At 42.7% G+C, this 144179-nt stretch overlaps 3 protein-coding genes and 1 long non-coding RNA gene across 4 annotated transcripts; 1 reads left to right on the forward strand and 3 right to left on the reverse strand.

The window, feature by feature from the left end:
* The first annotated feature begins 889 nt into the window (after positions 1-889).
* LOC121830247 (uncharacterized) lies at positions 890-61521 on the forward strand. The gene is made up of 3 exons (XR_013052233.1): positions 890-1008; positions 59670-59886; positions 60881-61521. It is a non-coding gene; the product is annotated as an uncharacterized LOC121830247 (long non-coding RNA).
* Positions 61522-71305: 9784 nt separating this feature from the next.
* LOC102914137 (olfactory receptor 5V1-like) lies at positions 71306-74384 on the reverse strand. The gene has a single exon (XM_076573775.1). It carries the CDS (start codon positions 74369-74371, stop codon positions 73412-73414), a length of 960 nt encoding a protein of 319 aa, XP_076429890.1. The 5' UTR covers positions 74372-74384; the 3' UTR covers positions 71306-73411.
* Positions 74385-89461: 15077 nt separating this feature from the next.
* Positions 89462-90421, reverse strand: LOC102924454 (olfactory receptor 5V1-like). Its single transcript, XM_006982635.2, has one exon. It carries the CDS (start codon positions 90419-90421, stop codon positions 89462-89464), a length of 960 nt encoding a protein of 319 aa, XP_006982697.2.
* Positions 90422-112016: 21595 nt separating this feature from the next.
* On the reverse strand, positions 112017-114054 carry LOC102924773 (olfactory receptor 5V1-like). Its single transcript, XM_076575326.1, has 2 exons — positions 113358-114054; positions 112017-112048 (listed from the first exon to the last, which is right to left on the reverse strand). Exons 1-2 carry the CDS (start codon positions 114052-114054, stop codon positions 112017-112019), a joined length of 729 nt encoding a protein of 242 aa, XP_076431441.1.
* Between the last annotated feature and the right edge of the window lie 30125 nt (positions 114055-144179).

Raw genomic sequence — 144179 nt, forward strand, 5'->3', positions numbered from 1 at the left:
TGGTTCTTCCTGCATGTGTTCTAGGGATTGAACTCGGGTCAGTTTGCTTAACAGGCAGCTTTACCCACTGGGCCATCTTGCCTGACCTAATTTTTGCAATTCACCGATGCTTTGCTATCCACTAATGATCAAGGATTCTTGTTTGAAAAGCAAGGGACTAGATCAATGTTCCTCAATCTGTCTGCTGGGAAGCACCAGCTTTGAAATATTTTATCACTTCGAGTTTTTCATATACTGATTGATACTTTCTAAAACATAAAAATAAATTACTACAAAAATGAAGGGGAAAAGCTCCAACAGACTTACAAAATTTGAGTTCAATTTTTTTTTCTTATTAGATCAACTAGACATAAAATTGGATGTAGAGGCAATGTGCAATGCCATATTTCCCTTTTTTTTTTTTTTTTTAAAGAAAAAGATTGATTTTATTTTAAATTGCAGGCATGCATGCATGAGTGCAGGCACCCAAGGACGCCAGAGGCATCAGATCCCCTGGAGTTGCAGGTGTTTGTGAACTGCCTGATGTGGGTGCTAGGGACTAAACTTTAGTTCTCTGAAAGAGCAGTGTGTGCCTTTAACAGCTGGGCTGCCTCTCCCGCCCCCGGCCCGCCGCCGCCATATCTCATTTCTATTTGAATGTTTCCAAATGCCTATTCTCAGAGTCTGTATTTAGTTCCTCCCACACTGAAACGGTAGTAGATCCACTGCGCCTTGGACCACACTTTCAAGTATCCCTGGCTAGATGACCCCTAGGGCCCCAACCAATGCTGACAGTACAGGGATGTTTTGTTTCCCAGTGAAGCCGCTTGCTCAGGCTACCTCAGTCACTGAGGGCTTATTGTGGCGTAACTGGGGGCGTTTGGAGGCACATCACTAAAGATCCCTGGTAGCAGTGGCATCTCAGTCAATGAAATGCCATGCGGGCACAGGATGTGTCTGACCCTAGGAACCGTCTTTCATCCCTGTGCGGTTTGCCTAAAGCATGATCAGGCTGCTCTTCTTTTGCAGGTATGCCTGTGGGGGGGAGGGGCAGGGCAGAGGTTGACTTCAGGCGTCTTCCCTTGATCCACCCCTGAACCTAGAACTCTTCCAATTAACTAGACTGGCTAGCCAGCAAGCCCCAGGGGCTCTCCTGCTCCCATCTCCCCAGTGTTAAGGGCACAGGCGCCAGCAGCCATGCCTGGCTTGTGCGCATGTGCGTATAGGCGGCAGGGTCAAACTCAGCTGTCTGCGGGGCAAGCGGCAAGCACTGTGCAAGCCCAGTCATCTCACCAGCCCCTCAAGCCGTCCTCCTGTGCTAACCCTCATGTGCCCAAGAGTATTGTTTCATTTCTCTGTTTCTCTCCCCTCTTCCCGTCTGTGAGAGGACGCCATCGCTTGCCTTAACCATCCCTGCTGATGTGCAGGTTGTGGTGTACAAGGGTTACCTGCTACCATTCAGATAGGATGCTTGCAGCCCAGGGGTTGACTGTGTGCCCAGCCAGAGGCTAGAGAGCAGGCTTGTGTGGGAGAGCAAGGGCCTCCTTCCTGCCGGGAACAACTGTGAGATTGTGCTGTTAGTCCAGCAGACGATGGAAGGGAGCAGCCAGTGTGAGTCTGCCTTTGAAGAGAGCTTTTTTGGGGGGAAAAATGGGTCCAGAATACCGTTTGCAAGTCTCTATTTGCAAACTTTGACTACTCCCTGGAGATCACTCTCTGGGAGACCGAAGCTGTAAGGCTGGCTGCCACAGCACATGGGAAATGGAACCGTGGGGACATGCCCTCCCGACTCTAATTCTGTCTTAGAATAAGACTAAAGGGAGGTGTTGGAAAAACCTGCCCAGAGCAACTGGGTGCCTTCGCCATTCTCTGAAGTCAGCGGAGCCTTGGTCTTTGTGAAGCTTCCTTCTGAAGATATTTGCAAGCCTTCAAACTCTCTGTTAAACAGGAGGGCTTTTTGTTTTGTTTTATGTATTATGTGGTGTGTACGTTTGCATGTGTGGGAGTGCGTGTGCATGCATGTGGAGGCCTGAGGTTGATGGTGGGACTCATCCTCTATCATTCTTCCACCTTATTTATTGAGGGTGCCTCAGGCAAACTCAGTACTCAAGGGTATGAGCAGTCTTGCTGGCAGCTTGCTTGGGAGATCCTCTTGAGGATAGAATCGCAGCCAGACGGCTACAAACACCTGGCATTTCTGTGGGTCCGGGGGATCTGAACTCTGGTCCTCATGCTTGCAAAAACAACCGCTTAACAACCGAGACATTCCACAGCCCAGGAGTTTTCACTGGGGCAGGGTAGCTTGGACTCATAATCTAAGCATGTGAGAGCAGGCAAGCCATCACCAGATCAAGACCAGCCGGGGCTACACAGGAAGTTCAAGGGTAGCCTGAGCTACAGTGAGTGTCCTCATTATCCACCTGGCAATGAGATAAAGCAGGATTTCAAAGGACTGACTACCAACTCAATGGGTAATAAAGACGTATTGAGAGTCAACGACGGGCAACAATTAATTTTCTCTTAAGACTGAGAGAGAGTCATTGCCCGCCGTCAGTCAGTCTCGAGTCTGGGAAAATGAACCATGTCCTACCCTGTAAGGGACGCTAGTCACAAACTAAATTATGACAAATTCTAGACTGCTGGATTCTGTTGGTAATGCCTCTACTTCATCTCCGTTCATTTATTTCATTCCATACCAAAATGAACTGCTGTATTACTTGATGTTTAGACTTTCTAGGCTCATCCACATTTCCCATATATAAGATGTAATGTATATAAAGTACTTCATACAAGGCCTGCTGCATGGTGAGCACTCAGGAAGTGTTAACTCTGACATTCGTATATGTATATATATTAAACCTATGCTATCCGGATTGCACAAGTTAGCTTTCGTGCTTAGGGCTGTATTGATGCCTGTGCGGGTGTCAGGTGTTCTCATTATCCAATATGCTTCTGCTTTCCTAGTCAGCTCACCGAGGTGTTGTTTGCAGTGGTCTCTACTCGTCTTCAAGCTCACTGTGGAAGGTCTTTCATAGCCTCCCTACTGCCCTTACAGCTATTAGCAGCAATAACGTTTCCACATACGCTGGGCACCGGGCAGATGCTGCCGCCTGGCTGACATGTTGGCTGACGATCACCTCCCCTCCAACCTAGTCTAAGCTTTCATCATGGCAAACATGAGAAGCTCCTTTCCTACCTCTCCTGGTACCCAAAACAGACTTGATCTCCCTGCCTCACTGACTCGCCATCCCATTTCACCCTTTCTTCCTCTCTCTACACCTTTTCATTCCGTTCTCCTCCCCAGACTATCATTTTGTTTTTAAGCTCAGCACACAGACATTTGTCAGTTTTAGAAAATATTTCCCCCTTGCTTCTATACCTTAATTTAGCTGTGCCCATTTTCTGTGCTACCTACCGGTATAAATGAGACGATAGTTCAAAGTGTGACATGTTAAAGATGAAAAGCCCCATTCAGGGTAATTGAACACACACTCTCGAAGGCAGGCGCTGACTCTGTGGAGAGAGACTTGCTTGGGGCCTCTTGTCTGTGACGCTGTGTTGAGGCAGAGGTTGTTCAAGGCACTCAGCAAGTGGAGTGAGTGGGCTGGGTGGGATGAAGCCATGGCCGTCTAGAAGAGAATGGTTCAGCTGAAACAAACCTCTGGAGTTAATGAATTTCACAGTCCTGTGCCCTTCCTATATGCCTTAGTCTCCGTCGTGGATCAGACGCCTGGAGTGAGCTTTTCAAGTGACAGGCGTCGGCAGGGAAGTGCAGAGGAGATGAAGCTGATGTCACACCAGCCCTCGGAGGGAAACAGGTTCCTCCAGCAGCCTCGGGGGTCACTTCCACTCTTGCAACGGTAAACCAAGTCTGCCCTAATTAGAGTATTTTGTTGTATTTTCATACATATAATAATCTAGTTTATCTGCAAGTGATTCATTTACAATTCAATGAAACAACCAAGGAGAATCAAACGTTAAAATAAACATGTGTTCAAATAAGATACACTGTGTATAATTAGACACAACACATAGGCCTGTCTTAGCGTTTCATTTGCATGATAATACAAATAGGTCATTTGAGGATATGCCAAATATCAGAGATTAGCTGACCTCTGCGCTCCTGCCAAGCTGGAGAGGACGATTTTGTGATCTGAATGAAAAATGAAAAAAAAAAAAATTCAGTGTGCTATCCAAATGTTTACAAGAATCCAGCTGTTTGATGTCAGGTAGACAGAACACCCGGATAACTGACAGAGACATTTCACTTTCATCCAGATGTTTCTGCATTGTGCAGATTTAGCCCGACACATAGCAAAGTTAAGTCACTTTCTCAGGATTCCTGACGAAATCTTCTTAGTATCCTGGCAGAAAAACTGCTTAGAGGTTTGCTATTTTGGTGTCGCCAGCACAAATGCTTCGCTACTGCCCCAGACATGAAAACAGCCCATTCATTTCTCTTCATTGTCCAGCTCTCTGCCTACCTCGCTGCCCACCACCCAGGGTCTGTGTTAACCTGAGCTGTGACCCATGACAAAGTGGACTCCTCCATCACACGACTGTGCCTTTGTCTTCGAAGCTGCTTCTATTCACAGCAATCACTGCCTCTCTGGAACATCGCTATCTGGGCCAAGGGCTGGTCGGATCAGGATTCCTAGCCATCTTAAAGGTTGATTGCAGTATAGGCAATCACGGCCACCATTCATCCTCCCATTATCATGGTCAATAATACAACTCATCTAGATTTGGCTGTGATTCACAGGCCTGGCTCAAGTGACGGATGCTGACCCCAAAGTCCTAGCCGCGCACCCATAAATCTCAACGCTGTCCTTGGCTTTGCAGCTGGAGCTACTATATGCAGAGCCCGTGATGTTTGCAAATCAGCCTCTTTGACTCAGCTTCTTCCGGTTGCCTTGAGGCCGGGCGAATCTACCAGTGCTTGATTGCGGCCTGTCTCCAGCCCCTCTGGTACCTCTCACCGCCCAGATGTCTTAAGCTTGACCGGTCAGCTTGAAATTGTACCTTCCTCTGTCCCTGGCTCCCTTGCTCCCCAACCCCGCCCCCCAGCACCGCAAACCTCATTCCCTTTTGCATCGCCTCCCTCGGGTTCCTGCTCAGGTTCTGTTGTTGACCCCCAGGCCCCTGCATCTACCCAGAGGCCACAGGTGCAAGGGGCTCAGGTTCTAGAGCAAGCTCCCCAGCTGACACTGAGCACATTACAACACCTCTCGGGGCGGCACTGTCCTAATCCTGATGTGATAGCATTGGACTAAATCAGGTCTGAGGTCCCCTCTAGTTCTAAAATCACATTATCTTCCGAATACCACGAGGCTGGCTGCCTTCCAAGGCACCAGTGCTTATCATTTTATCTAGTTATTATTCAGAGAGAGGTGGAGGGTGGGGTGAGGATGAAAAACCAAGGCACCAGGATCCGAGTCTTGAGAACTGAGAAAACTCGTCTGCTAACTTTCTCATCTTTCTGTGTGTGCCCCCTTTCTGTGCTGAATCTAAAACTCAGCTTAACCGTGTGCATTGTCACGGGGCTGTCACTTCCTCAAGTGCACAGTGAAGGGAGACACACAAGAAAAACCCTGCATGCTATACAAGCAAGGGGCTTTGAATCCAAGATGCAGTGAAAATAAAAGACTACCTGAACCCAGGAGCCAGAGGAGCGAGAGTGGACGGGCAAGACAGACCCGACTAGGGGAGGTGCCTGTGCTTAGGTGACCACCAGGAGTCTTCACGCAGGTAGCACACAGTCAACACTTCCTCTGGAATTTAAATATGCTAATTACACATGGACGAAGGAAGGAAGGGAGAAAGGGAAAAGCAAGCAAGCAAGCAAGCTCTAGCTTAATATGCAAACTGGAGAAGCTTCCAGAGTTGAGGTCTGCAGAAAAACACTCTTGTGTGGTACTGCACTTGTCCTTTCCTGGCTGGTCCAGCACAGATGATTTCAACTGCTTTCTCCCAACCCCTTAAGACAGGTTACATCAGGGTAATGAATAGTTAGTGAAGTTCTCCAGAATTCTCAAAGGGTATTAGTCTAGAAAGTAAAGAGAAGGGCATTTATATGCTCTCCTTATGTGAATAAATTAATGGTCCTTTTCTGTTTTGATTGTGGTTGTTATTATAATTTTAAACCACAGGCTGATTCAGTTGATTTACTCCTGGTAGTGATAAAAAAATATCACTAGAGATGATCCCTGGTTTTGGCTTCTAAGCTCAGAAACAGTTCTGAATAAGCAGCCCAGTTTCCAAGCTGAGTCATAAGATAGCAAATGAGTGTTGTGTGGGATTATACTGGATAGGAAAGGAGCATCCATTGCTATTTAGAGTGGGCTGGAGTTGTCCTGCTTTGGCAAGATGGGCTGTCACTGCAGGAAGAGAGTGTGTCCAAGGAGGGTTGATTCATTCTCTTTTTTACCTAGTAACTCTTAGTTCTTTTTAAGGAATATTTGTTACTCATTCTTTGACAACTTCACACTTTTATACAGTGTGTCTGATATTCATCCCTAACTCCTCCCCCAGTCCCCTGAGAGCCTCTCAAAGCACCCCCTCCCACTTTCATGTCCTTTCTTTTCTTTATAATCTACTACTGAGTCCAATTAGTGTGGCCTATAGGCACACGACTGGGGGCCATTCCACCAGAGCATGGAAAAATCTACCAGCAGCCTCCTTCTCTCACGAAGAAGATGGCTCCCTGTCCCCCAGGGGCTCCTCAGCCAGGGGTGCTGCCTCACAAGCCCTTCCTCTGTCTGTGCTAGAGTGTTGACTGACTTGGTCTTGTGCATTAACTGCTTTGCACTACTAAAGACATTTCTCTGCTTAAGGTTGAGGCTAGCACTAATGTATATGCACGGACATACATATTTAGAAGGCAGTTTGGCAACAAGTTCATTTCGCAAAACAGCATTGGCAGGCTCCCCACTGGGGCCTATGTCCTCCCCAGTCATGTGGTGTTGACCAGGTTTGCAGCACCAGGCATGAATTCCTTACTATGGAGCAGGTCTCAAATCCGATCAGAAAGTAGTTGGTTATCCCAAGAACAGTCATGCCACTATTGGAGCAGTGAGCACACTCTGCCTATTGTCTAGTAATTCTTCACCCTCAAATGAACTCCTGGGTTTTCTGTCTCCCCTTTTCATACCCAATTCAACTTTCCTCACCCAGTAGTCCATTGATAGAAAGTTTGCATTTCAAGACTGTCAGTGTTGGCCAGGAGGGTCTTATACCGACATATCCTGTAACCTAAAGTTTTTGTAATGAGTTAAAAAGCAAGAGGGACAATTAAGGTGGATAGAATGTGGGCCTTACCCTTAGTGCAGAGACAGGCCCTAGGAGTTCTGTTGAACTTGTAGGTAGAACAGGTGGGAAGAACTGACCTTTAGGCCCAGATTGATTAGACGATTGGAGAAGCTTAAGATTGGAAGGTTGCATGCAGAATGAGTGTAGTGTTTTGAAAGCAGTTGCTTATTGAGCCCCCCAGGGAATGGAACTAACAGAGAGTATGGAAGATGACGGTCTAAATCATTCCTGGATCAGAAAAGAACCTCAGAGTGAGAGAACAGGGCACAAATCTCAGTGGGAGTCACATCCTGGGACTTCATTTTGAATCCAGCAAGGAACAGAATATGTCCAGGAGGGTAACTAGGCAGACCACTTCCCACCAAGGGGAGGGCATTGAATGGAAAATCAATAAGTATGCCAAACACCATTCAAGTGTCCACATGAGGGTCTGTAAATGAAACGAGCATAAGAAGGATATCTGCTTCCAAGGATAAGATCTACCCATGTGGAAGACTTAAGTGTGAAATGGTTGTTAAAGGCAACAGGTGAAGACCTGCCTCAAAGCAGGTGGATTATAACATCATCAGGTGGATTACAGCACATAGTGAACGGGCAGATTCTTTAGACCTTGCCAAAGGCTCACCTACTTTCATTTGAATGAGTGAGCCCCACTAACAAGGGAGGTGCTGTGTAGAGGGAACGTTGTCTAGATGGATGAAGCAGGGCCTAGAACTGAGCTTTGAGAGCAAAGTGTTGCTTGCTTTCTCATGCTCTCTGTCTCTGTCTCTTTCCAGTGGCTGGTCTGTCTCTCTATGCTCCCCCCCCTCCCCGCCCCCGTGTGTGTGTGTGTGTGTGTGTGTGTGTGTGTGTGTGTGTGTGTGGTGTCCAAAAGATGAAGAAAGATGTAGAGAAGCCAACACACAGTTACAGAGACATAGAAGAAGGCTGGCTAAGGAAACAGAAAGACTATCCAGTGCACAGCCATTCACTGGATGAGTGAACAGCCAGTCCGAGGAGACTTCAGATAAGTGTGTGAGTGAGCCTGAGCCACCCACGGGGAAAAATTTAAATTAGATCCAGCTAGGTTCTTTTTGCCTGCATAGACCCAGGCAAGGTGACTTAACTCCTCTGAGATCCCTTTGGTTTTAGGCAGGAAGGGCAGCCCTACTTTAGCAGGTATGGTGAAGCCACAAAGGGGATAACAGACATACAAAGATCCACCAGGAGGCCATGTTTAAAATCAATACTCAATAGATGCCAGTTGTCAATGACAGTTCGAGGTGCTTATGACCTGTCGCCTTTTGCTGAAGAAGTGCTACAAATATTAGAATGTGAAGCTTCACGAGACACTGAAAGTGTGAAAAACATCATCTCTCTCTTAAGCATGGGATATCTTCGCAGCACGGACCAGGGTTTCGCCAGAGGAATAAGCAATGCTGTGAGAGGATCGGGGGAGGAGGAGGAGGAGGCGGCGGCAAAGCCTTCAGAAGACTTCCCCCACCCCGCCTGTCTTCCCCACGCACCTTCAGCCAGATCCCCAGCTAGCAGGCCGCTTAGTTCTGCTCACCTCTGCCTGAGCAGTCCAGACTTGGGCCGGCTTGGCTGGTGAGTTAGGAGGCAGTGTAACCTGGGGCATTCATTTCTCAAAGCATCAGGCAGTGTTAAGGAGGACGAGCTCTGATCTAACCCAACACTGGTTCCTTCTGAGACTAGCCTGTGGATATGACTCCCATTGGCAGTCTTTTCCCACCTTGTCTGTGGCCGTTTGGTAATAGTCTGGTGGTGAAAATTTCTCTCCCCTGGCATCTCTGCAACTGAGTTCCATGGCTCTTTCAAAACCCAGGCAGAGTCCAGAACCTCCAATGGCGTGCTGTTTCAGCAGTGCTGCTGGAGTTCCCGGGCGTGCATGCCATCTCCTGCAAAAGTGGCCAGTCTCGGGGAGTCTTCTCTTTCACTTACCACTACTTTCAGCACCTGAGAAAGTAGAGGGGAACTATCTCTGTCATGAGATGTACACCCATGGACAAAACTATGCCTCATACAGTTCCACGGTTCTTTGAAAAAGAATGAGCTCCCAGTTGGTAGAATTGTTTGGGAAGGATTTGGAGGTGTGGCTTCATTGAAGGGGCGTGTCACTGAGAGTGGGCATTGAGGTTTCAAAAGCCGAAGCCATCCCAGTCAGTGATCTTTGCCTCATGCCTGTGAATCAAGATGTAAGCTCTCAGCTGTTGCTCCAGCACCATGTCTGCCTGCCTGCTGCCACGGTCTCAGCGGCTGTGACGGTCATGGACTCTAACATTCTTGAACTGTGAGCCCCAAATTAAATGATTTCTTCTCTAAGTTACCTTGGTCATGGGGTTTTGTCACAGCAATTGAACAGTTGCGAAGACAGGGTTAGAAGGGTGCCAGCCAGCACACAGTAGGTGCTCAGCAAGTGTGGGCACGTGTGGAAAAACAGGAGCCGACAAGCACAAGGATGCTGTAAGTGCTAGGCTCCTGGCCCTCATGAGTCACTGGAACTTCCTCTTCACCTTTGGTCAAGACCCCACGGCAGTAGGTCAGAAGCTGTCTGTATTACACAGCTCCGCAAAGTAGGAGGCCACTGTCCTTCCCTTTGCAAATCTGCTAGGCACTGCTCAGGAAACGTCTCCCTCCTACATGGAAGCCAGCCTGTCTTTTCCAATAGTGCGGTATGTTGGGTTTCTTAAAGATCTCCAACATGCACAAGTCCTGGGTATGCTTGCCCCACCCTCTCCATACTGCCTCATCTCAGTTCCTTTAGTGCTTCTTGAGGCTCTTAAAACCCTCTATTTACTTAATCCATTTGCTGCCGTCACGATTCCCGACCTCAAATAACAACAGATACGATGAGGAGATGCCAGTGTTGGTGCGACCAATGTTTCCTGTCACTCTGGTTTCCATGCACCGACTCAGAAGTAGAGGCAATGGGTCATTGATACCACTCTCCCCACGTGCGGGTCATACGTGTTTTATTTCAGCTTGCCCTTCAGCAATCTTATGAAGACAGTACTAATGCTGTCCCCTAATCATAGCCAGTGAAATGAGGCCTGGAGAGACTGAGTGACCTGCTCAAGGTCACACTGAAAAGCAGCTGAGTCTGGATCTGAACTTGAAGTTGTCTGATGGCAGAACTTTATATTCCCAGCAAACCCAAAGGAAGCTCAGATCTGCACGTGGCATTTTCTTAGCAATCCCCTGGAGATGCATCCCTAATGACAGGTTTGAGTGTGATGATGATGATGATGATGATGATGTGTATGTAGCATTTATGGCATTCCATGACACACACATAGCGGTCATAGGCCAACCTTAAAAATACTCATTTACTATTTCTATTAAGTCTTTGAGAATTTCATGTGTGCATGATGTAGTTTGATCATACTCACATCTCATTCCTCCCCTAACTCTTCCTAGATCTACTCGTCACCATCAACTCCTGTTGGTTGTTTTATTACTCTTTACTCTTTGGGTGCCCCCACCCAGCTCCCAAATAAGTCACATGGAGTCTTATTCTTTCTTATGAATGTCTGGCCTTAGCTTGGCTTGTTTCTAGCCAGATTTTCTTAATGTAATTATCCTGTCCACCTTTTGCCTCTGGGCTTTTGCCTTTGTCTATTTCTGCATATCTTTTCTTTCCTTCTTATTCTGTGTCTGGCTGTGTGACTGGGTGGCTGGCCCCTTCTTTTCACACTCCTTCATCTCTCTTGTTTTTCCTTCTATACAGCGTAAACAAATGTAACACCTCTTAAAATAATGTTCCACAACAGACTCCTCCCAACCTCATGTCTAGAGGTCAACTTAACTTCTACCTTGTTGAGTGAGGCAAGGTCTCTCTTATCTCTGCTGTGCCTAGTACTCCAGGCTAGCAGGCCCATGGACTGATTTGTAAGCTTTATCACTAAATCCAGGATTTGAGACTGGGTCTCTATATGTAGCCCTGGCTATCCTAGAATTTTCATATATAGAGAAGGCTAGCCTGGAGCTCACAGACACTCACGTGCTTCTGGCTCCAGAATGCTGTAATTAAAGGCCACTATGCCCAATCCTTTTTTCCCCCATGAGGATGTCTGTGGGATCAAACCCAGGACTTCAGGCTTCCACAGCCAAGTACTTTTCCCACTGAGCCGTCTTGTACATTCATGAGCTACAGATTTACACTGTTTTCTGCTATGCAGCAATCGTTTTCATATGGAAATAACTATTTTGTTTTTCTTCTGTTATTTTTTCCTTCATACATCCATTTTGCCCAGCTCCTATTTCCTGGTTGCCTCCTGGGCTCTTGTTCTGTGCTAAGGCTATGGGAGTTTGTTCACATGGCATCTTCTAGAGCCCTGAGTCTTCAGTCTGCTCTCTCTCTTCTCATCTCTTGCCCTTCTTGACCTGATTCCCAAAGAAAACCAGATCAAGAAGTATTATCAGCATTCGGAATTTAAAATGTCTTAGAAGCTATGGACCAGGCTATTTCCTTTACCCACCAAGGCCCAGATCTACAGGGCTAACTGTTATCTTGTTCTAATTAAAACCCACTCTCCACTGCAGGACACTTAGCCCAAGTCAGGTAACTCGTAGGTAATAAGTGATATTTGGTCCTTTATGCCCATCAGTGAGTCTGTAAAATGCTTATCTCTTCAGGGATAATGAAGAGGAAACAAATGAATACACATGAAGTTTCATGCTAGGATTGTTGTTGTTTGAAATTTTACTTCAGCATGCTTTTCTCTAGTTATAAGCCACAATTGCTAAAAACTTGCTATAGTTATATTTGGTTTGGTCCTAAACATGACTTTTAAAAATGAACTTCTTCCCTGGGCAGTGGTGGCGCACATCTTTAATCCCAGCACTTGGGAGGCAGAGGCAGGTGGATCTCTGTGAGTTCAAGGCCAGCCTGGTCTACAGAGTGAGTTCCAGGACAGTTGGGACTATACAGAGAAATCCTGTCTCCCAAAACCAAACCAAACCGAAACAAACAAACAAACAAACAAACTAACAAAAGCAACAACAAAGAAGAGAACTTCTTCTGTTGATCGCAGGATGCCATTATGGAAGAAATTCTGTATAGCAATAAAAGCAAGCACTGCGGAGTCTTCCACGCTTTCCCCCACAGGGAAAGGTTGGCCAGGTTGTGCTGTATATGTTCTCTTCCACCCCAGCTACTCTAAATGTCAGTCATAACTGCCCTCTGCTCCTACTGCTCTACACTGTAGGCAGTTGCAGGCCTGGCCTGGTCCTGCTCATCTTCAGCTCTATGCCCTCAATCACTAATACACCATATGTATTCCATACATATTTGTTACTAAGTGCATGGATAGGTCACAGACTTTTGTTCTTCCCTCTCTTGACTGCCCTTTATTATTATCACTACCAATTTACTTCTATTATTATCTATGTATGGATTCTGGACTAATTCACTCTTACCTTGAATCAGCCATTGAATCCAAAGCAAATGTGGAAAGCATCAAATGCAGCCAAGACTGACGGCTTCCATGGAGACCATCGGAAGGACCACATAAGCAAACATTAGCCAGGGTGTTCAGAACAACAGAGGCACAAGGTAGTGTGAGGTGGACAGAGGATGGCAGAGGCCTAAGGAGCTCTCAAGCTAGAGAGACGGGTAAAGGGGATGCTTCGGCAGGTCAGCTCTGCAGGTACACACACCACACCTGAGTGGGATGCTGACCTCAATGAATCTCTGCTTTACCACCAGCAGAATGAGGATGATAAACTTTTCTCACGGGCTCTTGCAAGGACCAGGTGAGATCATTCCTGTCCAGTGCCTGGTGCAGAGGAGGGATGTGGAAAGGCAGCATACACAATCATGTCGCCTGGAAATAATGACGGTTTTACCTCTTCTTTTTCAATTGTAGTGGTTTTATTTTCTTTTTCATATCCCATGGTTCTATAGAATGCAATGATGAACAGAAGTGGTAAGATTTGGTATCTTTCCACTTCCTGTCTTGTTCTGTGTGTGTGACATCTATTTTCAGAAGAGGGACATTCTTTGCATCTTCAGTTCTTAGCATAGGAATGGGTAGTGTTATCTCCATGTTGTGTTTGGACTAGAATAATCATATTTTTTTGCTCTAGGTGGGTGCAATGTTTCTCTGAGAATATCCTGAAGTGTTTCTCTGTGATGTCAAGACATCTGATCTCCTGAGGGGACTTGACAGCTGGGAGGAAGGACACCATGCCTCATGCAATCTTGTAAAGGCTGAGCTGTCTCTCTTTGTCTGTGGGAATGTGTTTAAATTCTGGTTTATCAGGCATCTCTAAAAGCCATGTATCTCTTGAGGTTTGAACCTGAGGAAGTTTAGGAGCAGATGGTGGACCTGTGGTGACTTTTCCCCTCTTCTCCCTAAACACACACACACACACACACACACACACACACACACACACACACACACACACACACGATGCTACCACCTGGAGAGACTGCCAGAAACTGCCAGGCATACAAAGAGCAACAGGAGTCATTGAGTTATGCCCATCATCCTCCTGATAAAAGGTTAATAGTACTTGTGCTTTAAGGACAAATATGACCCTTAAATATAAAATAATTGAAAGGAAATAAGATCATTCATTGAAACTCTACCTTCCACTCTCCCGAGCTTCGCTGAAATTACACAACCAGCCAAGCGGCAGACAGCCCCCCCCCCCCCCCCCCCGCAGTTGAATACTGTTCCCAGAAAAACTCCGCGCCTCTCTACTTTGCCCTGTGATTGGCTGCTTGTCTCCTGAGGGCCAAGAGCTTTGTAAGCAGCTGGTGCAAACGGATGCTTTTCTGAAATTAACCAGTTGATGAATGTCACAGGCATCAGGCTCCATTCCAGGGTTAGGCCGGGCTGTGCTCAGACTGCATGTTTCCCTGCGTGGCCTTCAGGGTGTGTGACTAATGAGGAGATGGATGGTCCAGTGTGGGTGAGGGGCAAGGAGGGTGGGAGGCAGTCAGAACTGCTGGGTGTCTGCCCTGGGGGGCTGGTATTTCTCTGTTCATCTCTGTGCGTGCAGTCGCTGCCAGGCCTATCATTTCTGCATGTTCGTAAGAACAGCCCCAGTCAAGGGGATGGCATCTGTGGTTGGGGTATGGGGCGGAGAATCTTCTGAACAGAAACTCGACCCCGTCTCGGGTGCTTGCTGACCATGTGAACTTGGGCCAATCGAGTTTCCGTTTCTTCACCTGCACCAGGAGACAGTAAGACTTGTGTCGTGTGGCATTGGACACACGTACACGGAAAGCACTTTTTGCATCACATGAAACACGCTGAGTGCTTAGTAAGTGTAGGTGGAATTTATTATTATTCTCCATGGTGTTTGAAGGAGCCAAGAGGGCCAGCAGATTCCGTCTATCACAGAATAACCATCAAACAATCCCTAAACATTCTATTATTAGAGACTTATTCTTTGGATTCTTCTTTTGGCAAGTCCGCTTTGAAAAAAAATAGATAAGGATTTGATAAATATCAAAGTATTAATAATAGATATTGGTAAACATTCTGAGATTTTTTTGTCTTGGTTTGAAAGAGGCATATAGGGTTTTAAGACTATATCTTTGCTTTCACTGTGATTTTGTCCGAGGTTAGACCCAGGCTCAGATGCCAGTAAAACGTGTCTAATGTTTCTGGGCTGTACTGGTTAGTGTTTTGAACGAAATCTCCACTTGGAAGTTTCACAGCCCTGACTGAGTAGGACCTGACAGACCACCCACATGGGACCCGGAGGCTGGGCAGGTCCCAGCTCTGCTACCTACAGTGTGGCTCTGCTCTTTGGATTTCAGTTTCTTCACTTGCAAAATAAGAGGGTCTGCTCATTAGTGATGGACAAGCGGCAAACAGATGAACTTCTCTGGCCATCACGGAGAGTGAGGAAGATGAAGGATGAAAGAACCAAGAGCCAAGGCCAAAGCTGCCGAGGGGGAAGGGCAGGGACCAGTGGGTTTGTTTAGGAAGGGTAATTGCTACTTCCCAGAGGACCAGCACTTGGGAAGCTAGACTAAATATCTTGGAGGCTGCTTTGCGAATGGTACAGCCCACTCCAGGGTAGGCAAAACTGTACCGAAGCCTAAAGCGGCAAGGAGCAAGGTTCAGAGGCTGCTAAACAGCTTCCCAGAGAGGGGATTGGATTTCAAAGTCTGGGTTGCAGCCCTCGGCCCGTGCTGCACCTGTCAGTGCCTTTCCTGTGAACACAGGCTGACCGCCCCCCCCAACACCTATTGACCATTAACTAATGGCCGGCAAAGCGGCCACCATGCGAGTGCTAACTATTCTGCTAAGAGTGTGCAATAAATTATGTTCTCCTTAGGACTCAGCATATCCTAGGGCCAACTGCTGATCTCTGCACAGCAGTCTCTTAAATATCTACTTACAGTTCTGGCCACAAGGTTGTCTAGAAAATCCTCGAGGAGAGCAGTTAAGCGAAAGAGGAACAGATAGATCAACGTGAGCTTGGGAACAGCAACCGGCACTTACCGGTTGGTGGATAGACCCAGCCGCCCGTCTTTTTCCTTTGGCCGTGACCTTGCCTTGGTGCAGTGATACACATCCCCGAGTCTCTTTTCCAAGTGGATCCTTAAAGTGCTGCCTAATGGCAGAACACAAGAGTCATGGGATCTGGAAACCCCGTTCCTCGGCAGCGGCTGCTTGCTGGTTGCGGGTTGTTGGACAGTCATACACTTCCGCACCCACCCCGTCTGTGACATATGCAAACTCCTCTCAGTCTGCAGGTGAAGATGATTCAGAGTCACCTCCCAGAAAACACAGGCCCCGTGGAAGCCCCTCTGCTGGAGGCCTGGCCTGTTTTGCGTTGTTTCTAATATGGAATGGTTCTCACCACATAAGAATCATCCAGCGAACTTTTTAAAAAACACAGAGGACTGGGCTCCACTCCCAGGTAATCTTTTTTAATTGTTTTTTTTTTTTTTTGGGGGGGGGTGAAGTTGCGGTGGTGTGGGTCTTTTTCCAAAGTGCCCAGGTGAATCTAGTATGCAGCCAGGGTCTAGATCTACTAGGCTGGGGGCTTGGAGGCTCGGTTCTTTTGGATGAAAGAATGATGCTAATTAGGACTTCCTCTCCTCCTACCCCTTAGAGGAGCCTGCTTTACACGCATGGAAAGATGTTTCCCGTGTCGGGTTACACTCAGGTGCTGGCTATTTCTAGAACGGCGTCTGAACAGCATCTGGACATTCTTGTACAGAAGATGTGCGCATGCCTGACCTGCTGGTAGGCAGCGCCCCAGAAAGCCGGTGGAGGCGCAGAGCAGCTGCTGCGGGCGCGCGCACCGGGCTAGTATCTTTAGGTGGCAGTCTGCCAGCCCGGGGGAGGCAGAGGGAGCTGGGATTCCCTGGTCTCCTTTACTCCTGCCAATTAGGTCAGGTCAGCCTCTGGCTGTGTTAAATGCTTCGGGAAGTTCCTGGAACCTTTCACCTTCTTTACCTCGCCGAGTCACTTTGGTCAGGGTTTTAAAAATAGAACTCAACGTGAAGCTAATTTCTAGAAGCTGCTGTTGGTGAGGAGAACTGCAGTTTCCGACTCTGGCTTCAGAAACCTTAGTTTTTGACCTTGCTTCCTTTCTGGAAGAGTTGGTTTTTAGAACTCAAACAGCCGAGAACGGAGAACGGAGAGATTCTTACCCACCAAATACTTTGATACATTGGATACATTGTTACATTGGATACATTGATACACTGGACTCAGTACTGATGAACCTGTCAGTCCCCACCCACCCCTGGTCTCCTAACCCCACCCACAGGCCAGTGTGAGCAACCTCTGGGATGTCCCCAGGGCCCCAATGGGTAGTCTCGGGGTTGCAGCAGCCGCTTAAGCGGTAGTCTTCTTTCCGGTATTACCATGATACTTCCTGGTCCTCGCTTTCATGTGGTGAGAGCCTCAGGCAAAGAAGACCAGCAGGGCTAGCACTCAGGCTAAGCTGGCCTTGAACGCTGAGGTTGCCACTTAACTTTCTGAAAGGCCTTAGAGAGATCATTTGACTTCTCTGAGGCTCGGTTTCCTCATCTCTGAGGTGAGGCTAATGATGCTTGACAGAACTACATTGAGGGTAGATGAGGAAGACAGAAACAGTGACTGGGCAGGGGCCGGTGGTTATTGCTGTGCCCTCCCATCGGACACCACCCTCTTTGTTTCTAATGCCGCCCAATGGACATCCGCCAATGAGCAGTGGGTGAAAAGAAAGAGTGGGGATACCAACCTAGACAGAGGCAAGAAAGCTACTTTCTTACCCTCGACTCCTTGTGGGATTAAAGATATATACCCTTCCTGTGATTGATTTGATGGCCTCTTAAAAACAATATGTACTTCCTGTCAGCTGTTCTTCAACATGTATCAAAGGGCATGGCCAGACAGAACCCTTAGGGTTCATTCTTGAAAGTCATTTCATGAAGTTGAGGTGTCAGAGAGAGAGAGAGAGAGAGAGAGAGAGAGAGAGAGAGAGAGAGAGAGAGAAACAGAGAGACAGAGAGACAGAGAGACAGAGACAGAGACGGGGGTGGGGGGCGTTGAAGGCCTGAACATTTGATGAGTGACCACGAGCTGCTGGGTCTCTCAGCTATGCTACTTCCAACAGAACACAATACTGGCACAGTTGAAGTATTCATATCTCATAAGACAGTAAGATTCAGAGAAATTAGGAAATTTCACCAGGGAATATAAGATGAGTTACAGCAAATGGGATCCTTGGCTCCCAAGTTTCCAAGATATCGGAACCTGAGTGAAAACTCTAGTGGAATTGTGACTTGGCTACGTAGTAGCAAAGGGGACATGGGGAACACCATGCCTGGGGAACACCATGCCACCCCCCGAAATTCCAGTTTCCTCAGCCTTAAAGGCCTGGTCGGACCCTAGACAAGGTCTGATCCGGGCTTCAGAGGGCCTCCGATTCCCTTGATTGCGAGTCTCTGCAGCCCTCTAGTGGTCCTTTGTGGGAACAGAGTGGCACCTCTTTTGCTGTGAGGACACCTGAGACCTAGTTTTTTATCCGCCAAGATTTAAAAGTAAGCTTGACTTAGAGGAGCCTTCTGAGCAGAGAGGCACTCATCAGCTCCCAGAGGCAGCACAGGTTTTATAACTTCCAGTCCTGTCTGTTCTGTGTTGTGCTGGAACTCTCACAAGCCTTGTAGAATAAAGGACAAGAACTAAAATATATGAATGATAAAGGATCAGAACACTAAAATATATTCAAATTTAAATTAAAAAAAATTAACTTAAAGCCAGTTCACAGCATGTGCCAAGCTTGACCTCAGTCCCTGGCTGTGCTGTGGCTCTATACGTGGCATCCCTGGCTCTCTCGCCTCTCTGCACCCCACATTCATCATCCATCAAATCCCGAGATCCGGACTCAGAACCTTCACGAGGCTGAGATCTTACACATGTGCCCGGGCTGCTCCTTCTCTAGAACAGCGTGTTCTCACCACCCTGATCTGCCCTTCATTTTATAATTCTTGCCAGTGGACCCAAGTCTTTCTGAGAGGCAAACAGGGAGTTTTAGGTAATGGTGTCTTGTGTTCTGAAGCAGAGTAAGGCAAATAAACATGGCCTTGGGAGTCATCTACACACTGGCAGTTCTCAGCTCTCCATCTTAGAGCTGGGACTCCAGTATCTTTCTGTTCACTTCCTTTTGGAAGTGGACAGACTTCAGCCCTAACACGACCAAACAGAGATATGGATTGTCCATTCCTTCTAGGCATTTCCTTCCACCCTGCCTTTCTTGCTTTGCAAATGATAACACTATCTACCTCATTGCTCGAGGAGGCCTGCTTGGTATCTTACTCCACACACGAATCTCCACAGCTGGCGCTGTAGTAACTTCCCTGCATCCACTTACAGACACAGTCTATCTCAGGGCTGACGGTTCCCGCCATCTCCACCGTCTGATACAACACATCAACCTCACTCCAGCAGAGTTTTCCAGAGGTCTTGGATTTCCACACTTCATGCTGTGGGTCCTCAGAGTGGGCGTTCACAAGACCAGAGGAGACTTTGTTAGCCCCTTGCTTAAAACTTTCTAGTGCGTTCTAGCCAGGCTTCTTCATCTTAACCCAGTTTTAAATGGCTATTGTCTAAAGGATGGTGACATGCTGGTGAGATGTGGAGAAAAGGGAAGTCTCAGGACGGTGTTGGTGGCATTGCAAATCAGCACAGTCAGAAAGCAACACAGACGCTCCTTAAAAACTAGAAACAGAACTACAATAAAATCAGTCGTGCATAGGGCTGGAGAGGGAGGAAGCTTAGGGGTTAAGAGCACTGGCTGCTCTTCTCAGAAGACCTTGGTTTAATTCCCAGCACCCATATAGCGGTTGACACCTGTCTGTAAGTCCAGTCCCAGGGGATCCAACACACACATGGTATACAGTCACACATATAGGCAGGATATCCATTCACAAAAATTAAAAAAGGGTTCAAAGCAGCCCCACTACTGGGTATATAAACAAAGAGACTGAAATCAGTATGCTGAAGAGGCATATTCCCATGTTGACTGAGGCACTATTCACCACAGCTAAGAAATGCAAAAATCCTATCAGTAGGCAAATGGATTAGGAAAACCCATCATGTATGCACAATGGAATAGTGTTCAGCTGTAAAAAGAGTGAAAGCCTGTCTTTTGTGGCCGGGGGCCTAGATGACATTCTGTTATATGAAATAAGCAGAAAGACAAATACTTAACACTCCAAACTTACAGGTAGAAGCTTTGAAGAAGTTAGTTTTGCAGAAGTACAGACTGAACACAGCAGTTCTCAACCTGTGGGTCGCGACCCCTTTGGGGGTGGCATGTCAGATATTTACATTAGGTTTCATGACAATAGCAAAATTGCAGTCATGAAGTATCAATAAGAATAATTTTATGGTTGGGGGGGTCACCAGGACATGAGGAACTGTATTGAGGGGTTGCAGCATTAGGAAGATTGAGAACCACTGATCTAGAACAACGGTTACCTGATGCTTAGAAGAACAAAGGAGGGCTGGAGGGTGATGAGGAATAAGATAGGATGAGGAAGTTTTAGGGCTTCATATTACCATGGGGTAGTCATAGTTAATAGTTAATTGTAAACTTCAAAATAATCAGAGAAGTGTTTGTCTGTTCTTGCCGCAGAGAGATGGTAAAAGTTAGTGGTGATCACACTTAGGAGAATCACCCCGATCTGATCTTTACACACTGTGTGTTTGCACATCTGTATATATGTATGTTCATGTGCATATGTATATCCTGAAGTATCACATACCATAAATATGTATTATCATGTATCAATTAAAAATAAAAATGTTTTAAATTAGAGTCCTGATAGTGATGGCTTATAATCTTAGCTACTCAGGGGTCTGAAGCAAGATTACACATTTGAGGCCTGTTTGGCTACAGAGCAAGTTCAAGGCCAGCCTGGGCAGTCTAGTGAAACCCTGTCTCAAAAGGAAAACTGTGGTGGTATTCTAATTGTACTGAAATGTGATTTTGATTGTATGTTAATAAATAAAGTTGCCGGGGGTCAGAGCTATTAGAGCCATAGCAAGAGTGTGGCGGTGGTGGCACACGCCTTTAATCCCAGCACTTGGTAGAAGAGCTAGGTAGATCTCTGTGTGTTCAGGGATACAGCCAGCATTGGAGACATATGCCTTTAAAACCTGGGGGGCTGTACATACAGACAGTGATGAGGCAGTCACGTGTTTGGGTTTGCAACCAATGAGAAGGCAGAACAAAAAGACTATGAAAAGACTTACACACAGGAAGTAGCTCTCTTTCGGGGAGCTAGGACCACTGCAGGAGGAAGGGTGAGATTTTAGCTCTTAGCTCTGACCTCTCAGCTTTCTCTTTTATATTGGTTCTGTGTTTCTTATTTAATAAGACGGTTGGTTACATCTACAGAAAACTGCAAGAAGGGCTGAGTAGATGAGCACTTTACTAGTGTGGGTAGGGCCTTAGGCTCAATCCTTAGTACCCAAACCAGACATCCAAATGAGTAAAATCCCTGTGGTGATTTCTTTTGCCTTTGCAGAAATGGTTGTATCTCACCCTCGCTGATGATGCTTGGACACAGAATCTCCAGGTGCCCAAATTTCATCTATAAGATGATGTAATATTTGCATATAGTCCACAATATCTGCCTGTATACTTTAAATCAGCTATAGATTGCTTATCATACCTACCATGATGTAAACACTACATAAATATTTGGTTCACTGCATTATTTAAGGAATGATAAGGGAAATAAAAAATGTCTGTACATGTTCAGAGTAGACTGAACTTTCCCACATCTTTTGATCTGAAGTTGGTTAAATCTGAGGGTGTAGAACTCACAACGGGGAGGCTGAACAGAATCAAATCATAGCTGTGATGAACAGGGGCCTCCCGGTCTGGCTGAGCACACTCCCTGGCCTCACCTCTCCTCAGAGTCCGCTCACCTCAGCCTAGCGTCTCCCCTTCACCTTGTGCTGCTGGTTCTCCCTTGCTGAAATGGCCTTTCTCCAATTTCAACCCGGCTCCATGTCTCGATGTCAGCATGGCCTCCCTTAGTGATGGCTAATCTTGGTTGTCAACGTGACTGAGTCTGGAATCCACCAAAACCCAAGCTGCTGGGCACTCCCCATGGGGACTTGTAACTCAAATCTTAAAGGGTCTTATTAATAAAAACAAACCCAGGGCCAGGTATTGGGGTGAATGCTGGAAGATCAGAGAAGCAGAACAAGCCACAGCCACCTCACCTTGCCAATTCCTCAGCTGATCCTGTTTCCTCAGACTGGAAGCCTCTGATTCCTCATCTGAATAGATCTCAGCTGAACTGCTGCTAAAAGCCTAAAAGATTAACCAGCATCTAATTCTTGGTTTTCACGCCTTATATACCTTTCTGCTTCCTGCCATCACTTCCATCACTTCCTGGGATTAAAGGTGTTTGTCACCATGCCTGGCTGTTTCCAGTGTGGCTTTGAACTCACAGGGATCTCTGCCTCCAGAATGCTAGGATTAAAGGTGTGTGTGCCACCATTTTCTGGCCTCTATGTCTATCTAGTGGCTGTTTTGTTCTCTGACCCCAGATAAGTTTATTAAGGTGCACAATATACTGGGGAACACAATATCACCACAGGGACTTTCTTGAACAGATTATTTAAAGCAGGAGGATCCACCCTCTGTCCGGGGGCACACCTTCTGGTACAAGGACAAAAAGCAACTTTGCTTTTTGCCTGCTTGTCCTCAGTCTTGAGGGCAAGTTCACCTACCTTGCTACTGAGGCATTCCTTCACAGGCATTAGAACAAACTTCTTTGGGATTCTAGTGTAGACTGATGTCCCCATCTCGCCAGGATCCAAGTCTTCATCAGTTGGAACTGCTGAGACATCCAGCCTCATGGCCTGAACAACTAAGAGAGTCTCAATTCCTTCAGTGTGAGACAGCTATTGTTGGACTACCTGGGCTGATTTCTGTGAGCCAATGTAATAACCAACCCCTAATAAAACACACACACACACACACACACACACACACACACACACACACACACACACACACACACACACTGTTCATCCATCTTACCAGTTTTGTTCCTTTAGAGAACCCTGGTTAATCTTGATTGTCAAACTGTAATATGATTGCTTGACCCATCTAAAAATCAAATCTTTGGTTAAACAAGTTCTTTTTTTTAAAATAAAAGAGACGGCTCGGCTGTTAAGGGCCAAGTTCACGATCAGAATGTCAATAAAAGAAAATTATTGGCGATGATAAGATGATGATCCAAACCCAAGTTCATTACACACAACTTCGCAAGATTAACGAGATGGTGGGCTCTGGTCAAGTCACTTTGCCTTAGTGACTTTGCGAAAACAAAACAATATCTCAAGTTTGGAAGGTCCTGCTGTCCCCTGGCCACCTGCACCCATCCTGGACAATTCACTAGGTTCTTCGGCACTGCAGATGGTGGCGAGCTCTTGGGCCGTCTTTGGGTTCTTTGCAGACAAAGTTTCAAAAACAACAGAAAAGTTTCATGCTCCGAGCCCTGGCGAGAAAGGATTTGGCCATTCCTCTTTTCACAGAACTGCTAAAGGATTTATGTGACAGACAGGTGACCTTGCACACCGCAGTGGCAGTGGCGGCAGGTCTGTCTAGGGAGACGCTCGATGATGATGTCATCTGGAAGCCTGCAGGTCCCGGCATTTGGCCACGACAAATAGGAAACCAAAGATGAGGGTTTCTAGTTTGTCATCTGTGCTGCCAAGACTGAGGGGGTCTCTGGGAAGGTGGGAGATGGAATGAGCAGCCTGGAAGTCATGGAGCACTCTGGGGCTGGGAATGACAAGACCAGCAAGATGCAAACAGGGTTGACTTTACCACTCGTGACCTTGTTTTTACATATCGGCTTGCACTTCCTGTGTCTTAATGCTGTTTTTAAAAATATTTATACATATTTTAGAAAATAATTTTTTCACCAAGTGTAGTGGCACACACTTTTAATCCCAGCACTCAGGAGGCAGGGGCAGGCAGATCTCTGTGAGTTTGAGGCCAGCCTGGTCTACAGAGTGAGTTCCAGGACAGCCAGGGCTACATAGTGAGACACTGTCTTAAACAAACAAACAAACAAAAAACAAAAAAGAGAGAGAAAGAGAGAGAGAGAGAGAGAGAGAGAGAGAGAGAGAGAGAGAGAAAGAGAGGAAGAAGGAGAATGAGAATGAGAAGGAAGAGGAGGAGGAGGAGGAGAAGAGGAAGATTTTTTTCATATAATACATTCTGATTACAAATTCCCCTCCCCCAGTTCCTCCCAGATCCTCCATGTCCTTCCAATTCCATATCCTTTCTCTCTCTCTCTCTCTCTCTCTCTCTCTCTCTCTCTCTCTCTCTCTCTCTCTTTAGAAAACAAACAGGCAGGCACATACACAAAAAAAATTGGAAACCATAATATATGAGCAAAAGACTGGTAAGACAAAAAATATGGTAAGCAATATGAGACAAAAGTCTACAAGAATACTACTGAGTTCAACATATGAACATCTCTGGGGGAGTGGAGAAAGGGAAGAGGTCCAGTTTTGTGTTCGCCATCTACAGCTGGGTATGGGGGCCAGCCCTTAAGTGTGGTTAATACACTCAGTGAGACTCCATTGGAGAGGACTACATCTTCCTTTGCCAGCAGATGTCAGTTGGAGATACCTTCTGGGTTAGGGGTGGGGATTTGTGTCTAATTCCCCATCTCAGTACTGGGACCCCATCTGGCATGGACCTGCGCAGGCCATGTGCATGCTGCCACAGTCTCTGTGAGTTCATATGTGTGTCAGTCCTGCCCTGTCTGGAAGGTGCTGTCTCCTCGGTGTTATCCATCCCCTCAGGCTCTTCCAGTTTGTCTACTCCTCTTCTTCATAGTTCCCTGACCCTGAGGGGAGGGGTTTGATGGAGACACCCCATTTAGGACTGAGTGTCCCAAAGTCTCTCACTCTCTGCACATTGTCCAGTTGTGGGTCTCTGTATTAATTCCCATCTACTGCAGGAGGAAGCTTCTCTGAGGATGGCTGAGAGAGACACTGGTCTATGCGTGTATCAGAATGTTGTTAGGAGTTATTGTATTGCTTCGTTCCTTTAGTGTTTGGTTTTCCCCTAGGTCTATGGCCTATCTGGCCTCGGGTTCACCTTGACAATCTTGCTGATATCTTCAGGTTCCATGTATCCTTTATTCCCTTTTCACTGTAGCTCGGTTGCAGAGTTAAGTTTATGATTATGAATAAAAACACACATTATATGCCGCATTAACTTAATGTGGCCAATTTAAATGGCCTTTGGTTCTATTTGTTGTGGATCTGGCTTTGTAGTTGCTCATATGGTCTATAAGCATTAGGAGCGGACTTTAAACCTAGTTAAAGATGGCTCTATTTGTGTAACTTTGTAATAAATGTTACCTAAGTGAATATTTTACATGTTATGTAATAGGTGTGAGAAACACTCCTTTGGATCAGATTTTCCCAGAGATGGTTCTGTGAAATGCTAGTCCCAAGAAATGGACAAGAAGGATGAAATACATTAATCAACCAGTAGGTTCTGGGAATGTGCTGGAGCTCCTTTGCAGGAATCTATAGTATAGTAACATATATGCATATAAGAACATCATTTAGTTTTACCTACAGCTTCCCACAATCATCTCTATAAAACCACTTTTCATGGACAAATCACTAAGTCTTACGAAGTTCCAGAGAACATGATAAAGACAAGTTGCTGTAGACTAGAGACCAGTTAATTGTGCCTTCTTTGATGGACTTGAATATGGCTCTAGAAGATGAGAGATAGGAAAACATAGATTTTGTTGTTGTTGTTGTTCTGCATCTCTATAAGGAATGTGGTGAGAAAGAAAGAGTTAGAGAGTGCATTGCAAGGGTCCAGAGTAGCACAGGATCGCATTTGATCTGCAGCCAAATCTGAAGAAGACAAGAGAGACAAAAGAGAGACAAGGACAGGAATGATTTCTTCAGTGCGATCCAAATGAGTGGGTTTCACTGAAAATTACCACAGAGCAGATTTCACTATACAGAAAGCAGAGCAAAGATGTTCAAAGATAAAATGGAGAGCCTTGGAATAGAGCATTTACCCTGATGCTAGCAGGACCAAACCAAGGTGGGATGGTCATGCTGATGAAATTCAGGTTGTTAGTGAAGAGCTTCGACTGAATGATTTTTAAAATCTTGAATTTCCATGAGCCCATATCTATGTAGACATAAATATATAAAGAATAAGCTGGGTGTGGTGGCACACACCTTTAATCCCAGCACTCAAGTGTCAGGCAGGCAGATCTCTGTGAGATAAAAGCCAGCCTGGTCTACAGAGTGAGTTTAAGGACAAGCCAGAGCTACATAGTGAGACCCTGTCTCAACAAACAACAATGAAAGTATATAATCGTATTGTAGATGTAACCAACCGTCTTATTAAATAAGAAACACAGAACCAATGTAAAAGAGAAAGCCAAGAGGTCAGAGCTCAGAGCTAAAATCTTACCCTTCCTCCTGAGGTGCTCCTAGCTCCCCGAAAGAGACCTATTTCCTGTGTGTATGTCTTTAAATAGTCTTTCTGTTCTGCCTTCTCATTGGTTGTAAACCCAACCACATGACTGCCTCGTCTCTGCCTGTAAGTACAGCCCTCTAGGTCTTAAAGGCGTATGTCTCCAATGCTGGCTGTATCCCTGAACACACAGTGATCTATGGGATTAAAGGCGTGCGCCACCACCGCCACACTCTGTCTATGGCTCTAATAGCTCTGACCCCCGGGCAACTTTATTTATTAACATACAATTAAAATCACATTTCAGTACAAATAGAATACCACCATATCGTATACCCTCCAAGATAAAACCAACGAAGGATTACTAAGTGATACCATGTGCCAAGAACATTACACAAGTTAAAGTATTTCTCACACACCCCCCCACCATAGCTCAGTGAGTGAAGTGCTTATCTTCCCCCATTTTATAAATGTGTATCTGTAGTGAAGATGCTGGTCATGCCCATCATGCCCATTGTAGACTAATACACACACAACACATACAACACACACACACACACACACACACACACACACATACACACACACACACACACACACACACACACACACACACACACACACACACCACTCATGTGCTGCAGTGCCATCCAGATATACTTCATCTCTTCCCACTTACTTCCTTACTCTCCAAGATTGCTTAAAAGCCTCAGTTCTCTCATGACAAACCTCCCCTCCATCCTTATTCCCAGCCAATACTGGAGATTCCTGCATCACAGAAAACTGAATTCATCAAAAGAACATCCCCAGCCGGGCGGTGGTGGTGCACGCCTTTAATCCCAGCACTCGGGAGGCAGAGCCAGGCGGATCTCTGTGAGTTCGAGGCCAGCCTGGTCTCCAAAGCGAGTTCCAGGACAGGCACAAAGCTACACAGAGAAACCCTGTCTTGAAAAACCAAAAAAAAAAAAAAAAAAAAAAAAAAAAAGAACATCCCCGATACTCCCACCAGCTCTCACATACTCTTGTTACTCTGGTTGACAGGACTGTGCTCCCGACTGACGGAGCTTGTGCCTGTGTGCCTGATCTCACATCATCTACTTGAGACTACCATTTCAGCATCATCCCATTCTTCACATTTCCTCACATTATCAATTTGTGTTGTTTTATCTTTAGCACACTGGCTGTGCCTTAACCTACCACTATTTCAGCCAGCAGTTTCAACTCTGCAGGTACCAGCCAACTTCTCCAGCTGCCCTGGTGGGAATTCTGTTTCCACAGGCACAGGCTCTGATGCTGCCACTAAAGGTAGCTTTAACTAAATCTCTATCGTTCTGTTTATAAATAAGACTTGAGATTCAAAGGCTGGGGTGAAAACCTGCAAGCTCAGAGAGGCTGAGTAGCAACTAGCTGACCTTCTCTCCTTGCTAGCATCTCCCAAAAAGCACATCTTTCTGCTCCACCAAACAAAAAACACGAAAAACTGCACCACTTTGTTAACAGGCTTTCTTGGATTGCCAGACCCCAAATCATGACACGGAGACTTATTAATTATGAATGCTTGGCCTTACCTTAGGTCTTGTTTCTAGCTAGCTTAAAAAAAAAAACCCTTAAACTAGCCCATTTCTATTAATCTGTGTGCTGCCTTGAGGCTCATATACCTCATCTGTGTACTGTCCATCCTGATTTCCTACTTCCTTTGTGTCTGTCTGTCTGGCCCCTGTCTGTCTGGCTCCCCTTTTCTCTCTGCCCACCAACCCCACCTATCCCCTCCTCTGCCTAGCTATTGGCCATTCAGCTTTTTATTAGACCAATCAGGTGCCTTAGGCAGGCAAGGTGAAACAGCAACACATCTATCTTTACATAGTTAAACAAATGCAGCATAAACAAAAGCAACACATCTTCACATAGTCAAACAATTCTTCTTCCACACAAACAAATGCAACACATCTTTACACAGTTAAACACATGTTCTAAGCCTCAGCACCACTCAAAATCCCTCCCTACTACCTCCGGTGCACCTCTCTACCTCTTCCAGACGCCCTCTGATGCTCTATGACTACTTTCTGTCAACCAGTGGCCAACTCAGCCTCCTGACCAAAGTTAATTTTATTTAGTGAACTCAAATGCTAATTCGGGGTTCACAGTGTGGTTGAATGTCCCCCACCACGTCTGTTTCTTGTGGCTAACCGTTTTCATCACATAAACACATGCCATTTCACCTGTGTTTCCAACATTGCTTAATCCTGTGTCCCCTCCAGGCCATGCTCTTCCCTTCTTCCCTCGAGAGCAGAGCTTAGCCAGTTTGCTCATCATCAATGCTTCTAATCCTCTCTTCCACTCTCTATAGACCGATAAGTCAGGTTTTCACACCACACTACTCTACCCAAACTATTCTTGTCAAGATAGCCAGCGGCACTCACATAGTTAAACAGGGCGATACTCACTGCCCTGGACCTACCTGGAGTGTTTGATTTCATTGGTTATTTCATTTTTCTGGAAACATTCTTCGCTTGTGGCTTCCTGGCCCCACATTCCTAGTGTTCTCCTCACCTCACTGGCTGCTACTTTTCAGTTACTTTGATTCCTCCTTCTCTTCCCCTTCTCAACACCTCCTCTCCCCCTCTCTCCCCCTCCCTCTCTCCCCCCTCTTCTTTCTCTTCCTCTCCCTCCCTGTTTGTCCATTACTGGAGAGTGAACCTAGGGAATCCCATGCAAAGAGGGCAAGCATTCTACCACCGAGATTCTCTCTCTCTCTCTCTCTCTCTCTCTCTCTCTCTCTCTCTCTCTCTCTCACACACACACACACACACACTTTTAATTTTGAGACAGGATCTCACTAAGTTGCCAGGATGGCCATGAAGTCACTTTGAGTCCCAGGCTGACTTCAAACATTTGATCCTCCTGTCTCAGCCTCTTAAGTAGCTACAACTATAGGCTTGTGCCACTAGCCCAGCTTGAGTCTTACTCTTTTTCTTACTAGTTGAAAAGAAACTTTATTGGTTCACCTGGGGAAGACACATATGAGGATTGGTTGCTCAGTGTCTTAAGCTTCCTCACAGTTGCATAAATGTGCAAGATAACCCCAAGACCCAGTGGGGAATACACACACACACACACACACACACACACACACACACACGTTCTACACATATATGTGGAATAACAGAGTTTTCAAAAAGAAAGGTTTGGAAATACATCACCATCTGTTTTTGTTTTGTTTTGTTTTTAATGTGTGATGATTACTGACTAACTTGCAAGCATTTGGAAAAATGAATATGAATTTGAGATAATTGATAATTGAGGTAACCTGAATATTTACTACCTCCAAATTTGTTTATTTTGTATACTTTACAAAGTCCTAGGAAATAAATTTTTCCCCCTTTTTAAAATGTATTCTTTGTGTCTTTCCCATTCATTTCCCCATCCCTTCATACTCACCCTCTGCCCTTGCAAACTCCCCCCCCCAATAAAATAAAATAAAATAAAATAAAACTTAAAGAGAAAAAAGAAAAAAGAGAGAGAAGGGAAAAATCAGTCTCATCATGGAAGCTGTAGAGTGTGACACAGTGAGTCACACAGCAAACCCTTTTGTCCATTTATCTTTACTTGCAAATGTTCATTGCAAAGAGTCATTGGTCTGGTTCAAGGCCTCTGGTTTCTGCTGCACTATCGATGCTGGGCCCTCACTGGGACTCCTCTTGGTTATCCTGCTGTTGTATTGTGTTGTGGAGATCCTGCAGCTTTGGGTCTGCAGGACCAGTCCCTTCATGTGCTCCAGCAGATCACAGATGGGGTGGATGTTGGGATGGGCCAACACATAGCCCTGGTTCTAGGCCTGGGTAGTTGCAGGGTTGGTCAGCCAGCCAGCTCTCTCTTGTCCTCACCACCACAGTGAGCTTTCCTGTATTACCTTGGTGAGTTCACCCCTTGCAGTGATGAGCAAGGGACGGGGGCAGTTCTCCGGCTTTCACATCCTCAGGGTTGGTTCTCCCACACCCACACCTTCAGGACCAGCTCTGCTGTGTTGCCCAGGTGTGGTGTAGGGTCCACTCTCCTGAGTGCTGCAGCTGGTGAGGGGCAGGGCCAGCTCTCCCACCTGCCTCAGGTGTTGATGGGCAGCTTGGGGGTGGGGGGCACCTCTCTCCTGCTCATGCCACATGACAGATGAATAATGGGAATGGCTCTCCCATGATCACAATATCAGTGCTGACTCACTCACACCTCTGCCAATGGAGGTGGCTCTATTGTGCTGCTCACTCGAGGTGCAGGGCCTGCTTTCCTGAAAGTTGCGGCTGGTGGGGTCCTACTCTTCTTACACTATTTACTTTGAAGTGTTCCAAGGGCCTAGGTTTGAAATCACTTCTTCTTTTTTTTATCTCATTTAGTCTTATAGTTTTAAAATATCACCTGTCTTAGGCATTATATTCATATATACAAATGGCTACTTCACTAGGCTTCAGCTCTCATGCAGTAGATGCTGTGTGTACTGGCCACATCCCCCTTGCACTGTCTAGGAATTGCCCTTAGCTGAAGAAATGCTACCCTGCTCAAGGTGACCTCCTTCCTTGAGGCAGCTCCTATCCAATGCTTCCTTAAGGTGGGAGGTCAAAGGCCAAGTCCCATTGCCTCATTAATAGACAACCGCTCAGACACATTGCACCATCGCCCAGGATCAGTAGAAGTTTCTATCACGTAATGTTCATCCAGTCCCAGGAAACATGGGTCTCTGTCTCCGAGTCTGTTTCCTGGGGAACTTGACTCAAAATAAAATCTATCACTATCTGGGAGACTGGGTCTGGGAAGGATCATGGAGATGGATCACTTGCACATTAGCTGGGACTGAAGTTATGTGCCCAGCTGGTACCTGGAGTGTTGGGAGCACTTGGCAGTAATTTTAACAGCTGTCATCGTGGATTGTTCTGTGAGTGACTGAGCCGTGTGTTGTATAGACAGCACTGCCTGGATATACAATAATTCATGCATTCATTTTTCTCTATAGATGTACATGGGATATGATTGCTTCTCAAAGCAGTCTTTCAAATGTGTACTTATGCTGTCACAGAACAAAGAAAATCACAAGATTGTATTTCTAGGGAAAAAATGCTAAGTGTATAAATTCCCCTCTCTCACCATTTCCACAGGATATCTCCTGAGTAGTCAGTTATCACTTAGTGTTGTCTGAAGGTAACCATTCCCCCTAAAGAGTTAAGGACAAGATGACTTTGGAGGCTGTCTTATAACTCAAGAGATTTTGTAAATATTTTTCTTTTCTGAATGAGCATTGCAAGAAAAATGAAAAATATGTCTGCAGAACACTTGCACACAAATATTTACAGCAGCATATTTTTAATAACTCTAAGCTGGAAATAACCCAAATTTCTATCATCAAAGTTAATGGATGGACATATTGTAGTGTATTTATACACCAGAATACTAGTCAGCGTTAAAAAAAAATGAACTATTGGTACATAGAAGCCCCAAAACATTTGCTCATATTTGGAAGTTCCATGTTTACATGTGCATCTTCATTAGATTGTGAAGATTAGGTAACTCTGAAGGGGGACCTGGGTAGAAAAGGGGCGGTTATGTCAAAACGACACGCAGCCTCCATGAGCAAGGACCGTTTTTATTGTTATTATTTTAATTTTTCAAAACAGGATTTTTCTGTGTAACAGCCCTGGCTGTCCTGGAACTCACTCTGTAGATCAGGCTGGCCTTGAACTCACAGAGACCCCCCTGCTTCTGCCTCCCGAGTGCTGGGATTAAAGGCATGTGCCACCACCGCCCAGCTTTGAGGAAAAGGATTTTAGGTTGTGAGCTACTATGTGGGTCACTGGGAATTGAACCTTGGTCCTTTGCAAGAGCAGCAAGTGTCCTAAACTGCTAAGCCCTCTCTCTAACCCCTATTTTTATTATCTCAATATTATATTAACAGGAACATTTTAAAGAATTTCTAAAAAAAAAAAAAAAGTATGGCCATCTTAACACATAGGATTGGATTTCCTCTTAGAAAATAGAGCATCAGTGAACATGGATGAACAAGTATCTGTATTAGGATGTAGAGTCCTTTGGATATATGGCCAAGAGTGGTGCTGTGGATCTTGAGGCAGATCTATCCCCAGGTTCCTGAGGAACTGCCATATTGATTTCCATAGTGGCTGTACAAGTTTGCTCTCTCACCAGCAATGGATGAGTGTTCCCCTTGCTCCACATCCTCACCAGCATGAATTGTCTTTTTTTTTTTTAAATCTTGGCCATTCTAATTGGTATAAGGTGAAACACCTCAAAGTAGTTTTGATTTGTACTTCCATTAAAGGTTGTTGAACATTTCTTTAAGTGTTTCTCAGTCATCTGAGACTCCTCTCTTGAGATCTGTACTGCATTTAAAAATTGGAGTCTTTGTTTTCTTGATGTCCAGTTTTTGGAGTTCTTTATATAATTTAGATATTATCCCCCTATCAGCTGTATAGTTGGTAAAAATCTTTTCCCATTCTGTAACCTGCCGTTTTGTCTAAACGATGGTGTCCTCTGATAGGCTTTTCAGTTTCATGTTGTCGTGAGTGCTCTGCAATCAGTGTTCTGTTCAGGAAGTATTGTCCTCCGCCAGCGAGTTCAGGCCTATTCCCCACTGTCTCTTCTGTCTTTTTTATCATCAATTTTTCACTTTCTTTTTATTTATTCTATGTGTCTTTTACATCATGTATCTCGATTCCATTCATTTCCCTACCCCTTTGCATCCACTCTCTGCCCCTGCACACCCCCTAACAAAACAAACTTTAAGAGAAAAAAGGAAAAAATAAGTATCTCATCATAGAAGCTTCAGTGTGGCACAGTGAGTCACATCGTAAATCCCGTTATCCATATATCTTTATTTGCAAGTGTTCATTGCAAGGAGTCATTGGTCTGGTTTGAGGCCTCTGGTTTTACTATGCTATGGATGCTGGGCTCTCACTAGGACTCTTCTTGGATATCCTGTTGTTGCCTTGTGTTGTGGAGATCCTGCAGCTTTGGGTCTGCGGGTCAGGTCCCTTCACATGCTCCAACAGATCATAGATGGGGTAGATGTTGGGGCTGGCCAAGTCATAACCCTGGTTCTGGGCCTGGGCAGCTATGGGTTGGTCTGTCTGCCAGTTCTCTCCTGTCCTCACCACCAGGGTGAGCTCTCCAGCATTGCCCAGGCTAATTCACCTCTTGCCACAATGAGGGAGGGCTGGGGCCGTTTCTCCTGTTTTTAAGCTCCCAGGGTCAGCTCTCCCACACCTACACCATTGGGGCCAGCTCTATTGTGTGCTCAGGGGAGTTATAGAAGTCACTCTCCAGAGTGCTGCAGCTGGTGTGTGTGTGTGGGGTAGGGACAGCCCTTTGGCTCTTATGACCCCAGAACCAGCTTCCTCATCTGTCTCAGGCATTGATGGGTGAGAGGTGTGGGGGAGGGCATCTTTCCTCAGCCCATGCTACCACATGTCATATGAGTAATGGGGACAGCTCTCCTTTGCTCATAACATTGGGGCTGGTTCACCCTCACCTCCGACCACTGGGCAGCTCTACTATGCTGCCTAGGTGAGGGGCAGGGGCCGTTTCCTGAGTGTTGTAGTTGGTAAGGGGGAGGGCTAGCTCTCTGTTTGCAGGCAAGGAGTAACGGGGGCATCCAGCTCTCCCACACTTACAGCTTTGGGGCTGACTTACCCGTACTTGAGCCAACAGGGTTGGCTGCATTGTGTGTGGGGCATTTACCCACCACCCCCACAGTTCCCCCGAGTTTTCTTGAGTGCAATCAGCAGGAAATATTAGATAGAAGGATTTATAGGGGAGAATCTTGTGGAGATAAACAGATAGAAAATAAAGGATAGCCTCGAGAGGGCCTGGAACCTATTCCAACAGCCCCCGACTATCCCTGGCCCAGGGTTTTTATAGAGATGCCAAGGGGTGGAGCAAAAGACCTCCTCCCCCAGCACAGCCAAGTGCAGACCATCTCAGACACCTGCACTCAGGCCCGTGGTCCTGATCATCCTCTATTCGGACGTGCTGGGTAAAGCCACGAGGAACCCGAGAACGGGCTCCCACAATTGTGTTGCTGAGGCTAGGTGCAGGGCCTGCTTTCCCCGAGTGCTGCGTGCAGCTGGTGGGAATCGAGGACAGCTCTCCCACTCTTATGACCACATGGCCAGATCTCTCACCTGCCTCAGATGTTGATTGCAGGCAGCAGGGGGCATCTTTCCCTCACCCATGCCTCCACAAGACAGACGAGAAATGGGGACAGCTCTCCCATATTCACAGCTTCGGGGATGGCTCACCCACACCTGCGCCAAAACAGGGTTGGCTCTATTGTGTTGTCCAGGTGAGGTGCAGGACCTGTTCTCCCAAGTGTTGCACTGGTGGAGGTCAGGGGCAGCTCTCCTGCTCCTATGACAACAGGGGCAGCTCTCCCATCTTCCTCAGGTGTCCACTTCCTTTTCTATCACGTTCAGTGTATCTGGCCTTATGTAGAGGTCCTTGAACCATTTGGACTTAGTTTTGGGCAGGGTGATAAGTATGGATCTATTTGCATTCTTCTATATGCAGCCATCCAGCTTGGCCAGCACCATTTGTTGAAGATACTGCCTTTTCTCTACTGTGTATTTCTGGCTTCTGTCTAAAAGTCAGGTGTCCACATGTGTGTGGACTAATGTCTGGGTCTTCAATTTGATTCCATTGATCAATGTGTCTGCTTTTGTGTCAATGTGATTTTATTACTACAGCGCTGTAGTATAGTTTGAGACTGGGGATGGTGAGGGCGCTAGCAGTTCTTTTATCATTCAGGATTGTTTTAGCTGTCTTGCTGTTTTGTTTTGTTTGTTTTTGTTCTTTATTTCCGTGTGAAGGTGAAAAGTGTGCATTCAGTTTCTGTAAAGAATTATATTGGAATTTTGGTGGGGATTGCATTGAATCTGTAGATTGCTTTTGGTAGGGTGGCTATTTTTACTTGGTTAATCCTACTGATCCATGGGCGTGGGAGATCTTTCCATTCTTCAATTTCCTTCTTCAAAGACTTGAAGTTTTTATCATAGAAGTTTTTCACTTGCTTGGTTAGACTTACCTCAAGGCATTTTATATTAGTTAGGCTATTGTAAAGGTGTTGTTTCCCTGATTTCTTTCTCATTCCATTTGTCATTTGTATATAGAAGGGCTGGTGTATTATTTTTTAAATTAATCTTGTATCCAGTCACTTTGTTGAAAGTGTTTATCAGCTGTAGGAATTCCCTGGTGGAATTTTTGGATTAAACATATATACTTATTTATTATATCATCTGCAAATAATGATACTTTGACTTCTTCCTTTCCAATTTGTATCCCCTTGATCTCCTTTAGTTGTCTTATTGCTCTAGCTAGAACTTCAAGTACTATATTGAGTAGATACAGAGAGAGTGGACAACTTTGTCTTGTTCCTGATTTTAGTGGAAATGCTTTGAGTTTCTCTCCATTTAATTTGATGTTGGCTATAGGCTTGCTGTATATTGCCTGTATTATGTTTAGGTATGTCCCCTGTATCCCTGATCACTCCAGGACTTTTATCACAAAGTGGTGTTGGATTTTGTAAAAGGCCTTTTCTGCATCTGATGAGATGATCATGTGTTTTTTTTTTCTTTCAGTTTGTTTATATGGTGGATTACATTTACTGATTTTCATATATTGAACCATCTCTGCATCTCTGGGATATAAAGCCTACTAGATAATGGTGGACGATCTTTTTGATGTAATTCTTGGATACAATTTACAAATATTTTATTGAGTATTTTTGCGTCTTTGCTTCTAAGAAAAATTGGTTTGTAATTTTCTTTCTTTCTTGGGTCTTGTGTGGTTTAGGTACCAGGGTAATGTGGCCCTGTGCAAGAAATTCAACACTCTTCCTCCTGTTTCTATTTTGTAAATAATTTGAGGAGTATTGGCATTAATTCTTTTTGGAAAGTCTGGTAGAATTCTCTGCTAAATCCATCTGGCGCCAGACTTTTTCTCAGTTGGGAGATTTTTAGTGATTATTTCTATTTCACGAGGGGTTATAGGTCTGTTTAAATTGTGTGATGGCTATTATTGGTTGTCAGGTTGACCACATCTGGAATGAACTATACAATCCAGAAATGGAGGGCACACATGTGAGAGATTTTCTGCTTGGTTTGAAGTGGTGAATCCACTTCTAGTCCGGACCTTTGAGGAAGGAGGACACACATCTTTGATCTGGATCTTGAGGCAGGAAGACACACCTTTAATCTGGACCAGACCTTCTGCTGGAAGTCTATATAAGGATATAGAAGAAGAAAGCTATCCTCTTTGTCTGCTTGCCCTGACCTTGCTATCCATTCTCTCACTGGAATTAGAGCCTGTTCTTCAGGATTCCAGCACATTCTGAAGACCAGCTGAGACATCCAGCCTCGTAGACTGGATTCTTGGACTTTCTGTTCACAGTCATTTTTGGATTAAATGGCCTATTGTCTGTAAGTCATTCCAATAAATCCCCTTTAAATAGAAAGAGACATTCATTCTATAAATTCTGTTACTTTAAGAGAACCCCGACTAATACAAATTGCTTATCTGATCTTTATTTAACTTTGGTAGGTGATATATATATATAAAATTATCCCTTTCTTTTAGGTTTTCCAATTGGGTGGAGTACAGATTTTTAAAGTATACCCTTATGAGTCTCTGGATTTCCTTGGCATTTGTTGTGATGCCCACCCCCCACACTTTTTAATCTCTAATTTTATTAATCTGGATTTTTTATTTTTTACTTAATTTAGCTCAGGGTTTATTTATCTTATTGATTGTCTCAAAGAACTAACTCTTCCTTTCACTGATTCTTTGTATTTTTAACATTTTGTTATTGTTATTTCTATTTCTTAAACTTCAGCCCTGAGTTTGATTATTTCTTGCCATCTATTCCTTTTGTATGTCATTTTTCTCTTTGTTCTAGAGCTTTCAGATGTGCTGTTAAGTCACTAATTTAGATCTCTCCAATTCTTTTATGTAGGCACTTAGGGCTGTGAACTTGCCTCTGAGAACAGCCTTCATTTTATCCTGTAGGTTTGGGTATGTTGTGTTTTCATTTTCATCCAATTCTAAGAATTTTTATTTATTTATTTATTTTTTAAAATTTATGTCCTGACCCATTTTTCATTCAGTAGTGAGTTGCTCAGTTTCCATTAGTTTGTAAGCTTTCTGTTGTCTCTGTTATTGTTGAAATCCAGCTGTAATTCTTGGTCATCAGATAGGATGCAGGGTGTTATCTCAATTTTTTTAATATCTGTTGAGACTTGCTTTGTGTCCAAGTATGTGGTCAATTTTGGAGAAAGTTTCATGAGGCACAGAGAAGAAGATATATTCTTTTATGTTTGGGTGAAATGTTCTATAACTATCCGCTAGGTCCATTGGATTTATAGTGTTTAGCTTGAGCATTTCTCTATTTTTTGTTTGGATGACCTGTCTATTGGCCCGATTGGGGTATTGAAGTCACCCACTATCAGTGTGTGTCTTGGTCAGTGTTTCTATTGCTATGATGAAACAACACAACCAAAGCAACTCATGGAGGAAAGGATTTAATTGACTTACATTACACATCACAGTTCATCACTGAAGGAAGTCAGGACAGGAACTCAAAAGGAACCTGGAGGCAGGAGCTGATGCAGAGGCCGTGGAGGGGTGGGTGCTACTTGCTGGCTTGTTCCTCAGGGTTTGCTCAGCCTGCTTTCTTATAGAACCCAGGACCAACCCACAGTGGAGAGCCCCGCCCCATCAGCCACTAATTAAGAAAATGCTGTACAGGCTTGCCTACAGCTGAACCTTATGGACACATTTTCTCAACTGAGGCTCCCTTCTCTCAGGTGACTTTAGCGTGTGTCAAATTGACACAAGAATGTCCAACACAGGATATAAGGGTCAATGTATGACTTAAGATGTAGTAGTGTTTCTTTTATGAACTTGGGTGCCCTTGTGTTTGGTGCATAAATGCTTAGAATTGCATTATCTTCTGGGGTATTTTTCCCTTGAAGAATATGTAGTGTCCTTCCTTATCTCTTCTGATTAGTTTTGGTTTGAAGTCTATTTTGTCAGATATTAAAATAGCTACAGCAGCTTGTTTCTTAGGTCCATTTTTTAAAAAATATCTTTCCATCCTTTTACTCAGAGATGATATTTATTCTTGGATTATTATGTGTTGTGGGGGTTTTCTTTTCTGGTCTTGTCTATTTGGTGTTCTGTATGCTTCTTTTACCTTAACAGAAGAATGGATCCTGTTTTCAAATCCAGTCTGTCAGTCAATGTCTTTTTTTTTTTTTAAAAGAATTGAGATCATTGGTGTTGAGAGTTATCAATGAGCAGCATTTGCTGATTCCTGTTATTTTGTTGTTATGGTGTGGAGTTCCCCCACCCCCCCAACCCCCACTTTGATTTGCTGATCCGGGATTAGTTTTTGCTTGTGTTTTCTTAGGTATGGTTACTTCCTAAGATGGAAATTTTCCTTCTAGTGCCTTCTATAGAGCTGGATTTGTAGATAGATACTGCTTAAATTTGGTTTTGTTGTGGAATTCTCCCCCCTACATCAATTGTGATTGCTTTGCTGGGTGTAGTAGTCTGGGTTGGCACCCATCCAGGCCTTTATGGCTTTTAGAGTCTCCACTGAGAAATCAGGTGTCCTTTTTCTTCTTCTTCCTCTTCCTCTTGTTCCTCTCCTCCTCCTCCTCCTCCTCCTCCTCCTCCTCCTCCTCCTCCTCCTCCTCCTCCTCCTTCTTGATTTTTTGAGACAGGGTTTCTTTATGTAGCCCTGGCTGTCCTAGAACTCGCTCTGTAGGCCAGGCTGGCCTCAAACTCAGAGATCCACTTGCCTCTGTCTCCTGAGTTCTGGGATTAAAAGGCATGTGCCACCATGCCTGGCTGTCAGATGTTATTCTAATGGGTCTGCCTTTATATGTTACTTGGTCTTTTTCCTTTGTAGCTTTTAATATTCTATCTTTGTTCTGTATGCTTATTGTTTGGATTATTATGTGTTGTGGGGGTTTTCTTGTCTATTTGGTGTTCTGTATGCTTCTTTTACCTTAATAGGTACTTCCTTCTTTAGGTTAGGGAAATTTTCTTCTATTATTTTGTTGAAAATATTTTCTGTGCCTTTGACCTGGATTTCTTCTCCTTCCTCCATTCCTATTTGTATTAGTCAGGGTTCTTTAGAGGACCAGAACTGATAAAATGAATATATATGGGATTATTAGAATGCTTTACAATCTATAGTCAAGTAGTCCAACAATGGCTGTCTGCCAATGGGAAATCCAAGAATCCAGTAGTTTTTCAGTCCATGAGGCTGGATCTCTCAGTTGGTCATCACTGTATACCCAAATCCCAAAAAATAAGCTCTAATGCCAATGAAGGAATGAACTTGTCAGCAAGAGTAAAAGCAAGCAGGCAAAGAGCAAAAACCTCCTTCTTCCATGCCCTTATACAGGCTGCCACCAGAAGGTGTGGCTCATATTCAAGGTGGATCTTCCCACCTCAAAGGATTTAATTCAGAAAATTCCAAGTGGTGCACCCAGCCACCAGGCTTTTAGTTAATTCCAGATGTAGACAAATTGACACCAAGAATAGATTTAGTCTTCTCCATAGTGTCCCAGATTTCCTGGATGTTTTGTGCTTGGATATTTTAGATTGAACATTTTCTCTGACTGAGGTAATCATGTCTTCAATGTCTGAGGTTCTCTCTTCCATCTCTTGTACTCTGTGGTGAGGCTTCACTCTGAGGTTTTGCTTTGACTTCTGAAACTTTTCATTTCCTGTTTTACCTGTTTGGATTTTCATTAGTGGTTCTATTTCTTTGTTCAATTCTACTACATGTTTTGAATTGTTTTTTTCTCATTTCATTCCACTATTTGCATGTTCACAGACTTCATTAAGGGGATTCATATCTTATTTGAGGTACTTAAATATATTCATAATCGCTACTTTGAAGTCCTTGTCTTGTGATTCAGCTGTATTGCATTCCTTAGGGCTACTGTCCTAGGGCTACTGGGTTCTAGTGGAGACATATTGCCTTGTGTGTTAATGTTTGTGTTTTGGTGCTGGTCTCTAGGCATCTGGGTTTGGAACAATTGTGATCTAGGTGCTGATAACTGGTCTCCTCTTTGTTGATTGGGTGGTCTGTTTCTTGATTTCTATTGTCCTCTTGGGAATATGTGATGTCTGGGGGTTGCCTGGACTCAGTGCTTCTGAGTCCACGCCAGGTGTAGTCACTGGTTGTCCCGGGTAGAATGTTTTTCTAACTGGGGGCTAACATAAAGGAATGGGGATGGGCTAGAAGGGGTTAGTTGATGAGAGGGTCCACAGGAAGGAAGAAAGCTATGTCTGCAATGAAGTCTGTCAGAGTCCTCAGGGAGTAGAGTCAGAGGGAGAGAACAGGATCCTGCAAGTGGTCTGCTACAGGGCTGGGGATGAGACAGGGGAATTTGAAGTGGTGAACAGGAGGGAGAGTGGAGATGCCTTCTTGATTCCCAGGCCAGCATGGCCAGAGGGTTCCCTGGTAGAGAGTCCCTCTGAATATTGGCAGCTGACACCCTGAAGCTGCATTTTTGCCTACCTGTGGCCATGGGAGCTTCCAAAGCAGAAGAAATCCACAATTTTGTCATTTACAGTGGCATATGTATCTCTAATATAGATATATTATGCATTTTATTTATTGATTTATTTGCATGATGTAGGTAGTAAAATGCATTCATCTTAAGTGTTCAGTTCAATAAATGTTGACAAAGTTAAAGGTGGCTACCTAGGGGAATGCCTGCCAAGGTCAAGGTGAAGATTTCTATGACTCAGAATTTCCTTCTTTGTCCCTTCAGTTCAAGTTCAGCTGTTCACAACCTCCAGGAAACAGCTTTCTCCAGCCCCTGGAGCATGGCCTTGACCCAGCCCAGCCCAGATGTGCTCTTTTGTATCCAGCCTTATTTTCCTCAACATGAAGAAGCCAACAGTTTTTCATTGTTTGTTTTTTGCTTTTTCTTTTTTTTAAAGTTGCAGTTTTTTTTTTCTTCAACAAGCAGTGCCGGGTGGACTGTAGTGTACTCACGACAGAAAGAAGCCCCAACCCCGACTTTGCACGATGTTGAAGACTCAGTGTAAACTGTGTTGCGTTTATTCAGTTTTCTTTTTAATTTATGAATAACTTATTTATATGGTAATATACTTATGTAGAATAGTGGGTATTTAACAAAAACATTTAACTTTTATGTGTGCATGCTGTATAGACTTTGTTTTTTTTTCTAGAGATGAAAAAATGCCATAAAGGAAATAAAAATTTCCTTGTAGGATGCTGCTAGCAGCAAACTTGAACTTACAGAATAAAAGATAGTACATTTAAAGCTAGAGCAATAGAAACGATTTCAATTAAAGCGCAGAGATTAGACAGGGAAGAAGCCACAGCTTTAATAATGAGTGGGACCACACTTGGTGACTAATATCACAGTAACTAGATTTTCGGAGAGGGGACGGTTAAGAACGGTTAGCTTTTCAAATGCTCTGGAGTTCTAAGCCTGGAGCATGGGGCCATGAGGCAGCACATCACGTTGCTGGCAGCATCTTTTCTTAGAAAAATAAAAATGAAAGAAAACCCATTACATTACAAAAAGCATTAAAGTAACCATAGAAAAAGATATATACAGAGGGACAAGGAGAAGGATCACTGATGGCTTCTTATGTCTAACCACGGGAGCCAGTTGACAATGGAGTGAGATTTAAGTCCTGGGGAAGTTGATTACACCATAACCAATGTACGTATTTTTCAAGGGAAAAAGTGTACACATTGTATTGAAATCATTACTTGGTTGTTTTCTGTAGTGTACATATCATTAGCTTCTCAAAGACAGATCCTCCCATGTATACATAATTAATAGCTCCTTAAAATCCTTCCTTATTGGGCTGGAGAGAGATCTCAGCAGTTGGTGATTTTGCTTCTATTGCAGAGGACCTGGAGTTCTGTTCCCAGCACCCACATGGTGACTCACACTGTCTGTAACTCAATTCCAGGGGACCCTATGCCCTCTTCTGGCCTCTGTGAGAACCAGGCATGCATTAATGTATATACATACACGCAGGCAAAACACTCCCACACATAAATCTTAAAAATATGAGTACATATTTTTGTTAGTCTCCTTTTTGCACTTTTCCCATCATCTATTTTAACTCTCTACAATATTGCTGATGATTTTTCTAGAATCTAGGGGTAATCTAGAACACTTTCATACAGATATAAACTGATGAATGTATTGATCTTTTAATTTGTGGCTTTTGTATTCTCTCTTTCCTTCCTTAGTGTTCCCTGAGCCTCGGGGTAGGTAGTATAGATATTCCATTTAAAGCTGAGAACTCCACAGTTAATTGTCCTCAGCACTTTGACACATTTATAAACTACCACCAACTGCCAAAGGAGCTTCTTTTGACCAAAGCTGACAGCAGCCCTAGTCTGTGCACACAAATGTAAATATCTCGATGTAAATATTTAGAAGGTAGTTTGATGAGTGCATCAAGTCAGTTCAGCAATACAACAGTAACTTTTCCATTAGGATCTATGGCCTCTCAGCCATGGGCTTTTGAACAGGTTGGCAGTACCAGGCATTAATTCCCTATCGGGGATCGGGTCTCAAATTCTATCAGAAAGTGGTTGGTTGGCTACCCCCTAACATTCATGCTGCTCCTGCAGAAGGGGACATATCTTACCTTGCATGTTAGTAGCATGTAGGGTCCACAGCTAAGTAAGACTGTTGATGACAGTTCATCACCGCAGCCTACACAGTCAACAGAAGGAAGCTTCCAGCTCAGTTCCAGTTTGTTTTTCCTCCGTCCTCCAGCCAGAGCATGTAGTGTCTGTAGCAATGGGGTCTTACAGCCTGGGTCTAGTGGGCAAACAACAAGAGTGGCAATGACCTGTGTAGTTTTGCATGTTTGTTATTTTTTGAAAGGTATTTAGATTTTTTTCCCCTTGGATTTTCATTTAGTAGCTGTAGATCAATTTAATCCTTTCAAGGGCTGTGGTAATGATGATGTGGAGGAGTCTTTATGTTATGGCTCACTTAGTTTCCTTTCTAAAGGCATTTATTTTAGACAGGGTCTCGCTCTGTCTAGCCTTTAACTCACGGACCCTCCTTCCTCTGCCTCCAGGGTGCTGGGACTAAAGCTGTGCACCACACTGCACTTGTCATAAACATATGGTTATACGTGCATCTCCTTTGACTGTTTGGTGTACTGACTAATGTCTCTACAATGCAGAGGGTATATATAGGAATGATCTCCAACTCTTGGGCTTACTTGGTATGTTGTTCAGACTTTCTTATTGCTGTGAACAAATACCTGGGAGAAACAACTTATTGAGGAAACAATTCCTTTTGTCTCATGATTTCTGAGATTTTTAGTACGTAGTCCTTGGCTCCACAGATTCCAGGTCAGAGGTGAGGCAGAGCATCATGACAGCAGGAGAATGTGACAGAGGTTATACCCAACACAAGAGACTTCCCAATGCCATAACCTCAGTGACCCACTTCTTCCAGCAAGCTCACATCTAAAGTGTCCAGACTCTCCAAAAACAGAGCCACCAGCTGGGGACCAGCCCTTCAATCCACGAGCCTTTTGGGGGCGGCACTTGATATTCAAGCTGTAACATTTGTCTTAGAGTTCTTCGCATCTGTGTGGAAGTTGCTCTTTCCAGAGGTTATTTTTGTCTCATTTCATGGGATTTCATCCTATGCACACATATCTTGGTATTTAGTCAAAGACTCCAGGGAATGCTTACATAAATTTCCGGAACTCTTTCTCTGTGTAGCTTCCTCCTCTCAGCCTTTCGTTTTCTTGACCCCCCTGCACGTTCGTGTCTCCTCAGATGAATGAAATTACTGGGCTGTGTTTGGAGTCTATCTCCCCGCGACACACATGGGAAATTACATCGTAGTAGGGAAGCTTGAATGATAGGTCTTTATTATGGTTTTTCTTTTCTCAGCAATCACAGTACTGTGCTGTCCAGTGTCTGAAGTGCTATTTCCTGTGTTTTCATAGATTTTAAAAAGCCATTTATGATTTCAGGCTCTCTTACTCTTCGTGGTTATAAGAAGGATTCCAGGAATGTATATTTTGTTCTAGGAGACAGGAGATGGAGTTGCTATGTACAGTGTTTTATTGGGGGAAGGAGGTGGAAGATGGGTGATTTTTTTAATCGATAGTTTCTTCTTAAACACTTGCCTACTGTATTTGTGAGTGTGTGTATGTGTGTGTGTGTGTGTGTGTGTGCGCACAAGTGAATGTGTATATGCAATTGTGTGCCTCTGTACAAGTGTAGAGGCAAGGGGAGAGTGTCTTGATTGCTTGGAGCTTGAATGCAGGATGTCCAGCTTACTACGTGGATGCTGGGGTCTGAACTCTGACCCCATGGTTGCACTACAAGTGTTTTTAACTGCTCATCCATCTCTATAACACACTGTGTTTTTCTAAGGTTCATTTCTTTTAATTTTTAAAAAGTTTGACTGCTGTGTAGCAATTATACATTTTATGGGGTGTTAGTAATTTAATCCATATACTATGCACTGCAAATAATATGTACTGATGCAAATTAAGGTAAATAGCATTGTTGTTTTCTTACTATTTCTTATATTTATACTCTTCAACCTCCTTCCTTCCAGCTTTTCATAGAATGTGTGATGCGCTGTTGTGAACTAGTCACCCTCGGGGTGCTGAACACCACATTTACTGCTTCCCTCTAAATGTGCTTTGGTGGGACCTGGCTTTCAACTTCCCTCCCTTCACAGCTGCCTGTAATCACTATTCTGCACTCAGATCAAATGTAACTTCAGCTATGGAAAACCACAAACCATTTGTGTACTTTGAGTTCTTTCACTTAACATGATGTTCTCCAGTTCCATTCATAATTGTACATGAAGATGGGGACCTTAATAATGGCTCAGCCTGTGAAAACATGACATCAGGGAGTATTCAACCTCTAAACTGCTTCAGTTGTAAACGACATTTGAACAAAAAGTGTAAGAACTACTCGTGGGCTGGTGTGAGAGACTGGTATGAGGGCTGATGGGATTGATCTGAAGGATGTGCAAGTGGAGAAACTGAGTAATGTAACTACTCATCCTTCCTTGAGACAAAGGCTGTACAACCTGTGGCAATATGAGAGGAATCAGGCCCTGATGTGTTGGGATAATCTTTTTGTACACTGTGTAAAGATGTCTCTGTTCTTCCTCACCTGCCTAAGGCACCTTCTGATTGATTTGATTAAGAGCTGAATGGCCAATAACTAGGCAGGAGAGGATAGGTGGGACTTCTGGGCAGAGATAAGAACTCTGGGAAAGAATGTGAGGCGGGAGATTCACCAGCCAGAAACAGAGGATAGGATGTTTGGTGCTGAGGAGAGGTAATGAGCCATGTGGCAGAATATAGATTAATATAAATGGGTTGATTTCAGTTTTAAGAGCTAGTTGGAAACAAGCCTAAGCTAAGACCAAGCTTTCATAATTAGTAAAAAGTCTCTGTGTCATTATTCAAGAGCTAGCAATTTAAAGAAAGACCCATTATACTGATGGAATGGCTCATATGAGCCACCAGAGACTGAGTATTGCTGGCAAAGATCCCAAGACAGTAGGAGAGACCATCATTATTGAGGGAAATGGGGATGTGAGAGGCAGTGTTTGACTGATCTGATAGGATTATGCTCACAGAGAGTTAAGGAAGAGGTTAACTTAGCAATGTCTTCCAAGATGGTATAAAACTTTAGCAGTGTGTGGAACCCAGTGTGAGGTATGGTATTTATGAGACAGGAGAGACATTTACATATCCGAGTGACTTAGCCTGGCATGTAAATCAGGTTTGGAAGGGGTAAAGAAATCTAGATGAGATTTTTTTTAAGGGCAAAAAAGGGGGGGATCGTCTGCTCAGGTGGGATGGCTAATCTTCCCTGTCAACTTGACACATCTGGAAAAAGGGGATCTCAGTTGAGATACTGCCTCCATCAGATTGGCTCTCGGTGGGCGTGTCTGTGGGGCATTTTCTTGAGGGATAACTGGTATAGGAGGTCCCAGCCCACTGCAGTACCATCCTTAAGCAGGTGGTCCTGGGCTGTATAAGAAAGGTAGCTGAGTGTGACCCCCGGGGGCAAACCAGGAGGCAGTCTTCCTCCACGGTTCGTGCCTGTTTCTGCTTGAGCTCCTCCTGCCCTGACTTCTCACGGTGATGGAAGGGGACCCGGAAGTGTAAGTCAAATACCGCTCCCACAAAAGTTGTTTTTGGTCACGGTGTTCACCATAGTAACAGGAAGCAAACGAGGACCCCAGGTCACCCCAAAGTGAATATGGCAAGATTTGTGTCAAGTTGGCATGAAAGGCAGCTGGGGAGCTGCCGGAAGGCTTTCAAACCTGAAGAACAGACCACATAGGCATAAAGGATAAGACATCGTAGATGGGAAAGACTAAGCTTGTTCCGAAGGTGGACAGTTATCCCCGGAGAGTAAACTGTGTACATTCATCTCACGTAAAACAGTATGCCGGGAGTGGGAACTGTTCAGCCAGCCTGCTGCTCTGACTGCACCCGTGTGCTGCTGAGGAAGAGACTGTGGGATTGGTGCCCGCAGCAGTGCTGACCCAGACCCGAGGCCCCGACAGCAGCCAGGTGGAGAGAGCCGTGACACTGGCTGCGTGCCAGAGCTTGTCAGACCCGAGGAGCCAACTCAGCGGCAGGCGCAAGCACAACCCGGCTCCACCTTGGACCTGGTCTGGGCCAAGCAGTTGGAGCTATCTCTGCTGAAGCCGGTCAGGTGGAAAGCGGCTCAGTGGGCCCCATGACAGTGCCCCAGGGGAAGGGTGATGAAGCTCACGGGATTACAGAGAGCTGGATAAAGTGGTGCTTCCCATACACATAACTGCACTCAACATAGCTCTTCCTTTTCCTGTGCGTGCGTGCGTGCGTGCGTGTGTGTGTGTGTGTGTGTGTGTGTGTGTGTGTGTGTTTACTCATGTGGATGCTTGCGGAGGCCAGAGGAGAACGTTGGATACCCTGGAGCTGGAGTTACAGGCAGTTGTAAACTGTCCTCTGTGGGTACTGGAAACTGAACCCCCGTCCTCTGCAAGAGCACAAAGCACGTAAACGCGGAGTCATCGCTTCAGATCCTCCACATTGCTCTTTTGAGGAAATAGTTGATGAAAGACGGAATCTTTTCTTGCTGTGTTGGCCCTTGCTAACAGTTTACTTTAGTGGCCCTTTAGCTGCTGATTCCTGAGATCAACTGAGTGTAGCGGCCTTTGGAGATCCTGCCCACTCTGTTTTAATACCGACCTCTGAGTGTCTTACAGACTTGTTAAAAAAAAAAAAAGCTACCAGACCAAATAAAGCAGTAAAAACAATAAAAGTGGGGTTTTTGTTTGTTTGTTTGTTTGTTTGTTTCTTGGCTGTTAACTGAAAATCCCAGTGCCAGGGGTGAGTTACTTCCCTAAGAGTTGCTGACCAGGGAATCCCAGAGGACCCCAAAATGATACAGGTCATATCTGCTGCCCTTGATTGAATGCCAGAGCCAGGTGGTAGCACCTTCTGTTGAATGCACTGCATGCTTTGGTTCAGAACATGGAGAAATCAAGCTGGGGTTGATCTGTGAGCGGTCCCTTCCTGCTGGTGAGTTTTCACAGCGCTGGAAGGTGCCATGTGGGCTACTAGGGGAGAAGTATCACACAGGGCCTTGCTTGACTCTGGCCTCTGCATCCTGCGATGCTATCAACATGCCACACACAGCTGTACCAGCGGGTGCAACCAGCAACGTTCTGATTAGATTGAAGGCCCGCTCCACAGGAGGGAATTCACATCTGGTCCTGTAAGCGCAGATAAAACCCTGTGGTGTAGAAAGTCATAGGCCCCAGTGGGGAAGCAACTGCTATTGTTTTGTTAAGTGGACGAGATGCACCTGTCAAATTGCCTTCTAAACCTTACACCCAGAGTACTGATGCTGGCCTTGGTTGTAGGGGAACACCTAACAGTGAGCTGTGATTGCTGATGGAGAGACTCCTAACTGGCTAACCTGCTGAAAACAAGGGATATATGGCTGCCAGGCTACCCAATACTCGAAGAAGGGCAAGGGAGACATCACCTCTCCCAAGGCTCAAGTGGGGAGGAAGCAGAAAGAACGCAAGAGATGGAGGAGAGCAGTGGTGTTGTGTGATGTGTTGTCCTCCAGATGTGCTATGATGCTGTCTTGGCATGGAGTTTAACTTGGATCAGTATCCATAAAAACCAGAGTAGAGCAATACATCAGTGGCCAGGCCTACGGAGATGGAGCTATTGACACTCCCTAATAGATTGAGGAGGGGAGGGTCATGAGACCCTCCTCTGGGTTCAAGCTATTGATCTCCCACTGCAAGCGATCTTGGGAGATGCTACAGTACATAGTAAGTAGAAGGTTAATTGAAAGAAGGACTCCATAATACAGCTCCCATGCGAGCATCCTTGATGGGATGGGATTTTGCAGTAATGCAGCTGTTTTGGAGTCACCCATGTTCTGTAAGAAAGTCCAATAAACTCATGGGTTAAAGTTGGACTGTGGAGAAATTGTACTTGGGTCTGCAAATGCTGTCTCTTCTGGGATGAACAGACATTTGTTCACAGCTTCCTGGGGAAAGTTATTACATCAGCTAAGCTGGGGGCACACCAAGCACTGTTCCTAATGTTCACTCACAGCAGATGTGCCAGGAAGCCCCAACCAGCAAGCTACTCCAAACACGCATGCCCCAGGACAAAAGCGGAAGTAACGTGAGTGTGCAAGGCAATGCTCTACAAGGTGCTAATCCCATAGTAACAACTCACATTGAGAATGCCTTAGGTTAAACTCTAACAGTTATAGATAGGCTCAAAGAATTCAAGGAGGAAGCCAATAAACTCCTGAGTAAATTCTAATGCACCACAGACAAACAGCTAACTGAAACAACAAAGTCAATTCAGGATATGAAAATTTACATTGATAAAAAGATAGAAATAATGAAGAAAACCAGACAAATGACATGGGAAATGGAAAGCTCAATAAGCCAAATAAAAATCCAGTGGAGAGGCTCACCAGTAGAATGGGCAGTGTGGAGACAGAATTTAAGGTAAGAGGAATTGGATCATTTAGTCAAAGTCAACAATGAATTAAAAAATTTTAAAACTAAATTTATTTATTAGTACGCGTGTGTTACTTCATTTGTGCCGTGGTATGAATGTGGTGGTCAGCGGACAGATTTCAGGAGTCACTCCTTCATGTGGACCCTGGGGATTACGCAGATTGTCAGGCTTGGTGGCAAGTGCCTTTACACACCCTCCTGCTGGCCCAAACTCTAATAAAGTGTATCAATGGGACAAGTAAGATATTTAAGAAAACAAATCAGAAAGTTATCAGCAAAGAAGGGGATAAAAATATTTTCAGCCAAAAGCATTGAATATTTTCAATAAATTCATAGGAGAAAACTTTCAAACTCTAGGGAAAGAGAGATCGGACCAGGTACAACACACACACAAAACACCAGATCAACAGCAACAGAAGAGAAATTCCCCACATCATATTGTAGTTAAAACATTAACTACACAGAACAAAAAGTGTATTAAAAGCTGCAAGAGAGAAGGTCCAAGTCATATATAAAGGCAGGTGTTGTGTGACAGACTTTTCTTGGGGAATGCAACATACATGTCTACCCACCCCAGATGGGGAGCCCAAAAGAGACCAAAGTACTCATACCACCAAAGTCCAATTTAGTGAACCAAGGAATTTTATTGGGGTTACTTACAAGAGCAGAAATGATTCAAAGACAGCTGCATCACCAGAGCTCACCCCAGAATGAGTGACAACTTGCAAAAGCTGGGGATGGGGAGCACAGTGCACAGCCTACAGGCAGCCCAGTAGGCTGATAGTGTCCCTTGCAAGTGCCTCAGTTGGGCTAAACCTTGCAGACATCTCGGCTGGTTTCTGCTTCTTCCAGGCAGCTGGTCTGGTCTAAGAGTCTTCTTTGAAGCTTGACTTGTCTGAGAGTGACTCTCAGCAGTCTTTCTTAATTACTCTTAGGAGGGAGGGGCCTAGTGAATCTGGCCAGTTTCAGTGACTTCCTGAAGCTATTTTGAGTTGTTGATTTTCTGTTTTACCAAGCTTCCTTTGGAGATGGAATGTTTCCATGACAAAGGAGTCTGGAGAAATCCATTACCACTAAGCAAGCTCCACAGAGGATATGGAAAGAGCTGCTTTGGACTGAAGAAAAGATTAAACAGGTCTCAGAGACTTACTGAGGGAAAATAGATGCTATAAGCAAATGAGGGTTCAGAAAGCAACAAGCACTATGAAATCAACAAAATGATGAGAATTAGTACACACCTTTCAATAATAACTCTGAATATTAATTGTTTCAATTATCTAATCAAAGGACACAGAATAGCAGATTGGATAAGAGAACAGAATCCTTCTTTGTGCTACCTCCTTTGTGCTACACTCACCTTCAAGATGACACTAGAGCAGGATGAAAGAATGAATGAGCAAAGACATTCCCAGCAAATGAAACCAGAAAACAAGTGGCGCTCCCATTCCCCCATTTGTTCCAGTATCTAAAAAAAACAGATGTCAAGCCAAAGTGATGAGTTCATACTGATTGGGGAATTCTAAACATGTACACACTGAACACAGGTACACACAATTTCATGAAACAAATACTACTAAATAGAAATTTAACCTCAGCACAGTAACAGTGAGTGACTTCAACACCCCACTCTCACCTCAATAGACTGGTGGTCCCAACGAAAAATAAACACAAACATCTAAGTTAAGTGACATCATAGATCAAATGGACCTATAAGGTATCTACAAAACAGCCCATCCTAACACTGCAGAATACATTCTTCTCAGCAGCCCCTGGGTCTGCACATAAAACAGATCATATACCAGGACACAAAGCAAGTTTAACAAATACAGGAAAGTTGAAATAATCTTTTGCATTCAATCTGACCACATGTGATATTGGTAGAAACTAATAGAAAGAGAAACTGGAGAACATAAACATAAATCTGTAGAAAGCAATGAGATGAAGCAGTAATAAAATAATCTCCCAATTAAAACAAGCTCAGGGCCAGATGGAGACAGTGAAAAATTCTACCAGATCTCAAAGTAGAACTCATGCTACTACTTATCAAATTATTATGTAAAATATAAAAGGAAGGAATGTTCCAAAACCAAAAAAAAAGAGGAAAGAAATAAGAGAAAAAGGGAAAGCAGGTAGATACAGAAAAAAAAAAAGAAAAGAAAAAAAGAAAATCATGGACCAAACTCTCCCATGAATACAGATGCAAAACTTCTCATTAAAACACTTGAAAATGAAGCTCAAAAACAAATTAAAAAGATCATACACCATTATCAAGTTGGCTTCATTCCAGAGATGCAGGGATGGCTCAATATATATAAATTTTTAAAAAATGTAATTCAACTCATCAATTGACTCAAGGACAGAAACCGCAAGATCATTACTATAGATGGAGAAAAAGCCTTTCGTAAAGTCCAACATGGTAAAAGCCCTGGAGAGACTGAGGACAGAAGGAACGTATCTCAACATAATGCAGGCTATACATGATAAACCTGCAGTCAACAGTATACTTAATGGAGAAAATAAAGTATTCTTACTAATACCAGGAACAGGAAGGCTACTGCGGTGCTTTGCAAGAAAATGGCCTCCAAAGGGAGTGGCACTATTAGGAGGTGTGGCCTTGTTGGGGGAGGTGTGGTCTTGTTGGAGGAAGTGTGTCATTGTGGAGGCAGGCTTTGAGGTCTCATAGATGCTCAAGCCATGCCCAGTGTCTCAGTCCACATTCTGTTGTCTTTGGATCAAGATATAAGGACTCTCAGCTCTAGCACCATGTCTGCCTGCAAGCTGCCTTGCTTCCTGCCATGATGATAACGGACTAAACCTCTGAAATGTAAGCAAGCCACCCCAATTAAATGTTTTCCTTTATAAGAGTTACCATGGTCATGTTGTCTCTTCACAACTATAGGAACCCTAACCAAGACAGCTACCCACCCTTTCCATTCCTATTTGATATGATAGAAGTCTTAGTTAAAACAGAAAGATGAGAGAAATAAAATCATACAAAAAGAAAATGTTCTTATTTGCAGATGATATGATTCTATATATGAAAGACCCTAAAGCAGTGGTTTCTCAACCTTTCTAATGTAACCCTTTAATACAGTTCCTCATTCTGTGGTGACCCCCAACCATAAAATTATCTTGGTTGATACTTCCTAACTGTAATTTTGCTACTGTTATGAATCATAATGTACTTTTGGAAACAGAGGTTTGCTGAAGGGTCAAGACCCACGAGTTGAGAACTGATGCCCTAAAGACTCAGCTAGAAAACTCCTAGAGGTGGTAAACTCAGCTAAGTGACAGGATATAAAATTAACATACAAAAATCAGTAACCTTCCAAATGACAAACAAAATGTGAAAGAAATCAGGAAAGCAATCACAACAGCCTCAAAAATACTACGGAGTCAACGTAACTAAAGAAAACTTTCCAACACTGAGGAAAGAAGTTGAGAAAGACATTAGAAGTTGGAAAGACCTCCCATGCTCACAGATTGGAAGTTGTATATAAGTAAAACAGCCATGGGATTTCACTGAATCTATAGATTGCTTTTTGTAGGATGGAAACTTGTTGGGAAGAAAACTGGGTTCAGCGGGAGTGGAGAGGGGATAAGAGAGAGTGATGAGGGTAAATATGATCAAAGTATATTATGAACTTACGTGAAGTTGTCAAAGAACAAGTAAATAAATAAGACTTAGTTTTATTTACTGCTGTTTCATGGTCAGACCTAAAAAAGAAATGGCTGCCTATAAGACGGTCTTAGCATTTTTCCCACTACGTTTTCCTTGAGGATTTTACCATTTTAGTCTTACATTTGTGTTTTTGATCCATTTTTGGCTGCCTGGGTGAGAGAGAGACAGGGGTCATGCTTCAGCCTTGTGCTTATGAGAGCCCAGTTTCCCCAGCATCATTATTGAAGAGATTGCTGTTTCCGGTGCACATTTTTGTCATGAATCATTTCCTGTAGACATCTCTACTTTGTTTCAGCAGCCCGCATGCCTGGTTTTATGTAGTACAATCTGCATTATGTTTTTAAATAATGCCCTATGATGCCTCCAGCTTTGTTCTTTTTGTCCAAAATTTCTTTGGCTACTTGGGATCTTTTGTGCTCTCCATAGTCTTTAGAATTTTTCTGCCCCCAGTTCTGCCTAATGTTTGGGTGTGGGTCTCTGCATCTGCTTCCATTAGCTACAGGAAAAAGCCTAACCCTGCTGAAGAGGGGGGAGGAAGAATTGTAGGAGCCAGATGGGTCAATGGCACCAGGAGAACAGGACCCACAGAATCAACTAAGCAGGGCTCTAGAGGCTCACAGAGACTGAAGTGACAGACAGGAAGTGGTATGGATCTGTGCTGGGTCTTCTGCATACATGCTGTGGTTATTTAGGGTGGGGTGTTTGTGGGACTCCTAAAAGTGGCTGTCTCTGACTCTTTTGCCTTCTCTTGGGATCCTTTTCCTCCTACTAGGTTACTTCATCCAGTTAATATGAGAATTTGTGCCTAGTCTTATTGCATCTTGTTATGCTGTGTTCATTGATCCCTGGGAAACCTGCTCTTTTCTAAAGGGAAAAGAGCAGTGGATCTGGGGGAAGGGTGGGGACTTGGAGGAGTGGAGGGAGGGGAGGCTGTAGTGGGGATGCATTGTATGAGAGATGAATAAATAAATAGATAATTTTTATTGGTGGGGGAAGAATTGTCATTGCCCCCCTGCCCCACAGGCCTGTGAAGAAGTCATTACTGTTGTGATGGAGATTGAATCAAATCTCCAATCCACATTGAGTAATATAGGAATTTTATCAATTTAATTCTTCCAATCTATGAACATAAGGCGTTCTTTCCATGTTTTTTTTTCCTTTTGAGTGTGTGTCTCTTTAAATGTTTTTCATTGGTATTTTAAAATTTCTTTTCAGAGTTCTTTCATTCCCTTAGTTAACTTCATTCTTTGTGTTTTATTTTATTTTGTAGCTATTGTGAATGGAATTAATTCACTCTCTCAGTAAGCTCATTACTTTTACATATAAAAAGCAAACCTATGGATGTTTATATGTAGACATTTAATCCTGTTTTATCCCGAGCTACTGAACATGTTCACTGCTTCTCATGGTCTTCTGGTGGAGTTTTTAGTGTTTCTTAAGTATGTATATATCCAAATATATACTACTGCATTACTCATATGCAGACAGAGATAATTTGATTTTTTTCTCTTCCTATTTTTATTTCTTTTCTTCACCTAATTATTCAGGCAAAACTTCAAGTACTACACTGAACAAGACCAGTGACTGTGGGCAGCTTGTCTGGTTCTAGACCTTGGAGAAAATGCTGTCAGCTTTCTCCCATCCATCTTCATTTTGACTCTCTTGTGGAAGACGAATTGTAATCGAAAAGATTAGAGGCAGAAAAACCAGAACAAGGAGTCCTATAAAAACACTAAGCTAACAGCTACAGTATACATGCAGAGGACCCTGTAGACACCTGTGTAGACCCCTGTGCTTGTTGCTCCCACCCCTGTGAGCTCATATGCACCTTGCTTAGTTGATTCAGAGGGCCTTGTTCTCCTGGTGTCCTCCATCCACTGTGGCTCTTGCAATCTTTCTGCCCCCTCTTCCACTGGTTTCCCTGAGCTCTGAGGGGAGAGATTTGATGGAGAAATTTAGATTCTCTCTCTGCATAATGTTTAGCTGTGGGTCTCTACATCTGTTCCCATCTGCTGCTGGAGGAAGCCTCTCTGATGATGACTGGATATTTTCTTCTCTTTTCTCCCCCTCCACACCCCCCCTTTTTTTTTGAACAGTGATGTTTGGTTCTATCCTAGGTCTCCAGGCTGTCTAGTCTCTGGTTCTTGGTTACCCAAGCAGTGTCATGTACGAATTCCAACTCCGGAAGTCTGTGCCATCTTTGTCCTAGCACATTCTGCAGGCAGGACAGATTTTAGGTGAAGAGTTTGTGGCTGGGTTGGTGTCCACGCTTCTCTTTTGGTAGCTGGCAGAGTAACTTCCTGCACCAAAGACACTAGGACATAGGAGTGAAGGCTCCCTGTAGGCACCAGCCCGCTTCTCGGTGTTCGATGAGTTGTGTGGGCATTGTTCTTGGCAACAGGGCACCTTCTGTCTGTTTGCAGAGAGCAGCCCTTTGTCTTAGCGTCAGCCTGGGTTGTTTGGGGATTTCTATGGGGTCCCCTTGGCCGACAACTCAATTGACTTCAACACAGACCCACCACTGGAAACTTGCCTATCTACAAGAGATGGTTAGTTGAGATTCTGTATCGCCTACTACCAGGAGTCCTCATTAGGATCATCTTTATAGATTCCAGGAAGCTTTCACTGAGCTAGGTTTCCACACCCCCACAAATGCCCCCCCCCATTCCAGCTATTTCTCCCCACATTCTTCCTTTCCATTTCTTCCCATCTCCCTTCCTGTTCCAGTCCTCATCCACCCCCAGTCCACCCCTATGTAAAATCTATTCTATTTCCCCTTCCCAGGGAGAATCATGTGTCCCCTGGGACCTCTTCCTTTTCACCTAACTTCTCTGGGTCTACGGATTGTAGCTTGGTTATCATTTACTTAACAGCTAATATCCACTTATAAGTGAATACATACTATGTTTGACTTTCTGGGTCTGAGTCTGGGCAGGCAGATTGCTGAGTTTGAGGCCAGCCTGACCTACAGAATGAGTTCCAGGACAGCCAGGGCTGTATATAGAAACCTTGTCTCAAGAAAACCAAAACTAAAACCAACCAACCAACCAACCAACCAATCAACCAAAAAAATACCTAATATCATAGCACAAACATTTCCCTATAGATTTCCACATACTTGAATATATAATTTATAAATATGAAGGAAATACATACAAGATGTATCATTAATTCCATATTGTTGAAAAATTAGAGAAAATGCTGTTTATATTTTTGCTTTATAGAAGTATTATAATGAGCATCTTTGATATAATTTTTGCAATCATCTGGTGATTTCTATGAGATAATGTTCAAACATATTTCTTAAGTATTATTTTTGAAGAAACATTTTTTCCAAATATTTTTATGGCCTTTGACTTTCTAAATAAAACGATTTCTCTTTTTAGAGTATGTAAGCTTTAGAAATTTTAGTCAACCAACTATTTTAGGCCAGCTTCTCTTGATACTTTCCTCATTGACATAGCTCATTAATCTAAATACCTTATGTGTCTTGAGGAAGTGAAGTCATCAAGATGGCTGCCAATGTTCCTTTTCATTCAGAGCCAATGCTGGGCTGTTTCAGTGGGCTGCAGGGGAGGAATGGGCTTTGGTGCCGGGTGGATCTGAACCTGTTTATCAATCGATCTAAGATCCTGGACAAATGCCCTGTTCTCAACCTCAGTTAATCCACACAGATGATAAAGACCACCTCATGTGAGATTCTATTAGTCGGGGTAAGAACCTCTTGAAACACAACGCTCTCATTAGACCTGTCTTCACCAGCTCTGCTGTTAGCTCCCCAGACCAAGTCTCTTCTCACATGGACTGTGGACCATCAACTGTCCCCTTACTGTTGACTCAGTCCCTTACTCAGTGCATTCTCATCACAAACAAACAGCAACAGCCTGCTGTTTCCATTATTCACTCTTGTTCCTTTGCCATGCTTCCCCACACAAAGCTAAAACTCCTACACGTCCTACGGTGGCTTTCCACAATAAGCCCTGCCCAGGAAAACCCAAAGCTCTCAGCGACTTTACCTATGGCTGCTGGCCTCACCTTGAACGGTTCTATCCCCTGCTCACTCTACTGCAACCGCATCGACAGACTTGTTGCCCTCAAACATGTCACACCCAGTGAACCCAACCACTTATCCAATCAGCTAATTAACTTATATCCAAGTGAGCTGCATATTTAAATAAGCGGAGGGAGGACTGTAGTCACCTGGGAGAAGCACCGTGTTGCCAGTGAGGCCGCACACAGAACAGCTTTAATTAGGGCGGAGGGGAAGATGCTGAAATGTTGTCATCCTCTACCTAAAAGAAAACCTCCATCAAAGGGGTGGTTTTGTGAGGCTGGGAAAGCAAGACATGAATAAACTGCTTGCTGATGGCAACTGGTGAGCCCAGGAAACCTGGGGGTTAACATAATGAATCTATTTTGATAGGCATATCAGGAAGTCTGTCTTCCCCTCCCTAAATTAAGATGAGGTTAAAGATATCCTTGACATCTTTACTCATGAAAATGATTCTACAGAAAGGGTCTTGAGGGCCAATGCTCAGGGAAGCTCATTGGGGGGAGGGGTCAAAGAATGATTGCACCATGGCCAAGGATTCTCAGTAGAGATTTGAGTCATTTTTTTCTTTATTGAGTGATTTTTTTCTTTATAAAGGACAGCACATATGTATGTTAAAACTGACATCTTTCTTATTCATTTTTATTTCATCTTAAAAATTAATTAATTATTTCTTTGACAGTTGCACATATGAATATAATACATTTTAATTACTCTTATCACCCACTCCCTTATCTCCCTTCTACCTTATTGATCCCCCGATTTCCCTACAACTCCCTTTCTCACATTCATGTCCTTTTGTTTTGTTTAGTGACCCTTTGAGCTTAGCCAGGCCTGTTTGTGTGACCACAGGTTTGACCCATCCATTGGAGCCTGGTGGACTCACTGATGGATATACAACTAAAGACCCTGAATATCTCTCTCCCAGAATCTATCAGTAGTCAATAGTTCAGCAGGGAGGGGTAGGGTCACATGAGTCCCTTCCCTATCTAGGACTGACTGTTAACAAGTCCAGTCTTGTGTAACCCAAGTACAGGTAACCACAGCTATTGTGAGTTCATGATTACATTGACTGTGTCATGCCTAGAATTTCTTCTGATCCTCTGGCTCTTACTTTCTCTTTGCCCCTTATTCTGTGATGTTGAATGAACCATAAAGGAAATGATATAAACGTCTTGTTTAGGGCAGAGCCCTTAAACATCACTTATTCTTGGTACCTAGGGCATCCATGAGTCACTGCCTTCACTGACATTCATGGGTAAGAGATATTTTTCTGATTAAGGCTGAGAGTAGCATTTCTCTATGGGTATACACATAATTATTTAGAAGGCAGGTTGACAGCATGTCAATTTAGCTAAACAACAGTGGTAAGTTCCCCACTTAGGGCCTATGACCTCCTAAGATATGGATTTGTGCCCAGGGTTGTGGTAGTGGGGAGTAGGAATCAAAGCTAATCATAGAATTGTTGGTTACCTCTCTAACAGCTGTGCCACTATTATAGAGGTGACCCCATCCTGCCTGGCACGTTGATATTACACCTCATAGTGTTCACAGCTCAGTAGAGCTATTGATGCCTTTTCTCCTCTAGGAGCCTGCATAGTGCCTTCCAGAACAGTCTTAGCCAAAATCAACTTGTGGAGAAAAGGGTTTACCTCAGCTTAAATTTCCCGATCACAGTCCATCATGACGGAAAGTCAGGGAAGGAACTCAAGGCAGGAACCTGAAGGCAGGAACTGAAGCAGATGTCATGGAGGATAGTTGCTTATGGGCTTGCACCCCATGGCTTTCTCAGTCTGCTTTCTTATATTTCTCAGAACCACCAACCCAAGGCGGCACCACCCACAGTGAGCTGGGCCCTCCCGTGTCAATCATCAGTCAAGAAAATGCCACAAAGCCTTGCCCATAGGCCAGTCTGGTTGGGTATTTCTCAACTAAGGTTTTCTCTTCCCAAATAACTCTAGCTTGGGTCAAGTTAATGTAAGAAAGCCAGCACAATCACCATGGAAGCTAGAGAGAGAAAACTGACATATCTTTCAATAGTTTGAAGCAGTGAACCTGTTTGTTGGGCCACTGGCCCATGGAGCACAGATAGACTGCAAAACCATGTCCCCAGTGATATACATATATATATATATATATATATATATATATATATATATATATATATATGTATGTATGTATATGTATATATGTGCAAGTATTTCTGATTGTGTGTTTGTAGTGGTGATGTGTGTGTGTGTGTGTGTGTGTGTGTGTGTGTGTGTGTGTGTGTTTTGGAGTGTTCTTTAGCTACTGTGTCTGAGAATATGTCTGCTTAGGTAACAGATAAAATCTGAGGTTAAATGATGTATAAAAATACCTCAGGTTACGGTCCAGTTGTGAATCAACAGTACAAACTAAAATACTGACATGTTCATAAATACTTAGAATGATGGTAGCATAAAATCTCTGTGACATTTGAATGTCCCCAAGGGATGTATGGCTGCTGAGGGGGAAAGGTGTTTAGGTCCTGAGTTGACTAAGAAACTCACCACCACTCACTTTCTCTTTGTCTCTGAAGGTTCCTACAAGGCTGTTGTGTGACAGCTACAGAAGTCTGTGGGAGGCTTGCACAGCTCATTTCTGAGACATGAGATGTGGTGGTAGGGAGTCAACTGTCTTTGGGAGCTGTGGGAACTGAGCTGCACCCTTCTGTTTTGGACTAGGTCTTTAGAAGCAAGTAACTAAATTCTGTAACAAGAACCTTGGAGAATATTTTCCTGCCTTTTTCATATCAGGTACTTGGGATTTTCATATAAGCTAGGACTGGATATGGGAATCGGTAGAACAGACTGTGGAACACCTTCAAAGGAACCAAGGACTAAGTCCCAAGTGACAGGATACTTACTAGGAAAGGAGGCCTGGAGAAAATACTCTGAGGCTGATCAGACATCAGGGTCACAGTCTGCTTTAATGATCTGATGAAATATGAGTTATTAAAATAACCTGCTTACACACACAACATTTATACGCAATTTCAAGAATTAACGCCATGATTATAAAGCCCGTCAACTTTTATAGCAGTCAGTGGGTCTTAAGTTTAAAAATTCCTTTTTTTAAACCTAGAGTGTGGGTAGACTTATTACTATAATTGAAAGGAGCGATCTACTGTGTGGAGATAGAGGTTTTGGACCTTAGAGAATCCTTGCAGAAAAATTTCACAGTATGGGATTCATTTTTAGAGTAACCTGGGGTCTGCATGTGAGTCACAGTTTGTTGAGACAATTTGAACAGTCTATTAATAAGGAGATGTCATTAAGTGATGCATAAAATTATTGAGAAGGAACAGGCATTAGAATAAAGATAATGAATTACTTTGGGAAACTGCAGACTCTGTGAGTAATCTATGAGGAAGTACCCAGTTAGTACTAAAAATACAGTGCTGTGCTATGGTTCGGCTGTGATGTCTTTCCCACAAGCTCGTTCATGTGTTACAGGCTTGGTCCTCTCTAGGGTGCTGTTCGGGCAGGAACTGGAAGCTAGGTGGACCTAGCTGGAGAACGTAGGTCATTTAGAGGCATGTCTTTGAAGCATGTCTTGTCCCTGGCCTCTTCCCTTAGCTCCCTGCTTCCTGACCACCATGAAATGAACAACTTTATTCCACCATACCTTTCTGCCATGATGCTCTGCTTCACTGTGGCCCAGAAACAAAGAATCCAGATGACCATGGAACGTAAATCCTCACACTGTGTGCCAAAATGAATCTCCTCATTTTTGAATTGTTTATCTTAGGTGTTTGTCACAGCATTGACAAGTCTGTGTAACAAGGATTGGCACTTAGAAGAAAGAACGGAGACAACAGTTTAATCATCCTTGGCCTGAGGGTGGGAGCGGAAGCCACGGCTGTGTATCGGTTACCAGAGAGAGCAGGAGGAAGGAGAAGGAAGCTGACAGTGATCCCCCTCTCCACCTCCACTGCAGGCATATTGAACCTTGAACTTTGTGCATACCCGAGAAATACTCAACCACGGAGCTACATCTCTACCAACTACATTTAATTTCTATTTTGAGATAGGGTCTCACTGAATTGCTTAGGCTGGACTTGAACCTGTAGCCCAGGTATGCCCCGAATTTGTGATCTTCCTACCGTAGCCTCCTGAGTGGTGAGCCAGAACCAGCAGGCCCTGCTTTCCCACAGTTTCAAAAGGCAGAAAAACCTGGATGAGGATCACTGCGCAGAGGATCATGTCAGTCTTTACAGTCGGCATTAAGCTTTGAAATTCCCAAGGCTTAGATACTGATTTTCAGTTAGTCCACATTCAAAATCAGTTAGGAATCTGTGTGCCCTTGGGGATCTATATGTGCAACCAGAAGCTGATTTTTGTAGACTTTATCATCTCTGTTGGATGAATCTAATTCCTCCTGTTTCAGAAGCTCGTGCATTACTTTATTTCACAGTATAGAACTTGTACATCCTAATTTGATCTGGGTGAACTTGTATAAAGAAATGAAGAAGTGACTTATATAAGGACCCCTCCACAGGGTTCTGAGACATTGCCTAGTTCTTGAATAACAAATTTTATAACATGGTCACAGATATCAAGGTGTCAAAGTTGATCATCTTCTGGAACTCACCACACTGTCCATTTTAAATGCCTTGATATGGAACCTGTATTTGTTTAAAGATATAGGCTACAAATAATGGAAGATTCATTGATAATGGTAATAAAGCTTTATGTAGCCTTTACAAGCCTAAATATATTAATTAATCAATCTTTACAACTTCATGAGACAGATACTATTATGACCCCCATTTTATGTATGAGAAACATGAGACAGAGACATTGAATAAAGCACCCAAGTTCACACATTTATGAAGTGCCAGAGTTGAGATACAGGTCTAGATCTTCCAGCTCCATAGAGTTCCCTACAGAGCAGCAAGTCCACAAAGAAAATCTAAATGGTTCATTTAAAAACATGCATCCTGGAGTCAATCAGGATTTCCCAAATTCTGCTGAGTGTGATCACATATTAGGTGATAAAAATAACACTTATCTAGCACTGGCTTTATTCTAATTGCTTCATATTTATTAGCTATTTGATCCTTGCAATGACTGCTGGGTAAAGGCATGTGCTACCAAGCGTGATGACCTAGGTTTAATCCCTAGGATTCCTGAAAAGGTGGAAGGAGAGAAAGAAAAAGCTCCTACAGATTTTTCTCTGACTTCCACATGTATACCTACACACATGCACATAGGATGAATTTATAAATAGATAAATGTAATACAACGTAACCCTTTACTGATTCTGAGGTGTCATGTTATTATTGTCTTCATTTTAGAGATGAGGAATAGATGGTTTAGAGGAGTTTATAATATCTGACTATAAAATGTCTTTAAAACACTTTAAAATAATGAGAGAAAATATGCAAAGGAAGCCACACATCTTGCTTTTTATTCTAAACATTAAAAATACATGATTATTAATAATAGGCAAACATAGCTTTCCATTAAGAATTCCAAATCTTAGAGCCCCAAGACTCTTGAAGTACTTGCTGTTCAACTGAAACTTAATACTAAAATTAAAATTAGGTGACTATTAAAGCTGAATTTATTTACCTAACTCTAATTTATTAGTGTTTTAAGTTAACATACGAAGTAGTGGGTTTCACTGCGGTATTTCCACACAGACTTTGTGCTGATTTCTCCATGGCTCTCAGGCCCTGGGCTACCTCCTTCCCCGCCCCCTTCTCCCACCAACAGTGCCCCTCCTCGTGTGTCATACATTCCATTGCCCACTCCTCTTTCCCTTCCTTCCATCCCCATTTCTTTTTCTCTTCCTGTGGTCACCTTTCTAGTTCTATGACGTTATATATAAACACACACACACAGAGATTAAAATCGAGGATCTGCATAAGAGGGAAGGATGCAGTATTTGTATTTCCAAGTCTGGCTCATTCCCCGAACACAACGGTCCAGCTCTATCCATTCTGCTACAAACGTCACAGCATAAATTTTCTTTATGGCTGAGTAAAATTCCATTGTATATATGGACTTCATCTGTTGATGGATGGCTGAGATGGTTCCAGTTCTTAGTTATTGGAAACACTGCAGCAATAAGCCTGGATGTGCAAGTATTTTTGTGGCACGCTGATTTAGAGTCCTTTGAGTAGTTAAAGGTGCATCATATGGTAGATCTATTCATAGTTTTGCTTTTTTTTTTTTTTTTTTGAGAAACCTCCATACTGATTCCATAGCGGCCGTGCCAACTTATACTCTCGGCAGCAGTAAACAAGGGTCCCTTTTTCTCTCCACCCTTTCTAGCATCTGTTACTAGTTTTTGTTTGCTTTTTGATGACTGACATTCTGACCGACCCATTCTATGATGGAGTCTCAAAATGGTGTCAATGGGTGTTTTGCTTATGGCTAGAAATACTAAGTATCTACTCAAATATTTATCACTTTCTTTTGAGAACTTCTTGCTTGGGACTGGAAAGAAGGCTCAGCAGTTATGAGCACGCACTGCCCTTACAGAGGACCTGAATTCAGTTTCCAGCATCCATGTCTGGCTTCTCACCATCTCCTGTAACTTCAGCTGCAGGGGGATCTGACACCTCTGGCTTCCATGGGCCCCCTGCATTCACATGCACCAAACTCCACATATACATTTAATTAACAATAAAATGTATTTTAAAATAACTTTCTGCTCAGTTCCCTGGAATATTTGTTGGGTGAAATGTAGTGTGTGTGTGTGTGTGTGTGTGTGTGTGTGTGTGTGTGTGTGTGTGTGTGTGTTTAATTTTTGGAGCAGGAAGCAGAAATGTGATGGCAGCCTCCATGTACGCTGGGGCTGGAGAGGCATACAAGTTGTGGAGACAGAGGCAGAAATGTGCTAAGAGGGTCTGAGGCTGGACTTCTTCATGCATGCACGGGAATAGACAGCCCAGAAGGAATCACTGCCTATGCTACCAACCTCACAGGAATGTAAAAATGAGCCGCTGACCTTGGCTATAGTCTTTACCTATGGGTGGAGCTGGGAAGACATTTCATCTTGTTCTTACTTCATATACACATGTGGGTGAAAGGACCAAGCAGATGCCATAACAGGCTGCTCAGTCTTCTCTCAGAGATTAGGCCTCAATTTTAGTTTCCTGAGACTTGAGCAAGCAGTTTCTGGGAGGGTCATGAACAAAAGATATAATCCTTGCAGTAGGTCCCTTTCTGCACATACTCTGACTGCTCAAGGTTCAGCCAGTTGTTTACTGTCTGGGACCCCTCACCAACTTAGAGCTACGTGCATGAGTCCAGGACAGAGCCTGGGCCACTGAGTCAACCCACACAGTCAGTACGTGCTAGGCCAGCCAGCCTCCATGGCAGCTCAAGGACAAAGCCTGGGACTTGTCCAGGCCTGCCGAAAAATGTAATTGTAATCCCCAACTAACCCTAGCCAAGTAAAAGTTACTAACATGATTGCCACTCGAATAAACCAATCCTGAGTCTATTCTTATTAGTTTGTAGACCTCAAGCTCCCCTTAAAAACCCTGCCCCATGGCTACTCAGGGTCTCTCCTGCTCTGCTGTTGCGTCAAACAGAGTCCTGAGTTAACTCGTAACAATATCAAGACTCTTTACTTTTGCATCCGATTTGGTCTCTTGGTGGCCTTGGGGGACTCTGGGTATGCCCTGCCCCAGTACCTCCAAATTGTCTGTCCCTCAGCCTGAAGGAAAATAATAGGACAGTCTTGACTCTCAAAGACACAGACTCTGAAAGGACAGATGTTGGGGTAAATTGAAGAGTCACCTCTTAGCTGACCACTAAATCAGCTCTTCTTTCAACTTTGTTGAAAGCTAAATCTGTTTTAATTATTTTTACACCCCAAAGAATTTATGTCAGCAGTTGAGTGGCTTTTCTAACCTTAAGTATAATTGCTTTTTTTTATTGGGACCTGAAGAGGCTTCGATGACTTCAGGGAAACACTGGCATGATAGTCAGAGAGGGCGAGAGTAGGTCTCAGACCTGCGGAGGGGTCATTCACGGAGGAAGTGGTATTTCAAGTTGAGAACCATGTGGCACAGAGAATTCTCTTTGGCAATTTGGAGAATGCTGCAGGAGCACAGTGGGAGCAAGCTGGCATTTTCCTGGTGACCAGGGAACAGAAGAAGCTTCATCCTTGCTGGACCGACCTCAATGGTCTGTGTTTGCAGTTGATGCCACTGCAGGGGCCTGTGCCAGGCTGAAGCCAGCTGAACATAGTTCTACCTTCTTTCTGATGTTGGTCTTGTCATTTGTGATTCCGAAGGCTGGACCCAACCAAGAGCTCTTGTGCAGTTTCCAGATTCTCAACCTTTATTGTCCCCAACCCGCTGAGTGGCGTCCGTAGATTCCACCTGTGTAGAAGTCATGGGTAAGCAAAGAGAAGCTCTTTAAGTGTTGGTGGTTGGTGGCTTATTTGAGCATCTGATAACAGCCCGACGATCGGCAGCAGGTGGTGCCCCCTAGTGTTGCAATTCTTGTGTGTAGGCCTCTGTTGGAAGTCAAGGTCACTGGTAGTTCCCAAGTCTCTGCTACTGTGACTGTCAAGGCCACCAAGTTCCTGGGGTTTGGTGTATGTAAGACTTGGCCTCCATGATTCTTCTCCAGCTGTTAAAGCAGCCAGCCGCTTTACCACTCTGGCGGCCTCTCAGCCACTCCTCCATCTCTCTGCTGCTGCTGTTTCTTTGTTGTGTTACCTGCGCAGCCCACTCTACTAACGATCAGCAAGAAGCAACCACTTTAGAGAAGCCTTTTGTGAAGCCTAACGTTGAAACACCAAGGAAACAGCGGAGGAGGGCGTCTTTAGGCCAGCTCACCAAGTGAGCCAAAAGGCCTGCAAGTATGCATGGGTAGAAAAAAAAGTGTTTGTAGTCATCACAACAAGTCTTCTGTGAAAGTAAAGGTTTGTGTTGAAAACAGTCCTGACATCGGCCCCTTTGCCCCAGCGATAGCAGACCCTCTGCTAGGCCACCAGGGGCATTTTCCCCTTTGGTTTCGATGAAAGTGTTTTCAGGGCAAGTCCAGCACAAGTGATCATGGCTGAGTCATCACTCTTGGGGGTCCAGAGTAAACAGTTGAGATCATCACACAACACCCCAAGACTTACAGGAAGTGTTCTGAGTGGCTGGTGCTGGTTGGAGGCTGGTTCAGCTGACCTTGACCGACAGCCTGTAGCTAGAGTTTTCCTGTCTTGCCCACGGTCAGGACAAATCTCTGTCACCCACCAGTCCCACAGCCGCTCAGACCCAACCAAGTAAACACTGAGACTTATATTGCTTACAAACTGTATGGCCATGGGAGGCTTCTTGCTAACTGTTCTTATATCTTAAATTAATCCATTTCCATAAATCTATACCTTGCCACGTGGCTTGTGGCTTACCGGCATCTTCACATGCTGCTTGTCCTGGTGGCAGTGACTCCTTCTGCCTTCCTGTTCTTTCTTTTCTCCTCTCTGTTAGTCCCGCCTATACTTCCTGCCTAGCCACTGGCCAATCGGTGTTTTATTTACTGACCAATCAGAGCAACACATTTGCCATACGGAACATCCCACAGCAACAGCCATTTTACTCATTGTTGTAGAATATTATTTTAAGGTGTGTTACTTTTGTTTATGTTGCATTTGCTTAACTCTGTGGAGCTGTGATACTGTGCCTGTCTAAAACACCTGATGATCTAATAAAGAACTGAACGGACAATAGCAAGTCAGGAGAAAGGAGAGGTGGGGCTGGCAGGCAGAGAGAATATATAGAAGGAGAAATATGAGAGGACAAAAGAAGTAGCCAGAGAAGGAGGAGGACATCAGGGGCCAGCCACCCAGCTGCGCAACCAGCAAAGGACTAGGAAAGAAAGATATATGGAAATAGAACAAAGTAAAAGCCCAGAGGCAAAAGGTAGACGGAATAATTTAAAATTAAGAAAAGCTGGCAAGAAACAAGCCAAGCTAAGGCCAGGCATTTACAATTAAAAATAAGCCTCCATGTGTGATTTATTTGGGAGCTGGATGGTGGGCCCCCCAAAAGAGCAAAAACAACCAACAACAGCTCAAGGCAGCAAGACAGAGCCCAACAGCTGCTAGTGAAGGAGTCAGGCTGTCCCATGAGCTTAACGTCTTTGCTTATGTAAATGAACATGAATGCCAGAAGAATCCAAATTATTCATATGACAAGCTTGAAGAACTTATCATCTGTGCTGATGGAGCTTCTCATAGCAAATGTTGTTTTAACTAAGCATCTTTTTATTTTACCAATAAAGACTCAGGAGCCAGATGTTCAGGTGGAAACCTGCTAGCTCAGAGAGGCAGAGGAAGCCTCTGCAGTCACTTCAGAGAGAGAGCTTTCTCCTAACTCATCTGGAATAAAAACTCATCCAACCAATGTCCCTCCCTTCTACTTCTTGTACCCCTCTCTCCTCGACCTCCCAACTTACCGTCACTCTCTATGGTCACTTCCAGTCGACTGGTGCTTGACCTATGGTTGATTTTATTTAAATAATGAAATCTTGGGATTTACAGTGTGATTAAATATCCCACAGCACTTCTCAACGAGCCAGAGAGAATTGGGTCCCTTCCATCTGCCTCATTCTACTTCAGTAGGGCACAAAGTGGTGAGGAGGGTGCTAAATGCCAACTCATTATGATCGGTAGCATTTACTCCTTTGATTAATCAGTAGCCACACAAGTCCTTAAGCTCCAACTTACACTCACACTCAACAGTAACACAGTACTCCTGACTGCTCAAGACATTCAACTGTCCCCCACCCAAAACACACCCTTTTTTTCAAAATACTTCTCCTGAACCACAATTCCATCTAGATCCTCTGTAACTGAAGACTTAACACAACTCACTGTTCACTGACACTCTTTCTAAAGAATAGTGAGAAAAAGAAAAGAGGGGCTATCTACTGACTTTGTGCACACAGAGGGCAAACAAGGAGGCCATTGCATATGGCAGCTATAGTCCTCACAACCATCTGATCCAATGCCCTCTTCTGGCTTTCCCAGGCACCAGGCATGCACAAGGTACACAGACATACAAACAGACAACACCCATACCCAGAAAATGAAAATAAATAAATCTTAAAATTTGAAAGTTTTGCCAGCCACTGTCTACTCAATTATGTACTCTGGAAGTGGGAAATGACCACAGGAAGAGTTCAAGGACCCACTGGGAATACGATGAAATGGACTGGAGATAGGCTTCCATGATCACCTCTCTTCCATGAACTCTTACTCACTGTGCTGAGTAGGGATGTTTTGGTTCACCTAGAATTCACATCCTTTCAGAGCCAACACCTAGCAGTTCTCCCCCTCACCCCAATCTGATTATTGTCTTTTCCCCAGATGTAGCTTTTCAAGAATGCCTGGGCTCCTCTCTCATACATTTAATTTCCACAGTCACATCTTCTGGCTCTTCACCCAGTAGGTGAGTAGATATTAAATCGTATATCCATTGTAACATTCAGTCTCCCCAGGCCTTTAAATCCTTCCTGTATGTGGAGCCAAGGTAGGTCCAGAGCTTCTAATTCACTCACTGTGGGAGACTTCCTGTCCATGTTTCTGCCAACCAGGGAAGCAAACTGTCAGAGCCTGCTCAGTTCTTGGAGATTATCAGTTATTTTTCTGTCACTGTGACATAAAACCACGACCAGGGAAACCTACAGAAGAAAGTTTATTTGGGCATCTAGTTCAGAAGCAACGATCTCTCACCATCACAGCTGGGAGGCACGGTGACAGGAGCAAAATGTTGAGCGCTCACATCTTGAACGGCAAGCATGAAGCAGACAGAGCACTAGGAATGATGTAAAGCTGTGAAAACTCAAAGCTCCACCCCCTCTCCAGTGACATACTTTCTCAAGCAAGGCCACACCTCATATAATCCCAGCACTTGAGGGGGAGGCAGGAGGATCGTGAGTTCAAGCCCAGCCTGCCTACAGAATGCTTTGTAAAGCAGTCCCTCACCTTGTTCCTCTGTCAACTGGCTTTGAAGAGCTTCCCTCTCCAGTGCAGTTGAGTGAGGGGTGTGGAAGTCCAGGCATTTGCTCATGCAGTTAACTTACGCCTTCGGCATCTTTTTAGCCTGGTCTTGGATGGGCCACTTCCACTCGGAAGTGCTGTTCTTCTCATGTGGGTCTTGGTAGGTCAAAGGATGCACAATTCTCATGGACAGCTCCAATATCAGTGCACCTAAGGGATATTTCTCCAAAGGCAAGGAGTTAAAGAAAAGAACATAACTCTGTTCCAAATTCTGGAGGACCAGAACAATGATTATCTGACGGGGAACTCAGAGGCTCCTTATGGCTCTAGACGCTTTAGTCATCGTTGGACCTGTGAGTTCAGAAGGAGGACTAGCTGAGGGTGCCACTCTGTCGTAATGATTTCTAGTCAACAAAATTAGGAGTTCTTCATATCATACATAACTGGTGATATTTTAGTTGCATTGTGATTTTAGATCTTCAGATGCCATAATATTTAGCCCCTACTAAATGTCTCTGCAGATTAAACTATTTGGATTCCTGCTCAGCCATGTGATCTCTTTCACTTTTAAATTCCATCGTCCCCAGTAGTCCAGTGCACAGTTCTCCTAGTCAAACCTGGACCATCTCAATCAGATCAGCCGCGCCTGCTTGTAAAACATCATCACAACCGGGCTCGCTGCCTTCCGACATTCCCCCAGAGAAAGAGAGTCGCTGAACCCTCGCCAAGAATTCAGCCACTTCTCCTGAGCAGCTCTTTGCAATTCCGCCCTAATAGCATATACTTTGGTGTCTTGAGCTCAAGTATAGAGACTTTGGGAGATGGGGGGGGGGGGGGTAGTTCCATCTATGTGGCTATGGGAAGGACATCGTTCACGTCAAGGGAAGACTCTCCAGTGTGGTTGCTTTGGGGTAGCCCACACTTCTGTAAGCAACTCCTCATCTGGCTTCTGTAAGTTCAATCAACTCATTGGTTGCCACCACCACCCTCCCCGGGTGTGGGGGGGGGGAATTGAACTTTGGTTTGTTGTTGAGACCTTAAAGGGACAGAGTAGATGTTTCATAGTCCCCAGACCAGGAAGAAAAATTTCCCAACATCATCTCCTAGGCCAGAAGGACAGACAGAACAAACTACAGTGTGCCTGTATTCCCTTTATCAATGAGTTTTGTAGAAGGTTTGGCCAAGGGAATGTTCTCTGGCCCTTCCTTGACTGTTTTTGTGGAGCTAGAGTAAGAAAATTAAATAAAATGTATACCTACCATGATGAGCTGTACCCTTGAATTATGAACCAATAAAACCCCTTCTCCTTTAAGTGGCCCTTACCATGTGTTTTGTAAAGTAACTAAGACCATTTCACATCCCAACATGTTTTTCTAGTTATTCCTTTTATGTGTGTTTTGCTTGCATGTGTGCACATGTACCACATGAATGCCTTGTGCTGGAGGAGGTCAGAAGAGGGTATTGGATCCTCTGGAAGCGGAGCTACAGATGTTGTGAACCACCATATGTGTGCTGGGAATTGAACCCAGGTCCCTCTGTAAGAGCAATAAGTGCTCTTCACTGCCGAAACTTCTCTCCACCCCCACATTCCAACATCTTTATTTCCCTAGACCTTAGGATTCCATCGTTTATATAATATCAGAGATAATTTGGCATCTCACCCTTGTGGAAGTTATGCCATTACAGAGTCAATCAAAGAAACTTTTCAGGCCCTCCCTCCAAGCTGCTGGGGACATGTCTTTGGCTCTAGCGTTTCCACTGAGTGCCTCCGTGTAAATGGATGGACAAGCAGTGCCTCTGATCTCTTTGGTCCAGCATCTGAAAAATCTGTTAGCATGCATACTATCAATGTCTCTACCCAAAATATGGAAGTCTTGACATTTTATTTTGAAATGAATCTGACAACCCTTCAGACTACACTTTGTGTTACTACCCATAATTTTATTTGTCTATATTATTTGTACAAAATAAACAGGTTTCACTCTGACATTTTCAAACACGATGCAATGTATTTTGATCACGATTACCCCATCAACCTTTCTTGTTCTCTTTCCTTCTTCTACTGGTCTCCTCTTTGCCAAATAGTCCCTCTTCTACTTTAATGTCATTAAAGAAAAAGTCTACATTCCACATACAAGAGAAAACTGGCATTTGTCTTTCTGAGTCTGGCTTATTTCTTAAATATGATGATCTCCGATTCCATCTTTTTTTATGAGGAAATTCTTGCCCCGTGTTGGGATGCCATATGAAGCATGACTCTAATTAGTCTTATCAATAAAAAACAGGAGTCAAATATCGAGCTAATAACTTGAAAGATCAGAGAAGCAAAGGAGCAGCCACCAGTGACTTCTTATCTCTCTGGATCCTCTGGCCGAATGGGGCCTGAGATCCTGACTCCATCTGCCTTATATTCCTGTCTCCACCTCCCAATTGTGCTGGGATTAAAGGTGTGTGCCTCCCAAGTGCTCGGATCAAAGGCATGAGCCACCACCGCCTGGCTCCTATGGTTAACTAGTAGCTACCTCCGCCCTCCAGGCAAGCTTTATTTTGTCAGAACACAAACAAAATATCATACAACAGATACAGGAGGGATTCGTGGTTCAGCTATTCATCAGTCTATTAATACTTCTTTTTCCTCAGCCCAGCAGGTGGAACTGGCTGTTTTGAGTCATCTTACAGTTAATTTGTAAACCCTTAAATATCATTTCAGATTCTACTTAGGTTGTAGGATTATTTCCATCAATAGACTCATGCTTATGTGCATTCTAACTTCCCTGGTAGGAAATGAGCAAGCTATACATTAACCTGCTTGCTTTATTTTTTTTTCCAGAAGAAAATAGGGAAAGGGTATGCATCTGTCATTGTGGATGGAGCCACTGAAATATGAATTCCTTTCTGGCTCCTCTGGCCCCAGGTCATCAAGGACAATGGCAGAGGGCAAGTAGACAGTGGAAGTTATCAAAAGATAGCAGACCTCCAGCTAAAGGAGGTGTCAATCACATCATTAGAAGTCAAATCTGCCCACCCGGGGCCAAGGTAAGGCCCTCTGCACCAAGGAAGAAATTATTCTGTGAAACACACAGAGCCACCTGAGAGTGTTTTCCTGGCAGTTTCTGTTTTGACCTGTGTCTTCAGTGAGTGCTTCTGAGCTAATGTATTGATCTTATGTTGCTCAAGCTCCTTTGCTTCAGCTTGTAGACTGAATGGATCCAGCACCTGCTATCTTTACCAATGACTCTGCTGATGCCTGGACCTTGGGACCGTAAGAGACTCATACATTTCCTCTGGAGAAGGGACTGCATTTAATTTTTCCTTGGGATTTAAATCACTTCCTGTTTGCAAAGGGCATAATAACATTTGCATTCCTATTAAAGACAAATATGGGCTTATGTTCTACAAGAGAGCAGAACTACTAATGATATTGCTCTCTTTTCAAGCTGTCCTCTAGATTTTTTTCTGATCCATATAATAATGTAACCAATAGTATTGAATCGCTGTTCTTTGTGGCAGAGTATTACACACAATGTTTTCACTGTTCTAATGCTATTCATTATGTTTATAATTTGCTTGCTTATAGGATACTCATGCATCAAATGACAATTAGATTCCTCTACAACATCTCAAATCAAAACCACTCTGGATATCCTACATTTAGAAAATAAAAAAGGAGATGTTGGAACATGGTCCAAGAATGGAGTCATGTGAGAAGAATTCTGAGTGCTTCTGAGAAAACTCCGGTCTTGTGATCTCAGTTCCTTTAAATCACAGAATTGGTCTTGGAATGTGTTTTTGTGCTCCTCCCAGGTGGAGTGGACAGGAGTGAGTTTACCTCAGATTATTCATTACAACGGGCTATTATTATTTGTTTGTTTGTCGCTATGGAAAACATGTTTTTGCCATATGCAGCTTGTTTTTTGTGATTGTGCATTTTACTCATGTGACTCTTCTTAATGCTCAGAATATAAATTGTCTGATGCTCTGAATAAAGGCTACTTACTACATCAGACTTTAGTCTGCCTCATTTATTGGCCCCATTCTCCCAGGTCCCACCACCTCTAGAACTGTGACACCCCTGAAGAATTTTCTTCAGGTGATTGTATGCCCCAGTTTGGAGACTACTGACATGTCTGACACCTGGCCCATGGGGCATATGCATCCTAGGGTAGCTATGAATGAATGCAGCCAAACACAAAATCATAAACTCACTTAAATGTTCTGAGTTTTCTGTGATTTTCTTTTTGTAACTTGATGTGTGGCTCTGGACCATGAACTTTGTAAATGGCAATGTTGCATTACAGTAACAGAATGCTGGATTACTCTCTAGGCATTGCTATTGCCAGGAAACGCACACACTCCAGCCAGCTTCCTCAAGGCACCCTTGACATCCTTGTTTCTCAGGCTGTAGATGATGGGGTTCAACATGGGGGTCACAACACAGAAGAGCACAGACACCAGGATATCCATGTCCAGGGAGTAACCTTCCCTGGGTCTGTCATAGTTGAAGTTGGCTGTTCCGTAGAAAACTACCACCACAGTGAGGTGGGAAGCACAGGTGGAGAAGGCCTTTCTCCTGCCCTGAGCAGAGGGGATCCTAAGGATGGCAGAGATGATGAGCATGTAGGAGCCTGCAGTGAACAGGCAGGGGCTCAGGCCGATGGTGGCACTGGCCACGTGGAGCACAGACTCATTGACAGAGGTGTCTGAGCATGAAAGCTTGAGGAGCAGTGGGATGTCACAGAGAAAGTGGCTGATCTGATTGGGTCCACACAGGGTGAGTGTAGCTGCCAGTGCTGTGTGAGTCACAGAATTCACCAAGCCACAGAGCCAGGACCCAGCCACCAAGCAGACACAGACCTTCACACTCATGAGGACCGGATACTGAAGGGGGCGGCAAATGGCCACATAGCGATCATAAGCCATTGTGGCCAACAAGACACATTCAGTGCCAGCACATGTCACAAAGAAGAAGATCTGGGAGAGGCAGCCTTCATAGGAGATGGTCTTCTTCTCCCTGAAGAAGTTCACCAGCATGACCGGAATGGTGGTGGATGTATAGCAGATGTCCAAGAAGCTCAGGTTGCTGAGGAAATAGTACATTGGAGTGTGGAGAGCAGGGCTGACCTTGGTGGCCAACATTATGAGTGTGTTCCCCAAGAGAGTTGTCAGGTAAATGGCCAGGAAGATCAGGAAGAAGATGCCTTGTAGGCTGGAGTGGTTGGAAAATCCCAGGAAGATGAATTCTGTGACATGTGTTTGATTGCTCATTTCAAATGGAGTCATAGCTACAAGGAGAACAAAGGACCCAGAGTAAATGTGACAAAGGCACTGTTAGACGTGTTTCTGAACTACTGGAGCCTTGTCCAGTAACACCAGGTATACAACAGTCTGGGCTATGGAGAGAGATTTCGAAGAGAGTATCCCCTGATTTCCCAGGGGTTTTGCATGGCTGCCTATTGGTAAGAACAAATGTAGACTTGGGCAAAATCTACAACAGATTGCTAACCTCTGTCTTTCCTTGGTCTGCTGTATCTCTTCCCAAACCAGAACATTGCTCTTAAATTCTTCTTTGCAGGTGTCTTATTTAAGTAATAAATTCTTAGTGTGAAAAATTAGGAATAAGAAAGAATGTTGTAATGATAAGCATACCCACTCACGGGGTCTATGCTGCCTTTTAATGTATTCCTTTATAGTCTTTGTTCCTCTGTGTTAACCTTTTAATCTAACTATGCGCTTAAAATATCAGGAGCACAAACCCACAACATTGCATTGTACTTCATAACACAAAAGAAATTTTATCTCTGCGCTGACTAAACACTCAGATAACTCCCTTCCTTTCGTTATAAATCTTGGGAGGAGAATGTGCACACAGAACATCTGGGAAAATTTCTCACTGCTTCTCCAGAAGGGAATTTTAAGTCAGGCTTTTAAATGAGTTGATGTCATTTTTCAATAGGAACTTTGATCTTTTCAGCATTTATAAGAAAACTTAACCAATTAAATTACTAACTTTCTCCGAGTTCTCTCCCACTCATCTCCAAGTCATTGTTGGATCTGCCGATTTCTGCAGTCTTGGAGTGAGGAATTGTGAGGAATTGTGAGGAGTTGTGGATTCCTGGTCTTGACGTGGCTTGAACTCCTGCCCCTGCTGTTTGGTGACAGTGGAGCAGCTCCGTCCCTCAGTCTCCGTCCCTCAGTCTGTCCACTGCATTGTGAACGGTGTCCGTTATGTAATTGTTGGGAAAAGAAACAGGACCTTATGTTAATAATCTGTGCTCTTGACATTACACTTGCTCAGTAGTCTTTATCAGGTTGGAAAGCCCCTCTTATGTGGGCTTTTTAAACAGTTTTGTGTGTTTGTGTGTTTTGGTGCTGGGGAATGAACTCAGAGTTTTGTTTTGTCCTCTACTCCTGAGACCATGTGCAGCCCCATATATTAATATGTGTTTTTTTTAATCATGAGTCCATATTTCATTTTCTAAAAACATTATCTAGATGCGCTGGGATGGCTTTGTATTTTTTCGTAGTGCATTAACATTATATGGATTGAATTTTGAATGTTGAACCAGCCTTGCATTCCAAGGCTTGATCTCAATGACTGTGATGCCATCCTTCCTATATGCTTCTAGATTAGATTTGCTAATGACTTGGTGAAGTACTTGTATTCATGAGAAATGGTACTGGTGCATGGTTTTCTTTTCTGTAATGTATTTGTTTAATTTTGTTATGACGAAAATCTGCCCATATAAAATGTCTTTTGATTTTTTTTTTTAACAGAGATTACTTTTGTTATATGCCTATTTAAATTCAGCAATGAAGCTATATATGCTTGGCAGGCATTGTTTTGGAAGGTTTTGAGCTTCAAATTCACATTTTCAGACATTCACAGAACCACATAGGCTATTTATTTCTTCTTGAGTGAGTCTGTGAGTGTTTCCTGTGTTGAAGGGTTATGAGCACAGCATGGGTACCTACCTCTCCTCTTTTATTCCTGATGTTTATAATTTGTGTCTCAACCTTTTTAAATAATTTGGATAAATTATTCACCAATATTATTGATATTTTGAAGGAACTAGTTTATCTTTGATTTTTTTTTTTTGCTATTTAATTTTGTTGTTACTTCTCTAATAATTGTCATTTCTTTGCTTTGATTTGTCTAAGTTTGTCTCTCTCTCTATGGCTTTCTGATTTTAGATACAGGTTTTTCTTTGTCTTTTTCAGTGCTGAGAATCAAACCCAGAGTCTTGCATATTCTAGTCAAGTGCTATACCACTGGGCTACCTCACTAGTCCTTAAAAATTTTAAAGACAAGTTCTCACAGTATATCCTCAATGTGCTATGTAGCCCAGGCTGGCCTTGAACTCTCAATCTTCTTGCCTCAGCCAATTCTGGGATTATAAGTATGGAATTACATCATGTTTGGCTAAAGATAAGCTTTCCTAACATCAATTTTAAAGATACAAATTTAAAACCCGATTTTTTGACATATTAGATTATTTTGATTCTGTCCAAAAAACTTAGTTTTCTCTGAAGTGTTCTTGTTGCCTCACAAATTATTATAAAACATATTGTTTACTGTCTAAATACTCAGGAATTTCCAGCTATCTTTCTTTTGTTGTTACCCTATGGTAGCTGAGGAGCTTCCTTTAACATTTCTTTTAGACTCTGCTAGTGGTACCCGCTGTCAGTTTTGTCTGCCTAAGAGAATCCTGCCTCTTCCCGTTGCAGGCTATCTTTGGAGTTTACAGGGCTATGGCAGCAGGCGCTTTGGGATGGCCATGGCGTTGTCTTCTTGCTTACGTATGCTTTTGATGAAGAGTTTGCTGTAATTCTTATGAACGGTTCTCTGTCGGTTATTTTTTTCTTCAGTTACCTTTAAGATGTTCCTCTCCCTGCCCCTACTTTGAACATAATGTACTTAGCCTTTTGCTTTTGCAGTAATTTTGCTTGGTGGTATCTGTCATTCATCTTGGAAAGTTCTCAGCCGTTATTTCTTCAAATACTTCTTGTGCCGTGTTCATCCTTCTCCTTCTGAAATTATAATTCTGAGTGTTTTTGACAGCTTATTATCAGGCTGTGCCTTTTGTACATTCTGGTTTCAGTTTTTAACCTTTCCTTTGCACTTTGGTTCGGGTCATTTCTGTTGACCTGTCTCCAAGTTTGCCATGCTTTCTCCCACTCTGCCAAACTTGCCAGAGCATCTGCTGCTCTTGCTCCTGTGTTGCTGCTCTCCGTTGGATGTTTTTGAAATAGTTTTTTTTTTTTTTATCTCTTTTGAAATTACCCATTTCATCTTAGATGCTCTTTAGAGCTCTTAGATGCTCTTTAGCATTTCCATTAAAGTGATTAGCCTTTTAGCTATTAGTTGAAATTCTTTGTCAGATAGTTTGCAAATCTCTCATAGTTGAGTCTCGTTCTGATACATGTCTTGTCTCTTTAGACTATTTTCCTTGCTTTTAAAAAATATACCATAACTTTTGGGTTAAAGCTAGTCATACTGTAAAAGACAGATCCCAAGGTTACTGTTTTTGCTTGAAGACGCTCTTCCTTTTCGAGACATTTTTGATGAGGTTTAATCTAAACAGTAGCTGGGTTAATTTGAAGTTTGTTATTCCTGTAGTCACTCTGAATATGTCACAAGCTTCAGCTGTAGTGACACTTCCCTCTTAGGGAATAGACTAGTGTATCCATGTGTATTCTTCTGCTTGGATATTCTGGCTTTAACAGTTCTCTAGAGATAATCTGTTTGGTAGACTTTTCCCAGGGTCCTGTTTTAGGTGAGTCTTAGCCTTGGATGCTTCATGGATACATAACCTTTGCAAGTGACCCTGTCCCTTCTCCAGCTCTAGCACTGTGCCCAGTTTGTGCCCCTCTCCTCCAGCAGGATTAGGCCTTGTCACCCACTCTGTGTCCTTCCCCACATGCAGTGCTTTTCACAGCACCTTAATGTGTCAATCTCTGTTACTCTTATCCTAAAAATTTTGTGTTTGGAAATATGAATCTGAAGTAGGGCTGGTAGGAGTCTTGCCTACAGCTGCTCTTTGCCTTTCAGCCTCCACAAGAAGCAGCACCTTGAAAGACATTCCCAGAATATCTCCCTGTCCTACCTGTGAGCATTTGGTAGAATTCATAGAGAAAAATTAAAAAGTACACACAAACCATCTCAGATGGCTCTCAAGGACTCCATGTTCTGACATTAATCTATATTTAGCCTAGCAATTAACCAATTATTCTTATTTGAGTCTTATTAGCTTTTGTGACATCTAGTTCTTCTGTTCTAGGTAAGATGTACATGGATGGGTTTGGTTGCTGTTTTCTCCCCAGATTTCAGTTTAGTTATTTGCTTTGCAATCTCAATTCTCCAACTACAAGAAAAGATATTGATATGCATTTTCATCAGACTTTTTTGAGGTTGTTGTGATGATGGAAACGCCATTGTTTCTGGTTCTCCAAATCTCCACAGTAGAATCAAAGTTTATATAATAATTTTTGGAAGTAACTTGGCAATTTCCAATAAATTATGGATATTGTTATTCTACAATGATTTCAGCCTTAGAGTAGTCTCAATAAAATCAATAGGTCACATAAAATTTTTTGTATGACAACTTACAATAGCCCAAGAAAATAGTATGTCTATCAACAGAACAGACAACAAATTGTGGCATATCATAAAATAGAATAATGAATGCAATTAAAACAACCACAAAATACCAAAACATTAATAACATTGTAAGTCTAAACAGTTTTGTTGTATGAAAGAAGTCAGGCACAAAAGAATAGCTACTATATTTTTCTTTTAAATGAAGCTCAAAAGTAGCTAGATCTAAGTTATGATGATCAAGTAAGAACAGTGATTATTTCGAAAACTTGAAAATGGTGTTATTTGGAAAAGAGAATGAAGGTCTTTTCTAGATTAAAAAATGTTCTGTATCTTAATTTTGGTGGTTTATACGTATAAAAATTTATCAATGTATGCTCTTATGATTTTACTAAATAAAAAGTATAATTTAAATTTTCAAAATAAAATAATGAAATAAAAACAGAGGGCAATTTTTAATGCAGTTTTCCTCTCAAGATTTGTTGGACCCAGGCTTAGTTATTTTTTGAGGTTATTAACACTTCCTTTTCCCTTTTTTGGCATTATTGATTTCTTTTCTACCATAATTCGGTACATAACATATTTTACAAATGACATCTACTTCTTTCCTGACAATGACCCATTTGGGGAATTGAATGTGATTGGTGGGCAAGTGAGACTTGGGTAATAAATGCAATCATATGTGTGTGTGTGTGTGTGTGTGTGTGCCTGTGCACATGCATATTGTGTGTATTTCATTGGTTGAGCAAGTCATGTCTGAGAACACTGGTCCATAGCTAAAGGGAGGTAAGCTGGCCTCCTAGGCGATAAGGTGGAAATCTCAAGGAAAACACTCTGGATCTAGTCATCTGAGGACAAGCAAATTCAAAGGACTTCTGTTGACTTGACTGCTCCAGAGGTGAGGCCCTTGAGGTCTCTGAGACATCAGTGAACTTCTATGAGAACTGAGTTGCCTGTAGATTCTGGGTCTTGGAAGCCCCTGCCACTGTATGCCTCAGACATTGAGAGTCCTGCTAGTTTTCCAGGAGCTGGTAAGACAATCTAGCCGGTTGCCATTAACATTTATATTCATTCTTAACAGCCCTGTGAGTTATCCGTAAGCAGAACCTCACTGGTGACCACCCGAGAGCAGGTGGCCGGAAACCAGGCTTGTGAGCACAGAAACAAAATGTGTGAAGCTCTGCCAGGCCTGCCTTTTTACACAAAGTCGACGGGGACAAATCTAGCTCAATGCTTCTGCTCTAGGGACTCGGAGAGCAAGGTCCCTCTTGTATGGGCAGCTGAGCCGTGTCTTTTTGGAAGCCAGGCTTTGGGGTGAGAATAGGCAGGAATGCAGAGTATCAACAACAGGGAACCCTAGAAAAGTCTTTAGATGAGGGGAGACTGAGAGTGGGGGACACCTGCAGGGAAACATCTTGGGTTTTAGAAAATCATCAGCTTTGAGAACATGAAAACAAACAGACCATCCTGCATGTCTAGAAAATGCATGAACATCCATTCATTAAATCTTGCATGAAATTGTGAAACCCAATGACCAGAGTCCCTCATGGTTCCAGTGCCTCAGCTATGAACTGCTTTATTTAGTCCAAGAGAGTCTTCTGAATGCTAAAACAAGAGCAAAATGAAATGGTCCATAACTAAAAGTATAGCATCTGGGAGCTCAGGGAAAAAGTAAAAACAAACTTGGAAGCACTATAGAGTCCACGAGGACGTGGGGAAGACACCCATCAGCTTGGGATCACGCATTAAAACGGGCATCATGTGAGATGTAGTAGGTTTAGGAGGATAGGGTAGATTGGATTTGAGTGACACTGAATGCTAGTAGGTATGGGATAGTCACAAAAATGACTTCCAGACAGACTAGAACTACAGATGTAGGTTTGAGATGGATCATCTCAAAGACAACTGCCATGGCAGTGCGCGCTGTGAGAAGGGAGAGCAGATGGAACAGTGGGAGAGAAAGGCGAAGATGAGGGCTGAGAGCTCACCATGTATAAGGTGTCCTGAGCACGTGCCGAGGAAGGACTAAAAATGCCAGCTTGTCTAGATTGACTGTTTGCATTGCGGTCTCTGAGCAGTGCCCCTAACTAAGGAGCGTGTCCCTTGTTAGCACCGACTTAAAGTCGGTCAACACAGAAACTGCACTGGGACCGGCATGTACTCCTACCCCTATGCCACATGTGTGCTTTCTACTGTCAGCTGCACAGACGGACTTCAGGTTACTGTAAAACCAGTGGCAGGCATTTATTTTGTTCACACATTCCATACAAAACCATACAGATATGATACCTTCCATTCCAGGAAGATGTCCCGATGCACACACTGAAAGAAATGTAAGTCCTTATCACATAGTCTCCCTCTGCATCTCACTAAGGGGAAATTGGTACCCGAGCTATGGAAATCTAAACCGAGAAAGTGGAAATAAACATTCAGGGTTCAAAAATTACATGTTTCTTTCCTTTGTTTGAGTTAAGTTCTCACTATGTAGAGAGGTCTGGCCCAGGACTTAGAGCCTTCTGCATCTGCTTCTGGAGTTAGAAAACAGTTTCTGAAGTTGCACATTCTATCTACTGTAAAGTTCTTGGAAACTGCCAATTACATGCCATCAACTCCTGAGGAATACCTTCATGAAGCATTATTTATCTATATCTCCATATGGGCGTTTCCATCGATTTCATTAGCTAGTCTAATTTCTCCTGGGCCAGGGACGAGGTGCTGTAGGTGGTGACATCGACCTGGTTTCCTTATCCCTGATGCTGATTCTGTCAGCACAGGGCAACTAGGTTCAACTATCATCATCAAAATGTTAACACATGTCACCTCTTACACATAACACTCTGAGATGGTGCACAGTCAACCCTTGGGATTTACACGCTGCTGCACCGTGGTCGGGAACCTTGATGGTAAGCGGTCTGTTGTGTAACAGTGACCTTACATTCTACCGACACAGGGTGTGTATATATCATACAAAAGTGAATTTGAGAGTGAGTTTTGTTTTCTTTTCTTTTTTAAAAAAGATTTTTAACTTTTATTTTTGTGTGCATTGATGTTTTTGCCTGCATGTATATCTGTGTGAGCTGCCATGTGGGTACTGGGAATTGAACCCCGGTCTTCTAGAAGAGCTGCCAGTGCTCTTAAACACTCAGTTACCTCTCCAGCCCTGAGAATGAGTTTTGTTAAGGTATTTCGGCATATGTAACTGCCTGGCTTTCTAAAAAGTCTTGTATAATAGTTTAAAAGAGGTACATGTTTCTTTAAAAATTAAAATAGAATTTAGTATAACAATCCAATCAAAAGCTCAGTGTATTAATTTGAAAAGATATGTTTTTCCATACCTGAATTTAGCCAGGATTTTCCATATTGAGTGAGAATAGAGAACACAGTAAATAATAATACTGTGCCTAAATGCCCACATTGTGACAATCTTTCACATGACTCATATCTATGACTTGTACATGCTTTGAGTCCCTGGTTTTACAGAAGAACCTATGAGATGATGTACCATTTCCATTTTGCAAATGAAGAAACTGGGCTATAGAGTTTATTTCATAACAATCATGACTTATGACAATATTTTGCTATGGATAATGGTATATTTGTAAACTGTTTTGTAATCTTCAAAGCCCAAGAATTCTTATCTTTGATTCTAAGAATTCAATGCACATGATTAATAGGCCAACACAGCTTTCATTAGAAATTCCAAGTCTCAGGGCCTTAAGGAGCTTAAAGTATTTAAATTTCAATAGAAAGTTGGCACTGAAGTTAAGCATAATTTTCAAACCTAAATATAAACAAACTATGGAAAATAAATAACCCTAGAGGTCTTAAAAGAGATTTTTTTTGCAATAAATGAAATTTTCTGTTGACTAACCTTAAGGGGTTCATTTCCCCAAAGGAAACAAATGGGCATGAATGAAACGAGAAGTTGGTGACTGTGAAGCCCTTCCAGCACATTAAGGAAACATCTATTCACATTTGATTCCAATAGCACAAAGCAATGATTAAAAAATGTAAATCTAATTCTCATGTAGCCCAGTAAGTTTCTGACCTACTTAAAACACACACACACACACACACACACACACACACACACACACACACACACACACATACACACACACCACACCCACCACCACCACCACCACCACCACCACCACCGCCACCCATACACACCAACTGATCTAATTGAAAACTTAAATGATTTCAAGTGCGTGTAGCAAAGTATTCTATGGAATATGTGAGCTTGCTCTGTGTAGTTCATGGGTACCAAGGACCAGATGGAACCTTCAGAGATCCTGTTGCAATGCTTGATCCTTGAATGTTCAGGTAAATCTCCTGCAGCTCTCGTGGGCTCTCAGGTGATGCTGATGTGCCTGGTCCTACATTAGTAGGTGAGCCTGGGCTGCTCCCCCTGACCGGCAGAGCTGCACCTACTAGTAACCAGTGGGTTAAGAGTCTGAGCTGCCGGGCGGTGGTGGCGCATGCCTTTAATCCCAGCACTCGGGAGGCAGAGCCAGGCAGATCTCTGTGAGTTCGAGGCCAGCCTGGGCTACCAAGTGAGTTCCAGGAAAGGCGCAAAACTACACAGAGAAACCCTGTCTTGAAAAACCAAAAAAAAGAGTCTGAGCAAGTTCACAGCATCCCTCAAAAGCGTGTCCCAGCAGTTAATTCTCCCAGCACTTTCTACCTCATTTGTGCTTCTCCAGGTACTGGGGGAAAGGGAAGACAAATGACTATTTCCTTTGATATGTAAGAACCTTCAAGCTACAACATTCTTCAAATTATGAATTCTTATTTCTTTCAGCTCTTGCCCGCCATCTTTCCTTGATACCGGCAAGTCTCAATTTAAATCTATTCAGCTCTGTCGTGGGGTCTAATACAGACCTATGCTACTATTATGAAGAAACTCGGGCTCGGCCCCTCATCCTAGACTCCATCTCTGGGAAGATAAAACACAGCATGGGGCATGAAGCTTGATGACATTTTGTGCACTTTTAGAGCTATTGTCTGTTTATCTTTCGCTAGAGAGCCCCTACTTGACTACTGATAGGAACAGTGCATGGATCACCTGCCCTAAGCCCACATTCCATCTCAAGTGCAAGCTCCTGAAGTTTTTAACTTGGGTCTTTCAATTCTGTATGGAAAAGCCATAAAGGGCCTTATGTGAATGGATGCTCCACGAGTCTCTGTGAGTAAAGGAGAGCTATCCAGCACATGTATGAACTAGAGATCTCCAAAGGCTCTTTAAGGGCAGCCTTGAGAGGGCACTAGAAGAGTTGGACAGGGATTTGACAAGGCTGGGGAACATTTCTGTTCAGCAGTTCTCATGCAAATATCCTATAGATCCGAGGACTTAATGGCTGGTGTGGACATAAATGTGGCCCTCTGACCCTTTGGTCCGTGAAGGAAGGACTTGGGTCTATCCCTCCCAAGAGCAGTGGTCCCATTAGGGACTGTCTGCAGGCATTGACTCAGTTCCCAGCCAAAAGCAGCAACTCTGTTTCTTGCCTTCCCAACTGACAATCATCTCCAGGAGAAGTGATTGTGGATGAAATGATTTAAGAGTAACTCCAGCTGGGCAGTGGTGGTGCACACCTTTAATCCCAGCACTCGGGAGGCAAAGCCAGGAGGATCTCTGTGAGTTGGAGGCCAGCCTGGTCTACAGAGTGAGATCCAGGACAGGCACCAAAACTACACAGAGAAACCCTGTCTCAAACAAACAAACAAACAAACAAACAAACAAACAAACAAACAAACAGAGTAACTGCAGATAGAAGACATTTCTAACAGCAAGGATGTGGGGTGAAATCAGTCACTCAAGAGCTTGGGGCTTTCTGGCTGCTAATAAGCTGCTTGCCACCCATAGCCTAAGCATCACTGTGTTTCAACAAAAGATGAAACCTCCGAACAAATGAACCCAATGGCATTTTTGTAGACTTCTGTCTCATTTTGATTTTCCCCCCTTGTCTTATTGGTCTTTTGTTTATCTATATTGGTTCCTGTTTTTGGAGGTGTGTGTGTGTGTGTGTGTGTGTGTGTGTGTGTGTGTGTGTGTGTGTTTCTTGTTTTTGTTTTGTATTTTAAAGAGAGTGAGAGACAGAGGACATAGGGTTAGGTGAGTAGTGAAGTTGAGAGTGAGGAGGATCTGGGAGGAATTTGGGGAGGGAAAAACATGATCAAAATATATTGTATGAAAAAATTTTTCACTAAAAAGAAAAAACCTTTAGTTGGTGAATAGATACATCTCTAAAGCCATTTGTAGAAAGTTAATTAGATTTGCTTAAACAAACATCCTGCTTGCATATATTATCACACTGTACAGGGTCCTGGTGGAAATGTGTCCCTGTGCTTTCTCTACAGAAATTATTTCTTTCTGCCCTGCTTTTCAAAAGTGGAGGATAAACACTTAGCGCTGCATATTATTTACCACAAATAAATTTTCCACTCATACTATTTCACTTAAGGAATGTAAACATCCCTTGGGTTTTATACTGGATAATCTCTGAAGTAAATTCCACTCTGGTTTTATAAGCACCACTGCAGAAATTTATACATATACAGAAGGATATTTAAAATGTCATTACATAAACACCACCAAAATTGTAATGGAAATACATATAATAACCTACAATGTTTTCATAAGGGGTAGCTATATCCAGATACTTGAAGTCTTTTTCAATAGTGACGGTAAATAAAGAAACACACTTACTCTTGACTCTTACCAAAATCCTTAGATTTCTGACTTTGGTGTGGGGCTTGATGCTTTTCAAACTAGTACCTGCCTTGAAAATATATTCTTTGCTAAAATCTGACAGTTGACCTCCAAGCATCATGAAGGAGAGTCTTCATTCTGGAAACTTCACAGAGCACACACATCGCCTAACACAGGAGTTGGAAATCCTTTGCTTGCTCCACAGTTCATTTTTCCAGAATGGCCATTTATAAAGGGCCAACCTTTGGGGACCATCCCATCTAATCTGCCTCCGAGCAGCTGTTCTGGGACTCCTTGCTGTGCAAGCACAGCTCAAGGGCAACAGCCTGAATAGAAATTGGAGAAACGAAGAGCAATTCTCGCTTGGATTCATTAAGGTCTTGGCAATCATCTTTCCCAAGTATGCAGTGAGGAGATCAGTTTCCTAGCTCTTTTGGGACATTGGTGAATGAAGTTCACTACCAGATTTTTGCTAAGAGGTGGTGGGCTGCTAAAACCATGAAGCCGGCTTCCCTTTACGCTAGAGAAAGGATGGAAGTTCAAATGTGTACCGACTTAGACACCGGTCTGCAACCACAGTGCCGCAGTATGCCTGCAGTCTTAGAGCGATCTCATTCCTAGTTAGGACTGTTCATCTGGACACGTGTTTCTCTGCTTCTCTGCCGTTACCCACCATGACTTACAGTCCCTCTGTTTCTCATGACATGATGATGGTGTTACTTGCTGGGGAGTGTAAAGGAGAGAAAGGCAGAGCCATCAGCAGCTGGGTGGAACACCTGTGGAGAGAAAGAAAGCCTGTAAGGTTTTAAGTCTTGTGGTATTTTACTGAACGAAAATAGAAATAAAAACATTAAGCCATGCCAAAAGTCAAGTCTCTAAAGCTCAACAATCTCATTACTAATATGGTTTTTATACGTGTGGTAGTTTATCAGTAAAGGATGTATGCTGATTTTCCAGAAGACCTAACTCTGGTTCACAACATCAAATTGGGTGGTTTATAGCTACCTGTAACCCAACTGCAAGGGGATCTGACAACTCTAGCCTCAGGGCCACCTTAACACACACACACACACACACACACACACACACACACACACACACACACGAAATAATAATAATGATAATAATTAATAATAAATCATAAAATGCTTCTTATTTGCAAAGTTTTTTTTTTTAGGATAAACTCTATAAAATTGACCATTAGGGACTGCTCTTCCTCTGAGCTATAACACCAACCTAATGTGGATGAAACTTGAAAACTTAATTCTAAGTGAAAGAAGTCAGATATTATTTCACTGCTAAGAAACATTCATGATAGGACTATCAACATACCCAGCACATAGACATAAGTTTTTCATGGCTGTACAATAAAGACTTCATGGAAACACAAATCAAAATTACATTTGTTATTTACATGTCACACCTACCACTGGTGGCAGCAAAACTGGGAAAATTGGAAAGAATTGTCATATAGAGTCTGGGGGAGAAAATGGTGCAAATATTCTAAAAGGACCAGAGGACACGGAGCCCCGGAGATATAAAACCTGTAAACTGTTGAACACAGGAGTTATTGTCTATCCTCAAGGGCTAGCACAGCACAGTTGTCAAGATACGCTCTATACAATGGCCATGGTTACAATCACAGCTGAAATGCTCCTGATTGTCTTAAATTAAGAACACTTCCAGAATGTGAAATACTATCTAGAATTCAGAGATGGAGACAGTGGATTAGGAGCTCCTATAATTTCCTTGTGCTTCTGGGAGTCTGAAAAAGACCATCAAGCAGATGGAAAGGCCTAGAAGTACAATAGTGAATAAATGACAGAAACCAGACAAATCCAGAAAATATTCGAAGGACTCTAACATCAGGCACTAAACAGAATGGTGGGGGAGGGGAGAAACCCCTCGTAGGTGGGACTTTCCCTGGGGAGAAGAAGAATGCTTGGTGAGTTCTATAGACAGGCAGTTTGGCACTCTAAAAACCGTGGTTAAGGTGAGAGATCAAGATGGAGGAGATGACTCAGGGTGAAGGTGCTGGTGGCCAAGCGGGAAGAACTGAACTTCATCCCTGAAACCTAATGAAAGAAGGAGAAAAATCAACTTCTGTAAGTGTCCTCTGGCTGCCACACAAGCACAGTAGCAGGTGTGGGCCCCCAATAAACAAATTAACAAATTAACAAATAAAATAAATGTAAAGATATGAGAAATGAATGAGAATGTGCCTGCAGTCTCTAAAATAGACATGGCAGGAACAAAAGAAGAGCCCTCAATTCAGTCCAAAAAACGGCAATAAAAATTAGACCCAACTGTTTGTTCTTGTAAGAAATGCCCATGGACTGATGGGCAAAGACACACCAGATTGAAAGTGAAAGTAATAGTTCAAACCAACAGGAACCAAAAGTAAGGTGGGGTAGGATACTCATCTCCTATCAGAGCAGACACGAAATGAAAATTAGTCAGAAGAGGTAAGGAAGGCCACTGTACAACAGCAAAGGGGAAAAAATCAGTAAGGTACAACAATTATATACATATATGTATATATGTACACACACACACACACACACACACACACACACACACACACACACACTCACACACACACTCCAAAGGTGGAGGTAGGAAGATCAGAAGTTCAAGATCATCCTTGGCTACATAGTGAGTTGAGGTTCATGAAACCCTATCTCAAGAAGAAATGAAAAAGAAAGACAAGATCATAAGAGGAGGTATATATGAGCAAGGTATGTTGCATACATGTATAAGAAGTCATAATGAAATACATTAGTTTGTATAATTAAAACATGCCAATAAAAGGCTAACAAATACAAAGCCCAGTGCCAAGAATGGATTATCTTTTTTTGCAGTTATTGGCTAGTGATGTCCCATAGATCTCTGAACATTATGGACTATTGCCAATGTTGTTGATCACTCTCCAGAGCTTGACAACAGGAACCATTTTAGAAGACACCATACTCTTGAATCATAGAATGTAGAGGTATCAAACTAGTGTCGAACTGGAAACTTCATCCCTACTGGCCGCCTTTAGCAACGTCAGAAGACGCTGTGCATGCTACTAGAGGTGAACAGCAGTCGTCAATATCTACCTAACTGTGAACCATGGGAGCTGTGAACACAACTCGCCTGGGAAAACATACCAACTGGTGCAAATGGGGCACAAATGCTATGGGAACAACCAAGCTATTTCTGATAGGATTTAAGTCCTGTCCCACAAGTTAAAACCATTCACAGCATCACTACTGGGCTAAGAACCTGTGGCCAGGTTGGCCCTAGGCCCTAGGGGAGAACCTACTACTACTCATCTGAAACATGGAATATAGTATGAAACCACTTCTTAATTACTTACCATTAGAGTCATAGATTAATGTCTCTCTCAACCCTCATCAGAAAAAACCTCTCTTTTCAGTAGATTGTGAATAGTACAGAGACCCATAACTGGTCAAGGTGCAAAAAATTAAAGATTTTGGAATGCTCAACCTAAATGGCACATCTGAACCACATCTCCTCCTCCCAAAGCTCAGAGATCATTGCAGGAGAGGAGGCAGACAGAGCATAAGAGTCAGAGGTGGTGGATGGAAACAGTGTCTTCCAGACATAGCTAGGAGCCTGCATTATAAACTCACAGTGGTTGTGACAGCATGCACAAGATCTGTGCAAGCTCAACTCAGCCCAAATCCCAGCATGGAGAGGGAGGATAGTCATAAGGTCTTACTCTAGCCAAAGGAGCTATTGGCAACTGATAGCTTCCAGGAAGGAAAGCCAGTTTTCTTTAAGAATGCTGCCTTTGGTAAGACAAGCACATGCCAGTAGAAGGCCACACATCTAAGAATATATGGGCAGCATAAATGGAACTTGATGGGTGTTTTTTAAAAAATTAGAAAAATAGAACAGGAAATTGGGTAGGTAGGGTGAAGGAATGTGTCTGTGAGGAAGTGGAAGAGGGGTGAATATGATCAAAACACATTGTATAAAATTATCAAAGAACTAAAAATGTGTTTTAATGTACTAGGCAAAAAAAAAGGAAAGAAAGAAAAGACAGATAAACAGTCTAGTTGTTGGTCTCACTAGAGAAGCCATGTTTTCTAGTAAGCTTCCTCAGGGCACCCTTGACATCCTTGTTTCTCAGGCTGTAGATGATGGGGTTCAACATGGGGGTCATAACACAGAAGAGCACAGACACCAGGATATCCACGTCCAGGGAGTAGCCTCCCCTGGGTCTGTCATAGTTGAAGTTGGCTGTTCCAAAGAAAACCACCACCACAGTGAGGTGGGAAGCACAGGTGGAGAAGGCCTTTCTCCTGCCCTGAGCAGAGGGGATCCTAAGGATGGCAGAGATGATGAGCATGTAGGAGCCTGCAGTGAACAGGCAGGGGCTCAGGCCGATGGTGGCACTGGCCACGTGGAGCACAGACTCATTGACAGAGGTGTCTGAGCAAGAGAGCTTGAGGAGCAGTGGGATGTCACAGAGAAAGTGGCTGATCTGATTGGGTCCACACAGGGTGAGTGTAGCTGCCAGTGCTGTGTGAGTCACAGAATTCACCAAGCCACAGAGCCAGGACCCAGCCACCAAGCAGACACAGACCTCCACACTCATGAGAACCGGATACTGAAGGGGGCGGCAAATGGCCACATAGCGATCATAAGCCATTGCAGCCAAAAGAACACCCTCTGTGCCAGCACATGTCACAAAGAAGAAGATCTGGGAGAGGCAGCCTTCATAGGAGATGGTCTTCTTCTCCCTGAAGAAGTTCACCAGCATGACCGGAATGGTGGTGGATGTGTAGCAGATGTCCAAGAAGCTCAGGTTGCTGAGGAAATAGTACATTGGAGTGTGGAGAGCAGGGCTGACCTTGGTGGCCAACATCATGAGTGTGTTCCCCAAGAGAGTTGTCAGGTAAATGGCCAGGAAGATCAGGAAGAAGATGCCTTGTAGACTGGAGTGGTTGGAAAATCCCAGGAAGATGAATTCTGTGACGTGTGTTTGGTTGCTCATTTCAAATGGAGTCATAGCTACAAAGAACAAAGGACCCAGAGTAAATGTGATGAAGGCACTGTTAAACATGTTTCTAAACTGCCAGAGCCATTTTCAATAAGGACTCATAAAGGAGTCTGGATGGTGGTTGCCTGTGGGGTTAGTCTTGAAGTGATCATTGTAAGAGGCCAAGCCAACTTCGCCCCAGAATGTCCCACAAACTTGTGTGACTGATGAGCGGTGAGACTTGATGGAAGCACACTGAAAGCCAACACAAATCCCCCAGTGAATGCACTGTTGTCAGCTCATTGTCTCTCCGTCTCAGTACTACCCCTCTCTTATTATTGCCCTTTTTTGTAAACATCTCATTTTTTCTCTAAAAGGCATGAATTTTCATTGCAAAAAAATAAAGAACATCACAAGAATCCAGTCATCTACAGACCAGTTTAGTGTTCTCCCTCAGTGCATTGCACTGTAGGGTCTTTTTTCTTCCATTTTACACATAAAGTTGTGTGTGTGTGTGTGTGCGCGCACATATGTTTGTTAGTATGCACATGTACATATATTGTGCATGTACATGGAAGCCACATGCCAATCTTGGGTGTAGTTTCTTAAGAGCTACACACCTTGTTTTTTGAGGCAGGATCTCTCACTGGGACCTTGGGTTGGCCGATTAGGCTGGACTGTGAGCTCCAAGGAGCCTTCTGTGTCTGTTCACCCAGCACTGGTATTACAAGTTCATGCCAATGATCCCTGACTTTTAAGTGGCTGTGGGGGTTGAACCCTAGCTCTCAAGTCTGCGTGGCAAGTACTTTGCTGCCTGAGTTCTATACTCAGCCTTCATTTAAAGTCTCGATCTCAACTTAAAACTGTAAAATACTAACAGCACAATGTTTCAAAGTAGAAAGGATGAAATTAAAACTATCTCTAGTCACAGATTATATGATTTTTATAGAGAAAATCTCTAGAAATTCACCAGAAGGTGGCCCAAACTAATAAACAAATTTGGCAATATTGTACATAAAGCCAAACAGTTCTATCCTGTACATTTGCACTGACCACCTAGGATGGATATTTAAGAAATCAATCCCATTTATAATATGTCTAAAAGAATTAAGTACTTAAGAATCAATATGACTAATGTCACGAAAGATTTGGACACCAAAAGTACAAAATACTGCTGGAGGAAATGAGACAAAACCTAAACAGATGAAAAGAAGTTCTGTGTTCATCCAATAGGAAGACTTAACATTGTTATATTGTCAATAACATCCGCAGTAATGTAGAGATTCAACACAAGTCCTAGCATGTGTTTTTGGTGTTGTTTTTAACCAAAAAGTTAAAGTCCATCTCTCCAGATCTGTGTGGGATTGCACAGGATCCCAAGTACACAAACACACTGGAATAAGAATAAGAAACTCCAGGCTTTAGAAGAGCTGGTAGAAGAACAGTTAAATGCTCAGCATATTGAAGAATCAACCAGCCCTTGGAATTCTGTATTTGTTATTAAAAAGAAATCTGGTAAATGGAGAATGGTAACAGACCTTAGAGCAATTAACAAAGTAATTCAGCCAATGGGCTCTCTACAATCTGGGATGCCTTTGCCTACTCTGTTACCAAAAGGATGGCCTCTCATAGTTATTGATTTAAAAGACTGTTTCTTTTCAATACCCTTACAAGAAAAAGACAGAGAAAGATTTGCTTTTACAGTGCCTACTTATAATAAATCTCAACTGGTTAAAAGATTTCAATGGAGGGTCCTCCCACAGGGAATGTTGAATAGCCCAACTCTGTGCCAATATTTTGTACAACAGCCATTGGAAGTGATATGCAAAAATTTCCTAAATCTATAATTTATCATTATATGGATGATATTTTACTAGCTGACTCAAATGTAGATACTATAGAAAGAATGTTTGAAGAAGTAAAGAAAATTTTGCCTTGCTGGGGATTACAAATTGCTCCTGAAAAGATACAAAGAGGAGATTGTATTAATTATTTAGGATATAAAATAGAGCTACAAAAAATTAGACCCCAAAAGGTGAAAATTAGGAGAGATAGACTACAGACTCTTAATGACTTTCAAAGATTATTTGGAGATATTTCTCATCTACGAACTATTGTTGGGGTAAAAAATGATGAACTGAATAATTTGTTCAAAACCTTAGAAGGTGACAAGGACTTAAATAGTCCAAGATAATTATCACCTGAAGCTGAGAAAGAATTGGCCTTGGTAGAAAAGAAAGTACATGAAGGGCACATAGATCGTATTGATCCAAAGCTGGATTGCATTTTGATTATTTTATCTTCTAGGCATTCTCCTACTGGAATATTAATGCAGAGGGAAGATATTATATTGGAATGGATATTTTTACCAAATAAACCAAATAAAAAATTAAAAACTTATGTGGAAAAAAATCTCTGACTTGATTTGGAAAGGAAAATTGAGACTTCGTCAATTAGCAGGAATAGACCCAGCAGAAATTGTCGTGCCTTTAACTAAGGAGGACATTGAAAAATTATGGACAGAAAGTGAACCTTGGCAAAGAGCTTGCAGTAATTTTTTGGGAGAAATTAACAGCAATTATCCCAAAAGCGATAGAATTGATCTTATAAAGAGAGCTGTTTGGATCTTGCCTTGAATTGTACGGCAAAAACCCATATCCAGAGTTCGTACATTTTATACAGATGCCAACAAACAAGGAAAGGCAGGTTACAAATCAGAAAATTTAAGTAAAGTGGTTCAAAGTCCGTATAATTCAGTTCAAAAATCAGAACTGTATGCTATTCTGTTGGTATTAATGGATTTTTCAGAACCTCTCAACATAGTAACTGACTCTAAGTATGCTGAAAGAATATTATTACATATTGAGACTGCAGAATTCATCCCTGATGCTTCAGAATTAACTTCACTATTTATTCAATTACAAGATACAATCAGGAAAAGGAATCATCCTTTATATATAACTCACATTTGATCCCATACTGGTCTGCCAGGCCCTCTAGCACAAGGCAATGATGAGATTGATAAATTATTGATAGGAAATGTGCTGGAGGCCTCAGAATTTCATAAAAAACATCATGTCAATAGTAAAGGTTTAAAAAAGGATTTTTCCATAACCTGGCAATAAGCCAAAGAAATAGTAAAGAAATGTCCTACTTGTTCCTTCTACAATCAAACACCATTACCAGCAGGATGTAACCCAAAGGGACTCAGAGGAATGAAATCTGGCAGATGGACGTGTTTCACTTTGCAGAATTTGGAAAATTGAAATATGTACACCACACCATCGATACTTATTCAGGATTTCAATGGGCAACTGCTTTGAGTTCTGAAAAAGCTGATTCTGTAATCACTCATTTGCTAGAAGTTATGGCCATCATGGGTATACCTGCACAAATCAAAACTGACAATGCTCCATCATATGTCTCTGTTAAAATGAAACAATTTTTTGCTTATTATAATATAAAGCATATTACAGGTATACCACATAATCCTACAGGTCAAGCAGTTACAGAAAGATCAAACAGAACTCTAAAGGATATGCTAAATAAACAGAAAGGGGTAACAAAAACCCCCAGAAATAGACTGCATAATGCTCTATTAACTTTGAATTTTCTCAATGCCAATGAGAAAGGAACAACAGCTGCAGAGAAATATTGGATAATAGAAAAAAAACTACAGAATTAAATCAGCCTATATACTTTAAGGATGTGCTGACCTCAGAATAGAAACCAGGATATGTATTACGTTGGGGACGAGGTTTTGCTTTTGATTCTACAGGAGAAGATAAGCTGTGGGTACCATCAAAATTGATAAAGGTTCGATTTGAACAAGAGAAACCTCTTAATTAGAGGAGGTGATAGTTCATCAACCAGCAAGAGCATCTAATTTAAACTAACTTGTACCAGTAATACATGCCTTTTCATTTCATCAGATAATAACTTGTCAAAAGGAAACATCCCCAAAATTAGTCTTGGGGAAAGGTTTTTGGTTTTGTCTTTTAGGAGAATGAAGGTTATGGAATCTGAAGAACACTGGACAAATGAGACAACTGAAGAAAAGGGACAAATCATCTATCCCAGGAAACAGAGTGAAACAGTGTATGGGTATATATTATCTAAAAAATTTTATGTCTTCCTAAATGTTTGTTTCTGCTTTTCTCTAAAGATTTAACACTATTGGTCTTCTAATAGTCCCAGTTCAATTAAAATTTAAAGCTGACTTTGAAGTTGGAGAATGGCTCTCTCCTTCTTTAAACTCAAGCATGTTGTTAAAAGGAAAATGCAAACTCCCTGTATCATGCCAGAATAAAAGAACCATCTTCTGCTATGGGACAGGACAAAAGCCAAATTAATTAAGGGATTATTCTATTACTAATCTCAACTCTTTGATTCTATTCTGATTCTTTAAACTTTTCTTAAAGTATGAATTTATATCAAAATTTACAAGATTAATAGATATATAGATATATGTACATTTTAAACTTTGTTAAGATATGAATGGTCATATAGAGTACTAACTAATTCTAGAAAAAAGGCTTCAATTAGCTGCATATATGTCTTTGTGTTCGAGTCTCTTATCAGTTTTCTGCAGGAAATCACGGCCAGGCCTAACATCAACTGAAGTCTCCAGAAAGAAGATGGGGCCCCACAACAACAACAATTCCACATGGACAATAACAATATCACTAAGCTGACAAACATCATCTACAGATCAACTTTGAACTACAAGGTGCTCAGAGCAATTTTGAGATGACTAGCTGAGACGATCCAGTCTCAAAGACTACTTGAATAAGGATTTGAGATAAACCCTGAACTTTGGCATTATACACAGACTGGATAATGAAGGATATAGTTACCTTTCCTAGAATTTGGTAACTAACCTAAAATTTTTCTTTCAGGATAAAGATAACTTCGCCCATACCCAGCAGGAAGCAATTTTAAGAATACGACACCCACATTCCCAAAGAGGTGGTGTAGGGCGGGTGGTTTTTTTGGTCTTTTTAATGGGTTTTGGGTCTGGGATAATTTTCATTGTTTAGGGGTGTTGGTTCCAAGTTGTTGTCAAGGGTTAGGAAAAAGGCTAAGCAAAGGAGAATAGATTTAAAGTTCTTGTTAAAAAAAAAAAAGAAAGAAAGGAAAGAAAAAGACAATTACTAGTTTTAAATACATTGGATTGGATTGTTTTATATTGTATACAAATTTGAAACTGATATTGTTAGAAATGCTATATGTATATTTCTAATTGTATTTATACCATTCATTTAACAATGTAATGCAATTTTCTGATCCTTGAATGTTATTATTACTAACTATTAGGATATAAAGAAATGAAAGTTAGTACTTAGACATTACAATAGAACTTGTAGTCATATTAGATATGTTTTAAAAATTGAGCAGAGATGTTTTAGACAGGTCATCTTCAAACCCTTCAGAGATCTACAGAATATGGCATTTAAAATGTTTTAATAACTTAGAAATTTTTCTTTTTTGAGACATGTCGGCTCATGGCAGTACCAATCTACTTCAGAGAAAATATGGGCATTGAAGAAACTGCATATGGAGTTAACTTTCATTGTGGCAAAAGTTAGCCACTGGACAACAAAGTATCCTCGAATCAACAGGACAAAATGGACAGACAGAATACGAAACAAAGGACTACTGATTGTTGCCAAAACAAGTATGGTTATGGCTTTATCAAAAGGCATCTTCTGAGGCCAGGACAATATGGCCCCATCCCTGAAGTGGCCTTCGCAATCCAGAAAAGGTACAGTGCCCTTTTCTTCGAAGGCAGCTTAACAGGCAGTAGCCCGATGGCTTCTATTGTGCAATGGAACAGCAGCTGAAGGCTCACGCCTCTTCATATTAGACTGGCATTTAATAGAGGGATGGGGAGAAGAATGGGATGCTGAGATGAAGCCATATACACACAGTCAAGAAGAATGGACAGCTGAATTCAAAAACTGTCAACAATTTCCAGAATTTAAAATCCTGAATCATGACATGACACTAGTAGAATTCAGGTGTTTCTGGTACATAGACTACTCTCACCCAATGTGAGGTTGAATTGTTGACCTTGTGTACATCCTACTTTACAAATGAGTCTGTCAGATACGCTAAGCCTGTAGGCTGAAGATGATGCCCCAACACTTTGGAGAAACCTCAGGTGACTGTCCAGGCAGCTGACTGTTTCTGTCAACTCACAAATTTTTTGGAAGTTGCTTGCATGCACTTCCTGTTTTTATTTTTGTTAGCTAATATTATTTCTTTCTTGGATCTCTGAGGGAGTTGAAGATTAGTTAGTTATAGTTGAAGATTAGTTAGTTATAGTTGAAGATTAATTAGGATAGAAAGTGAATTAGATACATTTTGCACTTACCAAAATAGGATAGATAATGGAATTATTTTCTCTGATTTGTCAAATACAAATGGACTAGACATTGTTTAGGTATTTATTACTTGTATATAATATATATAGTTATTGTACTTTTATATATAGTTTTTCTTATGTTAGTTATAACCTTTTGCTTTTTTTCTTTTTATTAAAATAGAAAAGGGGAAATGTGGTGGTATTCTAATTGTACTGAAATGTGATTTTGATTTTATGTTAATAAATAAAGTTGCCCAGGGATCAGAGCTATTAGAGCTATAGCAAGAGCGTGGTGGTGGTGGTGGCACATGCCTTTAATCCCAGCACTTGGTAGAAGAGCTAGGTAGATCTCTGTGTGTTCAGGGATACAGCCAGCACTGGAGACATATGCCTTTAAGACCTGGGGGTCTGTACATACAGACAGTGACAAGGCAGTCACGTGTTTGGGTTTGCAACCAATGAGAAGGCAGAACAAAAAGACGATGAAAAGACAGACACACAGGAAGTAGCTCTTTTTCGGAGAGCTAGGACCACTGCAGGAGGAAGTGTGAGATTTTAGCTCTGAGCTCTGACCTCTTGGCTTTCTCTTTTACATTGGTTCTGTGTTTCTTATTTAATAAGTCGGTTGGTTACATCTACACCCCAAATCAAATCACTGCCAAGAGATTTTAAGAGGCCCATAAATCAAGACTTTCCCTCAAGATGGCCAGACTGAGCCCACCAGAATGATATGTGAATCCAGAGCTCGATTGTTCATGCCTCTTCACCTAGACTCCCCACCAAGGAGTCATCTATGTGTCTTTTACTGTGACTACAGGGACACAGCAGAGAACACTGTAGAGAAAAGTTCCAGTGGTTATGCTGCCAACACCCTTCAGTGGAAGGGGACTGAACAGATGGCATGATAGGTAGGTAAATTAATAGGCCATCTATCATGCCTGCAGTTCCTGTGTCTCCTTCCTTTGTCATCTTCCAAGACAGCAGCAGAGCATCTTCCAATGTGTTCAATGATTGATGTTTGTGTGGTTGGTAGTAAGCCAGTTTCCAATGTCTGTTCAACATATATGGTGTGCAATAACTGAAATATCACACAAGTATTTAGTGATTGTGTGTTATTTAAAATATGTTTTTTCCAAAAATAGGCAAAACCATTCTGTGATGGTAAATGAAAATACCATTTCTTCTTTGGATAACATTAATTGAAAGGCAAAAGGCACACTAGAAGAGTTTCTGAAGTGATGGGAAAGCTCTGTTTCTTGATTTGCATAGTGATTCCATGGGTTCAGACATTTGCAAAACATTGGTGCTTTGTACATTCAGGCCTTTCCATACTGTTAGTCATCGTGGTATACACCTCCAGTCCTCACACTTGGGGAGAATCCAGGAGATCATGAATTTGAAGCCAGTTTGAGATGCATAGGGAGAGAGTTCTCTCTTCTCTCTCTCTCTCTCTCTCTCTCTCTCTCTCTCTCTCTCTCTCTCTCTCTCTCTCTCTTTCTCTCTCTCTCTCCCTCCTCTCTCTCTCTCTCTCTCTCTCTCTCTCTCTCTCTCTCTCTCTCTCTCTCTCCTCCCCCCTCTCCTTCTACTCACTCTCTATCAGAATGGGCTATACATAATGTGGGAAAATCTCTACCTGCTGAACTTCTGACAAAGCATTAATATCTAGAATATAGAAAGGACTGAAAAAACTAAAGACCAAAAGAAGAGAACCAAAGCAAACTGCCAATCAACTAATCAATGAACTGAACAGACAACTCTCAAAAGAATAAATGCAAATGGACAATAAATATTTTTAAAGTATGCAGTATCTTTAGCCATCATTCAAATGTAAATTCAAATGCTTTGGAATTCCCTCTAACTAGGTGATATATTGTGTCCCCCAATATATTGTACACCCTAATAAACTTACCTGGGGTCAGAGAACAGAACAGCCACTAGATAGACATAGAGGCCAGAAAATGGTGGTACACACACCTTTAATCCTATCACTTGGGAGGCAGAGATCCAATGGATCTCTGCGAGTTCAAAGCCACACTGGAAACAGCCAGGCATGGTGACTCATGCCTTTAATCCCAGGAAGTGATGGCAGGGAACAAAAAGGTATATAAGGGGTGAGGATCAGGAATTAGGCTGGTTAAGCTTTTAGGCTTTTGAGCAGCACAGTTCAGCTGAGAGGCATCCAGTCTGAGGAAACAGCATCAGCTGAGGAATTGGCAAGGTGAGGTGGCTGTGGCTTGTTCTGCTTCTCTGAATGTCCAGCATTCACCCCAATAACTGGCCTTGGGTTTGTTTTTTTTAATAAGTATCTTTAAGATTCATGCTACATCTAACCCCAGTCAGAATATCTATCAGCAAGGAAACAGCAAGCCCACTAAGAGAGAGATAATTGATTATTGACACACTCACACCCACAAGGCCTCAAAGACAACGAAATACCTTGGAGTGAACCTAGCCGAGGAGGTGAAAGACCTCTACAGTGAAAACTTTAAATCTCTGAAGAAAGAGCTTGGGAAAGTCACTAAAAATGAAAAGATATCCCATGCTCATGGACTGGTAGAATTGCTGTGAAAATAACCATTCTACCAAAGCGATTTACAGATTGTGCTGGCTAGTTTTATGTGAATGCAACACAAGCGAGGGTCATTGAGAGGAGGGAACCTCAACTGAGAAAATGCTTCCATAAGATCTGACTGTATGACATTTCTTAGTGATTGATGTAGGAGGGCACAGCCCATGGTGAATGATGCCATCCTTGGGCTGGTGATCTTGGATTCCTTAAGAAAGCAGGCTGAGCAAGCCAGTAAGCAGTACCCCTCCATGGCCTCACATCGGCTCCTGCTTCCAGGTTCCTGCCCTGTTTGAGTTCCTGCCCTGACTGTCTTTAATGATGGACTGTGATATGCACGTGTAAGAGAAATAAACCCTTTCCTCCCCAAGTTGCTTTTGGTTATGGTGTTTCATCACAATGCTAGAAAACCCTAATTAAGACAGGATTTAATATGATTCCAATAAAAATCTCTACAATATCCTTCACAGAAAAAAAAAATCCTTGAAGTTCATATGGAACCACCAAAGACCCCAGATAGCTAAAGCAACCCTGAGCAAAGGAACCATTGCTGAAGGGATTCCTATTCCAGCTTTCAAAATTTATTACAGAGCTATAGTAATGAAAACAGAACACTATTGACACAAAAACAGACATGCAAACTAGTACATTTTAAATACTTATACCTATAGATATAAGTGTTAATATCTCACCCTTCACCAAATTAACTAATTAACTCCTTTTTACAACAGATAATGACTATTACGGAAAACCACAGATGGTCAAAATGTAGCAAACAACTCACTGTGGGTACCCAGCCCCCACTGATATATCTACACAACAACACAACCTCCTACGCCTAAGACTCAGGGAACATTGAGGAGGAGGGGCACAAAGATCATGAGAACCGGAGGACCAAGTCATCTGCTGTGAGACTGTGTCTTCTATACATGACAGACAGCTGCACCTAAGAAATCTTAACAATGTGGTCCCCTAAACAAGACCTGAACAATGCCAACACCAGCTGACAAGCCAGAGTGGATGGAAGAACTCTGACAGGGCCTCACTCCTGGATGAAGAGCTACAAATGGAGGCAGTTGGTGACTGCTGAGAGAATCAGTCTTCTCCGGGGATGAGACCCCTGATTGGCTATTCAATACCAAAGGGTCATCTGTAAAAACACAAACATATAGACAACACTAAATGATGCCGGGTGGTGGTGGCACATACCTTTAATCCCAGCACTCGGATGGCAGAGGCAGGCGGATCTCTGTGAGTTCGAGGCCAGCCTGGGCTACAGAGTGAGTTCCAGGACAGCCAGGGCTACACAGAGAAACCCTGTCTCAAAAGAACCCCAAAACTGTAGATTTAATTCTTGGCACCAGAAACTTCTGAAAATAGATTTTTCCATTTTACTTTATATGAAATATATTTCATTTTTTTAAAAAAGAGGAAATTAAAAGCAAGAAGTATTTTTCTTGCAGTTTTCCTTTCGGGTTGATCAGATGCACCTCTAGACCAAGACCTCCTGAATATTTTCCATTTTCTTCATCACCCCACTTCCTCTCCACAGGAACAGCTCCGTAGCTTACTCCCCACTCCCGCCTCACGCCAAGACTACTGTGACTGTATTCGAATCACTTCCTTGCCCATTTTCTTGTCTTTCCATGTGTGTACAAACAAACCTTACTTTCCTCATGGCGATTAATTTGGAGACGTAACCCTCATCAGTAATTCCATGAGCCCTGGACTAACTCAGACACCACCCTCCTAATGCAGGCATGTGGTGCGGGTGTTTTTACTGGGGACATTTGTGAGAAAATAGCAGGTTGGTGACCCAGGAAATACTAGCAGCAGGAACCAGAAGTAAAATAGACAGCATGAGTTTGTCCAGTCAAAGGCAGGAGACTCTTTTGTCTTCAGGTTTATAGGAGAAAGGTGCCAGGGGTCTCTGGGGTACTAGAGGCCTTCTCTATGAGGTTTATAGGAGAAAGGTCCCAGGGGTCTCTGGGGTACTAGAGGCCTTCCCTATGAGTTACTAATGGAGCCCTGTTACAACCCCATCACTTAGCTGCACCCCTGGTCCCTGAAGAGCCCTGTTCGTGGCAGTGGGTGGGCAGGTCAGCCTGACTGGTCACTATCAAATTCCATGGCTACTTCTAACAAGCCTGGTGAGTTTTGTTTCAAATACCATCTCCTTGGCTACCCCTGAGGAGTGACCCAACGAACAAGGCAGGGATGAAAAGGCTGTGTCAGAACCACTCTGAGAGCAAGGTTCTTATAAAAACAAATAAATAATAACCCAGCAGAGACCTCTGAAAGTACTCCTTCTCAATCAAAAAGTGTTAGGAAAGGAGATGTTTGGCTGCCTAAAAGCCAGGCTCTGGCATGGTAATGGTATGATAGCCATGGGATGTCAGTTATGACCTGAGGACACTCTAGGTGAGAACAACTTGGAGGGACCTGAGCTTGGTTTTTGGAAATCTTCAATTTTGGGAAATTGGCAGGAAACACAAAATATAGCCATGCACAGAATCTTCCATGTGATTCTAAAAGGAACATGTAGTTGGGAAACCACCCCAGAGTACCTTGAGGTCTTTAAGCCAGAAGTGCCTTTTGAGAACTCCGACATGGAATGGTCTGTAGTTGGAGCCATCAGGCTTTGGAGTCTGGAGAGGATCTCTGAAGCCATAGTTTGCAGAGGAGGAGCCAAGTTGGCACACTTTAAAGACTGTGGGTGGTTCAGACATAGTGAGGCTGTGGACTTGGCTTGGATAGGTTGAACCCCTGGCAGCATCATTTATTAAAACAGAAATTAAAGGAGTGCAGCAGGTTTGGGGAGGGGAGAGAGTGGAGAGTTTGGTAATCCTGGATGTTAGGTACCTATGGGATATACACTCGGGTATCCCAATGGGTAGTGGATCACTCCCCCCACACCTCTCACAACACTCGGGAGACATGCTAATTCTTCTCAGATACAAACCTGAGATTCATTGTCTTAAAGAGAACTATTAAAGCCATGGATTTACAAGACAGGGCAAAAAGAGGCGGCTAAGGTGAGAGCCTTCTAATTGGCTTAGTGGTAGGGATTAAGGCTCTAAGAGGCGTGCCAGAAAGAGGCTTCTCGGTGGTACCGCACACTCCGGGTAGGTGAGCTGTGGGCGTTGCTTCTCCATAGAGCAGCAGGCTATTAGGATGGAGAACCATGCATCCTCTAGAAAAGCTTTACACAGGCTGTTTAATGCAAGTATCTTCTTCTTTGTTTTCTCTATCAGCTGCATAGCTAGATCTAAATTTCTTGGACTAGTGACATGCATTTTCTTTTCTTTTTTTCTCTTTTTGGTTTTTCGAGACAGGGTTTCTCTGTGTAGCCCTGGCTGTCCTGGAACTCACTTTCTAGACCAGGCTGGCCTCAAACTCATAGAGATTCACCTGCCTCTGCCTCTCCAGTGCTGGGATTAAAGATGTGCACCACCACACCCAGCAACATGCATTTTCTTAACTGATAATATTGATAAATTCTCTACTCCCCTTTCGTAGATACATGTCAAGGGTTATTCATAGAAAGGAATGAAAAGCTTTGTGGAAGGTAGACTCATAAAGAGCAAGTAATATGTAATTTGTACATAACTAAATTGTGAAAGTGAATGCTTTTAATACTCAGAGATTAAAAAAACAAACAAACAACAACAACAACCAAACATGGCCTTCGAAGCTGCACACACTGCTTGTTTTAAATGCCTTCAAATACGTCTTGAATGCAATCTTTGAGAAACATACCCACAAAGCATTTAATGTACACATTTATATACACATACAGTAGACTCAGAAGCACAATGGTAGTGTTTTTTTCTTTAATCTGATTGGCTACTCTAATTTTTTGTGGATTGGGGACAACATGAGATGTGATATCTGCTGGATGGTCTACATTCCTCATGTTCATGTTGTTTGTGTGTGGAAATAGCAGTGAATTACCATCATCAGAAGCCTCTATGAACAAGCTCCCCATAAGCACTACAGTTTGTATGAGACCCTGGGGTCTTGAGCACGTCTTGGAAACCATATTCCATCCATCGCACATGGATAGATCTCCACCTGAAACCTTCTTCTTGCTGGTGATGACCTTTCTCTCCCTAGTAGGTGAGGATAGATTCCATGGTAGATGAGTTTTCTTAGGCTCAGTCTACACACACAAAAAAGGACAGCTTGACAGAAACCATGTTGAATTCAGTTCAAAAGAAGTGTGTTTTCCTTTGAATGTTAAAGTAGGTTCACTGCAAACCATCTAATCAAAACCACAAAATGAACTCAACAAATGAATGAAAAAAAACTAGTTTAATTGGGATCGTCCAGACTGGGTAATGAGTAGGGACACATATTAGGTAACAGCGCTAACACTCAAGAAATGCTTTGTCAGCTAATCTTAGGTGTCCGTGTCCTTGAAGGAAACAGACCTGGCATAAAATAAGCCAAGGTAATTTGTTTAGTGATTAAATCCTGTGAGCACGAGGAAATGGCATATTCATTTATATAAGATTCTGTCATACAAATCAATAGTTTTAAATTTAATTTTCATGGCTCCAGGAAAATTGCTCCTCTACTTCACACACACACACACACACACACACACACACACACACACACACACACACTATTCAGGAGAGTTTTTCTAAAAGAAAATCTAGAAGAGTTTAGGTGTTCGAGGCCAAGTTGATTTATTGTCTTTAGCTATAAACTGCGTTCACCCTGACTCGGGTTACTGTTTGTACACCTTCCCATGACATGAGCAGGCAGGGCCAGATGGAATATCTGAATGTCAGGCAGTCCGGTGTCTGTGAAACTTTATACGGAAATTCAGAGCATCCCCATCAGGTGAGGTGGACGGAGGTCCCTCCCATCCCAGACAGTTTGCTGCTTTGATGAGGAATTGGCCTTCTTGTTCTCACCTGAGCAGCTTCGGCCTCTTAACAAAATGTCTGATTTCTAGTGGAAGCCGCCGTAAACCGGGGCACTGTTTCTCCTGCACTTGTAGCTGGTCTCCCATCTGCATCCCATTGCACATGTCCTGCTCATCAGGTGGTCTTTGTGATCACCCTCACCCATCGACACCCACTCAAACACGTAATAGTGCTGTGTCTCCTGTTCGGTGTGTGACTCCCCATCACTTGTATGAATATGCATGTGCAGATGACCAAATGAGACACTTACATAAAAGGTCTCAATCCTTTCCCTCATAGTCCCCTCCACAAGCCCCGAGACTGGCAACCACAATGATATAACAGCATCGCAGGTACTTGGGGGAACTCGAATGCTGTACCAGATGCTGTGCTGAGTGTCTGTCTGGGTACCCATCACACCTTGACACACATGTGTAAAGTTACACAAGGGCGACTACTGGGGCTGGAATGTTATAGTGTCCGTCTGACTCTGAGGGTCATAATCTCCCTAGTATGCTCTCCTGCTAAGAACATTTCACGGAAGAGGAAAATGGGAGGATGAAAGGGAAGGAGGCAGGAAGGAAGGGAGAGAGGGGAAGGAGAAGGAGAGGAGGATGGAAATGGAAAAGGGAAAATATGGAAAAACCTGTAATTTTTCAAATTTTCTGAGAACTCAGTCAAATCATCATCTTCCCCCCCCCCCAAACAATAACAGCAACAAACACAAACATAAATAAAGTTATTGGTAATAACTGTCAGTTTCCATTTCTTGGAATTATAACTATAAAAAGCAATTGAATGATTAGCAGTTGCACTTTCTATCAGTGGTCCCTATCTTAGGCAGTCCTGGTAGCAGATCACAGAGTGCTTGCTAGGCGTGGGTTTCCTGAGTCTTCACCTCAGTCATGAAGACTGCTGGTTTTTAACCAGTGTCCTTAGTCTTAGGATTGAGAAGAGGGAGACTCTATGGAAAATGATATTTCTACACCAGCTCACACTCTAGATAGTACAGAGCTAATATTCAGATTTACACTGGGGGACTTGGTGGTTAAGAGTACTTGCTGATCTTGCAGAGGACCAGAGTTCCCAGCACCCATGTGGAATAGCTCACAACCACTTGTAACTCCAGCTCTAGGAGATCTGACACCCACTTCTGACCTCTGTGGGCATCCACTCATATGTGACATATACTCACATAGATACACAATACATATAAATGAAAATAAATCCTAAAACAACAACAACAACAAATTTGAGTCCCTTTTCTTGGATACATATGACAGAGTATGGAAGAAGCAGCTTGTAATGATCTCTTTGTGAGAGATCCCCTCAGGTCCTTGACCATCATAGAGTTGTATATTCTTGGTGGTACCTGATCTCCATGCCTACCTGAAGCTGCCCAGGATGCAAAGCCTGATGTACAAAGCCTATTAATTAACAACCCGAGTTGATCTTAAGATCCCCAGAAGCCAAACAGTGAATGGAAAGAATCCATCTCCGCAAACTGCCTCCTGATACACACACACACACACACACACACACACACACACACACACACACACACACACACACACACACTGTAATGTGTGCACGCACACACAGAGACAGAATTAATTAATTAGCTGTTAGTTAATTAAACTCTTTCACCAGACCCATGGAGGAACAAAGAGGTTGAAAGGAGACAACTGGTTTGAACTATAATGGTTGGCCCCGCTCAGCAGTTCTGGTTCAAAAACACTCGAGAAAGGTAATAGCTCTCGAACACATAATTTTCATGCCATGACCACTTGGCCTGTGAGATCTTACTGCTCACTCTCTATGAGCAAAGGTCTCACAGTGACCATGTGACAGTGGCAGCCTTTTTCCAACCCCAAACATCTCTTCTCTCTTTCCCAATCACCAAATCATCCCAGTAGACAAGTAATTGAGAAAATGAGAATAACCCAATCTATGAAATTCCTTCCTCAAGTGATGGAAGGCAAGAAAATAATTTGCAGACTGCAGAGCTTTATAAAGCAAACAAGCTGATGGCAGCATATCTTCTAAGGATCAGCGTGCTGTGAAATCAAGATAAGAGCCCTTGGCTGAGTGAACAAAAAGGTTTCTGATTACAAGTGTTATGCAAACTCAATTACATTTTATTTAAACAAATTTTTGTCTGCTCCTACTGTCAAAGCATAATGAATTAAAGGAGGAATGTGACCTTATGTTTTTTCCCTGAAAATTATAGCCAAAATTGTGCTTGTCAAATTCAAAGTAGGACTAGTATTTTGTATTATACATTGTTTACTGTGAGTATATTTCCCACCATATTATCTCACTTAAGGAATTCAGGCATCCCTTAGGATAAAAAGTAAACAACTAATGTCATTTCAACTCTGGCTTTATTATTGCTACTTTAGTAACTGATGCACATAAAAGTGATCTTAAGATTATTGGTATTACACAAATGTCATGAAAAGGATGATAAGAATATGTACCATGTTTCATAATTGAATTTTCAGGGTTGATATCCTGAGTTGGGCAGAGTTTTTCTCATGTGTGATAGTTAATTAAAAAAAACACCTGCTTACCACTGACCCCTGTTGAAAGCCGTGTGTCTCTGGCTTTGGTGTGAGTGAGCTGCTGTGCCCTCCACAACATTGGGCTTTGGTAGAAGTAGTTGTTGACCTTCAAGCATCATGATGACCCGCCATCCTTGAGGTCTGCCTATTACACATTCATTGCTTTACAGAGGAGTCAAAGTCCATGATTTCTCTATATTTCACTTTTCTAGGATGGCAATTTATAAAGGTTCATGCACTGACCTTTAGGGAGTAGCCTAGCCAATCCCTTTCTCAGCAGCTGCCTGTAATGCCTTAGCACACAAATACAAGGGCAAAAACAGCCTAAATTGAAGCTGTAGAAATGAAGAACAATTAACTCTCCTGTGCATTCATTAAGGTCACAGAAAAAAAAAATCTTTTCCCAACATGCAACAAGAACAATTCCTATCTCTTTTGGGACATTTGTTAGTGAATTTCAGTCCTAAATGTATTGTTTGGATTTGTGGTGGCTAAAGCCTGAAGACTGTCTGTCCTCTTTCCCAGTGGGTATGCAAGCTTGCAGGCTTGTTTGATTGGATTCTCCAATGTACAAATGACTGGTAGCCATGGCCAAGAGCTATGGGTCTAGACTTTATGCTATGAACCCTGCCAGTTGGGTGTGCATATGAGCTGTAGTTCTAACAGCATAACTGCTTTCTTAGCTTTTAGTTAATCCTGGCAGACTGCTTTTCGGGGTGGAAGGCTTCTGCTCCTTCTTAACAGCACCCTTCTGTCTAATTCCTTGTCTTTTCATTGTTCATAAAAGAGTATTGACACTGTTTGCTCTTGAAAAGTTTAAAGGAAGAAATCACAGCCACCAAAGGGCTCTATAGGACACAAATGGGGAGAGAGCTCTGAGTTTGAAAATATTGCAATGTTTTATTGCTTCATTTTAATTAATATATTAGACAGCATTAATCATCTGTGAAAGTTTATCTTCATGGTCAACGTGACTGGACTTGGAATCACCTAGGAGACACACCTCTGAGCTTGTCTGTGAGGAAGTTTCCAGAGAGGCTTGATGGGGGGCAGCACCGTGCCAAGGACGGCCGCTGTGTGACACTTCCTGAGAACAGACAAGAGGAGAGGGTGTCGCCCAGGTCTAAGCTGGTGAATCAGTGAATTTTTTAGGTGGGGCAGGGGTACTGGTCACAGCAGTCTGGGTGAGGAGTAAGTTACAGGGGCAGAACTTGTTCAAAGACAGCTGCAGCACCCAAGTCCACCCAGCATGGGTAGCGGCTCACAAAAGCTGGAGAACTCGAAAGCACTGCACCGCATGCAGGCAGATCAGCGGGTTACGGAGTGTGTGGTTAGGGTTGGTTTCTTGTTTTGTTTGCTTTTTTGTGAACTTGACACAAGCTAGAGTTATCCGGGAAGAGGGAACCCCAACTGAGAAAATATGTCTATCAGATAGCCTGTAGGCATGTCTGTGGGACATTCTCTTGATCAATGATTAATGTGGGAGGGCCCAGCCTACTGGGATGGTGCCACACCTAGGTAGGTGGTCCTTAGCTGTATCACAAAGAAAGCTGAGCAAGCCACGAGAAGCAAGCTAGCAAGCAGGGTTCCTTTATGGCCTCTACTTCTGTTCCTGCCTCTAGGTTCCTGCCTTGATATCGCTTCATTGTAAACAATGATTGGAACATGTAAGTCGAATAAACCCTTTCCTCCCCAAGTTGCTTTTGATCATGGTGTTTTATCACAGCAATAGAAGGCAAACTCGGACAGAGAGTGTCTCTCTCGGGCACCTCATGGGAGCTGAGTCTCTCCTAAGCAGCCTGGCCGATTTCTGCTTCTTCCAGACAATTCTGGTCTGAGCCTCTCCTGAGACTCTCTCAGCAGTCTTTACAGATTACATACCCTTGGAGAGGGAGGAGGCCTGGTACATCTGGTCTGTTTCAGGGACATCTTGAAGCTATTGAGTTGAGTACTTTCTGAGGTGAAGAGTTTCTTGGGGATGGAGTGTTTCACCTTCCTTTAGCACACCCTGTGTTAGGGAGCTTCCCTCCAAGATGGAGGTTTATTTCAGAGGAAACTGCTGCACAATCACCAGGATCCCAGACTGAATAAAAAAGGGAAAGGGGGGAGGCAGCTGAGCACTAGCATCAACCTTTCTCTGCTTCCAGACATTGCAGAGTGACCCCCTGTGTTGCTGGAGGGCTTCTCTCCAGGTTCCCCAAGCCCTGCAGTCCCACAATCCACATATAAAATAATCACTCAGACGCTTATATCACTTATAAACTGTATGGCCGTGGCAGGCTTCTTGCTAACTGTGCTTATAGCTTAAATTAACCCATTTTTATAAATCTATACCTTGCCACGTGGCTGGTGGCTTACCAGCGTCTTCACATGCTGCTTGTCCTGGCGGTGGCTGCAATCTCTCTCCTCAGCCTTCCGCTTCCCAGAATTCTCCTCTCTCCTTGTCCCACCTACTTCCTGCCTGGCAACCTACTTCCTGCCTGGTCACTGGCCATCAGTGTTTTATTTATATATAGAGCAATATCCACAGCACTTCCCCTTTTCTTCTTTTTTTAAAAAGGAAGGTTTTAACTTTAAAATGGTAAAATTACATATAACAAAACAATTACCGAGCAAGAATTATAGTTACAATATTAAAGAAGATGTCCTATCTATCTTATATTTGTGAGTTTAAGGTTTTATGTCTAACTTATCTTTTATCATAACTGAGGAAATTACAACTATCTAGTTTTCAACAACATCAAAGACCTGAGAAGGAACATAATGGTACCTGAGAAATGGTAGATGGATGCAAGCAACTTTCGGGAATCTTGCAAGAGTAGACCAAGACAGCTGGCAGCCTGGACAGTCACCTAATGTTTCTCAGCATTGTTGGTGCATTCAAATTGGCTACAGGCCTAGAGTATCTGACAGACCATTTTCAAAAGCAGGATTTCTGAAAGACCATCTTACCCTGTCTTGGCAGAGTACAGTGGTCGCTTTCCTTGTGTCCCGCTTGTCCAGAAAGGACAGCATTGCATTTGTACTGTCAGCCATCAAGGCAAGGGCAGTTCTTTGCCCAGTAGGCCATTTTGTGCCAAGAAGACAAACTTCCCAATGGAAATGTCTTAGAAGCCCAACATTCTCTTGGGATCAAATTGGTGCAGCCAGGAGCAATTGTGTCTCATGTCAACAGAATTCTAAGTTATTTAAATGCCATATTCTCTAGGTCTATGAAGTATTTGAAGATTACCTATCTATCTGAAATATATCTATGTATATCTAGAAGACTTAACTAACATGGCTACAAATATGATTATCATAGATGACTAATTATTAATCTATTTTTAATTATTCATTACAATTTTAAATGAATTACATAAACATAATACCTCAAACAAGAATAGAAATATATATATATATATATATATATATATATATATATACAGTATAACAAAATTAACTTTAAGTTTGTATCAATAAACTAAAATTTATACCAATGTAAAACATTTTAAACATAAACTAAAATCTATACCAATGTAAAACATTTTAAACAAGTTGTTCTTTAAAAGTAGGTTCATTAATCTATCCTTTTATCTTATCATCTCCATATCCTCCTATATATCTAATCATATCCCCTTTTTCTTTTTTAGAAAGAGATCACATTTATAATCAACCTGTTTTAAATAAAAATATTGGTTTTTCTCTGTCCCACACCAGAGGGCTCTTCTGATTTGGGACACAAGAATCTCTTAACCATTTTTTTTAAAGCAATATGTCTGGGTTTAGAGGGGGAGTGAGCCAATTCCACCTCTAAAGCCAGCTTGGTATATTTGGGAATTTGGACGTAGCATCTCTTACTACTTCCTGCTGGAGGGGGGCGCTGTATCTTATGGGGACACAAAGGAAATTTTAAGCCTATGGGGTAGTCCTTGAGGCTGTATTGTGTGAACCAGTTGCCTTGAAACCGCTCTGGATGTTGGATCATCTGGGCCATGGTGTCACCGGAGGCCTTTCAGGGGGTCTTGGCTGGTGAAACCTGATGTATCTTAATCTGGAACAAATCCACAGCCTCTGGCTTTCTGTGGAAACAAAAGCAAAACCTCTTTTCCAAAGTAACATATCCTTATATCCAAATTTTGAAGTCAAGGTACCTTTAAAATATACATTTTGGCATAACTCAACAGCTTTTGCAATCAAATGTTTTCCTTTAGTTACGAATATCAAAGAGAATATAATCCAGATTCTCTGTGTGGTAGCCATCTTTACGTGGCTTATGTTTTATATTACCTTGAGCCTATTGCTTTAAACTGCACCATTCTAAGACTGAAAAGGCGCTGTGGCTGCTGGCTCCGCCCACTTCAGCTTCCCAACATGGCAGTGGTACGTTTTCCACCAGCTCTGGGAGCCATCAATTCTCAGAAATAGTGGGTCTATGCTTCTTATCCAAGCAGTGTGTAGCCTAGAAACCTTTTTTTTTTTTTTAATACTAGCAAAGACTAAATCTACTACACAGCGTAATGTGCCGCTGGCAGACGCCTCATTCCCGCCATACTGCCAGTCAAACGCACACGCCAGGAACCTGCCAGTGTTCAAACCCGCGTTTTGCAGCGTCTAGCTGCCCATATGAGACAAGAAGCAGGAACCTGGTTTTGGCTCTGTTTAGAATTGGTTATTAAATATTCTCAGGTTTAAGGTGGAAACTCGAGCCGTTGGGCGCCATTTGTTGCTGGAGGGCTTCTCTCCAGGTTCCCCAAGCCCCGAAGTCCCACAATCCACATATAAAATAATCACTCAGACGCTTATATCACTTATAAACTGTATGGCCATGGCAGGCTTCTTGCTAACTGTTCTTATATCTTAAATTAACCCATTTTTATAAATCTATACCTTGCCACGTGGCTGGTGGCCTACCAGCGTCTTCACATGCTGCTTGTCCTGGCGGTGGCTGCAATCTCTCTCCTCAGCCTTCCGCTTCCCAGAATTCTCCTCTCTCCTTGTCCCACCTACTTCCTGCCTGGCAACCTACTTCCTGCCTGGTCACTGGCCATCAGTGTTTTATTTATATATAGAGCAATATCCACAGCACCCTGCTTCATGTTTCTGTTGCTATGACTTTCATACCTTAATGGACAGCGTCCCTCAAACTTGAACCAAAAAGAAATATAGGTTTCCCTAAGTTGCTTGTTCAGGAATTTTTTCACAGTATAGCAACTAATACAATCTCTAAAGCTCACACAGTCTCAAACATGGGTTTTTCCACATCTGAAAGATAAGCACAAAGGTGGTCCTCATTAAACACCTTGATAGATGCAAATGAAAGCAATCAGTTATCATGACCTGCACCACACACACACACACACACACACACACACACACACACACACACAAAGTCACAAACTATCAATGAGGGTGATGGGAAACTGGAAACTTCATTCACTGTTGACAGTAATGTAAAATTATGGGACTATCAGGGCTGGAGAGACAGTTCAGCTCCTAAGAGCACCTGCTGCCTAATCACAAGGACCATAGTTAAGATCCCAGTACCCACAAAGCAAGTGAGGCCCCACGAAACCCTGTAATCTGAGAGTCCAGTGGCTGGGGCTCTGGAGCTTACTGGATTCTAGACTACCAAGACAGGAGTCCCAGGTCTGTGAAGGGCATTTTCTCAGAGGAACAGGGGGACGTTGATGGAGCAGGATTTGCTCTTTGGGGTTTTCCACACATGTACAGGTGTATCCATGTACACACACACACACACACACACACACAGAGAGAGAGAGAGAGAGAGAGAGAGAGAGAGAGAGAGAGACAGAGACAGAGACAGAGACAGAGAGAGAGAGAGACAGAGAGAGAGAGAGAGAGAGAGAGAGAGAGAGAGACAGAGAGAGGAATAGATTCACATACACTCATACGCAAAGGAAGGAAGGGAAGAAAGAAAGAATTTGGAAAACAATTTGGTAGTTATTTGAAATATTGAGTACAGGGTTACCACATGGCAATTCCTTTCCTAGATACAAGAGCAAACCCTCTAACATCCTGAACAGAAATAATCTGAACAATATTATTTATAATAGGAAGCAAGTGGGAACAATTCAAATGTCGGTTAACTGACTAATGGCACAATACAGATGTACAATAGAATATTGTTTGGCCTAAAGAGGAATGAAGTTCTGATACACGTTACAACATGGGTAAAGCCTGAATACATTGTACCAAAGGTAAAATGCCAGACAGAACATGCCATGCATTATATATTTACATTTACATTGAATGCTCAGAATAGGCAAATTCACAAAGACATAAAATAGTTGAAGGTTTTTAGGAAACATAAGTAATGACTAATGGCGTAAGGGTCTTTGGGGTCCAGTGTTGAAAACACTCCAAAACATCAGTTCATTGGAGATCCCAGTGTACATGAGATCAGTGTGTGGGATGTAACTGTTTGTCCTCGTGGGATGGGGCAGAACAGCTGTGAAGAGGGGCTAAGTGGAGAAAGCACTGTAAATCAGCATCTGGAATGCTCCTCTTCTTCCACAGCCAACAATATTCTCAGAAAAAAAAATTATCTCACCAGAGAATCCATGTTTTCCAGTAAACTTCCTCAGGTTGCCCTTGATATCCTTGTTTCTCAGGCTGTAGATGATGGGGTTCAACATGGGGGTCACAACACAGAAGAGCACAGACACCAGGATATCCATGTCCAGGGAGTAGCCTTCCCTGGGTCTGTCATAGTTGAAGTTGGCTGTTCCAAAGAAAACCACCACCACAGTGAGGTGGGAAGCACAGGTGGAGAAGGCCTTTCTCCTGCCCTGAGCAGAGGGGATCCTAAGGATGGCAGAGATGATGAGCATGTAGGAGCCTGCAGTGAACAGGCAGGGGCTCAGGCCGATGGTGGCACTGGCCACGTGGAGCACAGACTCATTGACAGAGGTGTCTGAGCACGAGAGCTTGAGGAGCAGTGGGATGTCACAGAGAAAGTGGTTGATCTGATTGGGTCCACACAGGGTGAGTGTAGCTGCCAGTGCTGTGTGGGTCACAGAATTCACCAAGCCACAGAGCCAGGACCCAGCCACCAAGCAGACACAGACCTCCACACTCATGAGAACCGGGTACTGAAGGGGGTGGCAAATGGCCACATAGTGGTTGTGAGCTATGGAAACCCACCAATGCTCACTGCTTCTATCACAAGCAAAAAGACATGGGAGACAAGGGCTTCTCAGGGCCAGGTCTTCTTTTTCTAGCATTACCTTGACTATGGTATAGTTCATTTCTAAGACATTCAAGTTATGGGTGAAATAACACTTGGAATGTATTGAAATAATACTTGGAGGGAAAGACTGACAATATTCACAGTTCCCAGAAAATTTGCCAGTTAAATGAATTGAAGACCACTAAGACCAGGAAAAATGGCTCCTGTACTTCAAGATGGCAGGAAATTCTATAAGCTTAATTTAGTCACTGTGTGAGTTTCCATTTCTTTGAATTCTGCCTCAAATTGAGTGATAATTTGTAAGTAAAAATTTAAAACAATAAGATAGGATGACTATTGTAGAATATTATTTTAAGAGGTGTAACATTTGTTTATGCTGTGGGACATTTGCTTTAATGATGCAAAGATGTATTGCATTCTTTTATGTTGCATATGTTTAACTCTGTGAAGCTGTGTTACTGTGCCTGTCTAAAACACGTGATTGGTCTAATAAAGAGCTGAATGTCCAATAGCAAGGCAAGAGAAAGGATAGGCAGGGCTGGCAGGCAGAGAGAATATATAGAAAATCTGGGAGGGAAAAAAAAGGAAAGAGCACAAGAACAAGAAGAGGAGGATGCTAGGGGCCAGCCACCCAGCCACCCAGCCACCCAGCCAGCCACGGAGTAAGAGTGAAAGTAAGATTACAGAAGTAAGAAAGGGAAAAGCCCAGAGGCAAAAGGTAGATGGGATAATTTAAAGTTAAGAAAAGGTAGCAAGAAACAAGCCAAGCTAAGGCTGGGCATTTATAATTAAGAATAAGTCTCCGTGTGTGATTTATTTGGGAACTGGCTGGCGGGCCCCCAAAGGAACAAAAATAACCAACATCAGTAGGTGGCAAACACCTAGAGAGCTGACTGATCCTTCATTTCTTAGATTAAGTAACATTCTCCAGATACTGTAGCTTGACTCTGAGAACAGAGTCATTCCTGTGGGGGCCCCTTTGTTGTCATGGTCCATGTGGCTCCAGTCCACAAGAACGAAAGGGCAGAAGAGATGACAGACATCCTTGGATGGTCCATGAACACAATGGAGACAGCCCTCTGGGAGATGACTTCAGTGAATCAGCTCAGCTTTATTCCAGAGTATAGGGAAAATATATTATTGGGAAGCCTGGGGACAAACCCTAATTTGCATTAAGTGGCATGCTCCTGTCATAAGGCTTCGTCTGTGGCAGCGGGGTCCTATAGCAAAGCTCCTAGTACAAGTCTTAGGTGCTGTATGTGCAGCAGGGGAGGCTTCTAGCGGGAAACTGTGCCAAGGGCCACCCTAGAGATCAATTAGGCAACTAAGCACTATGTCCATGAACAAGCATGTACATTGTACCAAAAAACAGGTGTGGAGATCAGAGGGAAGCTTCTAGGAGTCAGCTCTTTTCTTCAGCTCTAGGTTCCAGTGATGAGACTCTGGTCCTTTGGCTCTACCCACTGAGCCAGCTGGCCAGCCAATACTACTTGATTTTGAAACAGTTTAGCTGAACTACAGCCACGCCCGTTCACTTACTACATACTGTGACTGTTTTATGCCCCAATGGCAGTAATGAGCAGTTAAGAAAGGGATCAAAAAGCCCACAATAATCTAAAGTATTTATTTTCTCGCCCTTTACAGAGAAAAGTTCCCCAACTCTTTGTATAAGTAATTTTGGGGAGAGTTATGACTTTGACAGTACTGTTTAATCTAATTTAAATTTCAAAACCATCACGTTGCCGCTTGTTAACCTTGACCTTGGCTGTTTACTTAGCTTCTAAAGTTTGAGCTTTGTCATGTTCAAGATGAAATAATGGGGGAATTACAGACTTTTTGTGAAAATTAAGTTAAGAAAGGAGTAACAGAGCAATGAAATGTTGGGAGGTGTCCCGTTGGGGAACACAGACGGTCTTAGGGTTCCTGTTGCTACCAGGAAACACCGTGACCGGAAAGCAAGTTGGGGAGGAAAGGATTTATTTGGCTTACACTTCCACATCACAGTTCATCATCAACGGAAGTCAGGACAGGAACTCCAACACAGCAGGAACCTGGAAGCAGGAGCTGACGCAGAGGCCACGGGAGAGGGCTGCTTACTGGCTTGCTCCTCATGCTTGCTCAGCCTGCTTCCTTATAGAACCCAGGACCCCCAGCCCAGGGATGGCACCACCCACAATGGGCTGAGCTCTCCCCATGCATCACTAGTTAAGAAAATGGCCTACAGCTGGGCCTTCAGGAGTCGCTCTCAATCGAGGTTCCGTCCTTTCTGATGACTCTAGCTTGTGTCAAGTTGACATAAGAGGAGCCAGATCACACACTGTCCCCCCCTTCCTGCCTGTGTTCCACTTCACGCTCCTTTTTGTGGTGTTCTTTCTCCAGCTTAACTCATGACTGTTTTAGACACCCCTACCAGCTCCACCCAGAAACAACCAGGACATAATCAAATGCACACATTTTTCTTTTTCATAAAACAAACACGCGTGAGCAACCCTTACCTTCCGTCTTCTTGTGTCCTTGTTACGTATTCTGAACATATTGTTCTAGGATTCCAGTAAGGAAGGGAGGAAAGTGGATTTCATCACTGACAAGTTTTTTAGTAATTCGATTTCCTCTGAAAAAAATGGCAATATGACTCGGCAAGTCACACTGTAAAGTGTTTAATAAAATTAGGGCCAGTGCCTCTAAATTTCCTTCTCACGACATTCTCTCTCAGCTAGCAGCCTGAACTTGGCAGTGGCTGCCCCATTTCCTCTTGCCCTGCCTGTAGCTAAAGCTTCAGTGAATGCTGTTGACTCACTCTCTCAAATACACTCCAATGTATGAATTTATTCCTATTCCTGTGACCAAACACAAACAGAGTTTACCGGCTAGGTCCTTCTCATTCTTCAAGTCTCAGCTTGAATGTCACTCTTTTGAGATTTTTAGGTTGCGTTACACAGGATTACGTAAGGTCATATTCATGCAAGTGTACCCTGGACATTGAGCATGTCCCCATTCCCTGACCCTCTCTTGTCCACTCTCCCTCCCATTCGTCCCCTTGTTCTCTAGACACTGTCACTTCTGTTCTTATGCCGTGTGCACACACATGATTTTATGGCTTTATAAAGTTTAAGAACAGTAAGTGAGGGTGAATTAAATATTTGTTCTTCTGACACTGACCTAAATCACTTAACATGATTATTTCCAGTTGAATCCGTTCTCCTGGAAATGACAAAACTTCATTCCTCTTTATGGCTGAATATTACACTGTGATTATGAACCACACTCAAATGTGTTTTTACTTGTGTGTGTATGTGTGTGAACTCACGTGTGCATGTATTCACATGTGCCTGGGGAGACCAGAGGTCAATCTTGAGTGTCACTCTTCAGATATTACCCACCTTGGTTTTTTGTTTGTTTTTCTCAAGATTTATTTTATGTATGTTGTGTTCTCTCTGCATGTACACCTGCATGCCAGAAGAGGGCATCAGATCCCAGTATAGATGGCTGTAGAACTACCATGGGTTCCTGGGAATTGAACTCAGGACCTCTGGAAGAGCTGCCAATGCTCTTAACCTCTGAGCCATCTCTTCAGCCCCTAACCCTGTTTTTTTTGACACAAATCTCTCAGTGATTGTAGAGCTCACCAAGCAGACGAAGATGTTCTGCTAGTTAGTTCCAGAGCCCTGTCTCCACCCCTCCGGCACACACCACATCCTCAACTTCTTTTCATAGAGTCTAGAGCTCCAGCTTGGGTCCTAAAACTTGTATGGTGAATATTGACTAAACCACCTCCCCAGCTTCAAGCCCTGTTTTCTTCATAGCTGGTTCTTTAAAGAGGCTGTTCCAAGTAGCACTATGGTAAATGGTGATGCACTGTCTCTCTGTGCTGTGTTGACTTAGAGTCATTTGGGTAATACCTAAGAATGATACAGCTTGATCTACATTTATTTCTTTGAGGAGTCTCCACATGGAGTTCCATAGTGGCTGGGCTTGTTTATGATCCCAGCGGCATGTGTCAAGGGTTCCCTTTGCCCACTTTCCAGCACTTGTTTACTTGATGACTAGCATTCTGATGGGATGAGATGGAATCTTGGTGCCTTTTTATTGCGTTTCTTTAATGGCCCTTGGCATCCAATCTCTTGAGAGCTGTCTGCTTTATTTATTGATTAGGTTCTTTGGTTTTTGGCGTTTAGTTGTTCTAGTTCTCTGTGTATTCTGAATATTGACCATCTGTTAGATTTCCCTCCATTCTGTAGCTGTCTCTTCATTCAATGGATTGTTTTTGGTTCATAAGCTTTTTAATTTCTTTTTTATTGGAAATAGATTTTTCTCATACAATATATTCTGATTACAGTTTCCCCTCCCCCAACTCTTCACAGGTCCTCCTTACTTCTTCACCCGCCCAAATCCATACCCTTTCTTTCTTTCTTTCTCTCATTAGAATACAGACAGGCATCTAAAAATACTGACAAGATAAAATAAGAAAAAATGAAGGCAAACAGACCAGAATAAGACAAAACAAACAAACAAAAACAAAGAACCAAAGGAAAAACATACAAAACACATATAAACTCAGAGACACAGATGTTCACACATACAGAAATGCCATAAAAACACAAAACAACAATAACAACAACAACAAAAAAAACGTAATATATACACAAAGGACCTGAAGGAAGGAACATCTGCGAGTGGTCTTCAGTTGGAGATAGTGTCTAGTTTAGAGACAAGGGTGCTTTTTAATTTCTTGAAACTCTGTCACCTGCTGTCACATCGCCCTGAGTCACTGGGATCATTCAGAAAGTGTCTCTCTAAACCTTGAAGTGTCTCTCTGAGTTTCCTTCTATCAGTTTTAGAGTTTCAGGTCTTGCATTAAAGTTTTGATCTGTGTAAGGTTTATTTTGTACAAAGTGAGATTTAAGAATCGAGTTTCATTCTTCTTTTATTTTAAATATATTTTATTTTTATTTTCTGTCTGTGAATATTTTGCCCGCTCAGGCCCATGGAGGTCAGAAGACCTCATCTGATTCCCTGAACCTGGATTTAAGGATGCTGTGAGCCACCACTGGGTGCTGGAAACCAAACCCAGGTCCTCTGTAAGAGCATCAAGTGCTGTAAGCGTGGAGCACCTTTTCAGCCCTGTATTTCACTCTTCTCCATGTGGATAACTAGTTTTTCCAGAACCCTGTTTTGGAAGCTGCTGTCTTTCCTTCAATGTGTGTGTGTCTGTTTGGCATGTTTGACAGAAATCAGTGACTGAGGCTATGTGGGGTTATATTCATGCCTTCTTTTCTGTTCCATTGAGTTACATGTTTGCTTTCATGGGAGTACCAGGGGCTTTCATTACCATGGCTCTGTAGCAAGACTTGAACTCAAGTACGGGGCTCCTTCTGGCGCTGGGTTTTGTTGTGGCCACTCAGGATTGCATCTACAGCCTTTACTATGTTTTGCTCCCACTCCTGGCTTTTTGGGGGCTTTTATCATGAAGAGACATTGGATTTTGTCGAAAGCCTTTTCTGCATCTAATGAAATCATCATCCTTGAGTCCACTTATGTGAAATATTGCATGTATTGACTCGTGTACCTTTAATATGCCTGTGTCTGTGTAATGATGCCAAGTTGACCATGCTGAATTTTGAATACGTTCTTCACTTATGTATGCAGGTATTTGTAGCAGGTTTTTTCTCTCGGTCCACCAACTAGCTCCGAATCACGACATGGAAATTTTTTATTAGTTATGAACGTTTAGCCTAGCTTAGGCTCCTTTCTGGCTAATTTTTTTAAACTTAAATTAATCTGTTTCTCCTTATCTACCTTTTGCCTCAGGGCTTTTTACCTTTCCTTCTTTCTGTGTGTCTTACTTTCCTGCTTCCTCCAGTGTCTGTTTTTTTAAACATTGCTTTAGTTTCATCACTGGCTATTGACTAAGTTGTTCATCTCATCTTGGTTTAGTTTTGTTAGCTCACATGAGTCTTGAAATCTATTCATTCCTTTTAGGTTTTCCAACTTTGTGAAATATATTTTTAAGAAATGTCCTAATGATTTATTGAATTTCATTGCTATCTATTGTAATGTTTTCCTTTCCATGTCTTAATGTTGTTAATTTGGGTCTTTTGTCTCTTTGGGTTGGTTGACTAAGGGTTTGTTCATTTTTATTACCTTTCCAAAGAATTAACTCTCTATTTCATTGATTTTTGGCATTGTTTTTTCATTTCCACTTCATTAATTTCTTCCCTGATCTTGTTCCTTTCTGTCCACTGGCTTTTAATTAATTAATTTCAAAAGCAGAGAGTGTGTCACAGCACATGTGTGGAGCTCAGAGAACACCTTAGGGAAGCTGGTTCTCTCCCTTCACCAAGTGGGTGCTGGGGAATTGAACTAAGATCACCAGGTTTGGTGGCAAGCATCTTTATCCACTGAGCCATAGCACTGGCCCAGGCTTCTGATCTTGAGTTTAGCTCATTGTTTTCCCTTGAGGTCTTTCTATTTTTTTATGCATGTACTTGTAGCTATGCACACTTCTCTGATTTTTACTTTCACTCTGCCCCATAGGTTTTCATATGCTGTGTTTTCATTTACATCAAATTCTAGAAAAAATTTCATTTCATTTTTGATTTCTTCAATGACTCATTCATCATTCAGTAATGTGTTGTTCAGTCTCCATGAGTTTGTGTGTGTTCCACAGTTTTTCTCACTGTTGATTTCTACCTGTATTCCAATGTGGTTAGATAGAGTTTGTATTTTTCCTTGTATTTATTCAGACTTGTTTTGTGTCCTGTTTATGACCTATTTTATAGAAAGTTCAAGCTTGCGGTGCTTGAGCAGACTCTTCTGCAAATCTATGCTAGGTCTATTTGATCTACAATGTAATTTAACTCAGATGTTTCTCTCTCTGTCTCGCTCTGTGTGTGTGTGTGTGTGTGTGTGTGTGTGTGTGTGTGTGTGTGTGTGCATATGTGTGTGCTCTATGTGCATTTGCACATATGTGGCATGTGTGCATGCATGTGTACACACACACACACACACACACACACACGAAGGTCAGAGGTTAACATTGGGTGTCTCTCCTCGATCACTCTCCCCCTTACACTTCGAGGCAGGGTCTCTCACGGTGTCAGAACCCTGGTCCTCATGCTTGCCGAGCCTGGGCTTTCTCCACTGAGCTGTCTCTCCAGCACTCCTGTTTGGTTTTTGTTGTTGTTGGGATAACCTAATGATAGAATATTAAAGTCACTCTACGTTACTGAGTTGGGATTAATCTATGTTTTTATGTTCAGTAGTAATGTTTGTCTTATGAAATCGAGTGTATCCGGGTTTGGAATTGTATGTTTAAAATTGTAATATCTTCTTAATGAATTGTTCCCTTAACCAATATGAATGTTGTTGACCCCATGAATAACCTCATTCCCTGCCACCGTGGTCACGTTGCTCATAGGCTCATTGGGTAGTGGCAGAGATGGCTGAATGACTGAGGAAAGAGATTGACTACTATCTGCAGAATGGATCACCATATCTGCTTAATTATCGAACTCTTCTGCTGATGTCACTTTAAAAATATTTATTTATTAGCTGGGATGTGGTGGCGCATGCCTTTAGTCCCAGCACTTGGGAGGCAGAGGCAGGTGGATTTCTGTGAGTTCAAGGTCTACAAAGTGAGTTCCAGGGCAGGCAAGGCTACACAGAGAAACCCTGTCTTGAAAAACAACAACAACAACAAAATGTTTATTCAATGCACATGAGTGTTTTGCTCCCATGTATGCGTATGTACAATGTGCATGCACAGTACTTGCAGATGTCAGAAGAGGGTTTTGGATCCCCTGGAACTGCAGTTACAGATGGTTTTGAGCCACCACATGGGTGTTAAGAATAAATATTGGTCCCCTGGAGGAGTAATTAGTGCTCTTAGACATCAAGACATCTCTCGGGCCCCATGAAGTAACTTTTTAATGAACACTTGTGTGGGGAAATATCTTTATGTCTTTGCCCATTTAGAGAGATCTATCCATATATTCCTTTTCTAAACATCTTTCTCACCAATTTTCTAATTATACCCTTTCCAATTCCCTGACTATCTAACCAAATCATGAGCTATGCCCCATACCAAAGGCCTTACATGAGTCAGATTATTATGAACATTACTGTGTTTATGCTGTCCATGATAGTAAGTATGTTTATCTTGTCTTTGGTGATTCGGTCCTTCCACTTGGCTCTACCTGCTCTGGTATCCAATTCAACATATTGCTGTGGAATAATCCTTTTGTACACTGTGAAGATTTGTTGCTGTGACTGGTTTAATAAAGAAGCTGACTGGCCAATAGCTGACAGCATAAAGTTAGGCAGGAGAGCCAAACTGAGAATGATGGGAAGAAAATGGGCAGAGTCAGAGGAGTTGCCAAGAGATGCAGAGGTCGCAAGATGTGCTGGAGGACAGACAAGGCTATGGGTCACATGGCAAAGCATAGATAAGAAATATGGAAGTAATAAATAATTAAAATGTAAGAGCTAGAAACAAGCCTGAACTATTGGTTAAGCATTTATAATTAATATTAAGTCTCCCTGTCCATTATGTGGAAACTGGCGGGTGGGAAAGAAATGTCCACCTACAACATGTCATTTGAGCACCCACCTCTTTCACTGGAAGGGTTAGTGTACAGAGAAGAACAGGCATAGACCTGTTCCTGCATATCCTCCAGACCCTCCTATTGTGGAGGATTAGGTTTTTACAAGGTAAATCTGCTCCAGCATTTCTATTTACCTGAGCCTTTGAATTCCTTCATCATCATTAAGCCAAGGGCTATCAGGTAAGCCACTTTTGACTTTATCCAACTAACCAGATAAAACATTGTTAACATCTTACCAGATAAAACATTGTTAATATCTTTGAAAATGCTGTGAGCTACAATGTTAAACCTAGAATCTGCTCAATGAGCCCATACCAGTAAACTCAGCCCAATCTAGTTTTTATTTATTTATTTATTTATTTATTTATTTATTTATTTATTTATTTATTTATAATTTTTTTATGAGTGCTCTGTCTGCATGCATGCCAAAGAGAGCCTCAGATCCCATTACTGATGGTTGTGAGCCACCATGTGGTTGCTGGGAATTGAACTCAAGACCTTTGGAAGAGTAGCCAGTGCTCTTAACCGCTGATCCATCTCTCTAGCCCACCCACTCTAGTTTTTTTTTAATGTTCCTTCCACCATTATCCCACATCCTTGAACTCCATTTCCACACATATTCACCATGCTTGTGCTTGAATGAATTAGAAAACTCAAGAAGTTCCCTAGGGGTGTGGCACACCTCCTCATGATTCACACTATGCACCTCACCTTTAAGGGCCTGTTGAGTCTTCAATCTGGTTATAGCTTCAGAGGCAAAGATGGGTAGAGAGGCTGGGCCCTGAGTGGCATCTGCATTTCCTTGTATGCCAGCTCCTTCAGGGAAGGTCATTGCCAGTTCTATAGAAAATGCAAGATTAGAGGAAGAAGGGGTGGTACTGAGAGTGGGTGTGCACGCATGGGAGATCACTTCTGCAGGGAAGACAGACCCACCAGAACCTGGTAGTGTTATGCCCTTGACCTCATCACAGTCCTCCCACTCATCTCCACACTAAGCCATTTCCAACCAGTGCCCCATTTAAGCCAGTGACACCTCTTGAATCTGGGATTGTTTGTCAGCCAATCATATGCTAAGACTTTGGGGGTTTGGATGTTGGCAACTTCAACTGGATGGCTGCTGGAGAGAAAATTCTCTCTTAAGACACACTCAGAAGCTTTTATGCTTTTTTTGTGAAAGACCCTAACCCTTCAGGCTTATACCCCCAAGCCTCAGGAAAAGAGAAACTTCAAGCACCAGGAAATGAGAAACTAAAAATCTAGTTCCAAGGGCAACCTGACTCAATTGTAATCTTATGGCTTTTGTGGGTTTTTCCTTTAAAAACCCCCATGGGGCTGCAGTAAGATGTGGCTCTTGCTCTTAGGAGCAGAGTTTGCCCTTCTGTACAGAAGCTTCAATAAATCCTCGTGCTTTTGCATCAACTGGACTGGAGTCTGGGTTCTTTGGGCGCCCACTTGAGACCCTAAACTTTGGGGTCCAACATTTTGTACATTTGGTTCATAGAAATTTCATCTCTGAGCTCGTTCTTTTTTTTGATACTGTCTTAGTTTGGTTTCTGATGCTTTGTTAAAACATTCTGTTCAAAAGCAACTTGGGGAGGAAAGGGCTTTTTACTGGCACACAGAACATTACTGAGGAAAGCCCAGGCAGGAACTCAAGGCAGGAACCTGGAGGCTGGAGCTGATTCAAAGGCCATGGAGGAGTGGTGCTTACTGAATTGTTCCTCTTGTCTTGCTCAGTTTGCTCCTTATATACGTTCCCACAATCATTAATGAAGAAAATGACCCACAGGCTAGCCTACAGGCCAGTTTGATGGAAGCATTTTCTCAATTGAGGTTCCCTCTTCTCACATGACTCTAGTTCATGTCAAGTTTACAAAAAACCAACCAACTCAGTTACTTTATCAATTGTTGCAAACAGCCAGCATCACTGTAGGCTTTACTTTCACACAAATGTCAAAAAGTTTCATATAGAGAGTCACTAAATTTTTTTTGCTTCTTACAAGGGCTAAACCAGGAACACCAAATAAACTCATCTCCTGTCGTTCTTTTTTAAATATATATATATATATATATATATATATATATATATATATATATATATATATATATATATGTCATCCAAATGCTAAAAGTCAGTGTCACATAGTAAGCTATTTGTCCTCCCTAGAAACAAGTAGAAAGGGTTACAAGCAGGATAAGAGCATACATCCCCCTTTGCCACCCAGCTGTTCAGAGATAGGCTAACTGCTGTCACATCTCACAGGTCACCTACGAACCAGGCCTATACTTCCCATCTGTTATCCACCTCAGGTTACATATTAGCCAGGGCCTTGTTGTCCGTAAGTCTCCATCTGACTGTTTATGTGAGAATGAGCTCTGGACTTTCCAAACAACCACTCTAGCCCGACTTGCAGAGTATCTTCCAGCCTAATCTAAGGACCTTGACCTACTTCCTCATGTGCATTATCTCCCATGGTCCAGACCTATTCCTAAGAGATCCTGAAAGAAGATGCCTTGCTCCATCAGGTGGGATGTGGATCTACTCCAGTTCCTATGAATAAAGAAAATAAATAAATAAAATCCAGTTTATTAATGCTGCTGTCAGCATTAATAAACCATTTGCCTGAAGAATGGACAGATGCTGTGTCTCTCTTTTGAACCACATCTCTTTCCTCTTCCTTCTCGAAAATCTAACAGTAAACAATATTACTTGATTGTCTAATACATCAACAGCACACGATTGACACAAAGCAAATCATTAGTGAAGGTCGGGAGAACAGGGAGGGAAGGGGGAGGTTCACAAATGAGGTCCTGATGAATGAGTGCCTTTGAGTAATGTAAGTGAAAAATCCAAGGTGTATTAAAACTCTAACACAAGATGAGAAAGAGTTAGGTCTTGAATAGAACTTAAATAGTTCACATCATGAGTTTGCTGTGCTCTCCATACTACTAGAGGGGTCTAACAACTTTAGTTAGGCAAATTGGAGAACCAACTCCAGATGCCACCAACCCCAGTAGAGAAATTTATCTTTACTCTTCTGTTTCTCTAGAACCACTCATGTATTAGTCAGAGTTCTTTCGAGAAAAAGAACTAACGGGATGAATATGTACACATACGTATTATCGAAGGTGATTTAGTGGGCTGGGTTTACATCGCAGGGGCTGGGAACTCCAGCAATGGCCCTCTGCACACTGGAAAGGCTGAGAACCAGCTATTCAGTCTGCCATGCTGAATGCTTCACTACCAACTTGGTGCTGGAGGGTGGTAAGATTCCTGGAGACTTTCTGTTATCCATCCTCAGTTGAAGGCTGAAGAAGATGCTTTCTGATGCCATTGACAGATGACAGCGGCACCAGAAAGACAGATGCATTCCCCAGGAGGAAGAAACGGTATGCAAGCAAGCCTTCTCTTTGGATCTTTACATCTGGACTGCTCCCAGGAGGTTTTGCTTATTCTAGGAGAGAGTCCTCTCTCCTGGGCAAATCCTTCCTAGAAATATTTTGAGACCTGCCCAAGGGCATGTCTTTGAAATGATTCCAGGTGGAATCAATGTAACAATCAAGATTAAGCATTGCAGTCCATTAATATTCAAAGTTATTATTGATGTACGAGTTCTTATCATTTTGTTGATTTTATAGTGTTTGGTTCTCCCTCTTCCTCCACTAGTCTTCTAGCATGTTCTTTCCTGTAGCCTCATAGATGAGTTTGTTTTTTTTTTTTAAATTCAGTCTGAATGTCTTCTATAGGGCTGGTTTAGTGCTCAGAAATTCCTTCAGTTGGACTTTGATTTAAAAAGATTCTTTCTCCTTCAGTTATAGCAATAAGAATCTGTGTTGGCAGTTATTATCTTTCAGAATTTATAATCCACCATTCCACACTCCCTGGCTTCCAGGATTCTCCAGAGAAACTTCAAAACTCTGACAGTTTGGCCTTTATATATTATTGTTCACTTGCAGCCTCCGGCTTGTTCCTGCACGGTCCTGGAAGCCCTGTTCCCTCCCTCTCTCCCCACAAACCCTACTGACTTAGAGAGTCTCCAAATGAAGGAAAGGTAGCAAAAAGCTCAGTTCTGCACTGTTGGTGGCTATTAAAACTTCCTTCCCTGAAGTTGTGAGTGCCCAATTCCCCACCTAAGCATTCAGCCTGTGACCATACTTGGGCACAAACCCAATTTATGGTAGACATGTTATCACCCCTCACCTACAGTCTATTAAATGTTCCTGCCCTGGCTCAGGTGCAGGGTTTCTCTGGCCTCTATCTCTAGGACAGGAGAACCTACCCAGGGGTTGCTTCCCTCAATAAATCTGATGTTACACCTTTTCAGTTCAGCTTAATCTGGCTGACTGCATCAGCGGAGACAGTTATTATTGGGGAGGGGAGGGGAGAGACAGAAAACCTATTAGTTATTTGATATTTTTCTCTTACTGCTTTCAACCTTTTCCTTTGTTCTCTGTGTTTAGTGTTAAATTATAACATGTTGGGAGGGTCCCCCCCACCCATGGTCATGTCTATGTAGTGTTCTATATACTTCCCAACCCAAGAATGGTTTGTCTTTCTCTAGTTTGGAGAAGTTTTCTGTTATAATTTTATTAAATATGTGGTCTGTGCCTTTAGCCTGATGTGGGTTTTTTTCCCTTCTTATATCTCCATGGATTGCAAATTTGGTCTTTAGATGGTGTCCTATGGAACTCGTGTGTTCTGTTTATATTTTCTTGTTGTTTTATCTCTGTTGATGTCTCGTTCTTATTCCTCCATCTTGTCATCCAACCTTGACATTCTGTTTCCATTTGATCCAGTCTACAGGTGAGCTTTCCACTGAGTTTGTTCTTTGACTTACTAAGTTTTCTCCATCTAAAATTTCAATTTAACTGCTTTCAGCTTTCCTATCTTTTTATTCCATTCCAGGTTTACAGCCTACATTGACTTTCTTATTCCATTCAGCTATTTGTATTCTCTTTTACTTCATTTTGTTTAATTATTTGTATCTTCTTTGTTTTCATCAAATATTCTTATGCTTTTTCTTTTAATTTCTTTGTCTGGGATTTTATCTAATTAACTCTCCTTGGGAGCCATTACTGTGAAAAATGGTACTTTTTGTGGGGCATGCTAACTTGATTTTTCATGTTTCTTGCATTACTGAATTGATCCATACATCTGCTATTTCATTAATTGGATTTTTATTAGCTATATTCATTTAATTAAAGTATTTACAACATTTAAGTTAAGGGGCAAAGTTGTGATAGTCTGTGTGTATAGCCCAGAAGTTAAGCCCCAAGTCCATATACTCAGGGCACCTAGTATGACCTTGGTATTACTCACACGATAGACTATTGACTGCAGAAGCAAATGCAGCCGATGGACAGGCCCACTGTGCTTAGGTCCTATTAGTCAGGTAAAGCAATGTTCTTGTTGACAGCAATAATTATTGGTGAACAAAAAAGCAAGGATAGTACAGTTTATAATAAGACAATAGTCACTAAGATTGTGATTAAAAGGGACATGGGCTGGGTAAGGATGGAGATTGGAATTAGACCAATTAAGAGAAGAAATCAAGATGAGAAAATTACCCAAGAAGAGAGAGTTGGGAGACTGTTATGGACCAAAGAATTTATTAATAAATATTATCAAAGTTTCTTGAAGTCATATAGTTAAAAAGTAAAAACAAAAAAGAATATGAGAAAGAAAGATAAAGGAAAAGAGGTAGGAATGAGAATTTTTGTCTGGATGATCTAGCTATTGATGAAAATATTGATATCACCTACTATTACTGTATCAGGACCTATCCATCTCTTGTTTTCCCATAATTTTCATTTTATGAAACTAAGTGTACTTGTGTTCACTTTTATAATTATTATCCATTCTTGGTGTATTTCTCTTTTGTTCATCTGTAATGTCATCCTTTATCTCTTCAAAATAATTTTGGATTGACGTCTGCTTTCTCTGATAAGAAAATGGCTATTTTCGCCGGGTGGTGGCGGCGGCACAGGCCTGTAATTCCAGCACTCGGGAGGCAGAGGCAGGCGGATATCTGTGAGTTCGAGGCCAGCCTGGGCTACCAAGTGAGTCCCAGGAAAGGCGCAAAGCTACACAGAGAAAAACCCTGTCTCGAAAAACAAAAAACAAAAAACAAAGAAAAGAAAAGAAAAGAAAAGAAGAGAAAAGAAAAGAAAAGAAAATGGCTATTTTCATTTGCTCTGAGTGTCCATTTACTTGGTATACTGGTTACCACCCTAACACTTTCAGTCTGCGTGGACCTTTGTGTATCCCTCATCTCCTACAAGGAACAAATGGTTGACTTTTTTTTTTTTTTGTATAAGCTAGTCTGCATCTCTTAAACAGAGTTGAGACCATATTTTAGGGTCATTATTGAGAGATGTTTACTGATTCCTGGAATTTTTTTTTTGTTGTTGTTCTTTTCCTGGTTTGTAAGAATACTAGTGCCGGGCCCTGGTGGCACACACCTTTAATCCCAGCACTTGGGTGGCAGAGGCAGGTGGATCTCTGCGAGTTCAAGGCCAGCCTGGGCTACCAAGTGAATTCCAGGAAAGGCGCAAAGCTACACAGAGAAGCCCTGTCTCAAACCCCGCCCCCCCCCAAAAAAAAAGAATACTATTATACTATTCATAGGATTGGAGAGATGGCTCAGCAGTTAAGAGCACTGCTATTCTTCCAGAGGACCTGGGGTCATTTCCCAGCACCTACATGGCAGCTCACAACCCTGTAACTCCAGGATCCCACACACTCATGCAGACATACATACAGGCAAAACACCAATAAAATAATAATAATAATAATAATAATAATAATAATAATAATAATAATAATAATAATATGTGGGGGGAAGGATACTGTTCGTTCTGCCCCTGGACACCTCTGATTCTTCCCTACCTCTTATTTGTTCATTCATGCATGAAATTCATTTTTTCTCTGTTGTTTTGGTGAGTTTCTTCCTCTCTGTGTACAGAATTCCCTAGAGCATCTTCTGTGATGCTAGATGAGAGGTCACAGATCATTCTAATTTGTAGTTTTCTTCAAAGGTCCTAGTTTATTCACCAATTTGAAAATATAATTTTTTCTGGGTATATAATTTTGTTGGTTGTTATGTCTTTGCAAAGATTGATATCATAGCAATAGAGAGGTCTGGTGTGATTTGGATTTAAGCTAATCTGTAAAGAAATTGGCATTTGCCTCTAGCAGTTTTCAATTTTGTCCAGTTGTTGTATAGTCTTAGCATTTTGACTGCGGTGTGCCCTGGGGAATTTCTCCTTTGCTCATGTCACTGGGGGTTCTAAATGCCCCTTGTGTTTTTGAGTGCCTGTCTTTCCCTGGGTTTAGGGATCTACTCTTCTTACATTTAATAGGTTTCCCATGCCTTTAGTTTATATATCAGCTCCTCCTCATTTCCTATAGATTCGTAGGTTTGATATAATGATTAGTTCTAAAGTTCTTGAATGTCATAGTCATGCTTGATATTTTTAATTGACCATGGATTAGAACTTTGAGCCAAAGTAGCTTCCTTATTTTAAATTGGTTAACCCAGATATTTCATTACAGTAATGGGAAAACTGATACTCAAACTTAGAATTTTCAAGTATTAAAAGAACTGTAGCTCTGAATCCAGTTAATGTAGTAATCAAAATGAAGGGGAAGTCAAGACATTCTCCAATGAAGGAGCACTGTGAAACTTTATCACCAGAAGACCTATTTTTTAGAAAGTTATTCTTTTATTTATTTTTAAAATTTCATACGTGTGTACTGTATTTACACCATCTTCTCCTCTTCCCTTCAGCCCCTTCTGTGTCCCCCTTCCCCGTCTCAAATTTATGGTCAATTAAAAAATTATTATTGTTACACATATGTGCGTACATGTACATATCTATGTGAACAAATAGATAAATACAACACGATGCGTTTATTTAGTATTGTTTGTATGTATATGTTGTAGGAATGACCACTTGGCATTGGATAGCTAATTATGAGGCTCATTCCTGGTGAAGACTGATTCTCCCCCTCTCAGTAGTTACTAACTGCCTGTAGCTCTTCATCCAGTGGCTTGTGAGAGTGCCCCCCACCCACACTGGGATGTCATCTGGTGTTGTCACAGCAAGATACCCTTTAAAAGGAGTTCCTAACAGAACGTCTCTAAAGAGAAAAGAAACTAAAAAGAACTAATCTTAGTAGTACAAAGAGGGAAGAGAAATAGAGAGTATAAATATGAATAAATAGGCTTTCTTTGTTCACACAAACCCTTTAAGTAAAAAGTGTAGCAATGTGTTAATGTATGTAGCTCTCTATGTATGTAGAGCAAGCATTTGGTATAAATAAACCATTAGTGTGGAGGGGGAAAGATGTGGAGGAGACAAGGCTTCTCTGCAGTTCTTGGATTGACAAATTGCTGAAATACATAGAATGATAAAATATGTGCAAATTATATAACAATTAAAAAATTAAGCAAGCTAAATAATAACTAAAAATGTACTAAGAGACACACTAAAGCACTGTAAGTAAATCAATATGGAATATCTAATCCATAAGGAGGTAGGGAAAATGGAGAAATAAGCAGAGAGCAAATAGACAATAAAGATAAAGTGGCATACTTAATACCTAACTTGTTAACATTTAAGAATATTTCATTTAAATGGTGCAGGTGTTCAAAGTAGACGATGGAGATTGTAGAATGGGTTTTTTTTTTATGAAGACAAACAAAAATGATTCACTAATTACATGTGTCTACAAGGATCTTACATTAAATATAAAGGTATGCTGAGAGTAAAAAAAAATGAAGAAAAGAGAGCAAGGTGTATTACTATTAGAATCAGAGCAAAAGGTTGACAGAAATCATATCATAACAAGACTCAATCTACTGAGATCAAGTAATGTTAAATACATATAAATTATTTAATATATATCAGTCAAAGCAAAGAGCGACAAGAACTGTATATCATGGCAAGAGTCAGTCTACTGAGATCAAATAATGTTACATATTTATATTCTTTATATGACGTATTATATATACATATATATATATACACACATATATATCAGAGCAAAGGAGTGACAAGAACTGTATATCATGGCAAGAGTCAGTCTACTGAGACCAAGCAATTTTAAATATATTTATTTACATATATGTTATCTATTACATATATGATATCTGGAGCTGGTTGGCAGAAGGAAGCAGGCTGAGTGTGCTGTGGGATGTTCTGTATGGCAAATGTGTTGCTCTGATTGGTTAGTAAATAAAACACTGATTGGCAGGAGGAAGTATAGGCGGGACAAGGAGGAGAAGAATTCTGGGAAGTGGAAGGCTGAGTCAGAGACACTGCCAGCTGCCACCATGACAAGCAGCATGTGAAGACGCCGGTAAGCCACGAGCCACGTGGCAGGGTATAGATTTATAGAAATGGGTTAATTTAAGATATAGGAACAGTTAACAAGAAGTCTGCCACGGCCATACAGTTTGTAAGCAATATAAGTCTCTGTGTTTACTTGGTTGGGTCTGAGCGGCTGTGGGACTGGCGGGTGAGAGAGATTTGTCCTGACTGTGGGCCAGGCAGGAAAACTCGAGCTACATGAGTGAGCCACAGCAACAAGCCAGTAAGCAGCAGCACTCCTCCATGGTCTCTGCTTCACTTCCTGCCCCAGATTCCTGCCCTGGCTTCCTGTGATGTTAGACTGTGACCTGGAAATTGCAAACAGAAATAAACCCTTTCTTCTTCTTCAAGTTGGTTCAGTGTTTTATTACATCAACAGAAAGTAATCAATACAGACTTTCTTCTATTTATTTATTTATTTTTGAGTTGTTTGTTTGTTTGTTTTTAGAGAGGGTCTCTACATAACTTTGGCTGCCCTAAACTCACTATGTAGACCAGGTAGGCCTTGAACTCACAGAGATCTGCCTGCCTCTGCCTCCAGACTCCTGGGATTAAAGTGTGCGCCCCCACACCTAGCTTTAATACAAATGTCTATGAAGAATATAAAAGGATATTTTCCAAGTCTAAGATAACTAAATTTAAAAAAAACAAAGAGACACTTCAGCAAAGATGTACAGACAGCAGATAAGCATATAAAATGTAATCAACATATTTGTTTAGGTGACCCAAATAAAAACCAAAGCAAGCCACCAGTACACCTCCTCTAGGAGGACTACACTTTTAAAGACTGAACCAAATGTTAGCAAGAGTATGGGACAATCAGAACCTGGTATAGCCAGATGTTAGGACACCCTATGAAAAGAAAGGAATCAAGAAAAAGAAAAGTACAGAAAAATACAACCTACTGACTCATGCAATAACACTGGGTGGCCCCACCCCACCCCCCAAAAATGATTATGCTGACAAGATTTTTTAAAATGTGTCTGATTCCATTTAGATAAGAGATTTCTACACATGAAAAAATCTAATATGTAATTGCACCAGTGAACTCGTGTCCAGATTCATCAGACTGTACTCGTTAAATGTGTGCAATGCACTGTATAGCAACTAAACCTCAATACAGCCACTAAACAGATAAAGCTCCTTTCTTGTATTTTAAAGCCATCTTGAAAGGTTGGTATAGAGGTAACAAAAAGAGCCAATAGTGAATGCCACTTTCTGTGATGACACATAAACAGTGGAGAACAATCTTGCCGTGAGATTCATTAGTGTCCAGGGCCAGAGAGAATGACTCAATGCACAAGAATCATCAGAGAAATTAAACACAGTTTTACAGAGTGCTCTAAGAGTGCATCAAAGCCCCAAGCCCAGTCAAACTATACTCACAGTTCAGTACACGAAGATAGCACGTAGCTGTGTGAATAAGGAACCCAGTTGTTGCTTACCTAGTGCTTGACTGGAAGTGTACCAGTTACATCAGCCTGTCTATACGGGGCCAAAATCTCCATGACTCCGAAACTCAAGTCTGAGGCTTTTCTCAGTAAGCCATCACTGAGGCAGAAGTCATGTTGCCTACGTACATGGAATGTTCCAGCTTTTGCTGCAAACTTTTCCACCAAGTGTGTCCAATGTCACCTTCTGAGTTCAGAAGAAAGGTCAACGATTTAGGTCAGAAATGAAAAAAAAAAAAAGATGGTGATTATTTTCCAGCCCATACACTTTACAGAATGTGAAGGACAGAAGTTGTGGAGGCCCAGCCTTCTATAACTTGTCAGAGGCTGGTGTTAGGAGGCTGGAGAATGGATCCCTTAGTTTTCTTGTATAAGAAATTCAGCTAGATCTTTCCAGGGATGTCCCCAATTCCAGCTGTCTCTCCCAGTACTCCTTCCCTCCATCCTTCCCCTACCTGATCCCTCCTGTGCCCATCCCCCCTCCAATCCAGACACACACCCCCAGCCACTGGCAAGGTCTATTCCATTTCCTTTTCACAGTGAGGTCCATGCACCCCCACCCCACCCCTTGAGCCCTCCTTGTTACTGAGCTTCTCTGTGTCTGTAGATTGTAGCATGGGTATCCTTTACAGCTAATATCCACCTGTGAGTGAGGACATACCATGTTTGTCTTTCTGGGGCTGGGTTACCTCACTAGGGATGATCTTTTCTAGTTCTATTTCCTTGTCTGCAAAATTCACGCCATCATTGTTTTTAGCAGCTGAGTAATATTCCATTTTGCAAATGTATCACATTCCCAGTGCAATGGAAACTCCCAGGAATGTAGGAGGGTGACCCTGGGGGATATGGAGCCTGAACTGGCCATCTTCTATAAATAGGCAAGGCTTCCAGTGGAGGGATTGGGACACCAACCCAGCCACAAAAGCTTTGACCTACAATTTGTCCTGCCTGCAAGATGTGCTGGGGTAAAGGTGGCGGAGAACTTGGGGGAGTGGCCAGCCAATGACTAGCCCAGCTTCAGACCTATGTCCATGAGAGGGACCTCACCCCTGACACTGCCTGGAGGGCTAGGACCCAAGGGCAGGATAGCCCAAAGATCAAGGATAGTACCAAACATGAAAAAAAAAAGGTCAATGAAATGATGCCTAATAATATTCTGCTCTATTCATAGATTGGTGCCTAGGCCAATTGTCATCAGAGAGACTTTCTCCAGCAACTGATGGAAACAGATGCAGAGACCCACAGCCAAACATCAGGTGGAGCTTGGGCAATCCTCTGGAAGAAGAGGAGGAAGGATTGTAGGAGCCAGAGGAATCAAGGGCACCACAAGGAAACCCACAGAATCAACTAATCTGGGCTCATGAAGGCTCACAGAGACTGACCTGACAACCAGGGAGACTGCATGGGACTGACCTAGGCCCTCTGCACATGTTACAGATGTGGGACTCCCAACAGTGAGCGCAGGGACTGTCTCTGACTGTTACCTGCTTTTGAGACCCTTTTCTTCTACTGCATTGCCTCATCCAGACTTAATAGGGAAGGAAGTGCCTAGTCTCTCTGCAACTTGATACACCATGGCTGGATGATACTCATGGGAGGGCCACCCTTTTGTGAAGAGAAATGAAGGAGGGGGAGTGAATGGGAGAGGGAGATGGTTGGGGGAGAGATTGGAGGAGGGGCTGGGAGGAGAGGAGGAAGGGGAAACTGTGGTCAGGGTGTAAAGACAAAAAAAATAATTCATTAAAAACAAAAGAAAGAAATTAGCTGGAATGCAACACATTCCACATTACTGTGCCACCTTTCCATCCTAAAGAGATGGTCAGTGTTCCTCAGGGTTCCACACTTCCACAATAGTAGCCTGCTGGGCAGGAGGGCTGGACTACCTTCAGAACAAAACAGCATCTTAGTGAGTGACACTTTTCAGAACACGGGAGGAGGAAAGCAGCTGGCCGACAACCATGACTCAGCCAGCAGGAGGGCTGTGGTCATCTAAGATGTCCTCGGCTGTGGGAACCATGAGAACGATTCCAACTCTAGAAGTATCTTAGAAAAGCTTTTCTGTTGAAGGCTGTTACCTTCTGAACTACATGGAACTGTGGGCACTTTGACATGGCCAAGGAGCATGTGGTGTGCCTCTGACAGGAGAGGGGTTGACTTGGGATACACCAGAGGGCCATGACTGAGCTGACCTCATTCAGCATCTGCAGATTTATTTGACCACAAAGCAATTGTGCATGATTAGATCTCTAAGACTGGCATCAACTTCCTTCGGGAACTAAAGACACAATGAAGATACTGCAGTAGATTCCATGTGTATTTTCAGGGTCTTTCTCACTGTGCACCTCAGCCAGGAGCAGAGCGCTTTCTGTGAAGGAGACTCCACTGTTAGTTATGGTCCAGGAAAAATTTCCACAGGCCTTTGGCGTTAGCTTGCAACAATTCATCCCCTGGCCTGCTTTGATTTTTAGGAGAAATAAAAAAAAAATATTGTCATCAGCAAAAACAGAACTGGAAAAGAAGGAAGCTTCATTTAGAGATGACACTCTTACAGTCATGAATGAAGGTCAAATTTCTAGACAATCAATCATAAGATAATAAGGAAAGGACAGGGCAGAAGAGCAGCAGATAAAAAGGTTAAGAGAGAGAGAGAGAGAGAGAGAGAGAGAGAGAGAGAGAGAGAGAGAGAGAGAGAGAGAGAGATGACCGAGAGCTATACATCCAGGGAGGGGATGGATGGTTGGTTTCAGATTTAACATTTGTGGCTTACAGACAACCCAGTAGAGGTCAAATTAGACATAATTAACCCCAGTTTACAAATAAGGTAGCCTGGGCTTCGAGTAGTTAGTCAGCAAGTTAGCAGTTCCACAAGCGTCAACTAACAGAGCTGCATTTTCCTGCCACGCTGCACCTTTTTTGTTCTTTGTGACAGGGTCTCACTACAAAACCCAGGTTAGCTTAAAATTCCTTACGAGTAGCCTAGAACACTTCCACTGCCCCAGCCTTCCCAGTGCTGGGATCACAGTAGCTGAGTTTACAGCGTGCTTTTTACCCTCTTTCTCAACCTCCGGGCTTAGCAAGCCGACCGGCTATGTACTCATCACCAACACTTAGAGGAAGTGTAGGCGGGTGGAATGAAACAGGATTCGACAGCTTAAACAACTGAATTATAAGTGTTTCCTTGGAGAAGCCAAGGTGTCCCGGATAAGGCAGAGGTTAAACAGAGGCAGAAAGAAGCTTAGTGTGATGGTGCCAGTGCTGGTGTGCCGGGACTCCCCAATGGGTACAGTGCTGGTGTGCCGGGACTCCTGGGTGGACACAGTGCTGGTGTGAAGGGACTCCCCAGTGGGAACAGTGCTGGTGTGAAGGGACTCCCCAGTGGGAACAGTGCTGGTGTGAAGGGACTCCTGGGTGGACACAGTGCTGGTGTGAAGGGACTCCCCAGTGGGAACAGTGCTGGTGTGAAGGGACTCCCCAGTGGGAACAGTGCTGGTGTGAAGGGACTCCCGGGTGTTTACAGCGCTGGTGTGACGGGACTCCCGCGTGGGTACAGTGCTGGTGAATCTTTATTGTTAACTTGGCACAAATCTAGAGTCACTTGGAAAGAAGACCCCTCCACTGAAGAATTGCCTGATCAGATTGTCCTGTGGGCCTGTGTATCAGAGGTTTCCCAGTTGATGACTGATGTGGGCAGGCTCACCCCACCTCAGGCAGGTGGACCTGGGCTGTATAAAAACACTAGCTAGCGATGAGACAGGAAGCTGGCCCGTAAGCCATATTTCCTCCATGGTTTCTGCTTCAGCTCCTGTGTGAATTCCTGCCCTAACTTCCTTTCACAAGGGACTGTGACTGGAAAGTGGTAGGTGACATAAACCTTCTCTCCCAGTTGGTTTTGGTCATGGTGTTTATCCCAGCATCAGACAGGAAGATAGGACAAATCCTAAAGAAGGAAGTAAAGGTGCCGTCAAGATAGAAGTCAGAGAAGGAAGTTCCAGCACAATGCACTCTGCTAAGGTTTCTGCATGGAGTCCATCCCCTGTGTAAATGGTACACCAGATGCCTTAAGAGGCTGGCCTCATCATCGTCAGCCTGGATCTCCTCCCATCAAAGGTTTTCAGAGACCACAGTGCTTTCCATGAAACATCGGGAGAAATAGAATTCTCTGTAAATGAATGGATTTTGAAAACATCCCAAAGTTGTTGGCTTTGGAATACACTCAGCGAGGGACATGAGCAATGAGGTTGGGTAATAACACTGTGTGGGCATCTCCAGCTCTGAGAGTTGAGCGATTGTGTGCCTAGAAAATTGGCTTGAATGGAAAGAGGGCCAAAGCCAGACTCTCTGTGAGACCTCCTAATTGGGCTTGTAGTGTCAACTTCCCATCATCCCCTTCCCATAGTGACCCAGATGCTGGGTGGATTTTCTGGAAGGGGGTGGATGTCTCATGATTCCCTTCGATGGAGTGAATAATTGAAAGTGGAGAGTGGTATGTCAGTGTGTCTTTGAAGGATGTAATTAGGTAATATCATGCAAAAAGGAAACCCATCAAGTTAATAAAATGCAGATGAGAAGGGGCTGCAGCTCTGCTCATCTGCGTCATCTCATTTACAGATTTTCAGATGAAACAATAGAGATAAACCGAGAAGTCACACTTGCTCATCAGAATTGCTGCACAAGTCTGACCTCTGGCCATCAATCAAAGGGAACATTTCCTACTGAAAGTCTGTCTTTGCTGTACTTGATCTGAAACAGAGAAAGGAGAATAAAGGTGACATGCTGAACGCATTTGAGGTACATTTTGATTATACCTGTAGTTCCCAAACTTTCCTAACTCATAAGCTATTTGAGAATATTTGAACATATGGTCCAACCACACCTGAATTCTCCTGCCTACAAAGATGTCGAGAAAAAATATTTCTATTGCCCCTTCTGGAGCCATCTTAATTACAGGGACAGAATAGGTTTCAAATCATTGATGACTATACCACGGATAACTTGACCAAATGCTTTGAAAAACATTTGTACATTTCCTTTTGGCTATTGAATCGATTCTTTTGAGTTTCAAAAGTTGCCTTCTTCCTCTGTGGCAGGGGCAAGAGGAGGAGGGGGAGGGGGAGGAGCAGAAGAATGAGGAGGAGGAGCAGAGGGATGAAGAGGAGGAGCAGAGGGAGGAGGAGCAGGAAAAGGAAGAGGAGAAGATGAGGAGGAGCAGCTTTTCAGATTTCACAAAGCTAAAAGAAGCGAGTTTTGTGGGCTCATTTATTAGCAGTCTGTTCCAGAGCATCTTGCTGGACACAGAAATGATGACATTCTCTGCTAGAATTCTGGAGTCAGGACTAAGTACAGTCGAGGGAATGTGAGGGTAGGATGGATTTCCACAGAAAACAGGTACACACAACACAACAGGACAGACTGGCCAGGGGTAGGGACAGCTACCTGGGAGAGGTGGGGGAGGAAAGGAAGCCACCGAGGGAGACAAGCAGGGTACTGTAGTCCACTGGAGGCCTTTTCTTGATATCATGCATCATTTGAAGACATAGGTTTGAGTTATATTGTGTGATTATATTTATTTATCACACACACACACACACACACACACACACACACACACACAAACACACACACACCCTGTAACTTGCAGCACGTGGAGACCAGAAAACAACTTGCAGGAGTCAGGTCTCATCTTCCACCATGAGGGTCCCAGGGACCAAACTCGGGTCATCAGGCTTGGCTGCAGGTGCCTTAACTTAATGTCACTGGCTCTGTGTGACATTCTCTCATTGCCCAGAACCAACAACCCTGCTCCCCTGGAACTTCTGGTGCCCTGGAGCCTGCATCGTTTAGTCACCAGCTTCTGGGACATACCAGAAGCTAAGTGAGTCGGTGAGGTTCCTTGAAAACCAGCCCTCTTCTAGCTTGTTAGTAATCTATTGTAACTTACCCCAGTTTCTGCGGGTTGACAAAAGTCCAGATTTGCCTATATACATGTGGAATAAAAACCTTCCCAAGAATTGTTAAGAATATTTATTACCTGGCCTTTTAGAACCTGGACCAGCCAGACTTCTGGCCTGGTCAGAGCCTGGGGAATACCATGTCACATCACTCAATAGGATGCACAGTAGAAACAAACACTTTTCCACTTTTTTCATAGTACCATAACTAGAAAGCTATTTACTTGTGTAAGCAGTTGTTTTGGATACTGACTGACATTTACACACATCAAAAACAAAACAATAAACATCATCACCACATAAGATATATAGATATCAATTGAAATAACACTCAGAGAAAGATTTTCCATAGAGTAATAGCATGTTAAAGGTTAGCAGGACAGCGGGACTCTGCACCCCATGGAAAGCGGTCTGTTTAGTCAAGGAAATTGGAACAAGATTGTCAAAGCAAAATGAGATGGACTGCATAAGTTACTTTGAAACGTAATCTTTGGCTGTGAAGAATCAATTTAAAAAGTGACGTTGGGATCTGGAGAAGGTGGTCCAGCAGTGGAGGGTGCTCACTGCTCTTGCTGAGGACCAAGGTTCCGTTCCCAGCACCCACATCAGTCCACTCACAGTCGCTCTAGCTCCAGCTCCAGGGTACTCAGCGCTCTCTTCTGGCCTCTTCAGGCAACTGCACCCACATGCATAAACCCTCACACAGCTACACAAATACATGTAATTAAAGATAAAAATAAATATTTTTAAAGGGGTGCCATTGGTCTTAGGTTTAATGAGCAAATTGGGGGCAGACATGCTTGCTGCAGTATTTCCTGTGCAAGGTTCACATGGCCTTTGTGGAAGTTGTGGTTCTGACAGAATCTTCAGTGATCTTGTTACCAAGCATCTGCTTCCTATCCTTTGGGTTTTATTTGTTTCATGAGTTTCACACAAGTGGCCCTCATGTGGTGCTGACAGCTGTCTACAGGGGATGTCAATTCACAGTTAGCGGTGCTTTTGTGACTGGTTCCACTATAAATCCACACGACACTTACTGACACAGAAAAAAACCGCATGTCAGTAAAAGTCCTGAGATGTACTAGATCTAATTAGAGGGTCCCTGCTGGACAAGTGGAAAGATAAGGGAAGTTAATGGGACCTTTGCGGAGACATCAGAGAGACTGTCGCACACTCTTTTATTTTTATCGCCGTGTGTTCATTGTCTGCAGTGATGGATTCCACAAAGATGTTTTCACTCAAGTATGCCGTGCACTGTGACTGTATTCATTCCTTCCCTCTTCTCTCCCTACCTCTTCCAACTAGTCCCTCTTTCCTCAAGAGAAGCTTGATTCCACTTTCATGCCATTTACAAGTAATGTATTTTATTTACCTATGTAATCCACAAGTGGAAGAAAGCACACAATATTTGTTTTTCTGACCCCTTCATGATAAAAGTCTTCGAGAGATCAGGAATAAAAGGGTCAGACCTAAACACAATAAAAGCAATATACAGTATGTCAATTGTCAACATCAAATTAAATGGAGAGAAACTCAAAGCGATTCCACTAAAATCAGAAATAAGACAAGGCTATCTGCTCTCTCAGTGTCTATGGAATATAGTACTTTAAGGTCTAGCTAGAGCAATAAGAAAACTAAAGGAGCCGGGCGGTGGTGACGCACACCTTTAATCCCAGTACTTGAGAGGCCGAAGCAGGCGGATCTCTGAGTTCGAGGCTAGCCTGGTCTACAGAGTGAGTTCCAGGAAAGGTGCAAAGCTACACAGAGAAACCCTGTCTCGAAAAACCAAAAAAAAAAAAAAAAAAAAAAAAAAAAAAAAAAAAAAAAAAAAAAAAAAAGAAAAGAAAAGAAAAAAAGAAAAGAAAAGAAAAGAAAACTAAAGGAGATCAAAGGAATACAAATTGGAAGAACTCAAAGTATCATAGTATCATTATTTGTAAATGATATGGTAGTATACATAAGCAACTCCCAAAACTCTACCAGGGAACTCCTACAGCTGATAAACACCTTTAGTCAAGTGGTTGGATACAAGGCTAATTCAAAAAAAATCAATAGCCCTCCTATATACAAACAATAAATGAGATGAGAAAGAAATCAGAGAATCAACACCCTTTACAATAGTCTCAAACAACATAAAATATCTTGGTGTAACTCTAACCAAGCAAGTAAAATATCTATATGACAAGAACTTCAAGTCTTTGAAGAAAGAAATTGAAGATATGAGAAGATGGAACGATCTCCCATGCTCATGGATAGATAGAATTTACATAGTAAAAATGGTTATCTTACTGAAAGCAACCTACAGATTCAACCCAATCCCTATCAAGATCCCAACACATTTTTTTTTTTTTTTTTTGGTTTTTTGAGACAGGGTTTCTCTGTGTAGCTTTGCGCCTTTCTTGGAACTCACTCTGTAGACCAGGCTGGCCTCGAACTCACAAAGATCCGCCTGCCTCTGCCTCCTGAGTGCTGGGACTAAAGGCATGTACCACCACTGCCCGGCCCCCAACACAATTATTTACAGACCTTGAAAGAACAATACTCAGCTTTATATGGAAAAACAAAAAATCCAGGATGGCTAAAAAGTCCTGTACAATAAAAGAACTTCCAGAGGTATCACCATTCCTGATTTCAAGCTCTACTACAGAGCTATAGTAACAACAACAGCTTGGAATTGACATAAAAACAAACATGTGGACTAACAGAATCAAATAAAAAAACCCAAACATAAATCCACACACCAGTGAACACCTGATTTTTAACAAGCCAAAATTATACAATGGAAAAAAGAAAGCATCTTCAACAAATGGTGCTAACTGGATATCAGTATGTAGAAGAATGAAAATCGATCCATATCTATTACCCTGCACAAAACTCAAGTCCTAGTGGATCAAAGACCTCAACAAAAATCCAGATACACTGAACCTGACAGAAGAGAAAGGGGGAAATGATCTCTAATGCATTGGCACAGGAGAAAACTTCCTGAACAGAACACCAACAGCACAGGCACTAAGATGGACAATTAATAAATGGGACCCCATGAAACTGAAATTTTTCTGTAAGGCAAAGACATCATCAATCAGACAAAATAGCAGCCCACAGAATGGGAAAGGATTTTCATCAACTCCACATCTGACAGAGGGCTAATACACAAAGTATGTAAAGAACTCAAGAAATTAGACATCAACAAACTAAATAATGCAATTTAAAAATTAGGTATTGTAGTTGGTTTTCCTTTCCCTTTCTTTGGGCTCTCTCAAACATTACACAGAGATTTATTCTTACTTATGAGTGCCCAGTCTCAGATTGGCTTATTTCTAGATGTTTCTAACATAAATTAGCCCATTTCTCGTCTACATTTTGCCTCTGGGCTTTTTACTTCTCTTTATTCTATATATCTTGTTTTCCTTCTTATCCATGGCTGGTTGGGTGGCTGGGTGGCTGCTCCTTGGTGTCCTCCTCTCCTTCTCCTTTCTGAGAGAGAGAGAGAGAGAGAGAGAGAGAGAGAGAGAGAGAGAGAGAGAGAGAGAGAGAACGAACCTAGATTTCTCCTCCTATTTATTCTTTCTGCCTGGTATCCCCACCTATCCTTCTTTCTGCCTAGCTATTGGTCTTTATTAGACCAATCAGGTGTTTTAGACAGACAAAGTAAAACAGATTTTCAAAGTTAAACAAATGCAACATAAAACAATGCTATACAACTTTGTATCATTAAATTAATATTTCACAGCATAAACAAATGTAATACATCTTAAGCTAGTATTTCACAACAGGGTACAGATCTAAACAGAATTCTCAACAGAGGAATCTCAAATGGCTAAAAAGCACTTAAAAAAATTGTTCAACATCCTTAGCCACCAGGGAAATGCAAATCAAAATGACTCTGAAATTTCATTTTATACCTGTCAGAATGGCTAAGATAAAAAACACAAGCAACAGCCCATGCTAGAAAGGATATGGAGCAAGGGGAATACTCCTCCATTGCTGGTGGGAGTGTAAACCTGTACACCCACTTTGGAAGTCAGTGTGGTGGTATCTTGGAAAACTGGGACTCAACCTACCACAAGACCCAGCTATACCAATCTTGGGCATATATCCAAAGGATGTACAATCATATCACAAGGACACTTGCTCAACTATAGTCATAGTAGTGTTAGTTATGATATCTAGAACCTGGAAACAACCTAGATGTCCCCCAACCAAGGAATGGATAAAGAAAATGTGGTACATTTACACAATGGAGTATTACTCAGCTGTTAAGAACAAGGACACTAGGAACTTTGAAAGCAAATACACGGAACTAGAAAAAGTCATCCTGAGTGAGGTAACCAGACCAAGAAAGACAAACATGATATGTACTCACTTATAAGTGGACATTGGGTGTAAAATAAAGGACAACTATGCTATAATCCACAGACCTAGAGAGACTAGGTAACAAGGAGGGTTTATGAGAGGACACCCAAATCTCCCTGGAAAGGAGAAGTGGAGGAGATTTTGTGGGTGGACTGGGGGCGGGTGGGATGGGAACATGGGCTATTAGGTTGGGATGTTGACAGAGTGGGAGAGTACAGAGAGAGACTACTGGAGGGGGGTGCACTTCAGGGTTAAGTAAAAACCTGGAGCAAGGGAATCTCCCAGGATTCTACAAGGGGACTTAGACTCCTAGCAGCTTAGTCTCCTAGCAGCAGTAGCAGAAATGTAGCCTGAACTGGCCATCTTCTGTGACCAGATTGATGTCTAGCCCAGTTGTCATCAGAGGTCATCCAGTAACTGATTGAGACAGGTGCAAACTCATGGCCAAACATT

Source organism: Peromyscus maniculatus, chromosome 6 (assembly GCF_049852395.1).
Source record: "Peromyscus maniculatus bairdii isolate BWxNUB_F1_BW_parent chromosome 6, HU_Pman_BW_mat_3.1, whole genome shotgun sequence".
NCBI lineage: Eukaryota > Metazoa > Chordata > Mammalia > Rodentia > Cricetidae > Peromyscus > Peromyscus maniculatus.

Excerpts from the sequence above, each read along its gene's own strand:
- LOC102914137 (XM_076573775.1), bottom strand. The coding sequence starts at position 74,371 with ATGACTCCATTTGAAATGAGCAATCAAACACATGTCACAGAATTCATC.
- LOC102924454 (XM_006982635.2), bottom strand. The coding sequence starts at position 90,421 with ATGACTCCATTTGAAATGAGCAACCAAACACACGTCACAGAATTCATC.
- LOC102924773 (XM_076575326.1), bottom strand. The coding sequence starts at position 114,054 with ATGAACTATACCATAGTCAAGGTAATGCTAGAAAAAGAAGACCTGGCC. Across the intron at positions 112,049-113,357 it reads TGGAAAACATGGATTCTCTG|ATGTGGAAAAACCCATGTTT; the intron begins GTGAGATAATTT and ends CTTATCTTTCAG.